General features: G+C 36.8%; 8 protein-coding genes and 8 pseudogenes across 14 annotated transcripts; 12 read left to right on the forward strand and 4 right to left on the reverse strand.

Annotated features, from left to right (window-relative positions):
• Nucleotides 1-5474: 5474 nt before the first annotated feature.
• On the forward strand, nucleotides 5475-11878 carry LOC107880345 (putative disease resistance protein RGA4; annotated as a pseudogene). The gene is made up of 5 exons (XR_016124633.1): nucleotides 5475-5614; nucleotides 5716-6865; nucleotides 7844-11071; nucleotides 11329-11414; nucleotides 11512-11878. The product of XR_016124633.1 is annotated as a putative disease resistance protein RGA4 (transcript).
• Nucleotides 11879-13491: 1613 nt separating this feature from the next.
• On the forward strand, nucleotides 13492-14079 carry LOC148920266 (secreted RxLR effector protein 161 pseudogene; annotated as a pseudogene).
• Nucleotides 14080-17727: 3648 nt separating this feature from the next.
• LOC148920267 (uncharacterized) lies at nucleotides 17728-22574 on the forward strand (annotated as a pseudogene). Its single transcript, XR_016123577.1, has 3 exons — nucleotides 17728-17898; nucleotides 20135-21251; nucleotides 21546-22574. The product of XR_016123577.1 is annotated as an uncharacterized LOC148920267 (transcript).
• Nucleotides 22575-22806: 232 nt separating this feature from the next.
• On the reverse strand, nucleotides 22807-33722 carry LOC148920268 (uncharacterized; annotated as a pseudogene).
• A 5263-nt stretch (nucleotides 33723-38985) lies between these two features.
• Nucleotides 38986-61685, reverse strand: LOC103322761 (protein NO VEIN-like). The gene is given in 16 exon segments (XM_008224686.3): nucleotides 38986-40557; nucleotides 41718-41975; nucleotides 42227-42541; nucleotides 42619-43021; nucleotides 44013-44122; nucleotides 44819-45586; nucleotides 45588-47087; nucleotides 47256-47468; nucleotides 49506-51038; nucleotides 51040-51293; nucleotides 53538-53951; nucleotides 54679-54859; nucleotides 57641-57745; nucleotides 59076-59748; nucleotides 60026-60366; nucleotides 60994-61685. Coding segments are annotated over 16 exon segments (8706 nt in total). The 5' UTR covers nucleotides 61579-61685; the 3' UTR covers nucleotides 38986-39504.
• A 333-nt stretch (nucleotides 61686-62018) lies between these two features.
• On the reverse strand, nucleotides 62019-78269 carry LOC103322777 (protein NO VEIN). Of its 3 annotated transcripts, none has more exons than XM_016791943.2 (13): nucleotides 77602-78269; nucleotides 76535-76872; nucleotides 75082-75757; nucleotides 74222-74326; nucleotides 73230-73425; nucleotides 71212-72959; nucleotides 70476-70688; nucleotides 67914-70178; nucleotides 66617-66726; nucleotides 64983-65385; nucleotides 64588-64902; nucleotides 64138-64395; nucleotides 62019-63762 (listed from the first exon to the last, which is right to left on the reverse strand). In XM_016791943.2, the coding sequence occupies exons 1-13, from the start codon at nucleotides 78070-78072 to the stop codon at nucleotides 62641-62643; spliced, it is 8220 nt and encodes a 2739-aa protein (XP_016647429.2). In that variant the 5' UTR covers nucleotides 78073-78269; the 3' UTR covers nucleotides 62019-62640. The 3 variants fall into 3 exon arrangements, with proteins under 3 accessions (XP_016647429.2, XP_088903293.1, XP_088903294.1); XM_089047167.1 differs by having other exon boundaries at nucleotides 66617-66729; XM_089047168.1 differs by having other exon boundaries at nucleotides 66617-66729; nucleotides 76535-76834; nucleotides 77602-77738.
• A 3003-nt stretch (nucleotides 78270-81272) lies between these two features.
• On the forward strand, nucleotides 81273-83997 carry LOC103322760 (stress response NST1-like protein). Its single transcript, XM_008224685.2, has 2 exons — nucleotides 81273-81711; nucleotides 83638-83997. The coding sequence occupies exons 1-2, from the start codon at nucleotides 81319-81321 to the stop codon at nucleotides 83806-83808; spliced, it is 564 nt and encodes a 187-aa protein (XP_008222907.2). The 5' UTR covers nucleotides 81273-81318; the 3' UTR covers nucleotides 83809-83997.
• A 2645-nt stretch (nucleotides 83998-86642) lies between these two features.
• Nucleotides 86643-94310, reverse strand: LOC103322759 (putative methionine--tRNA ligase; annotated as a pseudogene). Its single transcript, XR_016124632.1, has 18 exons — nucleotides 94117-94310; nucleotides 93030-93175; nucleotides 92791-92935; nucleotides 92540-92693; nucleotides 92225-92380; nucleotides 91761-91991; nucleotides 91523-91666; nucleotides 91303-91393; nucleotides 91037-91143; nucleotides 90806-90920; nucleotides 90156-90274; nucleotides 89976-90041; nucleotides 89713-89841; nucleotides 89457-89601; nucleotides 88437-88557; nucleotides 87943-88157; nucleotides 87728-87829; nucleotides 86643-87069 (listed from the first exon to the last, which is right to left on the reverse strand). The product of XR_016124632.1 is annotated as a putative methionine--tRNA ligase (transcript).
• Nucleotides 94311-101663: 7353 nt separating this feature from the next.
• Nucleotides 101664-108968, forward strand: LOC103322775 (putative disease resistance protein RGA3). The gene is given in 7 exon segments (XM_089047169.1): nucleotides 101664-101797; nucleotides 101885-102588; nucleotides 102591-103033; nucleotides 104237-106799; nucleotides 106928-106968; nucleotides 107263-107328; nucleotides 107432-108968. Coding segments are annotated over 4 exon segments (3717 nt in total). The 5' UTR covers nucleotides 101664-101797; nucleotides 101885-101906; the 3' UTR covers nucleotides 106957-106968; nucleotides 107263-107328; nucleotides 107432-108968.
• A 2204-nt stretch (nucleotides 108969-111172) lies between these two features.
• Nucleotides 111173-133208, forward strand: LOC148920269 (protein ECERIFERUM 26-like; annotated as a pseudogene). Its single transcript, XR_016123694.1, has 5 exons — nucleotides 111173-111317; nucleotides 115212-115217; nucleotides 127449-127659; nucleotides 127957-128155; nucleotides 132480-133208. The product of XR_016123694.1 is annotated as a protein ECERIFERUM 26-like (transcript).
• LOC148920270 (uncharacterized) lies at nucleotides 116139-118277 on the forward strand. The gene is made up of 4 exons (XM_089046179.1): nucleotides 116139-116304; nucleotides 116422-117804; nucleotides 117999-118136; nucleotides 118270-118277. The coding sequence occupies exons 1-4, from the start codon at nucleotides 116139-116141 to the stop codon at nucleotides 118275-118277; spliced, it is 1695 nt and encodes a 564-aa protein (XP_088902305.1).
• Nucleotides 118331-119452, forward strand: LOC148920271 (uncharacterized; annotated as a pseudogene).
• On the forward strand, nucleotides 120257-120888 carry LOC148920272 (uncharacterized). Its single transcript, XM_089046188.1, has 2 exons — nucleotides 120257-120770; nucleotides 120881-120888. Exons 1-2 carry the CDS (start codon nucleotides 120260-120262, stop codon nucleotides 120886-120888), a joined length of 519 nt encoding a protein of 172 aa, XP_088902314.1. The 5' UTR covers nucleotides 120257-120259.
• Nucleotides 120893-126348, forward strand: LOC148920273 (replication protein A 70 kDa DNA-binding subunit E-like; annotated as a pseudogene).
• Nucleotides 133209-138399: 5191 nt separating the features above from the next.
• Nucleotides 138400-139410, forward strand: LOC148920274 (putative disease resistance protein RGA4). Its single transcript, XM_089044579.1, has 2 exons — nucleotides 138400-138669; nucleotides 138769-139410. The coding sequence occupies exons 1-2, from the start codon at nucleotides 138400-138402 to the stop codon at nucleotides 139408-139410; spliced, it is 912 nt and encodes a 303-aa protein (XP_088900705.1).
• A 2695-nt stretch (nucleotides 139411-142105) lies between these two features.
• On the forward strand, nucleotides 142106-144029 carry LOC148920275 (putative disease resistance protein At4g19050). The gene is made up of 2 exons (XM_089044580.1): nucleotides 142106-142326; nucleotides 142571-144029. The coding sequence occupies exons 1-2, from the start codon at nucleotides 142106-142108 to the stop codon at nucleotides 144027-144029; spliced, it is 1680 nt and encodes a 559-aa protein (XP_088900706.1).
• Nucleotides 144030-144179: the final 150 nt, after the last annotated feature.

Here is a 144179-nt window from a genome sequence, read left to right on the forward strand (position 1 = left end):
GGCATAATGGAAGAAATTCAAGTCGTTCTCCTAACTGGAATTCCAACTACCATAATGGCGGCAACTCCACTCTTGACAACGGCTGGCAGAATAGTCGTGATCATCGCTGTCCTCAATTTCTAACAGACATTAGATCATCAATGCCTTCACATGATAGACGTCCACCATTGCTCCCAACACCACCATATCAACCTCCTTTTCAGTTTCAAGAAACCTGTCAAATGTGCAATCAGCAAGGCCACACTTCACGTATATGTCCAAATCATGGTAATTATGCCCACATGGCAGAGTCCAACACCACTAATATCCATTCATCATCTGTTCCTAATAACATAAGTTGGTATGTTGACTCCGGGGCAACCCTTCAAATGGTATACAGTCCTTCTCAACTCCCTTTTGTGAAACCATATACAGGTAATGACTCCATTATTGTAGGTAATGGCACTCGTCTCTCAATAAGTCATATTGGTCAAACTAATATTGGTCCTTTGAAACTTACTGATGTTCTATGTGTTCCCGCTATATGAAAGAATCAATTGTCTATACACCATTTTTCTAAGGATAATAATTGCTATTTTGAGGTGCATGCTAATAGTTTTCATGTAAAGGATTGTCACATCTTGGATTGGCTCCGCCGTAGTATGATATTATTCACTTTGGGCCCATACCCTTACAGTTTTGTTTCTAAAAGCTCACAAGCAACTTTCCAATGGGACACCCATCCTGGGATTGCTCTAGCCAAACTCGCTTACATATAAGGCACATCACCCTCTCTCCGTTGGTCGATATGAGATGTTACAATCCACCCCTTAGGGGCCCGACGTCCTCGTCACACTCGCACTACATGGCGAGTGGCTCGATACCATTCTGTCACATCTGGATCGGCTCTGCGAGCACGATATTGTCCGCTCTGGGCCCCTACCCTCACGGTTTGTTTCTGAGAGCTCACGAGCAACTTCTTAGTGAGTCACCCATCCGGGATTGCTCTAGCCCAAATTAAGCAACTGAATTCACATAACTCCGAAGCGTGAGCTCCCAAAAGGCCTTGTGCTAGATGGAGGTGGGCATGTACATATAAGGCACATCACCCCATCTCCGTTGGTCGATGTGGGATGTTACAAGGACAATATGACAGGGAGGACATTACTTACTGGCATTAGCTCTGGTGACTTGTACCATATTCAAGCAGACCCTACAATATCAGGGAAGCTAGTCTTTTATGGTGAAAGGACTACCCAAGATATTTGCCATCCGTCTCATGATGTTTTTCGTATTTTACTTAATAAATTTCACTTGCGTGTTACTGGTAAGGTTGATTCTAATAAGGCTTGTCATATTTGCCCTTTGGGAAAATCATGTAGACTTCCCTTTTCAAATCAAACTTTTTATGCTCATGAACCCCTTGCAGTACTTCATCTAGATTTATGGGGACCAGCCCCAGTCTCATCAAATTTTGATTATCGTTATTAGTTATCTATTGTTGATGAATACACTCAATTTGTGTGGTTTTATCCTTTAGCAAAGAAACCCGATGTGCTTACAACGTTTGGCTTCTCTAAAAGATTGGTGGAAAAACAATACAACCATTATATTAAAACAGTACAAACTGATGGTGGTGGTGAATTCACAAATCGTTTATTTCTTAATTTTCTTCATGAACACGGCATCACACATCACATTTCATGCCCTTACACTCCATGGCAAAATAGAATTGTTGTGCGTAAGCATAGACATATTGTTGAAATGGGACTTTGCTTGTTGTCACAATCACACTTACCTTCGAGTTTTTGGCTCGAAGGTTTTCCACTGCTGTCTTTCTTATCAACAGGTTACCAACTGCACAACTTGGTAAGTTTCACCCTATGAGAAGTTGTTCCAACGCCCACCTGACTACCGGTTTCTCAAGTCCTTTGGTTGTACATGTTTTCCACACTTAGTTCCATACAACAAGCATAAACTTTCCTCCAAGTCTATTAAGTGTATTTTTCTCGGGTATGACAATCACTACAAGGGGTACAAGTGCTTTAAACCAATCTCTGGGCGAGTGTATATTTCAAGGAATGTTACTTTTGATGAATCTCATTTTCCTTGCACTAATATTCTATCCAAGTCCTTTAATTATCACAGTTCAGTACCTCTTGCACCCACATTATTGGAGCCTCCTCATGTTCCTTTATCTCCACATCCTCCAACTACTCCACCTCTTTAATCTTGCTACGGACAACCAGCTTTCACCACCAGCTCTCACCACCAGCAACACCTCTTCCTCTCTCTACTCTGTCTTTATCTCCATCCGACCAACATCTTCATCAATCTGCCAGCACTTCCCTCCTTGAATAGAAATCGAGTCATCTCCAACAACTCCAGCCACTACATCACCACCATGTTGGTTCCGCAGCCTTCATAATATTGTCTACGGCTCCACACGTCATCCTCTCCCCCATGCCTTAACTGCAACTCTTATGGATCCTCTCTCAATTAAGCCTACAAGTTATACTCAAGCCTCTAAATTCCCTCACTGGCAGGCAACGATGCAAGAAGAATATACGACCCTTATAAACAACCAAACTTGGTCCCTTGTTCCTTCTGCACCAACCATGAACATCGTGGGCTGTAAATGGGTTTTCAAAGTGAAGCGAAAAGCCGATGGCACTATTGAAAGACACAAGGCACACTTAGCCTCTCATTCTCTTTATGTCCTTGTGTATGTTGATGACTTAATTTTCACAGGTAGTACTCTTCCTGCAGTTAAAAAATTCATTGATGAATTATGTTCAACCTTCGATAGTCGCAGGCTGGGAGAGCTCAATTTTTTTTCTTGGAATGGAAGTTTGTTGCACCAATGGCTGTCTATCAATCTCTCAAGCTCGTTATGCATCTGACCTCCTCACCAAATTTAATATGGCAACATGTAAACCAAGTCCCACACCACCGCTTTTCTCCACCAGACTCTCTGCAAATGATGGTGATCCGATCTTTGACCCCACACTGTACCGAAGCATGGTCGGGGACCTCCAGTACCTCACTTTGTCTCGCCCTGATATCACTTTTGCAGTGAATCAGGTGTGCCAATTCATGCATCATCCGTGTTCCACTCACCTACAGGTTGTTAAAAAGATCTATCACTACATTAAGGGCACTTTTGAGCATGGCCTTCTCTTTCGTGCTTCTGCTTACCTCACTTTGTGAGCCTTCTCTAACGCTGACTGAGCTGGCTCCATTGTTTACCACCGCTCTACTACAGGGGAATGTGTTTTGCTTGGTCCTAATCTTCTCACTTGGACCGCTAAGAAACAATCCACCGTATCCCGCTTAAGCTCTGAAGCCAAGTATCGCACACTTGCTACCACTGCAGCTAAGCTTCGTTGGTTTGGCTACTTGTTTCGTGAGTTAGGTATTCCTCTTTGTTCCCCTGCATGTATCTTCGTCGACAACATATCCACCCTCCACATGGCAGCGAATCCGGTCTTCCATGCTCGTACCCGCCATATTGAAATCGACTATCAATTTCTTCGCGAGTTAATTTCCCAAGGCGTTCTTTAGACACACTATGTTCCCTCTTCCTCTCAACTTGCCGATCTCTTCACCAAAAGCTTGTCTCGCGAACGGTTTATTCAACTGGCTACCAAGCTCAACCTCCACTTTGTTCCCTTTCGCTTGAGGGGGCGTGAAGAGCATCCTACCCATTAGCCAATGAATATGCAAGACACTCCCCACAAGTCACAGCAGTCTATAGCCATTCAAGTGTGATTGCTTCATTATCTCAATCAATCCCTATACTCTTGGAATTGCCTATTTTATGTTTTACAGTTTGTATAATCTTTCCTGTTTATATTCATGTACAAAGTCAACTGTATAGCATATAAAAGAAATCCAATGCAACTAGAATACTCATCGTGGGGTATTCTTCCTATTCTGCTTCTTATTTTTCTCTAACCTCTAGCCATTATTCTACAAGAAATGCATATGTCCACAAATATCAAAATGGTAGAGCTCAGCAAGACTTTTAAGTCTCCTCCTCTCCTGAGAGTTAAGGAAGCTATATAGCTCCTTTGCCAGTCTCTGCGTGCTATTACTGTCTTGTTTTGCAAATCTGCATTCATCATCTCCTTCTACCTATGAGAGAAGCTCTGTGCCTACACAATTTCAATTATTTGTTTATTTGCATAATTGTTTTCTTTCAGGATTCCAATTTTAGTTGGTCATTTATTCAACCAAATATTTCCTTCCCCAACATGTTTCAGGATCAAAATTACTTGACACATTTGAATCAGGTATTAAACAAGTTCATTGTTGAAGTCTTAGACAAATTTTGTTTTGCTTTTTAAGAACTAGGTCTTAGTCTTAGACTCTTAAGTTATGTGATATGTAATGCAGGATTTCTTTTCCACTGGTTTTGAGCAAAATGAGGATCCAAATGAGTAATGCATGTTGACAAAATTTGGTTGGTTACTTCAAGGGAGAAGGCATTCTTGTTGCCTTATGTCATTAGAACTCTGAAATGATGTATCAGATTATGTGCGACATATATATATATATATATATATATATAAGTAATGTTCAAAAGAAGCAATATTTATAATGTATGTATACAATATAATAAGGGAGTTTCACTAAAACACCAAAAATGGAGGCTGAAATTAAAAAAAAATTGAACACCCAAAACACTTTATAAACACACCCAAGACCCATCATTACACACACTCAAAACCCATTTATAAACACACCCAAAAAATATACAATTGTTGATTTTGGGTGTGTTTCTATGTTTAAATAGTGCTTGAATTTTTTTATAAATATATGTCTAGGATTGAGTTTATTTATAAATTTGTAATATAATAATCCAATAAACTAAAAAAGTAAATCGGCTAGAAAAAAAGAAGTAAAGACGTGTCCCTGACGGCATAAGTGGGTAGGGTAAATTAAAAAAAACAGATGGCTGCTGTCTTTGACGGCATAATTGTCAGAAAAATTGATTAATTAAAAATGCGAAGACAAATTTAAAGGAGAGTTAATGCTGACAGAGTTAAAGACTCACGGTCAGATTACTACATTTTTAAACTAAAATAATAATAATTCCACGTGTCGCATAACTACTAGGCGGTACACCAGGCTGGTGTACCGGGAACGCAGAAAATTTTTTCAAAAGAGGACAGAAGAAAAGATATTAGTTCATCCTTATTCCATAAGTTTTCATAATGTTAAGAAAGGACAGGGAGAAGAGGGAGCAAAGAATAATAAGGTTGTTTTTTTTTTGGTCAGAAACGAATAATGTTAAGGTGGACAGTAAGCAAGGCATCCATCCAACTTCCAAGCGATGGTTAACAGAAAGACAAAGAAAAGCACCGAGACAAAACGAAAGATACGAAAGACAAGGATAGCAATAACAACAACAGAGAGAGCTACGAATAATATTGTTGCTTGGAGCTTGAAGGGAAAGTGGAAAGTACAACGAGAGTTGGAGAGTTTTTCTTCATTATTTGCATTCAATTGCTTTAAGAATAATAGCTAAAGTGCGTGAGCGTTCATTGGTTGAAATCAAAATTCCAACAAACTCTGCGTGCTATTGCTGTGTTCATCATCTCCTTCTACCTACGACAGAAACTTTGTGCCTGTGCGTCATCATCCATCTTCAGTCTCTTCTTCTCGTTTCTTAATTAATTAACTAATAATAATTAACTAGCATTAATATGATCTGCTGTTTGTCTTGCGCAGGGTTACATAAGGAAACTAAGATATGGCAGTAGAACCTGTGCTTACTTTCGCGACCGAGGGAATACTGACGAAGCTGACTTCCCTTGCTGCTGACGAAATCAGTCTTGCTTGGGGATTCAAAGCTGAACTAGGGAAGCTCGGTGAATCCTTATCCATCCTTCAAGATTTCTTAGGAGGTGCTGCTGAGAAGGAAAAAGATGGTGGCAGGCCAGTGGAAGGCTGGGTGAAGAAACTTAAAGGCATAGCTGATGAGGCTGATGATGTCTTGGAAGAAATCAACTATGAATTTCTCCGGAGACGAGTAGAACTGCATAACCATATGAGAAAAAAGGTGCTCAACTTCCTTTCTGCATCCAATCCCATTTTGTTTCGACAAAAAATGGCACACAGAATTAGAAAAATCAGCGCTTCTCTGGCGAAGCTCAAGAACGAAGCATCTTACATCGGATTAATTGCAAAGAAAAAAGATGCAACCCCTCAAAGAATTAGAGAGGACCGAGAAACCAACGCATTCATTGGTAAAGATGAAATCATCATTGGAAGGAAGAACGTTGTGTCAGATATAGTTACAACATTGACCAGCTCCGACATGAATCAAGAAAATCTGTCGGTTATGGCAATCGGGGGAATGCCAGGACTGGGAAAGACAACTTTGGCCAAGTCAGTGTACAATGATAATTCAGTAACAGGGTATTTTGAAGAAAGGATATGGGTGTGTGTGTCTGATCCTTTTAACATCAATGTGATTTTGATATGCATGTTAGAATCTCTTAACCCATCAAAAGCCACTGTAAGAGAAAATCAAGATGCAGTGCTTAAATACATTGAAGAAGAGTTGAGAGAGAAAAGATACTTGCTGGTACTTGATGATGTTTGGAATGAAGATTCGGAGAAATGGGAACGTTTGATGAGCCATTTGTCAAAGTTGAATTCTGCTCCAGGAAGCAAAATTATTGTCACTACCCGCAGTGACAAAGTTGCATCAATCACAGAAACACTTCCGCGGCCTAAATTGGACCTTCTATCAACAGATGAATGCTGGTCCATATTGAAACGTGCAGCTTGCTCAGATGGTAGAAATTGTGAAGGTTTAGAGACAATTGGACGGGAGATTGCTAAAAATTGTGAAGGTCTACCATTGACGGCACAGGTACACGTACTATATATTATACATACATATATATATTTTTTATACAAGCATTGCTTACATCAAGCATTTTTATTTAGGCTTTAGATTATTGGATGATTTTTGGGAATTTAGGGATCATATCACGAATGAGTTATTTTGAATTGCATTAATGAATTTTCATGTAGAAAGAAATAACAAGATCTGAAGGAAGAGAAAGAAGATTGTCGATTTCTCTTTTTGTTTCATGTCATCATGTCATGCCCATTCTCCACAATCTCTTTCTTCATAATCACTTTATTAAATAGAAATTAACAAAGATGCTTCATAAGACATTTGCACTAGTACCCTACTGGATTGATCACCGTGGTCCTCCCAGGGATGTCTCCAACCTTAATTAACCTCAATATTGATATATGTAAATTGCCAAACCTCAAATTCACGAAAATATTGCTCATTGGTGTGGTGATTCGCTAAAAACCTTGCTTCTAGTAATTAATTTTAATTTACCTAACAAATATAAAATTGGGGTTAAAAATGTTTTTCATCATTGGGTTTTGTATGAAATTTCAAAATGGTTACTCAGAAAAAAAAAAAAAAAAAAAAAAAAATTTCTTTATTTTTTATTTTTTATTTTTTATGCATAGGCTACCTATATTATATACAATAAAATTTTCATATGCGTTTACGGCCTGGGGACTATTAACAAAAGGGATTTAAAAAGGATTTTATTTTACTTTTTGTCTCAGAAAATAAGGGATTTAAAAGGGAGAATCTGTTCGGTGCTAAACATAAGGGGGTTATGGCATGGGATTGTTATTAAAATCATTATTAATGGATAATTTTGCCGTTCAATCCAAATTTTGGGTTTTAGTTAGAAGTATGTGGGTTTTTGTCTAGACTATTTTAGTTGCAAGGCGCTATATCTAAATGACTCTTCTTTAAATAGCTAATTATTTTATCTACTAATTATTTGATAGTAATTCTCTAATCCATTACCAGGTTTTGGGAGGCATTTTGCGCTCTAAAAAGACTCCTGCTGAATGGTCTGAAGTTAAAGACAATAGAATATGGGACTTACCAAAGACAGAAGATAGAATCATGTCAGTCTTGAAGTTGAGTTTCGATAATTTGGAATCACCAGCACTGAAGCAATGTTTTTCATATTGCTCAGCGTTCAAGAAAGATGCCGTGATGGAAAGAGATGACTTGATTCAACTTTGGATGGCTCAAGGATTCATCCATCCTTCTGAAAAAAGTAATCTAGAGATGGAGGATATAGGTAATGAATATTTTGATATTCTATTCCAAAGATCCTTATTTCAAGATGCTAGACTGGATGATGATGGCATTGTTATTAGATGCAAGATGCACGATCTCATACATGATCTTGCAGAACGTGTATCCGAAACTGGAAGCATGATGCGAGACTTCCAGAAGTATACAGATGTTGCAACTCCTATTATAGAAAGAATTCGGAAGGAAGTAGTGGGAAATTGAGATCACTGTTTTCAAATGCTAAAGCACTACCTGGAAACATGTTGCCATGGTTTAAAGCTTTACGTGTCTTGAAATTATATGAGACATATATTGAGGAGCTTCCAAGTTCAATCAAAGAGCTGAAACGCTTGAGATATCTTGACATTTCCTTTACAAATATCAAAAGACTCCCAAATTCTATTGGCAAGCTGTATAACCTACAGACATTAAGAGCAACATACTGACGATCTTGAAGAATTTCCAAAAGACGTGCAAAACTTGATCAACTTGAGACATGTTTATTGTAATAAGAAAACGAAATTTCCAACTGGAGTATTAGGGAGATTAACTAGCCTTCGAAAATTACCTTATTCTTATGAGGATTATAAGGTGATGGGTAGGGAAATTGTGGAGCTGGCTGCCTTGAATCAATTGAAGGGTAAATTGATTATTTGTAATTTGGAAGACGTAAGGAATGGAGATGAGGCAAGTAAAGCTAAATTAGAGGAGAAGAAAAAGGTACGCCACTTTTTATTTGAATGGACGAAAAACAGGTCAACAACCAATAATAATGAAGAGGATGTACTAGAAGGCCTCCAGCCGCATTCTGAGTTGGAAAGGCTAGAGATTAAATATTTCATGGGTACTAAATTTCCATCATGGATGATTAAGCTTAGCAATTTAAAGCAGATTAAGCTTAAGGGGTGCAACAGATGTGAAAAAATTGAATGGATGGAAGCACCAGAACAAGTTATGGCATTTCCTCGGTTGGAGAAGCTGGAGATCGAGGATTGTCCCAAATTGAGAAAGGCTCCCAGTCATCTTCCATCTCTTCGAAAGTTGGTTGTATACAGTTGCCCTAGTCTACAATTTATTCCAGATTTGAACCTCTTCCCATCCCTCCATGAATTGAGCATTGAATCTTGTGAGAGATTAGAGAGTTTGGTGAGCAGTGGGCCCGTATCTATTGTGGAGTTGCTGGCTATAAAAGGTTGTAGTGGTCTACAATCTATTCCAGATTTGAACCTCTTCCCATCCCTTCTTGAATTGAGCATTAAATCTTGTGAGAGATTAGAGAGTTTGGTGAGCAGTGGGCCCGTCTCTGTTGTGAAGTTGCTGACTATAAAAGGTTGTAGTGGTCTACAATTTATTCCAGATTTGAACCTCTTCCCATCCCTCCGTAAATTGAGCATTAAATCTTGTGAGAGATTAGAGAGTTTGGTGAGCAGTGGGCCCGTCTCTGTTGTGGAGTTGCTGACTATAAAAGGTTGTAGTGGTCTACAATTTATTCCAGATTTGAACCTCTTCCCATCCCTCCGTAAATTGAGCATTAAATCTTGTGAGAGATTAGAGAGTTTGGTGAGCAGTGGGCCCGTCTCTGTGTGAAGTTGCTGACTATAAAAGGTTGTAGTGGTCTACAATCTATTCCAGATTTGAACCTTTTCCCATTCCTCCGTGGATTGAGCATTGAATCTTGTGAGAGATTAGAGAGTTTGGTGAGCAGTGGGCTCGTCTCTGTTGTGGAGTTGCTGATTATAAAACGTTGTAGTGGTTTACAATCTATTCCAGATTTGAACCTCTTCCCATTCCTCCATGAATTGAGCATTGAATCTTGTGAGAGATTAGAAAGCTTGGTGAGCAGTGGGCCCGTCTCTGTTGTGGAGTTGCTGATTATAAAAGGTTGTAGTGGTCTACAATCTATTCCAGATTTGAACCTCTTCCCATTCCTCCGTGAATTGAGCATTGAATCTTGTGAGAGATTAGAGAGTTTGGTGAGCAGTGGGCCCGTCTCTGTTGTGGAGTTGCTGACTATAAAAGGTTGTAGTGGTCTACAATCTATTCCAGATTTGAACCTCTTCCCATCCCTCCGTGAATTGAGCATTGAATCTTGTGAGAGATTAGATAGTTTGGTGAGCAGTGGGCCCGTCTCTGTTGTGAAGTTGCTGACTATAAAAGGTTGTAGTGGTCTACAATTTATTCCAGATTTGAACCTCTTCCCATTCCTCCGTGAATTGAGCATTGAATCTTGTGAGAGATTAGAGAGTTTGGTGAGCAGTGGGCCCGTCTCTGTTGTGGAGTTGCTGACTATAAAAGGTTGTAGTGGTCTACAATCTATTCCAGATTTGAACCTCTTCCCATTCCTCCGTGAATTGAGCATTGAATCTTGTGAGAGATTAGAGAGTTTGGTGAGCAGTGGGCCCGTCTCTGTTGTGGAGTTTATAATAAGAAATGCCCCTAATTTGGAGAGTCTTCCAAGTTTAGACAACCTCACATCTCTCTCTGAGTTGGTGATTGTTAATTGTGGGAAATTAAAATATCTGCCCACAGGGCTACCTGCTTCTTGACAGAAGACATTGGAACTTGGTGGGTTATGGGAGGAGCTCGATTCCTTCCCTGATTTCCATCTCGGAAGTGGATCATCACAACTTCAAACATTAGAGTTGACCGGGTGGCCCAAGCTCAAGTCTCTGCCTCAACAAATTCAAGACTTCACTTCTCTAACATTTTTGGATATACGTAAATTCGATGGAGTGGAGGCTCTTGAGGATTGGCTGGGTAACCTTACATCCCTTACGAGTCTAGAGATTTGGAGTTGCAAGAAGCTGATGTATCTACCTAGTGTCGAAGCTATGCAACGCCTCACCAAATTACAAACCCTAAGAATTTGGGAATGTCCCCTTCTGAAGGAAAAATGCACCAAGGACAGCGGCCCAGAGTGGCCCAAGATTTCTCACATTCCACATATCTACAGTAATTTCTTCTTTCCTGAAATCAAAATTCCTTTTCATTCTTCACCTTTCGGTTTAACTAGAGTTTATTCATTCTGAATAATTTTGTTGGTTTGGCATGTCAACCCATTTCTTGTCTGTAATTGATATAACCTTCAAGTAATTTGAAACATACTGGATTTAATGTGGGATCATGGAGATTTTCTTGATTAGTAGTGTGGGATTTAATGTGAATCTTGAAATTGTTGAACCGTTGTCGTTTTTCTTGTTCGATTACAGCAGAGAGTCCCCTTCCCCTGTTCCTAGAGTATTTACCAAGTCTTTCTTAATGGACCGTTGAGTAGCTGCAGTATCACAGGAATCAGGTAAAACAATCTTCTGTTACAATTTATAGATGATAGTTGCAAGCTTTGTTGTACTATGATATGTTATATTTGACCTATAGGCAGAGTTGGGATTCAGGTAGAAACTCATGCCTGCGTCGTGCCATACACCTTCATGTTTTTATCTCAACAAATCTTGCTTTGAATCCTGTGGCCCGAATTTAGTACTTTTCAACTGTTGCGGTCTGGAATTTAGTACTTTCTACATGAACAAATGTTATGTTCGTTTTTTACTTTTTCTAGAATTGAAAGTGGTATTTTTGTTTTTTGTTTTTGGGGTTTTGAGGCGAGCTGATAGAGTGAGAAGGGCATGGATGAGAGAGACGAAGTTATGATATGGATTGAATATGCCTAGGTGCCGGGAAATGTGCTAACTTCTTTTTTTGTGGGCAAGGGGAAATGTACTAACTTTCAAAGGCAAATTGGAAAACTTTTAAGGAGAGCAACCTACCTCATCTCGTCTAGCAAATGGATTTGGTAACTCTAATTCAAAATAGGGAACAAAAAACAAAAATTCAAATAGTAGGCTTTGTGTTCCAGTTTAATTTTAAATTTCGTAAAATAAAGAAAGAAGAACAGACTAATTTTTATTTATTTTGTCAATTGAATTTATTTTTAACTCAATAGATTTATACTTGAAATCTTTTCCAATATTAATTTAGGGGGAGAAATGGATAGTGTGGGTGTAATAAATAAAACGATTTTAAAAATTTAGGGGGAGAAATGGATTGATTATGGGATAGGGTTTCGTTTTTGGGCTTCAATGGGCTCAAATTTCCTTGTATTTTCAGCAGAATACCTTTTGTCCTTATTCATTCAGGCTCTCTTTATCTAGCTTAGCTTTTTGGTAATTATTTTAATCAGGTTACTATTGGACGTTGTTTACTCTGCTGTTGAGTAGCTGGTTGGTTGTGGGTCTTTTATGCATTCCACTATATTTTGTACTTCTATGACATGTTAATAGCATATCTCTGTTTCTCATAAAAGAAAAAGAAGAAGAGAAACCAAAGTGAGAAAAGAAGAAATTGAAAGAGGTGTTACAATAATGTTTTTCCCAAAAATCTTTAGGATATGTGACATAGGCATTAGTGTGTGTTTTAAATCAGGCATGTGGTGTTAGCCATAATAACTTCCAAACTAGGGAAACAAGGAAGTAGATAGATATTTGTGTATGGTTGATAATACACAAATGGGCTACAATTTTTAGTTTATTTTATTTGGGTTTGTATTATTAAGACAGTGATGACAATAATTGTTTGGTAAGCACAATCTTTTGTTGCTGGACATTTGCATAACCTCTTAAAGTCTTAGCAGACACAAGAGGAGAATTGTTGTTCACCGAAGTTTAGAGTGCATATTGGCAATTCAACACTTTTATTATAGCAGACACAGAGTAAAACATTGAAGATGGAAATTTTAACATGGAAAGTTAGAAGGAAATGGTCCAAGGTTGCATCTTGGACATATATTCAGAGTTTTCTAGCTGCATTCCTTCAAACTAAGAGAGAATATTGAACCTATTGAAGAGGGGGCTTTTGAAGTTTAAAGTGTTAGAATTTGGATCTGCCCGTTGGGTCTCACTCTAACAACACCGATACTGTCCCCACTTTACCACCCGCCCAATCCGTCAGGTGTGGGGTTTTATCACAAAAAGGCCTCGGTATTGATTACAATGAGACTTTTGCCCCTGTGGCAAGGCTAGACACCATTAGGACTTTAATTGCTCTTGCAGCACAAAAGGAATGGAACCTATTTCAACTGGATGTGAAGTCTGCCTTTCTCAATGGCATTCTAAAGGAGGAAGTTTATGTTGAACAACCTCAAGGATATGTACAAGAGAGCAAGGAAACCAAGGTGTACAGGTTGAACAAGGCTCTATATGGACTGAAACAAGCCCCAAGGGCCTGGTATGATGAAATAGATGCCTATTTCAACACTGCAGGTTTTAAGAAGAGCTTAAGTGAAGCTACTCTCTATATCAAAACTAAGTGACACCTCAGGTATTATCATTGTCTCACTCTATGTAGATGACATTATATATACTGGAAGCTGTCCTAAAATGCTTGAAGAGTTTAAACAAGATATGATGCAACACTATGAGATGACAGACTTGGGTATGTTGCACCATTTTCTTGGCATGGGAGTGGAACAAACTGATAAGCATATTTTCATTCATCAAAAGAAATATGCCATGAAAATTCTTGAGAAGTTTGGAATGAGAGACTGCAAGTCAGTGGCAATTCCATTAGTGGTGAATGAGAAATTGTGTAGAGAAGATGGAAGTGAAGCAGCAGATGAAAATGAATTCAGACAGATTGTAGGGAGTCTGCTTTATCTGACTGCCACAAGACCAGATGTCATGTTTGCATCTAGCTTGCTTGCTAGGTTTATGCACAATCCCTCAAAGAAACACATGGGAACTGCTAAAAGGGTGCTGAGATACATACAAGGCACATTAGATTTTGGAATTGAGTTTGCAAAGGGGAAAACAGCTACTCTAATTGGGTATTATGACAGTGACTGGGCTGGGAGTGAGGATGATATGAGGAGCACCTCAGGATATGCCTTCACACTAGGCTCAGGCATGTTCTCTTGGGCTTCCATCAAGCAAAACACAGTTGCTTTATCTACAGCCGAAGCTGAGTAATGTGATTCTCTTCTATGAATTACAAGCTGTCACCCTATTAGGTGCTTACACGTGTCATACCAAATCTAAGCTAGAGAATCCACCTAGATATGATCTAATGGTTCTCATTACATCATTTAAAAAGACAGAACAGAAAATAGAAAATTACTTCGCTCTAAGAAATCAGTGAAACAGAACAATCAGGGACCGTCGAGTGAATCGGACAAATCAGCGGAAGCGATTATATTTCAACACTGCAGGATGCTCGTGCACTTGGACTGATCCAAAGCGCTGTTTCGGATCAGCTATTTCCAAGGATTGTGAATGAGGAAACTTCGAAGGGAGCGTGGGATATTCTGAAGCTGGAATTCAGAGGAGATAAACAAGTACGAAATGTCAAATTGCAAGGGCTACGTAGGGAATTTGAATATACCCGCATGAAGGATAGTGAATCTTTATCTGTATATCTGGTTAGGTTGTTTGATATAGTAAATCATATGAAGAGTTATAGGTGAGGAACTATCTAGAGAGAGAATTGTCCAGAAACTATTGTTTAGTTTACCTAAATCTTATGATTCTATCTGCTCTGTAATTGAACACTCTAAGGACCTTGAAACACTTGAGGTTCAAGAGGTTGTTGCGTCACCGAAGAGCTTTGAGCTCAGATTGGATAGACACACTGAGAATTCTACAGAAAAGGCCTTCACTAGTCTGAATGTTGGTAGAAAAAACCTTGAAAATGGAATTGCTTCTGCAGATCAAATATCTCAGAAAAATTGGAAATCCAACGATGGAAACAAAATGGCCTGCAAACATTGTGACAGATTTCATTATGGAAAATGTTGGTATGAAGGAAAACCTAAATGCCATGGTTGTGGGAAGCCTGGACATATGATCAGAGATTGCTATGGACACAAGAATGTGCAGAGAGTGAATTATGCAAATCAGGAGGAAGATTGTGGCACTTTGTTTTATGTGTGTAATCTGCAACTGATGTGAAGGTAAATCACTCTTGGTATATTGACAGTGGTTGTAGTAACCACATGACAGGAGATGAGGGACTTTTGGTCAATATTCAAAGGAATTTGAGCTCTAAGGTGAAGATGGGAACTGGAGAAGTGGTTCCAGTTGCTGGAAAAGGGACTTTGGTGATAAAAACCAAGTTAGGTAAGAAGCACATTCATGAAGTAATGCTTGTACCTGGTCTTGAAGAAAATTTACTTAGTGTTGGGCAAATGATGGAACATGGCTATCACCTTGTGTTTGGAGGAAATGTGGTGAGTGTTTATGATAATCAGTCACTAGAAAATCTGATTGTGAAGGTGCAAATGACAAATAACAGATGCTTTCCATTGACAATGATGCCTGCGAGTGAGTTGGTTCTAAAAGCAAGTGTCACCCATTGCTTGCAGACATGGCATAAAAGGCTAGGGCATTTAAATGAAAGAAGTATAAGATTGCTTGAGAATCAAGGGATGGTTCATGGCTTACCTCACTTGGAGCAGAAGTCAGTTGTATGTGATGGTTGTATGCTTGGAAAACAGCATAGGGATTCTTTCCCTTTGGAATCCACTTGGAGAGCTTCAAACCCTTTGGAATTGGTTCACACAGACATCTGTGGACCAATGAAAACAGAATCATTATCTGGAAACAGGTACTTTCTACTGTTTACAGATGATTTTACTAGAATGTCATGGGTGTACTTCATCAGAAATAAGTCAAGTGCATTGGAATGTTTTAGAAAATTCAAAGCTATGAGTGAGCTGCAAAGTGGGTATAAGATAAAAGGCTTGAGAAGTGACAGGGGTGGAGAGTTTCTATCTGGAGAATTCAACAAGTTTTGTGAGGAATCTGGTATTCAAAGGCAGCTAACTATGGCATATTCTCCACAGCAAAATGGAGTGGCCGAGAGGAAGAACAGGACAGTAGTGGAAATGGCCAAGTCCATGTTGCATGAGAAAGGTGTTCCCTATGAGTTTTGGGCAGAAGCTGTAAATACAGCAGTCTATTTGCTAAATAGATGTCCTACCAAGGCTCTTAACAAGATAACACCATTTGAAGCTTATACTGGCAGAAAACCAGGAATTGCCCATTTAAAAATATTTGGATCACCTTGTCATGTGCTTATTCCTTCAGCATTGAGGCATAAGTTTGAAGAAAACAGTCACAAGTGTATTTTTGTAGGCTATGGTCTCTGTGAAAAGGGATATAGGCTGTTTGATCCAAGTACTAGGAAGATAATTCTGTCCAGAGATGTGCAATTTGATGAAAATGGCTTATGGAAGTGGGAAAATACAAATGAAGAAGAGATGGTAGTCCCTTTGCCTACTGAGAATCAAAGCTGTGAACCAAGTCAAAGCTTGGATACATCACTGCAAATGAATGAAGAAGTCACATTACGAGCTGAACCAAGTCAAAGCTTGGATACACAAACTCAAATAGTTGAAGATACCACTCTGCAAGATGAAGGCATGGGTGAAAGTTCTCATTTCTTTGATCACACACCAAAGAAATGGATAAGTGTAAGTGAAATCATGGCTGAATGTAATGTGTGTATTGTGGAACCTGAAAATTATGAAGATGCAACTCAAGATGAGTCATGGAGAAAGGCAATGGAAGCTGAACTGGAAATGATAGAAAAAAATGACACTTGGGAACTTGTCGAGAGACCATTTGCTAAACCCGTGATTGGTGTTAAGTGGGTCTACAAGACTAAACTGAACCTAGATGGTACTGTGCAGAAAAACAAGGCTCGTTTAGTGGCTAAAGGCTACTCACAAAAGCCCGGTATTGATTACAATGAGACTTTTGCCCCTGTGGCAAGGCTAGACACCATTAGGACTTTGATTGCTCTTGCAGCACAAAAGGAATGGAACCTATTTCAACTGGATGTGAAGTCTGCCTTTCTCAATGGCATTCTAAAGGAGGAAGTTTATGTTGAACAACCTCAAGGATATGTACAAGAGAGCAAGGAAACCAAGGTGTACAGGTTGAACAAGGCTCTATATGGACTGAAACAAGCCCCAAGGGCCTGGTATGATGAAATAGATGCCTATTTCAACACTGCAGGTTTTAAGAAGAGCTTAAGTGAAGCTACTCTCTATATCAAAACTAGTGACACCTCAGGTATTATCATTGTCTCACTATATGTAGATGACATTATATATACTGGAAGCTGTCCTAAAATGCTTGAAGAGTTTAAACAAGATATGATGCAACACTATGAGATGACAGACTTGGGTATGTTGCACCATTTTCTTGGCATGGGAGTGGAACAAACTGATAAGCATATTTTCATTCATCAAAAGAAATATGCCATGAAAATTCTTGAGAAGTTTGGAATGAGAGACTGCAAGTCAGTGGCAATTCCATTAGTGGTGAATGAGAAATTGTGTAGAGAAGATGGAAGTGAAGCAGCAGATGAAAATGAATTCAGACAGATTGTAGGGAGTCTGCTTTATCTGACTGCCACAAGACCAGATGTCATGTTTGCATCTAGCTTGCTTGCTAGGTTTATGCACAATCCCTCAAAGAAACACATGGGAACTGCTAAAAGGGTGCTGAGATACATACAAGGCACATTAGATTTTGGAATTGAGTTTGCAAAGGGGAAAACAGCTACTCTAATTGGGTATTGTGACAAAGTGATGGGCTGGGAGTGAGGATGATATGAGGAGCACCTCAGGATATGCCTTCACACTAGGCTCAGGCATGTTCTCTTGGGCTTCCATCAAGCAAAACACAGTTGCTTTATCTACAGCTGAGTATGTGAGCGCTGCAAAAGCAACTTCACAAGCTAAGTGGCTCAGATTTGTGCTTGAAGATTTTGGTGAAGAACAGGTAGAAGGGACTCCAATTCTATGTGACAACACCTCTGCAATTGCAATGGCAAGGAATCCAGTTCATCACCAAAAGACAAGACACATCAGCAGGAAATTTCATTTTATAAGGGAAGCCATTCAAGCAAAAGAAATCGAACTGTGTACTGCAAGACGTAAGATCGAGATAGCGTATATTTTGACTAAGGCTCGCCTAAGGATCGGTTTGTGAGGTTGAGAAGCTTGCTTGGAGTGAAATCAGCTAAAGGATTAGAAGGGAGTGTTGAAATATAATCTGTTAGTGATTTCTCGATTCGCTGATTTCTCGATTCTGGCTGATTTGTCCAGCTTCTTCCCGATTGTTTTCACTGATTTCTTAGAGCAGAAGTAATTTTCTATTTTCTGTTCTGTCTTTTTAAATGATGTAATGAGAACCATTAGATCATAGTCTAGGTGGATTCTCTAGCTTAGATTTGGTATGACACGTGTAAGCACCTAATAGGGTGACAGTTGTAATTCATTAGAAGAGAATCACATTTCTCTCTACGTCAGTCACACTATGTAAGCTGCAGATTGTAAGAATTCAATAGAACAGTGCCTTCCTCATTTTCTCTTCATTCTCTCTAGCTGAAATCTCCAGAAAATACATCTCTTCCTAATCGGAAAATACATATACAAACTAAGAATTCTAACATAAAGGCCTATAGGAGCATCTAGTTTTTTGAGTTGCGAAGTCAGAATTTCTATATCTGAAGTTTTTGGTCATGAGTGCAAAGAGACAAAACACCATTAATGGTGGAATTTGGCATTTGATTAGCATGACATTACTCCCTCAATGTAGTGTGGGGGCAGGTGCTGAATTCTGATTAGCTCTGGCTTCTCGCATTAGAGGTGTTCTTATCAGTGTTTGATAATTTGATACTAATTTAATAGTTGCTTTCATGGGTTGAATGGCTTGGGAATATTTCACTCTCCATCTTTTTTAGAATATTTGGATCTCTTTAACTTCTTGTCATCTTTTTTTGGAGTTGACTTGGCATTATGGCATGCTACCTTGAATTTGGTTGTGACATGTTTATCTTTTCTAATGTGTTTTATCTAAGTTTACTTATAGTGGTATAAGGTAGAAAATATCTAGGTGTAATCCTCACTTTGAAATGCATACATTAAATTTAGGGTTAGAAAAAGGCATATTAACGTTGAAAATGCATTTGAAAATGTAATTTAATGCCTTTGGATTGCTTGTTTTTATGCGGTAGGTATATTATGATGAGTGGGAGACTGGATAATATGGATAATTGTTAACTGTGCTTCTGTCATTACCTTTTGGAGTATTAAACCACGGGTTTATCTTATTGTCATGCTCACCTTTGTTGTGGACGTTGCATAGGATGTTGTCTACGAAACAAATAAGTTCTATTTTGTTGTATTTCCTTCACCTTATTGATGACGGCTTTATGATGATCTTCTTATGTTATTGAGTTGTGTTTGAAATGTTCTAATATTCTTTGTTGTTTGTTTTTCCTGATTTGCTTGTCATGAATCTTTGTTTTGGGGTGGATTGCGTTTGTAGTTTTATGTCCTAATTCTGCTCCTTCTTATACGCGAAATTATATTTTCTTATTGAAGGTTGGTGGTGTGATCCCAAAGTACTTGCTTTATACTTCCATACCTGTGAATTAATTCTATTACTTATAAAACAGGGTTGCTTTCTATTTGCCTCTTCCGTTACGTATAAAACAAGGTTTTTCAAGTGAATGATGGTTTGATTAGAGATTTCACTTTGGGTGTACAATTCACAGAATTGTTGTATTTCTTCAGAAACTATGCGTTTGATGGCTTCAAGTGTGCAAAAACTATGTGAAATGTGCAACGTGTTGCTGTATTTTGTCCTGTTCTGGTTTTTGGGAATTTTTTAAATAGGACTGCACGGATTTTCATGGGTTTGGTGGTACTTTTGGAACATGGAAAGATTATTAAATTGAATTCATTGGCCAAATACTTCAGAGACATCACTAGTAGTATAGGGTCTAATGACTGAAGGAATTCACTGAGATTTAGTTATGGTCATTTTTGTTTGCCATGTCTTGCAAGGCAGTTCTTATTGATATTAATCCGTATTGATCGCCTGAAACTTGTTTTTCAGTTTTAGTTCTTGTAAATAAACTTCCAACACAATTCTCCGAGTATATATTTTTTCTGTTTCTTGAGTATTTATGCCTATGTTTTATTATTCTATACATTTTCATAAATTACAGGAGAAGCACAGAGAAAAGAAGCATAAGAAGGAAAAAAGGACAAAGAGAAGAGAGAAAGTAAAGAAAAAAGTGAGAAAGACAGAAGTGATGGAAAGCATCGGGAAAAGAAAGACAAGAAGGGAAAAAACAGAGACAAGAAGAAGGATAAGGAGAAAGACAGGGACCCCGTTAAAGATAAAATTAGTCCTTCAGATGAGGAGAAATCCGGGGAAAACTGAGAGTTTTGGTGCAGAGAAATTCATTCCTAAAGAGTACAAAGATAACTGTGTTGACAAGAGATATACTGGGCAAGTTGGAGGTTATCAGGCCGAGAAGCTCAGTCAAAATCGTCATCTGGCTGAGGAGAACCACAATTCTGTATTGTTGGAGTTGGGTAGGAGAACTAAAGATGAGGCCAGAGGAATTGGTAACCATGTGGTTGAGAAGATTTCTGAATCAGACCGAAAGAAGGATGAGGGGATGGGGATGGTCAGATTGGTGGCTAAGGATGCTGACATTTTGGCCGAAGTCAAGGAAAAGAACAAGGACAAGAGAGTTGATGACAGAAAGACGGATGGGCAAGGCATCAGGGTTGCAGCACAAATTAGTGGGAACACAATGGTTCAGAACCCTGTTGGTATGGTTGAAACTAAAGTTGAAGGGCTTTCCAGACCATTGGGGAGCAACGTGGATAGAAAGATTGATGGAAAAGAAAAGACCAAAGAGAAGGAAGGTGATGATAAACGAAGAGAGAAACGCAAGGAGAAAGATAGAGAGAAGAAAAAACAAGGGAAAGACAAGGATAAAGAAAAGAAAAAGGAAGCGAAATCAAAGGAGAAAAATGAATCTAAGAATGCAGAGCCAGGTAAAGAGAAGAAAAAGGAAGAGAAAGCAAAGGAGAAAAATGAATCTAATATTGCAGAGCTGGATAAAGAGAAGAAAAAGGAACAGAAAGCAAAGGAGAAAAATGAATCTAAGAATGCAGAGCCAGATAAAATAAGAAAGAGCAATAAAGAGGATCATATAGACCCTCACTACGTTATAACCTCCCAACTTCCGAAAGACAGCAACAAAAGTGCTGGTGCTGATGGAAATCTTAAGAAAAGGAAGGACTTGCAGACAAATGGAGTTTTGCATGGTGAGTTCTTTTTCATGATGTAAAGTATCATCATTGCAGCCCAATCATGCTTTATAGTTGTCTAACACAAGTTGGCCCTTTTTCCTACAACTGAGGGAGGAGGTTGTAGGTATAGTTTTTGGACCTAATGTCAGATCCTGATCTAAACTGTTTCCTTTTGATTCCAAATAATAATGTTTTTCACTTTGGTATCCGTCAATTGGCAGTGATGTTGAATCAATTTTGTCAAGCAGATTCAAACTCTGGTCATTTATTCTTAGCTGACTAATGATGCTTCCTTTTCTGATGTTACAGCCAATGACATTAGGCCTAGTAAACTGCCACGACCCTCTTCTTCCTCTCATCCATTAACGGTAAATGGAAGAACAGTGGAACCTTGCCAAACTTCCACCCCGTATGTTTCAGATAGGCTGGGATCAGCAAATAATGTTAAGGTGGACAATAAGGACTGCAAGATAAATGGCATCATTGAATCTCCGTCATTGTCTGTCTCCCCTGCAAAGCTGACTTCTACAGCTGCACAGGCTGTTCCTGTTGCCAAAGCATCTGTGAGACCGCCCCATCCAGATTCCAGATATCTAAGCCAGGTTTATTTGGTTCCAAAGGTGGACGAAGTGCCTGATTATGATGATGAAGATTGGTTGTTTGGGTGCAGTGGTAACCAATCAAAGAAGCCCAAGGTGGAATCTTCAGGGTTGAGGAGACACCTGAGGTATGGTCAGAGGCTCTGCGGATAGAGTCTGCTGATGTTCACGCTCTACCGTATGTCATTCCATATTGATTGACTCCAATGGGCATGCTTCACCGCTTCACCTCCTAATTCTGATGCGGGCAACCCTCGATAGGACCACACTAGACCAAAGCTAGAAAGGCATCTGGCCACCTTGGACATATATTTAGAGTTTTCTAGCTGCATTCATCTGTGATTGCACTCTGTTGCAGTGAGTACGACTAATGGTCTGCTTCGTCAAACAGTCATAAATGCAAAGGTTGCAAGGGTCACTCACACGTTATGGCTTGCTCCAGGACCGGGCGGGCTATTTGGATTCAAGGGCTGGTTTTCCCCAACAGCTAATTCATTCAAAACGGAAATTTTCGTAAGTGCGACCAAGTGAAGGGTTGCGTAGAAAGGAGATAGATATATAAAAGCTTGTGCAATTTTTGTTTTCATTTACTTAGGAGCTGAGAAGCTCATTTCTAATTGAGCATTTAAGAGAAACTAGCCACAATTTTGATTTGTAACATAGAACTCTTATTTACAAGAAATGTAAGATAGAAGGAAAGGGAAAGTAGTTGCATTCGTTCGTTGGCCTCCTTCCATAATTGTTCATCGCACTGTGTTTCCAAAATTGCTGTCCTTTAATTTCCATTTTCCAAATCGGGTCTAGCGCACTTTGGCTATGATACTCAAGTATTTTTTTTAAATTTCTTTTTACCCTTGAGACGAATGCGGATTACATTTTTTTTTTTTCTCTCAATTTTTTATTTTTGGAATTATTAGTAGTTACTGAGTTTTACTTGTAAGTTTCTTCCAAGATACAAGAATTGAAATCGTTTAGATGATGTATTTTGGCCAGTCAAAAACGACTCCCGTTGTGCTTGTGACAGCTTTCTGAATCATATGCAAAAGGAACAAAACATGTTTATTGTTAATTTTTTTTTTTTTGAAGAAATTTTAATAGGAATTTACAGAGATACCATTAAAGAGAAAGAAGTCTCAGTTGTGAAAGATTACTTCCATTTCAGTTGGAACTTTTAAAAACAACCAATCCCTAATTGCTGGTAGTTTTGCAGTGAAGCAAACGTAAGCTCTGCTCTACCTTTTTCCTTTCTTACTTACTGCATTGTATATCTTGGTTCTTCCCAATGGGATCAATAATTATTTTGGCTTAGTTTGTAGATTCTCAGTAGGTGAATACAATACTTATACTATAGATTTAGGACAAAGCCCTCCCAAGTTCTAAAAGATCAAGTTTCGAAAGGGCGGGATAAAGATAATATTTCGGAAGAAGAAGTTGGGGGACTATGACCTCTCCCCTTGTATGTTCCTAATGTACATCATATCATAAGTGTTGTAAAAGATCTTCCACCATTCCTCTCATGTCAATAAATTTTGAGTTAGATAGTCACATTCTAACAATTTTCAATTCAAACTTTTAATCATTTTTATAGAGCTTAAAAGTCTCGAGGTATTCAATTTAGATTTTTAAAGTATTTATAAAAGTCTAGTGGTATTCAATTGTGATTTTAAAAAGTATTTAAAAGTTTGATGGCATCCAATTGTAACTTTAAAAAGTCTTTAAAAGTTTGAAAGTCACAAAAAGCAAGTGATATAAACACTATCAATCGACATAAATGAAAAGTTTTCACAGCCTAATTTGCGCAACCGTTCAATCGACATGTCATTGATTAAAGTCGCATTGTATGATGGCACAACAAAGTATAATGCACTATAACCACTACTACGTTTCACCATTTGCGCGACGAAAGATTGTGCGACGAAGAATAAGTCGTCGCGCAAAACATACTGGCGCGACGAAAGAAAATATTCATCGCGCAATCCACTGAAAATTTGCGCGAGCAAATTTTTCGTCGCACGAAATGTCTTTGCGCGACCAAAAAATCGCCGTCGCGCAAACAGAGTTAAAAAGCGGGGAATTTTTTGGCGCGAAACATTTGCGCGATGAGAAATATCGTCGCTTAAGACAACCTTGCGCGACGGTACATTGATTCGTCGCGCAAAAACGGACAGAACCTAGTGGGTCCCTTTATTTGGCGGTAAAAACTTGTGCGACGAAATTCTTCGTCGCACAAGATAACTTAGCGACGGGAAGATTTTTCGTCGCGTAAGAGAACGAGGATATTTTATTTTGGCGCCAAAATTACCTGTTGGGATATTTTTTGCGCGACGTACATACTATTCGTCGCGTAAAGTTCCAAGTTTGCTTGCGACGAATAGCTTCTTTTGCGCGACGGAATTTTGTTTTTGCGTGACGATATTGCGCGACGAAATTTTGTGTGACGGAAAATACCGCGTCGCGCAAAAGTTAGATGTCGGCAGGTGATTGCGCGACGAAAAAAAGGGTTTGCGCGACGGACGATTTGGTTTTTGCGACGGAAGTTTGCGCGACGAACTTATGTATTCGTCGCGCAAAGTCCTTCTTCTTCATATTAGAATTCTGCCATTGCAGAGGCAGAATGCAAAAACAAAGCATTCTGCGCTCTGCCTCTCTCTCAACCTCTCTGCACGCTGCTGGGACTTCAATACATTAATTGGGTAAATATTTTTCGTCATTAGTTTAAAAGTATTAATTTAAGTTCGTACTAAGGTTTTTTATTTTGTTTTCGTTAGGGATATTTGTAATTAGCGATTGGTGGAGAACGATTGAGAATGTATTTTATTCGTTTTATATATTAATAATGTTAATTTGTTATGTTTAAAATTTTCTTGTGAAGTTATATTTATATTATGTTGTTAAATTGTGTGTAACATAGCACAATCTGTTGTGATGTACGAAGTTAATTGAAATTAACTTCGTGCTTTTATTTTTATGTTTAGTAACACTTAGTTTCCCGTTCGAGATTAGTTGGATTTCGTGCATGGATGCGTAATGCATGACTGCGGTCCAATTAATTCTTGAATTGTCCCATTATTTGGACAGTTTGGTAATGCATAGTGTTGTCACGCATCTATGGCTACAGGATTAGGTTTCGATTGTGGATATTTTGATGTCATCTCGCACGCTTCTTCGGGTAGTACGTAGGTATTTATACCTATGGCCACCTCAAGAATCAGAGCGTAGATGTCGCAAATTCATCCACGTCGAAATCTAATCTCATGTAGTCATAGGTTACGTGGCGAGTATTCATTCGAATGGGATAGGACCCTTCACCGGAGGCATAAGGTGACATTATAACTTCGTATGAAGTTGTTGTGATTGTTGTGTTGTGATTCTGGTTTCAGGAATTATGGATGAAGGTGGATACAGAACCCGAACAGATGCGCAGACGAATACTTGGATGGAATCGAGGATTTTATTGAGTTTGCACGTAGACACAACCCGGGTGCAACTAGAATCCGTTGTCCTTGTAGGTGTTTGCCCGCTTTTGCGTTTATTCCTGTGATGGAAGGGCAAAGTTCCTGCCTTGAGAACCATAAACTGGTCGACAAGTCAGCTTTCTTTGGTGTGCGAGCGTGCCACTACTAGCAATAAAAATTCTAGCAGACTTAGTTTGGAGTAGATAACTTGCGCCTCCAAGTTACTGATTTCTGCAAACAAACGATTGTGAATTTGGGTGAGGAATATCTCCCAAGTAAGTTCTTTTCTTACCTCAGACGGGTGAGGACTTTAACAATTTATCTCAGTATAAACAGTGTTCTCGCCGTAATGGTTGATGGAATTTAAACTTTTGTGCAGAATCGATGGAATTTAAACTGCTTTTTAGCGTAATCGATGGAATTTAAACTATTTTTAGGCGTAACGCTTTTACAAAACTATAACAATAAATACTCATGCTAGAGAGATGAAGATACAATTGGAACTCCATTTCTGACCTGGATGGGAGGCTCATCTGGAACTGTCCCGGCTGGATGGAATGTTGACAACTCTGATTGCTAAGCTTCAACTATAAATCGATACCAAAGGTTGATTCTGGCAGAGCTTCAATGTACTTTAAGCTTTTGTGAAGCTTCCGAGTGGGTAGAATCGCGCTTCTTCACTGTAAGGGCGTAGTGGCTGTTCTCGAGGACTTCGGGCTAGAGATCGACCGTGAAATTTGTTGAGGTTTTCGTGTTTGGGAAAAGCTCAAGCTCTACTGCCTTGGTTTTTGCTAAGTCCAACCTTGGGAATTCTAATCTAAAGTGGTTTTCACTTGGAATTCAAGTGAGCTTCTGGTTGAGTTGTTTGTGTTGGTGTCTTGGCTCAATGAGCTTTGGTTGCTTCAGTGTTTTGAAGTCATTTTGAGTTTTTGTTTTTATTGATTTTTTGGTTTTTTGAGTGTCCTCTACCCTGTTCACTCCTTCTTGTATTTATAGAAAAACTATTTCTTCTCTGGAGTAGGGTGATTGTGTTTTTTATTGGGCGGCAAAGATATTTTCCCCTTTTCCTCTTCTTCTTCAATTTTGGCAGATAGGTTCTCGGATAGGCGATCACTTCTGTTTTTCAGCTGCCCCTTGTGATATTTTACCCGTGATGGTTAGTTTGATTCTTTTTCTGACAGCTCCCTCGCTTTCCTGCTTATCCCTCTCTGAGATTGTAACTTACTTATCTATCTTGGGAGAATTACCTTCTCTGTAAAGACAGGAAAAATCTCTGTATATACATATATAAGGGGGATTTAATCTTCAGTTCTTCTTGATGTCACGAACCCTTCAATCACTTCTTCTATGGCAGTTGCCATTGCCGACTTTTTCATCCTGCAGAGGCTGCCATTGCTGACTTTTTATTCCAGAGGCTGCCATTGCTGAATTTTTATCCCAGAGGCTACCATGTGGGATTGTTCCCTCTTCTGGACTCCTCTTCCTATTATGTTGGGCCTGTGAGGCCCAAATCACCTTATTTGTTCTGATGAGCCTTGGGCTGGATGTGTCAATTTTTGGCCCAAACAGTAGGAGGTGCAACAACACGTTATGGGAGACAATTGAAAATGTTGGATTTCATTTAGTAAGGAATGGAATGATTGAGACATATAGCATTTGGAACCTTCACATGGAACAATTAGAGCATGATTCGTCTTCAAATGCCACAAGAGTGGACAATGTTCAACCTATTGTGGATGCTAATGATCAAGTCATGGATATTATACAGGATGTTTTTCCATTTGCACCAACCAACATGAATCAAGAAGAGCAAGATGATGTACCTACACTAATAGACAGTGCAGAGTTTGAACAATATGAAAAATTGTTAAAAAATGCCAACCAAGAGTTATACCCGGGTGCGAGAGCTTTTCCGTTCTCACGGCCATTGTGGAGCTAATGCACGGAAAAATAAAGTATCGTATGTCGAACCTGTGTTTCGATTACTTTTTGGGGTTTTCAAGAGAATGCTTCCGACGGACAATTGTTTGCCAAAGACCATAAACAGTAGAAGGTGTTGAATGGTCTTGGATTGGGTTATGAAAAATCCATGCTTGCAAAAACAATTGCATGTTATTCTACAAAGAGCATGAATCGTTGGATACATGTCCTATATGCAATGAGTCGAGGTTCAAGATGACATCTCAAAATAGGACGACTAAGATCCCACAAAAAGTCATGCGTTATTTGCCCTTAAAACCTAGGTTGCAGCGATTGTATATGTCGACGACATACGCCACAGACATGAGATGGCATAAGGAAAACGGGTAGACGATGATGTGATGCGGCATCCTGCAGATGGGGAGGCATGGAAAGAGTTCGATCGAACGTTCCCCGAGTTTGCTGCTGATCCCCGAAATGTTAGATTGGGACTTGCCACTGACGGATTCAATCCGTATGGGATTCTAAACCAACACCACAGACTTGGCCGATTTTCGTATTCCCATATAATTTGCCGCTTGGAAATGCATGAAAAAAGAATACATGATGATGACTGTTTTGATAATCGAGGATCTGGGAGGTCAATCGATGTTTACTTAAGGCGCTGGTTGATGAGTGAAGGATTTATGGACAAACGGTGTTCACACGCATTTATAAATCAACTGGGAAGATGTTCACTTTGCGGGCAGTTATGTGGATCGGAATGATTTCAAGGCATATGCAATGGTTTCGGGTGAAGCACAAAAGGTTATATGGCATGTCTGTATGTAAGGAAGATGTAACTTCTGGTTGGCACTGGAAAAGTTTGTTACCTTGGTCATCGGAGATGGTTGCCATGGGACCATGAGTGGAGGGAAAAAGATAAAGAGTTCGACGGGAACACAGAGCGTCGCCTTAGACCCAGAGAATGGTCCTGATGAGATATTGGACCAGCTTAACGGTTGGATTTTGCTTCCCTTCGGGAAAACAGTTAGTCGTATCAGACCTTCTACACATATGAACTGGACGCACAAGCCTATGTTTTTTGAGCTCCCATATTGGTCGAAACTAAAATTGAGCCACAATCTAGATGTGATGCATGTTGAGAAAAATGTATTCGACACATTGGTGGGCACGATTCTAGATATTGAGGGAAGACAAAGGACACGATCAAAGCTCGCTTGATTTGGAAAAAATGGGCATACGAAGGGTTTATGGATGAATAGGGACAATGATAAAGCTAGAAGGGATCTTGCATTCTTTTCTATGAAACCGAATGACAAGAAAGAGTTTCTAAAGTTTGTATCGTCAGTAAAGTTTCCCGATGGGTATGCTTCTAATATCGCACGTTGTGTGAATGTTGAAGGGGTAAATTTACTGGACTTAAGAGCCATGACTGCCATGTGTTTATGCAACGCCTACTTCCTGTTGGTATTCGACACCTATTGCCGGAAGATGTAGTGAAGCCAATCATTTTGCTGTCCAGATTTTTTTCCCAACTGACGGCAAAACTTTGCGAAAAACGGACATGTTTCAGTTTCGCCATGACATTGTCCAAGTCCTATGCAAGTTTGAGATGATATTTCCTCCAGCTTTCTTCACAAGTATGATGCACGTGATGGTTCACTTGCCAGAAGAGGCATTGCTTGCTAGTCCTGTCAACTATCGCCGGATGTATCCAATAGAAAGGTATATAATCTTATCGCTTGTGTATGCATCATTATCACATGCTTGCTAATTTGTATCATATCGTTTTATTTTGGCAGGCTTCTCGGAGAGCTGAAAAAGTGTACGCAATGTATGGCCCGAAGGATCAATCGTAGAGGCTTGGGTTCAATATGAGTCGCTTACTTTCTGCGGAATGTATTTAAAAGATGTGGAGATGGTTTTCAATCGTCCTCAGCGCAATCATGACGGAGGTATGAGAAATGAAAAACTTTCTGTTTTTGCCCAAAGCGCACGACCCTTTGGAGATCCCGGACGCGGAGAGTCGTTTTCTAGAAATGACATGGAGGTAGCGCATTGGTTCGTACTGAACAATTGTGATGAGATCATGGGATACTTATATGAGCATGAAGAGATGATGAAGCGAGAACATCCATCACATTTGGTTGCCCAGAAACACCGTGAATTGTTTCCACAATGGTTTTTGGATTCTGTAAGTTATCAGTGTTTGTTATTTGAGAAATATAAATTGTAGTTTTTAATTTTGTCAGACTAACATATGAATGGTTTTGTATAATATTAGGTGAATAAGTTGAAATCATCGAATTCCCCAACTTACAGTGATGAGTTATATAACTTGGCGTTCGGCCCGATTCGCGCTGAATTGTTCTCGGGTTGTAATGTCAACGGCGTCAAATTTTTGGGCGAAGCACGAGATGACAAGTTGTGTACTCAAAACAACGGTGTCCATGTCCCAGGTGGAGGCGAAAGTACGGACATTGATTTCTATGGCAAACTCACAACTGTCGTGCAATTGCTTTACAAAGATCGATACCAAGTGATCATGTTTAAGTGTCGATGGTTTGACACCAACCCAAATAGGCCGAGAAGTGTTAAAATCGATCATGGCTTACTATCTGTGAACATGAACAGAACTTGGTATGATGACGACCCTTATATTTTGGCAAACATGGCAACACAAATTGTGTATCTAGATGACCCTAAAGCCGGAAGCGGTTGGAACGTTGTTCAAAAGATGGATCATATGAACGTGTATGCTATACCAGAACTAGACCCAACGACAACGACGTCGACAATGTGGCTGACCAACGTTTAGAATCTTCAATGGAAAATGATGCGGAAACACTTCGAGATACTAATGTTATACAAGAGCTATTTCAAATACAAGGAGTGTCTTCAATCGAAATACCGATTCAGTCAATTACAATTGACCTCGGTGATCTTCCGCGATACGATGTTGCAGTTGGCCCGAGCAATGACGATGATGTAGTTATAGAGGAGGCGGAGGAGGAGGAGGAGGAAGAGGATTGGGAGACCGAAAGTGATGATAGCGACGATAACGAAAGTTATTATAGTTCAGATGATGAATGATGAATTTTTTTTGTAATTTTATTATGTTAGTGGACATATTTTGTGTAATGCAAATGTTTTCATATATGTACTTGTTATATCCAAACATTATATATGTGCAGAAATGAAACATTATTAAAATAAATGTAGTTATAAACCATTGGTAAATAAATATATCCAAGTAATTTTAATAATAAAGTTTAAATTTATTTTGACAAAAAACTTTTAAAAAATGGAAACCATATAACCGAAAAAATGAATACAAAGAAAATAAGATTATCAACAATCCTTCAATTCTCAAATCCAAAGAAAATAGAATAAATCATATTTTCATACAATTAATTATATGTAATGATGAATAATTCAGCTTAATAATATGTGAATGAAAATAACCTTGCGCGACGAAGGCATAATTGTCGCGCACATTTTTGCGCGACGGAAAACGTACACGTCGCGCATACTCTATTATTTGCGCGACAAATAATTCCGTCAGCAAAGTAACTTTTTGCGCGATTTAACAAAAAGACCTCGTCGCGCAAACATATACATATATATATATTTCTGATATATACACATGTATATATTTGAAATTGACGATCAAGTAGTTCACTGTATTCACATAGGGTTAAACAGTGTAGCTGTAAAAAATCATCAAAATCAGAGTCAAAATAACTGTTAAATCATGACTTTTCGCTTTTGTCCCGTTACTTGATCTCTAAATGTTTTTTTCATTTTCGACGATACGATCTCAAGTATACACAAACATATTTGACGGCTGGATTACTGAAACTAGTTTCCTAGAATGCGTATTCCATCAAAACACAATATTCATCAAAAATGAAGAATTTATTTATACATTCATTTAGTATAACATAAGATTATGTGATGTCCTATACTGTAAATATCTGAAATTGAAGATCGAATTACATCTCTGTATTCATATAGGGTCAAGAACCGCAGCTGTAAAAAAATTTCAAGATCGAGTTAAAATCACCGTTGAATTGGGACAATTTGTTTAGAACCGTCGAAAAGTTTTGTCCCGTTACTCAATCTCTGAATGTTCATTCATTATGATTTTTGACGTATACGATCTTGAACTATAAAAAAAGAAGATTGCCGGTTGGATCATTGAAACTAGTTCAGAGTTCGCTGAATTCGTCGCGCAAAACGATGAAAAAATTGCAGCCCTTTCTCCGCTCCAACACTTAGCTTTTTTTTTTGGCAAAAGCTAGATTGCGCGACGAACTAAAGTGCCTTCGTCGCAAGCAAAACGATGAAAAAATTGCAGCCCTTCTCCGCTCCAACACTTAGGTAATTAAAACCTAACTACTAATTAAAGTAACTGAAAAGAGAAATTCATATTATGCTATTCAAGGTACTACCACTCTACTTTTAATTTTTTTAAAATTTATACTGATAATCGCATAAGCTATACTATTGAAAATTCTATTTATGCGGTAAAGCCACGCTGCTATACGCTTAAAAACACCTTTTTTTAAATAAAAAATTTTCAATAATACATACAAAATTCAAGTATTATTCGCATAATACTCACATATTATTGAATAAAAATAAAATATATTTAAATATTTAAATACAAATTATTCACTAAGTAAATAATAATTAAAATATAACTACTAATCAAAGTAATTAAACAAGAGAAAATCAGATTATACTATTCAATGGGTATAGCCAAGCGGCTATCATGTTAAAAAATTCTATGTATAGCCGCGCGGTATTAATCTTTTCACAAAACACGCACTAAGCGCCTCTGTTCCTTTATTTTTTTCAATAAATAGTATAGCCGCGCGGCTATACTCCGAATTACTATAGCCCGCCCGGCGTTACGGTGGTCTTTAAAAAAAAAAAAATTCTATTTTTTTAATTTTTTTAATTATAAAAAATATCGCTGCACGGCTATACGCTTTACAGGAGGCTACGCTTGCCTCAGAGTGGAAGGAAACCAGAGGCTCACATGGCAGCTTGTGCTTCATGATTAACTCCTTTCGCTTCTCATAAGTAAGATCATCCAGTGCCCAAATGTCACATTACAATCCAAATATGAATTGAGATGTTTCCAAATACAACTTGTAATTCTCCACTTGTTTAGTATATACACAAAGGACTTTGCCTCTGATATTCTTCACGAAGGCCAGATTGCAGATAAAGAAACCCGCAGGATCATGGAACTTTTGATATGCATGCTAATGAAGGTAATAGCACCAATACCTGAGCTTGTTGAAGGGAGTGCCACCATAGGGGCTCTGTACCAGTGCTAAACCAGCAACTTTGTCTTTCAAATCACACCAGTAGATTGACAATGCAGAACGCCGCCCTTGCTGTGCCCCAGCAGCTTCACATGCTTACCGGATCCCCAATAAAGCTCCTCAATGTATTGCTTGAGTTCCCATCCATTGTGCTCAACAGATGCCTTCATCCAAGAAAACATATGAAAAGGGAAGAAAAATTTCACAAAACTCGGTCAGCAATGATCACAGAGTAATGACTCATTACCTCACTGTGAATTTTTGCAATGTGGCAAGCTAGACCGATCTTCGAAAAAAATTTCTTTGTTTCAACAAAGTATAAGGGCCGTGATTGCTAAAGAGGCCTGGAAAATCAAAGTTCCCATAACTATAGGCACCACAACGCTAAATGTGGATTGAATAGGTGAGAAGAACAAAATCCAAAGGGAAAAATAAATTTTCTTTACCCGAATTAAGCAGATAGACAAATGAACTAGGCAATATGTGCTCCCCATTCTTGAAGTATATAGCATGACATACAAGCAATAGGAATATACAAGAATAGATTAAACATATATGATAACAAAATTGAACACAGTTCCTTAACAGGTCCAACCATCTAGTTCAGTGGAGCTATTATATTAGCTTGGTACCTTTTGTTTTTTTTGGTCTGAATATTTGCTTGGTACCTTATTCCTGCAAGCAATTGTATTTCTGGAGTATAGCCGCCCGGCTATACTATTTTTTAATAAAATAAAAGCTATATATATATTTTGTGAAAGGGGCCCGCCTAGCGTGTTTTGAGAGTATAGCCGCCCGGCGTTAATGGGGTCCTTTTTTATATATTTTTTTTATCGCTAGTATAGCCGTGCGGCTATATGGAACCATCTCTCCAAGGCAACAATAATTGTTTCCGATTGGGGATTTTCTCCTTCATCTCCTTCATTTGTCTCTCTGCTTTTATTGTCACCAATCTCCTCGCTTTACCTCATCATATTCTTTCTCCACGCTAGACGGTGAGAGCAATTGGAACACCCACAGGTTCTTTCGAAAGGGATCTCCAACCAAATCCGAGCACTTGGCATGATGGGCAGCAAGGATATTCAATATTTGATCTCTCTTGTAATCTTCATCACCACTGATTTTAGCATCTAGCCTCAACAACTCTTCCAGTGGTAGAGATGGAGCCATTAATTCGTCAACATCATCATCAAAGTCTCTAAATTGTATGCTTGCAACCCCCAACTCCCCCTGACCTGCAAATCTTTCAGAACTAATCTCTTAGCCCCAAAAATTCCAGCCCTAAACGCGATTTGGCAAAAATGACAGAAAGGAATGCCGCCCACTTGGAAGGACCATAATGTCCTCAACAAACAAAGCATGTGCCCCTCACATGCCTGTTTAGATGAAAATATGGATGAAAGTCTCGAAAAACTAACCGCAACTGCTATATTGGCTATTTTAAATGAGTTCAAAGAATAAATTAGTAGACTATCATAAGAAGGAGAAGAAATAAGATTGAAAGGTTGAAGAATGTTAATGGTATTTGGATTGAGGAGGCTAACAGCTTAAAAAACTTAGCTGTGGATCATTTTTCCAATCTCTTTTCTTCTACTTCTCTTGGTGATTATGCGGTTGATCTCCCTAACCTTTTCCCCCCTATTGATGTGGCTGATTTGCATGGGTTGGTTCAACCAATTAATATGGCTGAGGTTAAGACTAGTCTTTTTAATATTGGTGGGCTTAAAACTCCTGGTGTAGATGGTTCCCTGCCTGATTTTATCAGAGTCAGTGGAATCAATGTGCTGGTGATATTTTCCAAATGGTGGTGAACGCTTTTAAGGAACGTCGAATCCCAGAGAAGCTCAACTATACTCTAATCACCTTGGTCCCTAAAGTTGACAACCCGCAGAATATGGTGCATTTTCGACCCATAAGCCTTTGTTCTACCCTTTATAAAGTTATTTCCAAAGTTTTGGTGGCTAGATTAAGATATATTTTGCCTCACATCATCAGCCCTAACCAGGTAAGTTTTGTGCCTGGTAGGCAAATCACTGATAACATACTTATTGCTCAGGAGTTGATGCATAAATTTAAGCTGTCTAAGGGGAAGAAAGGCTATATGGCTTGGAAAATTGATTTGTCTAAGGCTTACGACAGATTAAATTGGAAGTTTGTTGAGCATGTGTTAGTGGAGTTGGGGTTACCTTGTCCTATCACTAAATTGATCTTGAGTTGTGTTTCTACTGTGAGGTATCAAATCTGCATGAATGGTGAGCTTATTGATCAGTTTCTTCCTAAGAATGGCATTAGACAAGGAGACCCTTTATCTCCTTATCTTTTTGTTATGTGTATTGAGAAATTATCTCATCTTATTTGGGATTCTGTTAAAAAAGGAGTGGAAACCAGTTAAGTCTTCACAATCTGCCCAGCTGTGTCTCATTTATTTTTGCAGATGACCTGGTTCTCTTTATCAAGCTAATTCTACTCAAGCTAGGGTGCTAAAGAGTTGTTTGGAGAGGTTTTGCAGTGCTTCTGGGCAAACAGTGAACTATGATAAATCTGTTGTCTTTTGCTCACCAAATACAACTAAGGAGGTAAGTCTAATTTGTGGCTTTCCTCTTACTAAGGACCTTGGTAAGTATCTGGGCATGCCTATGTTGCATTCTAGAATTACTAAATTCACATATGGCAGTTTAATTGATAAAGTGCATAAGCGGCTTGCTTCTTGGAAGTCAAAGTTTCTTTCTTTGGCTGGTAGAGCAACTCTTATACAAGCTGTCACTACTGTTCCTATCTATGCTATGCAGACCTCCAAGTTGCCTGTTAGTGTTGGGCAAGAGCTGGACAAATTAAATCGCAATTTCTTTTGGGGTGGCAGTGAGAAAAAGCAGAAGATCCACCTCTGTCAATGGGATTTAGCTTGTCGTCCTAAGAACAAGGGGGTTTGGGTTTTAAAAAAACTACCGCCATGAATCAGGCCCTTTTGGCTAAGGTCGGGTGGAGATTACATAAAAATGACAAGGGCTTATGGGCTAAGATCAATAAGTCCAAGTATCTTAAAGGGAAATTTGTCTTATATTCTTCTTTGATGTTTCAACAGGATTGCTCTACCACTTGGAAGGGTGTTATGTATGGGGTGGAGTTGTTAAGGTAGGGAATAGGTTAGAGGGTTGGTGAGGGGGATACTACTAAATTTTGGAAAGACAGTTGGCTTATTGATGAGCCTTTGTTGAAGCATGCTGGGGTCTTTCATATTGAGGATTTAGATTGCTCTGTTTCCAATTTTTTTAAAGATGGGTGGTGGGATTTGGATAAATTACGAAGAGCTTTAACGGAAGATCTTGTTCAACATATTGTTAATTATCCTGTGGGTTTTGCTAGTAATTTGCAGGATTGCCAGATTTGGAAAGGAACTGCCAATGGAGTTTTTTCTGTAAAAACCGCTTACAATCTTTTCTTTAAAGGTCCCTCATGGCCTAATTATAATTTTAGTTCTTTGTGGAGACTAAAGATACCGCCTAAATTGCAGATCTTTGCTTGGCTTACTGCGCAAGGTAAAATTCTGTCCAATGTGCAAAGGGTTAGAAGACAGCTGACTTTTGATGCTTCTTGTGGTGCTTGTGAGTGGCCTATTGAAACTACATTACATATTCTTCGTGATTGCTATAAGGCTAGAGGTATATGGAGTATTGTTTTAATGCCTAGCCATCATGGCCATTTCTTTCAAATGGATTTTCTGCCTTGGTTTCGACTAATCTTCTCTCCCAGATAGTTTGGTGTAGTAATATCCCCTGGAGTCTGGTGTTTATCTTTACTTGTTGGTATGTGTGGAAATTGAGAAATCACCAAGTTTTTCAAGGGGATGAAGATGTGCCTTTTGATCCTAAACAACTTATTGTTCGTGCTGTCCATGAGTGGTTTAAGGCTTCTCATGTCTTGAGTAAGCATAATCATAAAGTCCAGATTGATCTTAAGTGGGAACCTCCTATTTCTGGCCAGTTCAAGTTAAATGTTGATGGGTCTAGGAGGAATGGCTCTAGACATATTGGTGCTGGAGATGTTATTAGAAATTCCTCTGGAGATTGGATTAGTGGTTTTGCTGTGAACTTGGGGAAGGGGTAAATTCTTGAGGCCGAAATTTGGGGATTATTTTTTAGGTTGAAGCTTGCTATGGACAAAGAGATTGATAATCTTCTTGTTGAAATGGATTCAGCAATTGCTGTCCAATTGATCCAGAAGCAGGGCCTTACTGATGTTCATCCTCTTGCAGCCTTAGTTGCTAGCTGCTGGGAGTTTATGCATATGATCAATTGATGCAGTGTTTATCATGTTTACAGAGAGAAAAACTGTGTTGCTGATTGTTTGGCAACCTGGAGCTATAACTTAGACTTGGGTCTTTTTATCTTTGTTGATGCTCCAACTTGGGTTGGGCCTAGTTTGATCGATGATTTGCTAGGAATTACTAGATCTAGGCTAGTTCCTACTGATTTGCTGGTGTAAGTTGTTTTTGGGGTTTTTGCCCCCTTTTTCATAAAAAAAAAAGAGAGAATAAATTAGTAGATGAAATAAGCAAAGGGGGTAAATTTGAAAAGGTTAATAGTTCAAGGGGTAAAATGGATAAAAATTCTTATCTTAATGAATCAGATGAAGCGAAATGCGAAAAAAATGCACCACCCATTATTCGGATATCTCGACAGATTCTTGCCTAGTCAAAAGAGAGAAAATATCCAATTTCATCTCTATCAAATTTTAATTTTAGAATTTAGAAGAGTGGATATAATTACGATGCAATGGGTTATTGGAGGTCTTTTTTGTGTTGTCGAAGTTCCAATTCATTGCAATCCTCCAGAAAGGCAGAGAACAGTACAAATAAAGACGAGCAAAAACATCGGCAAGAAAATCAACAGGAAACAAATAGGAACAAATATAGCTAAAACCATTACAGTATAGCATGAAGATCATGTTCCCGAGCAAAAAAAACTAAAACGGCAAAAGCCAATATAAAGGCATATAGCCCACAAAGAGGCATTATAGCCACATTCGGCATAAAGCCCATATTAAACATAAAATACATAAAATAAAACACAGGAAAGTTAGCCGCCATTACCAAAGAGAAACTCCAATCCGCCACCTGCAAAGAGAAACTCCACAATTGTAGACGGACAAACCACCAATCACCAACATGAAGAACCAAACACCCATATGTTAGCAAACCAAGCCAAATATCCCTCAAAACATAGCCCACCCGAGATTCACCAAACATAACCAAAATTAACCCAACCAATACATCCAAAAGACAGCAGCTAGCATAGAAAGAATGAGAAAACTCATTCCACAAACAGGAGAAAAAGAACCAAGAACCTGGAAGGAGGTGGTGCAAGCACCTGAGCTAGAGCTCTAACACACCTTCCAATAAAAAGTGCTAAAACGCATTTGAAATTTGCAGCTACAGACCAAGGATGAGGCTAGATCAAAGGAGAGGTGAAGGAATTCGGATGAGCCATGGATTTTGAGTCGGTATGGAGCAAGACTCACAAGGCAAAGATGGTGGTGATATGGGAAATCATGCCCATGGTCTTCATCCCACCAGATTGTAAAATAGGGGGAGAAGGAGAAAAGTGTGATTCAAGAGGAAAGAGGAAGATGAGGGGGGGAGGAGGGGCAGATCACCTCTCTACCAACACCCACACCCGACACACAAGATGCTGGTGCGGAGTTTTAATTTTTGGGAGATTCACTATTATACCTAAAATAAGAGCCTAAGTTAGAAAATAAACCCTATATGAAATGGACTTTAGAAACACACCCAAAACATATTTACAACATAACAAAAAAGTTTTTAACTTCTTTTAAATTACAAAACTACCATTGATTTCTTAAAACAAACTCAACCCTAAAACCTCATAAAAAAAAGTCTAAAACACTCAATAGGGTATCATAATAATTTAATAATCAAAATTAAATTCAATAGAGTCAGCTGTCCTTTTTTGGGTTTGTTTATGAAAATTAAATGGTGTAGGATTTATCTATATTATTAGTATTAAGAATGAGTATATGACGAAATTTTTTTATTTTTTTTATTTTTTTTGCTAGAGTTGCCTAAGACCTCCTCATTGTAGGGTCTCATTAGCGTGCTTTAGGAATTGTACCTACCCATTCGCCAATTATGAGTTGGACGCTTTAACCAGCCAGCCACAGCTGCTTGCGTTAGCGGGGATCAAAGCCAGCCACAGATGCTTGCATCAGCGGGGATCCTCGTAGATGGTGAATAGCCAAATTCCAATTGAAATGAAATCTTTAGGATAAATTATATTATATATAGTATAAAAAATTTATGCAGACTACTGAATATAATCTACTCAACGTTGACTAGCACTAGATGCCATTTTCATTCCCTTTCAATTTATTGTTTTCTATCTAATAGCCGAAAATAAATTATCTCAAAGCTGGATATATAAACCTTATTGAGATTCTGAACTTTATTATACTTTACAATGGCAGGTTACATGTGCTCTATCTTTGTCTGCAACGACTTGTCTTGTGCTACGGCTGACGCCTATGGAAAGAAACGGAGAGGTGGTTCTTTTTCAAACTACGTATATACATATACCACTCATAATTTATCTATTATACATATATGGTAACTCAATTCTTCGACGAACCATAAAGAAACCTGCAGAGGGTCTGTACATTGAGGATCTCCGTATCATAGTTATGTTAAATTCCAGCAATCAACCCGACTGGCCTATCGATAGGGTTAAACGCAGCAACTCAACCTGCAGTCATATCAAAAGCATAGCTGCAATTTGGCTATAGTGTTTTTATTGGCTCAATTACACCAAAGCAGATATCACTATGTTCTTGCGTTCTTGTATCTTGGCATGCTAATCAAACCTGGACCTGGTAAACTTTGGATGCAGATGAAAGCCAACTGAAGTCTCAGACCGATGACCAGCCTATCAAGTACCTTTCAGGACAAAAGGAATAATTCGTTCTGTTGCTTAGGCATCATAAGATGCAACTTCAGCTTCCCCAGCATGCACAATTGTACAGGATTCTTGTATACTGAGACCTTTGCAGCATTATTACCCAATAAAATGACATGCAAAATGCTGAAGGCTTCACCTTTATCTACTGCAAATTGCCACTCTCTCATTGATATGTGGAACCAGTCCTTTCTAGGAGACTGGGTTGCTTTAACTTCAATGAACTCTGTACTGTCTTCCTTCTCCCCTACAACTATGTCATAGGGAAGCCCAGTTTCATTGCATTCATTAACCCACTTCACAACTGACTTTCCAGCTTTTGAAATCAAGTATTTGAAAGCAACAAGCTCACCCAGTCTCCCGGTTAGCATTGCATCTCTTCCACTGGATGTACCATATCTAGGCTGGTCTCTCTTGCTAAAATTAGGAAATGAACCCAAATCAGGTAAGTCAGAAACAGAACCTACATTAATAGGATCAAATTCAGTATGCATTCCATTTCCCGTCTCATTGCAAGCATAACCAGAATGTTCTTGCAGATCATCGGAGCCTGGCAAAACTAAAGCTGCAGATGTCATTGCTGAATCATCTTCAATGGTCCAATTAATGTCAACTGAAACAGAATGTGCAACTGGTGCCTGTGTCTTGGAAAGATTTGCATCAGTACAACCAAAACCTGGTGCAGTTTTCCAATCAATAGGTGGCCAGTTAATTACTTTCCTTTTGGATTTCGAACTGTTTTTCTCATTTACTTCGGTAAAAGTAAAACTTTTTGGGAGTGACTTATAATTGTCTGTCAATGAAGTCACAGATGACAGGGACCAAACAGATTCTTCACCAGAAAGCTTCGGTACCTTTTGGCTGTTTAAGATAAAAAATTCTGTCTGCTCCTGAGTTGAACCTGATTCAGCCATTATTGTGATCATATGAAGGAAATTTGCCAAGTGTAATTCTGGATTTCCGTCAAAAAACAAACGAGAAAGCTCCACAAATAACGCGTGTGAATCCGGTTCTTGGGTTGTATACAAATTGCTACCCTGTATTAATAGGACGAAAATATATAAGGTTAGGAAAGAGAGAGGTTTCTATGTCCACATCATGCAAGTATCATAACGGCTTGGTGAAAAATTTTCCGACGTTCCAAAACAATAGTAAACAACATTTTATTAGAAAGAGAATTTGATTAAAGAGGAGATTAGTCTGTATTCTTGGAAGACTGTTTTTATTTACTATTTGTTTTCTGGCCAGAGAAGTAAGACATGTTTGTAACCAAACATGACACGATTTCAAATGCTAATTTGTTAACACTGTAAATATCAGTGTTTTGAAAGGTGAGGCTTAGGCGTGCCTTGAGGAACGAGTCGAGGTGAGGTAGTCAAGAATCTCCTGACCCATGGCTCCGTTGAGCAGTTTCCCAGAAATGAGAACACCGCAGCTAAAGCTTGAGCCCTGATTGTGACCAAATTATTATTACTACCTTAAGATAACTAGCGCCGTTTCAACTTTCACCCAACAGCCCAAATTGTTTGTCTTTCAACAAAAACCATGTATACAACCACTTGGGAAGGTTTTTTTATTTTGTTTTTTTTTTTCAAAAATAAATAATAAAAAAAGAACTCCATACCCCCTTCTGCTCTCCTCCACGAATAGAATCCAGAACAAAATTAACAAACACCAAAATGTCTCCTCTTTTTCTCTGTTCGTTACACCTCCCAATTCTCTCTTTGACACCACCTTCAACATCTCCTTCTCCAACTCAAGGTCATCTCTTCTTCTCTATTCTCCATGTCTCCCTGCCTCTGTTAAGTGTTCTTTGTTATAAGTTAGAGCTCCCAACCTCTGTTCTTGATACTTGATAGCAATAACTTGGAACTTTTATGTTGATGCTAAATGATTGTTAATGTTTCTTAAGCTCCCAGCCTTCATATTAAATGATTCATTCCAGTGGTTAGTTTTAACTATATAATTGTTAATGTTTAAATTAGTAAAATTTCAATTTTAATTAGCTCAGGTCCAAAGGGCACACACCTGAACACTTAAGCTTACGGCTCACCTTGTGAAACACAAGAGGCCTCGCCTTTGAAAACATTGGTAAATATAGTAATCCCAACCAACTTGTAAGTCAGTTTGCATTTTGGTATAAGCATATAAGCATTAGGAAATACACGCACACTCAATGAAAGATAAAAGAGAATACCTGCAGAAGACAGCTACATCTTAGCCTCTTATTGGATTTCCTGCCGGAACTCTTTATAACATTCTGATAAAACAGCTTTTCAACAACAACTACTTGCAAACGATTTAAGATATCAAATCCAGAGTGCTTGAGTTGTGTATATTTATCAGGGTGTACACTTTGTAAGTAGCGCTGTGCATATGGAAGAGCCCAATCCATCAATGCAGCTTTTGTGCTACAATCTGCCAGACCATAAAATATTGCCTCACGAGTTACAGCCTGCATATAAATGCACAAAGTGGAAAGATGAGAATTACATTTCTTCTCAGTCGTACAGTTTTATAGTTATTTATTTTCCACATTCATTTTATTGATTAACAATATATGGCATCCTAAATCTTGTAACACCCGATCTTTACAACGCAGAATCTCATAGTGACAATGCATGGGAAAATGTAAAGAATACTATAACCTGTTCAAGTTCATTTTCACTTCAAAGCATGCTGCTGATATTACCAAAGATATCTTACCTCTGAAAGCGCAGGAATCCCTAAAGATTTCAGGAGAATGGAAACTTTTTTAAATAGCATCTCTACATCAGCATTACTTAGTTCACCAAAGTATAGAAAATCAACTCCATCCAAATGCACAAACTGCTTTCTTAACTCAATATCATCACACCAGAACACATGACCAAAGGAAGGATGTAGGGAAACCCACTTATCTTGAACAGTAGGAAGCACCGTACATTCAATATTTGTAAGAGAATCTTTCAAGTAAACAATATCCTCAGCACTCAATCCTGACTTCAGTCCATCAGTCCATTTCAGGAATACTCGAAAAACCTGCAACAAGGAAGAAACAATTAGATCACTGTGCAGCTTGTCCTACTTATAATATATCTCTAAACTTAATTACTTACGGCATTAGCTGCTTGTGAAGGCAAAGCAATATTTGATAAATCTAGCAGAATCCGAAGGTAGCTACGGAGAGCTGGGATCTCATGTACTCCACACCCACCAACAAAGAAGTCGTGAAGGCCTGGGTAGAAATTACTCAGCATCTTATTTAAGGGAATATGATTAATACCTGTTGAGCTGTACTGAGGACGGATCCCCTTGATATGGTTAACGAAGGAAGTGGAATCATCCCAATATACTTCTTCAGGGGACAAAAATATACCAGACACCACATCCTCATGACTGAAGCTGGATTCATATGGAACAAATATGAAAGGTCCAGGATGGAACTCATCAGTAATTCTCTGATTCGAAGGAGCCATTTCATTCCAGATTAATGAGTAAATTTTGAACATTTGTGCTAGGCTGGGACAGAAGATAAGTGTGATTTAAAATGTGCAGAACCATGCAAAATTAAACAAATAAAATAGGAATGGATCCGCACAAACATGAGAATTTCATATGATCAGGAGCAGATATTGAAACAGTATCAAATAGCATAAAATTTCACAAGTCTACATTCAACATAGAGGTTCGCATGACTACGCTTGAAACAGAATGTGCACTAATTCTGATTTTATTTATTAAGCAAAAGACACCTTATCCCTTCTGACAAAGCTTTTAGAAACTACATTGAGAGAATATGATGACTTGGTAGAGAAAAGCAGAAGGCAAGAAGATAGATAATACACCCCAACATGAACCCAAACAAAGTTTTCATCTATTATAAGGATAAATTGTTCAATCTACCATTTAACTTCACTCACTAAAACTGCTTTCTGTTTCGAAATGCTAAAGTTAAAGCAAAGTTGAGATAAGTTTCCCAAACGACCAAAGGCATGCTTAAGGACAGCCAGCTAGATGCCATTAAGTAAATATGCCAAAATAAAACATAACAAAGGGGATCTTAGACACTCATAAAACAAGTCTCTTTGAAATTGAATACATCCTTTGTCAAGATGGCAAAACTTCATCAAGAGACCACACACATCATCTGCTTTATTAGCCACCTGCATGGCGTCGAATTGCACTTTAACATTAACCCAGTGACATGTGGCTGACATCAGTGACCTCTGCTAAGTAAGTCTATGAAAACATAATGCATGTCTACACAGAGCTGCAAAAACTTTAACTATTCTGTAATAAAATAAAATACATTGATATGAAAGAGAATTTCTGTCTATGAGCAACCAAATGATACTATAGAACAACTGCTTTTGGTTTAAACACTTCATATTTATTTTGATCCAGTTGTATTGATGATATTGGTGAATCCCATTAAGATAGAGACATCCAGTATAAAAAACCAATTGATCTCGCTTCCAGAAAAATGAGGAAGAAAAAAGAAAAGAAATACCTTGCTCTGAATGGGTTCTCACATCTCCATAGTTTCAAATTCTCAAAAACATCACCAAGAGAAACTCTCGTCTTAAACCCAATATCACTTGCGAACTTTCCACTTCTCACCTGTTTCAAAAGGAAAAATGTAGATATGCCAAAAACAAGATTTGAGATTTTCATATAGCTGAAACTATGATGCATAATGGTCAGATGAATAAGGGAAAACTGAAACGTAAATTATCATCACATCATAACAACACACAATCAAACAGTAATATCTAGATCTGAGCATGGTTCAGGCCGTCTCGGTTTTGGGCCCAATGAACAATGCCATGTGTAATATGACATGTAAAAAAAATTTAACTGGCGGTCCAGTTCGATTCTCTGCCAGTTCTGGAGTAATCAAACAGGCCTGAAACCGGTTCAGCCGGTTTTCTTGCCGATTTCCTTTATTTTTTAAGTTTAAAAACCAAACCGCCAGAACCAGTCCAGTTTGGTTGGTTTGATCGGTTTTTCTTTATATTTGTTCGGTCGGTTGTATTGCTGCAGCATGTTACCCTAAACCCTAAACCCTAAACCCTTGTCGAGGACAAGTACATGACCTAATGTTGAGGATATTAAGTCCTACATCAGGCATTCTAATTTCAAAGCATTGCATCACAGCATATAAAATCCCGGGTTCTCCACTCATTACCAATTACTTACAGGTTGGGATTTAAATTCAGACATTTCCATATGCACTATATTAAATACCCTATGTATAATTTTTTTTTTTTAATCATGAAAGAAAAGATAATTTTGAGCATTCCATCTCCAACTAACCTTTGGAACAGAAAATGGAGCAGATGTACCCAGAATCGAGCGCACTGGATCACAGTTGTGATATAAATCCTTGGGGTAGTGAAGTTCATCATCCATTGTTGATACCACCCATTGCACATCACAGATGCAGCTTAAAAATGAAGATCTGAAGGGCTGTCTATCTGCTACAGATTTAGAAGTGCAGTAACCGGTCGTTTTATCGCTATAGCAATCATCCCATAATGTATCAAGAACCTCTAGGAGATATTCACAACCTTTTTTGTTGTTCTCTCTGGACAATAGGGATAATAGTTGGACTAATTCAGGTGACTCCCAATCTGTGGCATTCAGTCCAAGGGAAATGCTGTCCTTGTCCCAAATCAACTTCTTCAAAAAAGAATCAGATAAACTATTAATTCCTTTCTCAACTTGAACTACTTTCACAAAATCCGTGATGCCAATTTTCTGGAAAAACTCCCTCCACTTCATCAGTCCATTTGGGAGTGATCTAGTGGTGGGATGCTTCAAATAGGAGATGTCAACCTCATGCCAAACCATATCCACCCCATTAATTAAATTATTTATGTCCACAGGATTTCCAAATGCTGCACTGAAATGAATTGATGCTTCAGCAGGTCGTTTAAAGCCATTATTTGTTAGTATATAAGCTTTATTTCGTAGTTCTGAGATTATGTATTCCTTTTCAACTCGACAATTATAGCAGCTTGACTGCAGGTGAACCATTACAAAGCAAATATAATCAGTCATCAAATTCTTATCCCTATCCTGTAATCCTGCCATCAGATATAGCCGGCAAGATATGCACCTTGATAATTTCATGTGCGGACAACTGTTGGACACCAATTCTACGAAGCATACTTGTGACTTTTTCAACTGTCGTCACATTCATGTATGACACGTCAGCACATGATGCAAAAAGGAAGCTAGGACTGACAATCTGAAGGTTAGCATACAAATCTGGAAAAGACTCAAGTCCATGCTGACCCTCAAACCCAGTCTTTAAGGCATCAAAATGTAACCAAATTGGGCCTTTATCTACTGCAACATATGTACCGTCTGAAAGAGGAATAAATGGAATTTTTCGAAGGTTTTCTATGAATTCCATTTCTACTCCTGAGTCAAATGAAGCTTCCGCAGAAGAATTGAATGACATTGCATAAAGTGAACTTAGCCAAGAGGCAAGCCAACTCAGTCCCATTGATTTGAGGCCATTTTGTGTATGACATAAAGAGTCCACAATTTGAAGCAAAACTTTGGGTCCATAGTCCAAAATACCTAGAACTCTTGCAAGTGGATCCGGCACAACTATATTTTTATCCAAGAACCCAAGTCCAAGATGCTTTTGCAGTAAGTCATCAGGGAGAAGCAAACGAGCCTGTTTATTCCAACCTCTTAGGACCCTGCACGGAGGAACCCATTCATTATTTCCTCCTTCCAGGAGTAAGCAATTCGACACACGTAATTTTGAAATAATCAATCGCGGAAGAGAAGAAAAGAAACCATGCACATCCCCGACAAGCGGAACAAAGGACATATAAGCTGTTACAGCTCTCCCGGGATTCTCTTTAAAGCACGGAAGAGCACAAAAAGATCTCTCTGCATTAACAAACAAACCAGGAAATTCAGACGAAAGCCACTGGTTCCAGGGACTATCTCCATCGACTTCTTCTCTAGACGATGGAAGAACAAAATCACCCTGAAGAATAAACTTCAGCCCATATGTTCTAAGAGGAAGAAATGCAAAAACAGGCTGTGGGGCAATATCAGGACAATAATGGCCATTATCTGATTCCTTCAATGTAAATGCTATTGATATTTCTGTTGTTTGTACATCACCACGAATAAAATCTGCTTGCAATTTCTGAGATACTACAAACCATGTCATTTTCTCTTTCCCATGAGAAATCTTAACGATACCATCTCCCACAATATCCTTTCTCATGACCGTAAGTGTATCATCAAGCAAGTTTCTAAACTTAATACACTGGAGGCGGTGGAGAAAGAGTAGTAAAGAAGGATGAAGATCTGAAAACATATTAATTACACTTTTCATGACAGTTCTATCTGATAAAATAGATCTGAAAGGAAGAACAATGCAAGTGTTCCAGCAGTTCCAATCCGCTTTATCATTGTCACTAGATGCCAGGCTACTAAACAAGTGAATACTGCGAGGAGGTACAACTGTGGGCAAAATTAAACCAATCTGACCCTCACTTATATCAAACTTGATATGAAACCCATTGGAATGAATTTCTGGAGCATCTGTAACCTGCAGCAAGACAATCACATATTAATGAAACCTTATTATCAATAAAACGTATGTTGAATGAAAATTTTCTGGGTAGGGATGGTGGAACGACATTGAGAGAGAGAGAGAGAGAGACAGACAGACAGACAGACAGACAGAACGATAACTACAGTATTTTTCACAACCTACCCGAAATACTGATTTGAAACCAATGCCCTTCTGCCCTATATATCCAGCTTTAGATCCTTTCTTGGTTGAATTTCCAACATCACAGAGTGCCCTAATGTTCTGGGCAGAAAAGCCCCGTTCATTGTTTAAAACAACAATACCTGACTCTTGAAGAATGAATGTTAGAGTTGGTTCCACATTTGTTGGGTAAATATTATCATCAGCATTTTGCACCTGAAGCAATAAAGAATAATTAGATGCATTTAAAACATGACAAACTTTTAAGAGGATTATTTTCAACTCCAGACTCTTATTATAGCATCATATCAAGATTTGAAGAAAATTAAAATGGTAGTTTATTGCATCAACAATATATTGCTGATGAGAAACTGCAGATAAAAAGATTCACAAAGGATAAACAGATTTCAAACTCAAATAACAGTGGTCTTGCAGATATTGGTTTGTCAGTCCATTATATGTAACACCACATCAGTAATAAAGTAAAGATCGTATGTAAGGCATAACTAATATTCTACAGTAAAAAATCCAAATGTCAAAGTTCCAAGCATATGCGCCAGGTGCAAGGACAGACCATAGCCACGGCTCACCTGAGCTGCAGCCCACCCCAATCAAGAAACTGGAGATTATCTCGTGGATGATCAAAATCAAAAGACTTCACTGCTAGATTACTGTTTTTTTTTTTTTAAATTATAAAGGAAACAGAATTTTATTGCAATTATGACAATAAAAAAACAGCATAAGGTGGTGAAGATGGCCACAATAGAAGTCTAAACAGCGAAATAGCAGTTAGACCAAGCAAAACAAAAAACTTCTAACAAAAGAACAAAACTTAAAACAAACTTTGACTGGAAAGCTAGCGGATGGCTGCATTCCAATCCAGCCAAATACTCCTAAAGGACATATCTATAAAGTCTGTATAAGTCGAAGCCCATAGCGAGGAACATGATCTAACTTTCTCCCATAGCTTCTCCGTTTCGCGACAAGTACAGTCCTTAAAAATCAATCCATTTCGTTCCAACCAAACCATCCAGATGATTGCCAATACAATACAATCCCATAAAACCTTGGCTTTCTTCCCATTTCCTTGAAGATCATGCTTCTCAGACAAGAAGGAGGAACAGTCCCTGTAAACAACCCAGCTAATTCCGAATTCCCTATACAGACGCAGCCACAAATTCGAGTTCACCCAGCAACGCAAGAAGAGATGAACCGCCAATTTTGAACATCCCTTGCAAAGAATGCACCAATGAGGGCAGAAGCAGGAATTGGGTCTTCTTCTTTGAATCATATCACACGTATATAAGCCTTCCCATGGGCCACAATCCAAGAAAAACCCTTCTATTTGGGGAGGCTTTAAAAAATGTGTATGTGGTGTGGGGATTTGGTCATGCATGTGTATGTGTATGACTTTCTGGGTAAGAATTAAAATCTATGTTTTCAGATCGGCATGTGACAAATTACTCACCTGGAACATCGGTTGACAAGATAGTAAGACGTGATAACTGATCAGACAGAGGAGTCCACTTAATATTCAAAACAAAGTACAAAGTTCAAAGCTCAAACATTTTAGTAAGTACTCCAAGGAGTCATTAAAAATGTACCATGATATATCATAGACTACCCTGTTAAGAAGTTGTATCCATACATACCCAAACAAATAGACACACAGACAGAAATATTATTTTTAAGGGTTTTATATGCAATCTATATATATACATACATGCAAGCATCTACAAATGTAGCCAATTGTTAAAAAACCAAAGAAAAAGTAAACAAAATTTCACCTGGGAATCTAGGATCAGCAATGATGAAAACTTGCAAATATTGCATGGCAAATGCATAGGACAACAGCAAACACATAAAAGAAGAAAGACAGAGGGGACAACAACCACTGGCGGATCTAGTAAGGAGCCAGTGAAGGCACTATGCCCTACTCAGTCTTGTTCTACACCCATGAAGGTGTCAAGTTTTCATGGTATTTTCTGTTGAATGGGGGCAAACTGTTTGATAAATTGCCTCAAAGAAGGCAAAGGCAGGGTAAAGGGGCAACGAAATGGTTGAGACTTGAGCTGCATTAGGCCAAACTTTACAGGTTGTTGCTAGGCCAGAGTTTACAAGTTCTTGCCCCCAGGAAGGATAATTCCTAGATCCCCCAGTGACAACCACAGCATACTTTCCATACGGTTTATTTTATAGTGGAGTAGATAATTACACTAAGCACAATGAAAGAAACAAAGAACGTAGCCTCACCAGCTCAAGAAGAAAATGAGAATCCTGAGAATACAATTCCTTTGAAAGGCAATGCAGAGCTCTCCCTAAGCGGGCATGCTGCTTCTTTAGGATGCTACTTCCAACATTTGAAAGGCTTGAATCTAGACCAAATTCATCTCTCCTGATTGACTCAATTACGAGGACTGCATCTTCAACTTCATTAAGTTCTGTAGAATGCTTTGAGCCACTGCCAATTCTAGCTTCAGAAGCTTCTGCACCACTAATATTTATACAGGGTTCAGTACATTCACCTTTCTGCTCATCTGCCCCAACAGATGCACCAATACTCCCTTCAGAAGCGGCAAGCTTATCAGACACATTCTGCATATACTTTGAGCCTGACCCGGTTTCATATCTAACAGCATTGAAGCATGTAGCCCCAGACCCAGACATGAACAAATCAGTAGTGTCATAGGAACAAAATTCATTGTAATCATGAATCCACTCCACTATACCAAGAGATAAGCCAACTTCATGAATCATGAGACGCTGCTCTGTCTGGGAGCACTCACTCAAAATGGCTGAAGCAGCATGTTTGAAAATAGATCGCATCCCTGAAAGCAATACATCAGCAGCAAAACTACGAAATTCTGCAGGTAGATAGCCAAGACAATCAATGATAAATCTTGATAAAACAGGTTCACCAGTATTCATCCGGGTTACATCTCTGTGTAATTCATTACAAAATTTACTAGTAGAACCTTCACCAATCATTTGCTGTCCACACAATGCTTCTCCTTGACTTAGAAAATTCTTATTGCCATGTATTTCCATATTGTCTACATAATTCTTCAAAATGACTTCAAATGCATGCTGTACATGAAGTTTCAGAAGGGACACAGGCACATGCTTTTCTCCCCCAAATAGTGCAAACAGAGATAGCATTTTCACTGCTGTTTGGAAAGAGGAGCCTTGAAGTACAGCTTCCAAGAATGCATCTACAGTAGATGAATGGTCTAACCGAATTACTTTCCCATCTTTGGTCACCAAACACAACAATTCATCCATGTTGACTTCATTCAATAACCATGGTACAAGAGTACCAAGATAGGGAGCAAACAAGAGGTCCCAATGTGCCCATAAGTTTAAATCAGACATCATTGGTCCCCTGAGTAGGATTTTAATTGCATCTTTGGATGTAACAGATTCATGGGTTTCCGCTGTCTGGCCAATGTTAGCATTCACCAAAGTGCTCCTAAATGTGTCATTCTTACAGTGTTCTGGTGACTCCATACCATAACTAGTTCCACATAATGTCATTGAAAAAAGAACACGTTTGGAAATTGCAGTGTTTTTATGCTTCCCCACTAAACTTAGGAAATCTTGTACCAAACCATTTTCGATGGTTTGGAAACCAATCGATGGGAACTGCTTCCTAAGCAGTAAAGGAATATTCAGTTTGGTAATCTTTTCATCCTCCCATAAACTATTTAAAGCTTGAGATACTAAAACAACCAAATGATCCTGGAGCATGCAAACCTCCAAAGGGCACTTCCCATTTCCGTCACCAGTCCAAGAACTTGCACAGCTCATGTGGCAGTAGACAGGCATATTTTTCTAAGAACATTAGAAATTCCCCAAAACCAAGGCATCTAAATTCCTTGACACAAAATTCTTCCACCAACCAAAGCTCACAATTGCAAAGCTTTCTGAAAAAGATAAACATCTTCTCCTGAATTGTTTTACCATTGATAGGCATTCCATGATCACTCTCAAAAAACGTCGCAACTTTCCTGATTATGTCTTCAACTGAAACACCTGTGAAGTCTAATCACAAAATACAATAAGCCACACCAGTTTCATGAGAGGATGAACATGTGAAAGGCCGAAAGGGTGTCAAACTAATTGGATCATTTTACACAGCGAACTTGCTACTGACGGACTAGGATATGCAGTCATGGCAGTGAGGACTAGCTAGTCACACACGACGACCATCTTTCCTCAATAATGATTTTTTTATTTATATATGCTAGCTCATTATATACTTTAGTTGACTAATTGTATTGGAAATGGGAAAAACACACCAATTCACTTAGAATTTCACTGTTTTTCTCTTTTTTGATACCCAGAAATCCACCAATCCGCTTTGCAGACACAGCTTAAAACTGGGACCCCCCAGCCCCCTGGGCGGGGCTTTGGGAGGCAGGAAACACTAGCAAATATCTAGGTAGGCACCTTTGGGGGTTTCAAACCTCAGACCACATGGGAGCAAACCATGGGCCTGACAATTCCCACGTTGGTAGAATTTCTCTGTTATTGCATATAAACAGATCTATAATTATTTCACCTTGGTAATCAATTTTTTTTTTTTAGAAGAAACGAAATTTATTAAGCAAAAGAACACGGAGGTGGATAAGGCAACCACAACCGAAGAAGAACAACAACACAAAAAGAAACAAACAACACCAACCCCTCCCAAACTAACAGGGAGGAACAAAGCCAATAAACCACTGAAACAACACACCCCCCAACCCTCAAATAACCACTGCTGCCATATCCCTCAAAATAGTAGAAAGAGAATAATCTTTAAAATCTTCAGTAACAGAAGCCCACAAAGCTGCCCAGTACTTAACTCTATCCCACAAATCACTCACTCCCACTCCCTTGTAGTCTTCAAAAATTCTCCTATTACGCTCCATCCAAATGTTCCAGAAAACAGAGTGAACCAGACAGCCCCACAAGGTTGAGGCGCGCTTCCCCGAACCCCACACCACAAAATCAGAACAAAGGAAATCAGCGCACCCTTTCGGAATCACCCAAACGGTCCCAACCTCCCTCCACAAAAGCCCCCAAAGACTTAAGGAAAAGGGGCAATGTAAGAAAAGGTGGTCCACACTCTCCTTACCAAGCTTACATAACACACACCACATAGAATTGACACCACTCTTTTTCAAACCAAAGGCTAAGTAGGGCCCAACTTTGTAGTTAGATAACCAACCCATGGCCAATGAGATCAAAGAGTATCATTTCTAGAAAAATGAGATTGGCTGCCATTGTCCCTCAACAACGAGAAATTATAGAATAGTATTGTATCACCACGTCAGCTGGTGATACTCCAACGCAAAATACGCCATGTGTCAATCTTTTTGAAATAAATTTGATTTTTTACAAGCTGTATTTAAAATTCATTATTTACATATAGAATAAAATTTTAGAAAGACAAAACAAAAGACAGCATAACCACACCCAATTCCCCCACTCCCACAGCTTGCTGACCCCTCTCTCTATCTCTATAAAAATCTGCAAGATCTCTTAAACCATGGGAGCAGAAAACAAAACCAATATCATATATTCTAAGTATGTCAGGAGTATCCATCACTTAAACCCAGTTCGATAAAAATCTAAATCTTCAACTTGGGTTTTCATTTTCAAGCATAGCTCAAGAAAAAAAGGTAAACTGTAAACTGGGTTGGTGTTTTTTGTCTTAATATGTATCAGGAAGTGAGTGATGGAGGAGGAGGAGAAGGAGAATCTTAATCCCTTTAGTAATATTGTGGAGAAAAATCAGCCCAAAAAAAAGGCGTTATGATTCTCTTTGCACGTCGATCCAATGAAATAGAGATATGGTTGTTGTTTATGGAATAGAGCAATGGACGGAGAAAGAAAATGATAGGGAGGGCGCGTCAGTCAAGGGAGCCAGGGTTGGGGTGGGCGGTGGTTCTTCTGTCTTTTGGATATTCTTATTTTCTCAATTTTATTTTAAAGATAAAAACATATTTAAAGTCCAGCTGTAAAAAAAATCTTTAATTATTTAAAAATAATAATAATACGTGGCATATTTTGAATGGAAGTATCACCAGCTGACGTGGTGATACAGTACCATTGTATAATCTCCTCAACAACTAGTTGACAGGACTGGTACACCAAAGACACTTGCAGATTATGCAATGGTGGCTCCAGAATCTCTGGTATTAATCACAATATTCTTGCAAAACAAGGCATAAATAAAACCATGTGGCACATCAGTATCTATTGGAATCCTAATTTCTGGATTAAACAAGAGAACCTTACCATTGATCACAGCATTGACTCTCTCTTCCATCGCTTCTCCTCCGGTGACTCTGAAGACTTGACCCCTACCTACAGGTCCACATCTACTTTTCTGGGGCATTGGTGCTCTGTTCGTGCTCTGTTGTGGCTGGGACTCAACTGGAAGTAGTTGAACAGATGTGTAGGACTGAGCAGGGTACTGAACCAATTTCTGGGGATTCTGTGGAGCCAAAGATGATACAGCCTGTTGGAGTTGAGAGCAGTCCTTACAGACGTGTCCGGCTTGACCACACAGAAAGCAGACTTTTGATTCAGAAGGAGATCCTCCGGATAACCCTTTGTGTATGTTGTTCTTCTGACTCGTTTGGAGGACCTTCCGCCTACTACGGACTCTCTCACGACGTGGATAATACTGTTGATCCTGCTCCATGCAGGCTGCCATAACATCGTCATAATCACTAGTGTATTAAGTATCATACAGATCTTTGTTATAAGTTTTTAATGTGTTTTCAAAGAAGATACAATCAGAATACAGAGTTGTCTTGGGTCACTTGGCCTAGAAATTAAATGATTTGTTCCATCTTTGATCTTACTGCTTCCTATCCCTTTTTGTGTTAATCTCCTATGGAAAATTTAGCAGAAAACTTTTTCTGCTGCACAGCATTTCTTTTGACTTGCTCATGCAGCCACGCTAGTTGTCCTAACATAAACGAAGATTGTAAAAATTTGAAAAAGAAAAAGAAGCACTGAAGATTAAGCACTGCTATTTGATTACAAACACTAAGTGGCTATAAATATTGATATCACGATGAACACATCATAAGCACAATATCAAATTGACCTTTCAAAATAGCCAATCTTTTTGCACACTCAGCTACTCTCTTGTTCAATATTTCATTGTCTGCATGTTCTTCATCTGTAGGTTTTTTAGTTTTATTTTAAATTCAGTTCTGATAAAAGAAAAAGAAAGAGAAATATGAACCAACAGCTCCAAAAATTACAAAACAATACAAAACGGGCAATACTGCACCACAGCCTAACCGCTAGTAATGAAAACATGACTTCAAAAAGTAACATTACTCTGTATTTTATTGTCTACTGCAATAAAATTTGTTTCCTTTTCATAAATAAATAATAAATAAATAAAGCCAACATTACTCACTCAGTGTATGCTCAGTATTGTGTTCTGTACTGACTCGTACTGCATCCTTAATACTTGGTTCTACATCTGTGCTCAAATACTCAGAACACTTATGAGTACAAGTGTTAGTTAACCCGTGTTGGCCAATGGATTGGAATGTATCGTACATGCTATCCCACATTCCAAATTTGATAGATGAGACCTGCAACAAATGTTACTTGTTAAACAATGCCAAAGAAGCAAAAAAATTTGTTAGAAATAACATACAAGAATAGAAATTGTGAAACCTGATAAACCGGAACCTATAATTGTCCTCTAGAAGCACAACATCGAATTTTAAAAGACCATTCTTCACTACATTCAGTTCTCTCTTGTACACTTTCCGTGCTCAGGTCGAATTGTTTGTTACTTTTTATTAATTATTTATTACTAACAAAAAACCCAGTTCTTTACGGCAAACTAAGAGACTAAATAATATCCTGGTATCAAAACATTGCCTTCAACTGGATCCACAGGCCAACAAGAAGCATTGCTTGACAAGCTGAGTAAGAGAAAGTCAATAAGAGACAGCAAAGCAGCATTAATGTTTCTATACAAGTTGATAAACAAGATTGTAAGGAGCACTCTACTTTTATGAGGCTATGCAACAAGAGTCACCACTTCCTGTTTTGATAAATTATAATTACAGACGGCGGTGAAAATGATCCAACAAATTTAAAAGTTGATCTAAAAAATTCTGGGCAAAACTCTTGGAAACTGTCTTACACAACGGCATCAGATTATAGTAACAATTTCAGTTCTAGGACAAATAACTGATAATTGCAAACATACATACATACATACAAATAACTGAAATACTACAAACAACAATGCATACGTACATAAATACATACATATATATTATTGGTCAAATTTTGAAAGGAATCGTAAAACTCTAGGAAAAATAAGAAATATTCAAATTAAATGCATAACTTATAATTAACCAAAAGTAGCAGAGCGCTTTTTTTTTTTTTTTTTTTTTTAAGAGAAACTTTAGAGCACTTCTAGCGGAAGGCTGTGGCCCAGGCAGGTGGGGGCCCAAGCCCCAGGTAGAGGTTCCAGCACGCAAATGCAGCCCGGGCAGCTGGTGGGCTCCACAAGCCTGGGCAGGCCCAAAGACAAGAACAGCCTGGGCTGTTGCCTGGGTTTGCTGACATCAGCAACAAAAAAAATTTAAAAAACACTAAAAATTTTAAAATAAATACTTAGTCATATTCTGCACTTCCCACACCAAAACTCTATACAAATTACTCTCCTCATATCTCATGTGAATAGTGGTTGCCCTTGGGTTGCCATGGCAATGGGTGGAAACACCACAAGCCTTTTGCAAGGGCTGCCACTATTCACGTGAATAATAACAGCCCTTGCCTTGCCATTGCCCTTTGCCATGGCAAATGGGTGGGAGTGCTTTTATACATTAAAAAAAAAAGGGTACAAAACATGCCAGTGGATAAGAAATCCATGACAGAACAATCAGAAATCGAACTACAACATAATAATCAAACTCAATAGTCTAGACTCCATTGAGCCTACAATAGGATCAAGATAGGAAAGTCATTTCACCGCAGCCATTAGATCTCTCATTATAGATGGATAAGCTACGTCCTTAAAGACTGGATTCAATGAAGCCCATAAGGATGCCCAAACTCAATCATCATTCCACAGTTCCTCGTTAGAGTTGATAATTGCACAGGATTTCAATGAAGGACAAAAGAGAAACATTCCAACTAAATGCACGGCTTACTTTTGCCCATAAGGATGCCCATCAATCATCATTCCACAGTTCCTCGTTAGAGTTGATAATTGCTAATGAAGGACAAAAGAGAAACATTCCAACTCAATGAAGGGGGGGTCCACACATTAAAGGAATCCGGGTAAACTGCCGAAATGCCTCCTGAACTTGTACCTAATTATCAATATACCCCATGACCTTTTTTTTTAGAAAATTAAAGACTCAAACTAAATTTTATTCTCAATTCTTCCCAAACAAAAACACCGTCTAAATCTCAACATTTCATCCACGCACAAGATTGTTGTGGTCAAATTCGGGGTTTTCAGAAACCAATTAGTTTTGTTTTTTTATTTGTAATAATTCGGTGGTTGTGAGTTTGGGGTAACAGGTGGTTGCAGGGGATATGGGTTCAATGGGGGTGGGTCTGTGGGTTCTGGGTTCGTTGAGGGGTGGTAGTCATGGGGGAATCGGGTTAGGATGGGAAGGGGTGAATGGTCTGGGGGTTAGAAAAAACTGAAGGAAGGAAAGTGGGGGGATTGGTCTGGAGTGAAGGGTTGGTGGTCATGAGGGAAATGGGGTGGTGAAGAAGACCACGAGAAAGAGAGAACGTTTGATTGTGTTGGTGGGCTAGTAAATTGAAACTTCTGGTTTATTCCGTATGCTCTGTGGCTGGCTTGTTTGTATGTGGGAAGTTGCAGATGCATTTGGAGAGAGGGAGGGGGCGGGGGGCTGGGGTCCATAGGAATTTTTTTTTCCTTCAATTTTTTTAAATGATTTGATGGATTATTGGATGACATGTTGATTTAGACGGGGGGAGGGAATTGGCAATAAAATTTAGTTCAAGTCTTTAATTTTCTATAAATAAAAAAAAGGTCAGAGGGTAAATTGATAATTAGGTACAAGTTCAGGGGGCATTTTGGCAGTTTACCCAAGGAATCCAGACTGTTTGGAAAGCGAACGATACACATCTTTCACATATTAGTTTATTTAAAAATCTCAGCCCTCCATAAAGACTTTCATGTACACAAAATCATCAATCCATTTTTTTTTTATAACTTTACCTGTTTCGAATAATTCTACAAGACAGCAGTAATGATTATGTGACTTTTGGATAAGAAAAAGTTTATGAACTAGACTTTTAAGATTAACCATTAAATATTGCCAGTAATATCATAAAAAATAAATAACATTGCATCTACCACAATAACTTACAGCAACATTCAGCAGTCCAATCAATGGGTATGAATAAAACATTGACATGATTGTTTTTGACTTCTTATAATGTGTATTATAAGACCGAAGCATGCTCCAAAGTACCTACAAGCAACAGAAGACATTTGCTGAGAACCTATATTGGCAGAAATTGAAACTGAAGCATTACTTAAAATGAACTAGAGAATCACTACAGTTAAGCAAATCCAAACCATAAGTGAACATCTTAGCACTAATGCTCTTAGGATAAAGGCTTCTTGTTTTTAAGGAAACGGAAATTACCACAGAAGAGAAAAAAATGAAAGATGGATAAGAAGTTCATGCAAAAGCTACTCCTGTATTTAAAGAAGATAAGGTTGCACGACTAAAAACTCACCCCAATTAAGACAAATACACCAAACGGAATATCCCCAAATTTCTTAGACAAAGATGCTCAAAGAGAGGTTAATCTAATATGCAATAATTGTCATCAAAGATTCCTCTCCACCCAAACAACCCAACTGTACAATGCCAAGTAGTAGTCTTCATATTCACACCAATACCCAGAAAATCTTCGACCAGCAGAGAATAACAGTTTCTTGGCCAAACACATTCTGAAACCTACTCCAAACTGGGAGATAAGTATATAGTTCTTTGTATTTTGGGGTAGCATATCACAAGTATTTGATTTCCTTATGTGCAAGAATCTGGTACCACTTTCACAATCACTCTACTACAATTATAAAAAAAAGGCAAGAACACCAAGTTTCTCCGACCATAGATACAAAGTATTTACAGGAAAAGACCCCTGACCCCAGAGTACTCCAATTTTTTTAGGACCAGAAGAGATAATTGATGAAGCTCGAACAAGCCTTCTAAACTTTCTTAGTACGAGTGAGACAATTTAACAAAAAGCTAAGGATTAAAAAAAAGATTTATTTAAGACCAGAAGAAATGATAAGCCAACAAGCTCAACTTTCTTAGTATGAGACAATTTAACAAGCTAAGGATTAAAAAAAAGATTTATTTGAAATTTCTCATTTCTTTAAATGCACATGCATAGGATATGAGAAAGAGCATCAAGTACCAACAATTCTTCCACAGAAAGAATTCTTTCACACGAAAAAAAAAACTTAGATCAATTACATTTCACTATATATATACATATATATATATATATGTATGTAAATCATTATATACATATATGTGAGAATTTCTGGCTACATTAATGAGGAAAACTCCCTAGCATGGCGTTCCTTCAATCAGAAAAATGGTAAATCTATATGAAGTTCAATCAATGGAAACTTCATTAAAACTTCTGAAAAGGAATGAAAATATGTAAACAACTCAAATTCATCAGACAAATAGACAGAAATCCATGGACGAGTGTTTGATCCAGGCAGTAAAATATATCTTGATAATCAATTATTCGTATATCATAACAGCATGAACATACCTTAGCCACAGGCTGCTCCTGACATGCTTCCTTCCAAGTTGTAACGAACATCCTCAAAAGAGTATCGGTAATTGAAAGATCAATTATATGCACATCACTAAACTCCTCTGTTCCACAGCCATTCTTTGTAGGAAGAATATCTTGATCCACCTTGTCACTCTTACGCAATTTTATGGGCACAGAGATGGGGCTGCTTAGATTTTCGTATATATATTTTTTTTTAACAGATCCATTACCCTCATTATGCTTTTGGCTTCCACTAACTGGAGAAATGTGGGTCGATTTGAGCCAATACCTCTCTTCTAATGCTGACAAGTTAGTACAGCTACTCGCTCTTTCAGAGATTTTAGCAGATTGTGATGCAAAGTTAACCAGACTGCCTGTAGCATCATCATTATTTTTGTCATCTTCTTCATGTGAATAATCCCTATTACCTCCATGCTTTGAGCTCGAAGGAACAAATCTATCTTGCTTAACACAAAAATCCTTGTGCACAACAGAAAACAATTCAGCTTGCTGAGAAATGGCACAAATATGTTTATCTAGCCGCTTTTTCAATGTGGAGAAAATTGGTGGCTTCTTCCTAGAGCGCCACGCTCTTAATTCCATTTTGGATTTCCTTAGAGCAGCACGTTCTAACTTCTTGGCTTCAAGGATGTAAGAAACATGCACCCTATGATCATAAAGTTTACTTCAATCAGGAGCATTATAAATTATAATTTCTAGTACTTTCAAAGGACTGAAAACTTATGTTATCCAAAATGTGCATTAATTATTTAAAAAACAAATCAAAAGTCCATGCCAAATGTAATTTTAACCATTCAAAGCACCAACATTTTGATAATTTTTGTAGAAGGAAGGGATTGTACATCTTTCACCATACAAAATCGTTAATATTATTAGACAATGAATATTTATCACAAAGTAGAAGCGAAAAATGTGAGACATACCCCAAGCTACAAATTCGAATTCCGAGCTTTTCCTTGCTTGCAACTGATCGCCTCTTAACAATAAAATCCAAAAACTCTTCAACAGAATCGTCCGTAACTTCACGTTTATGTGTTTGAAATCCAATGAGTAAAAATACTATTTCCTCACTAGTTATCTTAAACACTTCAGTTGTATCAGAACTCACTTGGAAATAATGCAAAACAAGTGGGTGCAGCAACAAAGGGCCTAATCCCAGCTCTTCAAACTGCTGAATATTCTCATTCTTGCAGATTGCTAGTTCCAAATCATACAATGAAGTAATTTTTCGAACCCCAACAAAGCAATGGATATATGCATTTATCTGAATACCAATAGAAAATGAGCAAAAATTGGTAGGATTTAATACATAAAGATGCACATTTTATATACAAAATCTTACTCTTCATTCGGTTGCTGAGAAACCAACAGAAAAGTAGTGCATGTTCCCAGTATTTGCTTTTATTATTTTACAAATGAAATCTCAGACTCAGATGTGCTATGCAGGCTAATAAATAGAGTGGACCTAGACCACTAAGGATAGGTGAATACAGACAGCAAACTTCCTGGGTTTGAAGAGTCATATCATAAGATATAAAGCCCGACAAGCCCAGAAAGCAAACAACTGTTCCAAAAGAGCCACTGATGCCCCTAGGTCAGTTGACATCTCCAATTATCATTACTATCCTTTTTTTCCCTCAAACTAAAGTTCTCACTCTGTTATTAATCAACAGGAAAGTATGTTTCCTTAACAGAATTCGTTTTCAATGTATTCCTCGCGCAGACCAAATCTTTTTCAATTGGAAATTAAAGGGCTTTTATCTTCTCTATCAATTACACTCTGTTCCCACAATTTCTCAGCAACCAAACAAAGTATTGACACAAATTAATTTGAAAAAATAAAAAAGAAACGGGGTAGATTATTGCTATCTCATTAGTCATTAGTCATTACCCTGCCTTCAGTGAGCATTAGGCGGTGAAGAGACGGCACTTGGTACATTGGAAGCATCAGAGAGCTCCAAGCATCAACCTTGAGCATCAGAAGCGCAGACTCCAAGACCTTCCACGCAGAGACGCTCCTTCCAGCCGCGACGAGTTCAGCGCGAGCCTTTTCCGCGGCGCCGTCGATCCTCTCCAGCATCTCCTTTGGCCAAAACGCTGAATTCGAGGGGTGCTGGAGAGGACCGACATTCGGGTTATCAGACAAGCTCTGCGGCGGAAAAGCTGAATTCGAGAGCTGTTGGGGATCGACATTCGGTCTCGGGTTCTCAGGTAAGGTCTGAGGCCGAAACGAAGGGAGCTGTTGGAGAGTGAAATTAGAGTTTTGGGTTGGGAAAGCTGGGTAGGGGTTGAGGACAGGATGGGATGGAAAAGCAGGGTTTGGAGGCAAAATATATGATGAATTGGTCGGGTTTTGGTTTTGGTTTTGGAGGGAGAAATTGGGGTTTAGAGGCTGTGAGTATGGATGCTGAAGTGGAGGCGGTTGCTGCCGTGGCCCGCCAGATGGGGATCGGAAGTGATGAGGGTGCCCGAACATGGCGTTAAAGAGAGAGAGAGAGAGAATGTCAGTTACCTGCCATCCATGTGGTCAGAGGTGTAAGAAAATAAAATTTTGATGAATGGGGACTGATTAAAAAAAGAAGACCTATGAATTCATACAGTGAACTTGTTAACAATTTACGTTAGAATTGAGATTTCCGTTCAAACTCCGTTAAAATGTCACCGGCTCAGGTGAAGGGTTAAAAAAAACATCTTTTCACGTTTATTCTCGCAGAGAATCTACCTTAAGATCCAATAAGAAATTGCCATGTGACATACCCAGCCTCGATGTCCTCTTCCTCTATTCTCCCTACAGCATCCCCTCATACCCACCATAACCAACAATCATCTAGACCCAACCTCCAACATCCTCCGTGCTCAGGCCAACTATGTACACGACTATGTTAGAACTACCATCAATATGTTGACAAATGTCAATAAAAATAATAAAAATATTCATTAAGAGATAGCCAGTTGAAGGAACCATCGCCTGGCAGTCAAAATAACAACAGGGCGGTCAACCACCAAGCTCTAAACTTTCTTATATCATTGTGGTAAATAAACTGTACATCTTTGACGGTACCTAAAAAATAGCTGTTATCTATTCTTCTTTTTTTTTTGGTCGAAGCTGTCATCTTTTCTACACAAGAGAAAGATGGTAAGTTTTGTAAATATACAATTTCATTTGATTGAAAAGTTGACCCAGATCCCACATTGTTGCATGAGACATTTTTTTTCCACTGCACATACAACCACAGAGGCGACTCCCATTCTTCGATTAAATATGACAAATCCTGGCTGACAGTCACTACACCACATAGATATTAAAATTTGAACGAGGAGTTTCTTAGAATGCCGTTCTCAGCTCCATCGTGTCCAATTCCAGCACACTAAGTTTCATCCAGAAAAGCAGAACTCGTCTGCAAATTAACTGGACTGGCCTACCAGTTTGATGTGTAAAATCTGGTTGAGCATAGTTCCCAAAATGCATAGCTGCATTTAGCTATAATATTTTTGCCGAGTCGATTTCAAACAGGTTTAGACCACCATGAAGTGCTTTTTACGATTGGGACACGATGGAAAATTCCCTCTGCTGCTCAGGCAACAAGACAGCCAACCGCAGTTTATGAAGCTGGCACAATTTTGCCAGATTGTTGTATACTGAGACTCTTGCAACGTTATTACCCAATAGAATGACATGCGCAATGCTGAAAGCGTCAGCTTTCTCAACTGCAAATTGCAACTCTCTCATTGATATTTCGAACCAGTCTTTTCTTGCTGACTTGGTTGCTTTAACTTCAATGAACTCTTTACTGTTTTCCTTGTCCCCTATAACTATGTCATACGGTAGCCCAGTTTCGTGATGCTCATTGACCCACTTCACAACTGATTTGCCAGCTTTCTGAACAAAGTATTTAAAAGCAACAAGCTCACCTAGCCTCCCAGTTAAATTTGCTTGTGTTGAATTGGGCGTACCAAATCTAAGCTGATCTCTCTTGCTAAAATTAGATGAGCCAAAGTCAGATGGGTCAGACACAAGATCAAAACTAATAGGATTACACTCCATATGCATTGGAAAGTCGGCCTCATTGCCAGCCTCACCACAATGTTCTTGCAGATGATTGGAGTCTGGCAAAACAAAAGCCGCAGATGTTGCCAAACAACCTTCAATGGTCCAATTAGTGTCAACTGAAATAGGTGTTAAATCATCTGTTTGCCTGCTGATGCCTTCAGAATCATCCCCCCCTTTATTTTGTAAGGCGGTGCAAGGCTGTGAAACTGCCTGTGTCTTAAAACCATTGGCACGCGCATACCCAAACCCTGGTGCAATTTTCCAATCAACAGGAGGCCAGTTCCGTGCTTTACTTTTGGATTTCCAGCTGCTTTGCTCATCTACTTCTGGTGAATTGAAACTTGTTTCAAGTGATTTATCACTTTCTATCAATGAATGCACAGAAGAAAGGCACCAAACAGATTCTCCATCAGGAAGCTTTGGCACGTTTTGGCTATTTAAGATGAAAAACTCTGTCTGCTCCTCAGTTGAACCTGACTCTGCCATGGTTGTGATCATATGAAGGAAATTTGCCAAGTGTAGTTCAGGATTTCCATTAAAAAACAAACGAGAAAGCTCCATAAATAATGCGTGAGAATCTGACTCTTGTGTTGTATACAAAATGCTACCCTGCATTTATAAGATAAAAGGAATAAGGGTATTAAAGAGAGATAAAATTTGCATGTCTTCATCACACCAAGTACTGTACATAATTGGGGAAATATCTTCCAGAATCATGAAACCGTTAGAAATTTGATAACAGAATTTGAATAAAAGAGAAACTCTCCTGGAAAACATATTATTTGCTTTATTCTTTACCAGAGCAAAGTATGGCGATGCATACCACGTAACCAGCATGATATGCTTCAAATACTAATTCTTAGTATTCTAGCAGAAAGCAAATACACTGTGGTTCCAGCGATCTTCGAAATCAGTTTGAAGTAAAACCATTTTAAAATACACATGATCAGGAATGCACATTCAATGAAGGATGAAGCAACATACCGTCAGAAGAGAACTACATTTAACTCGCTTCTTGGATTCATTTCCAGTACTCTTTATAACATTCCGGTAGAACAGCTTTTCAACAACTACTACTTGCAGGCGATTCAGGATATCAAATTCAGACTGCTTGAGTTGAGAATATTTATCTGGGTGTACACCATGTAAGTAGCGCTGTGCGTATGGAAGAGCCCAATCCAGCAATGCAGCTTTAAAGCTAGAGTCTTCCATACCGTAATATATTGCCTCACGAGTTACAACCTGCATATAAATGAGCAAGTAAGAGGAATCCAGGTGTAGAGGTTGGTTCACCTTGATGGACAACATACGTATCCTGAATTTTGTAATATAATGCATTGCTCAATGTCATTTCTCATAATAATGCATAGAAAATTTAAAGATTACTTGCATTACCCACATGTGTGTGCGTGCGCACATAGAGAGATATCTTACCTCTGAAAGAGCAGGAATCCCTAAAGCGTGCATGAGGATGGACACTTTTGTACATAGCATCTCTTCATCATCCTTGCTCAGTTCACCGAAGTACAGAAAATCAATGCAGTCCAAGTGCTTAAACTGCTTGCTTAATTTCTTATTATCACACCAGCACACAAGACCAAAGGAAGGATGTACAGAAACCCACTTATCCTGTACAGTAGGAAGCACCGTACACTCAATCTTTGTAAGTGAATCTTTCAAGTAAACAACATCTTCAGCACTCAATCCTGATTTTAGTCCATCAGTCCACTTCAGGAAAACTTGAAAAACCTGAGACAAGGAACACCGAACAATTAGGTCCGCGAGCAGCTTGTGCTAATTGTAATATTAATCTAAACTTGATTACTTACTGCATTAGCTGCTTGTGAAGGCAAAGCAACATTTGATAAATGCAGCAATATCTGAAGGTAGCTCCGGAGAGGAGGGGTTTCATGTACTCCACAGCCGTCAACAAAGAAGTCATGAAGGCCTGGGTAGAAATTGCAAAGCGTCTTATTCAAGGGGCCATGAGTAACACCTGTTGAGCTGCACTGACGATGAATCTCCCTGATTTGGTCTACAAAGGAAGTGGAGTCATGCCAGTACACTTCTTCAGGGGACAACAATGTACCAGATACCACATCCTCGTGCCTGAAGCTAGATGCGTGTGGAACGAATATAGAAGGTCCTGAATGGAAAGCCTCTGCAATTTTCTCCTTTGAAGCAGCCATTTCATTCCAGATTAATGTGTAAAATTTGAACATTTGTGCTAGGCTGCAAGAAAGGAAAAAAAAAGACTAGCATTTAAAATGTGTGGCATCATGCAAAATTAAACAAATAGAAGAATAAATGTGCATAAGCATTTCATATGGTGTAACAGATAATGCAAACCCAAGGTATCAGAAGATACACTTCTAATAATTAAAAAATTCTGTGAACGATGGAAAATAATAATAGTTTTGGTTGCAGGCGACCTTTTTCAATCTCAAAAAGTTACAAGTGAATTTGGACAGAATGATTTGAAAGGAAGTAGGATAATTTTCAATAATTTAATATTCAAATGTATAGGATAAAAGGCGCTTTCGAGAGGAAACCTTATGAAAAGCATCTTAGTAAAGACATCATAAAACAAGTGGCAGTATTAATGCAACCTTGGTTAAGATAGAAAAAATTGACCAAGAGATCACGCAGAACATCTGAAATATTAGCCATTGACATGGCTTCATAAAGAATTTGATCTTACATTCACCAAGTAACCTTAGCTTATTTGAGTCTAAGAAAAGATAATAATGCACCTTAAGCACCAAATATGCAGATAGCACTTTTGGGAATTTTACGGGAAATAAATTTTTTTTTTTTTTGGGTAAAAGAGAGAAGTATATGAAGATGCTTGGACAGTGACGACCATAAAGATGCTAAGGCCCTAATTACTTCTCATAGATAATCACGTCCTCCACGTTATCATCAATGGTTCTGTTATTTCCTTCTATCCAAACAAACCCAAGTGAAACCTAGACTACATACAGATTGCGAAAGATCCTTGATAGTATCCGTAACACCCAAATAATCCTTAACCAGCAAAAGAAATGCATGGCCGAACCTACACCACTTCAACCAAGTGAACAACCTGGCGCAAATTTGTGACATCAAAGAATAAGGAACAAAGGAATTTGATAAGCACTCTAACCGTCACCATGACCAATAGTTCTTAGAAATCTTTGCAAGGGTTCTTATTTTACATTAAGGCTTATATTTTTCCCCTGATGAGAACATTGCTTAAAAGTACCTTCCAATCACGTGGATCTAATGCCCGAAAAGGCAAATGGTATTATAGAACCACTGCTTTTGGTTCAAGAACTTTATTTCTTGTCTATTAGTATTCATAATATTGCTGGACCACAATAATTAGCAAAAGATATCCAATGTACAAACAGAAACTAATGATATCACTCCCAAATAAATGAGGTCAAACATTATGAGGGAAAAATCATAATCATACACATACCTGGCACTGAATGGGTTCTCACGTCTCCATAGCTTCAAGATCTCCAGAACATCGTCAAGGGAAACTGTTGTCTTAAACCCAATATCAAGTACAAACTTCTCACTTCTAACCTGCTTCAGAAAATAAAAATTTGTAGCACAACAGATTAAGCAGAATCTTTAAAGAAGATTTAAGATTTTAAACAGCTGAAATTGTAATTACCATATCTAAAGTATATTTGTCTCATATAACATAGAAACAATCAAACAGTAGGCCTTTTAAAGGCAAGAGCTGCAAAATAATTTTGAGGTGCAGCACTCATTTCATGATGGAGAAATGGTAGGGATTGCTACAAAGCAGTGGAATTTAGACCTGACATTTTTTTTTTTTTTTTGGTACCATTCTAGACCTGACTGACCTGACTTTAAATTCAACAAAGTGCACGCAGAAAAGTTAAGAGAGAAAAAGAAAGATGTAAGAATAGGAAGAAGAAAGAGGAAGAACAGTCAGAAATCAAATTATCACACAATATCACAAAACTTCTACTAGTGAAAGACAGCCTTTTGCTAGTACGATCCAATATGAGCCATACTCTCAATATTAGCCATAAGATGACAGACATTAGAACACATGAAGAACCAAATAACCACCATGGACTCCAAACCTTGGCCATAGCAACTGCTTCCCACGGATGGTGCCATAACCTAAGTTTTGGAATAAATAAGCTATGGGTGCATATGCCTCTTGTGTTCTATGAGACTTGGAGTTTGTTCAACACATTAGCATCAAATATGCAATAATTGTTTGGTGGTAAAATACCAAACAATTGTGCTTCACTTGGCACTTGGCTTTGATGACGAAGATGGTGGTGTTGTGTTGAGGTTAAAGAGCTTATATAAGCTCTGTGCAAAGGTGACAGTGAGTGTCCTTATCAAATTCCTTTTTTCCTTATTCTTTGATATTACAAATTTGCACGAGGTTGTTCACTTGGGAGGAGTGGCGTGGGTCAGGCAATGAATTTCTTTTGCTGGTTAACAATTATCTGGGCGTTGTGGATACTATGAAGGATCTTTTGCGATCTCAACAACGATGAATTTCTTTGCACATAACTTTTAGGGATGAATACAGAACCTTAGATCTATTACGAAAGGGAGGGGAAAAAACACAATAGCCTTACTGACTGCATTTGGTTCAAATTCACATTTGCATTCTAGTAGATAAAGTCTCAATCTGATAAAGGAAATATTGGCTAAATAATAAATTCAGTAATAAAAGAAAAAAGGGAAGCTAATTTCATATGTAGTAATATCAAACTAACCTTTGGGATAGCAAATGGAGCAGATGCCCCCAGAATCAAGCGCACTGCATCACAATCGTGATATAAATCTTTAGGATAGTGCAGTACATCATCCATCGTTGATACCACCCATTCCACATCACAGATGCTACTTATAAATGAAGATTTGAAGGGCCTTCTGTCTGCTTCAGATTTAGAAGCACAATAACATGTAGTTTTTTCACCATAGCAATCATCCCATAAAGTATCAAGAATCTCTAAGAGATATTCACAACCTTTTTTGTTTCCATCTCTGGCCAATAGAGATAATAAGTTGACCAATTCAGGGGACTCCCAATCTGTGACATTTGATTGAAGGGAAATTAAGTCCTTATCCCAAATCACATTCTTAACTAGTACATCAGAAATATCAGCAATTCCCTTCTCAACTTGCACTACTTTGACAAAATCCATTATCCCAATTTGCTGGAAAAATTCCCTCCACTTCTTCAGTTCACATGGGAGTGGTTTTGTGACTGGATGTCCCAAATAGGAGATGTCAACCTCATGCCACTTTATATCCACCATATTAATCAACTTCTTTATGTCCACAGGATTTCCAAATTCTTTACTGAAATGAATTGATACCTCAGAAGGCCGCTTAAAGCCATAATTTGTTGATATGTAAGCTTTATCTCGTATTTCTGAGATTATGTATTCCCTTTCAACATTGCAATCAGAGCAGCTCGACTGTATATGGAACATTACAAAGCAGAGATATTCAATCACCAAATTCTTATCCCAATCTGTAATTCTGTCATCAGTCATAGCTGGCAAGATGTGTACCTTGACAATTTCGTGTGCAGACAACCTCTGGACACCAATTCTACAGAGCATACATGTGAGTTTGTCAACTGTCACATCCATGGATGACATATCTGCAGACACTACAGAAATGAGGGCAGGACTTACGATCCGAAGTTTCGCATATAAATTAGGGAAAGACTCAAGTCCATCCTGAGCCTCAAGGCCATTGCTTAAGGCATCAAAATGTAACCAAATTGGGCCTTCGTCTACTGCACCATATGTACCATCTGAAAGAGGAATGAAAGGAATTTTTCGAAGGTTTTCTATAAGCTCCATTTCTATTCTCGGATCAAAAGAAGATTCCACAGAAGAATTGAATGACATGGCATAAAGTTCACTTAGCCAAGAGGCCAGCCAACCCAACCCCATTGATTTGAGACCATTTTGTGTATGACATAAAGATACCATAACTTGAAGCAGAACTTTGGGTCCATACTCCACAATACCTAATGAATTTGAAAGTGGATCTGGCAGAACTATATTTCTATCCAAGAATCCAAGATCAAGATGCTCTCGTAGTAAACTGTCAGGAAGAAGCGAATGAGCATGTTCATTCCAACCTCTTAGGACCTTGCAAGGAGGAACCCATTCATTATTTCCTCCTTCCAGAAGTAAGCAATTTGTCATACGTAATCTAGAAACAATCAACCGTGGAAGAGAAGAAAAGAAACCATGCACTTCACCTACAAGGGGAACAAAGGACATATAAGCTGTCACAGCTCTCCCGGGATTCTCTTTAAAGCACGGAAGAGCACAAAAAGATCTCTCTGCATTGACAAATAAACCAGGAAATTCTGACAACAGCCACTGGTTCCAGGGACTATCTCCATCCACTTCCTCTCTAGATGAAGGAAGGACAAAATCACCCTGAAGAATAAATTTCAGTCCATATGTTCTAAGAGGAAGAAATGCAAAAACAGGCTGCTGGACAAGATCTGGATCATAATCACCGTTGTCTGATTCCTTCAATGTAAATGCAATTGAAATTTCTGTTGTTTGTACATCACTGCGAATAAAATCTGCTTGCAAGTTCTGAGATACTACAAACCATGTCATTTTCTCTTTCCCATGTGAAACTTTAACAATACCATCTCCCAAAATTTCTTTTCTCATGACAGTAAGTGAATCATCAAGCAAGTTTCTAAACTTGATACACTGGAGGCGGTGCAGAAAGAGTAATAAAGATGGATGAAGATCTGAAAACATATTTATAATGCTTTTCATGACAGTTCCATCTGATATTTTTGATCTGAAAGGAAGAACAACGCAAGTGTTCCAGCAGTTATTATCTGATTGATCATGGTCACTAGAAGTAAGCCTACTAAACAAGTCAACATCGCAGGGAGGTACAACTGTTGGCAAAACAAAACCAATCTGACCCTCACTTATATCAAACTTGATGTGAAACCCATTGGAATGAATTTCTGGAGCATCTGTGACCTGCAGAACAATGTGAACATATTAATGAAAGCATGTTATCAATGGAGGGAATGAATCCTTGGACAGCAAAATAAAGATGAGGTTTCATTCCAGCTACAACAAACAATTCACAGCAGCAACGAAACCTTTAAACCAAAGACCCGTGTAACAAGGCCTGATTTTGAATGATAGTATGACTGTACAAGGTAATTCACTTAATGCAGCAAACAATCAAGAAATAATAAATACGGTTTGACAAGATGGAGGGAGAAGAGGAGAGACAGAGAGAGTGATAACTGCAGTGTTTTCGCGACCTACCCGAAAAACTGATTTGAAACCAATGCCCTTCTGCCCTATATATCCAGCATTAGATCCTTTCTTGGTTGAACTTCCAACATCACAAAGTGCTCTAATGTTCCGGGAAGAGAAGCCTCGCTCATTATTTAAAACAATAATACCTGACTCTTGAAGAATGAATGTTAGAGTTGGTTCTACATTTGTTGGGTAGGTATTATCATCAGCATTTTGAACCTGGGGCAATAAAGAAGAATAAATATACACAAAGACGGATGTATAAAATTGAAATAAAACATCACATACTTATCAAAGGCTTGTTTTCAACTTCAAACTCAATTATAGCATCAAACGTATAAAGATCATCCAAATCCAAATTGAAATTATAATAATTGGCAATATATTGTTGGAAGGACAAATACAATAACTTTACTGTACAGCTTCTCTTGTGAAATAAAATTTTCAACTTTTCATTAATATATATATAGATGAGAGTATATCCCACATTGAGAACTCAAATCCTTGCATTTATTCGTAAGAGGTCCTAGGTTCAAAACATCCAATCCTCATTCCCCATTTATTTCTTAGTTTGTTGGGTGTAGTGTGGGGCTACACCTATATATGGTTCTCTCTCTATCAACATGTGAATTGGGGAATATTTCAGGGACTATTGGTACAATTTAGCAACAAGGAAAATAAAAGGCCTTGAGGAGATGACTGCACTAAGCACAATGAAAGACACAAAAGAGAGCACCCTTACCAGCTCAAGAAGAAAATGTGAATCCTGTGAATACAATTCCTGTGAAAGACAATGAAGAGCTCTCCCTAAGCGAGCATGCTGCTTCTTTAACATGATACTTTCAACACTTGATAGGCCCGAATCAAGACCAAATTCATCTCTCCTGATTGACTCAATTACCTGGGCTGCATCTTCATGTTCATTAAGCTCAGTAGGATGTTGCGTGTAACCACTGCCAATACTAGCATCAGAGGCTTCTGCCCCACCAATCTTCAAACAAATATCAGTACATCCGCCTTTCTGCTCATCTGCCCTAACGGAAAACTTATCTGACACATCTTGCATATTCTTTGAGCTAGACCCTGTTTCATACCTAATAGCATTAAAACATGAAGCCCCTGATATGAACAAGCCAGTAGCATCACTGGAACAAAATGCATAGTAATCATTAATCCACTCCACTACACCAAGAGACAACCCAACTTCATGAAGCATCAGACGCTGCTCTGACTGGCTGCATTCATTCAGAACAGCTGAAGCAGCATGTTTAACAACAGACTGCATCCCAGAAAGCAATACATCAGCAGCAAAATAACGAAATTCTGCAGGTAGATACCCAAGACATTCAAGGAAAAATCTTGATATAACAGTTGTTGCAATATTCATCTTGCTCAAGTCCTTGTGTAATTTACTACAGAATTTACCAGTAGCAACTTCACCCACCATTTTTTGTCCAGATAGTGCTTTTCCATAATCAATGGAATTCTTATTGTCTTGTAGTTCTATATCGTCTAGATAATTCTTCTGAATTACTTCAAATGCATGTTTTATATGAATTTTCAAAAGCGACACAGGGACATGTTTTTCTCCCCCAACTAGTGAAAACAGAGATAACATTTTCACTGCTGTTTGAAAAGAGGATCCTTGAAGTGCAGATTCCAAGAATGAATCCACGGTAGCTGAATGATCTAACCGAATCACTTTTCCACCTTTTGTCACCAAACACAACAGTTCATCTGTGTTGACTTCATTCAATAGCCATGGTACAAGAGGGCCAAGAGAGGGAGCAAACAATAGGTCCCAATGCGACCATAAATTTAAATCTGACATCACTGGTACTGTAAGTAAAACTTCAATTGCATCCTTGGATGTAACAGATTCATGGGACTTTGCTTTCTGGCCACTGTCAGTATTGACCGAAGTTCTTTTCCATAGGACATTCTCAATGTGTAATGATGACTCCATAGCATAACTCGTTCCACACAGTGCCATTGAAAATAGAACACATTTCGAACTCGCAGCATTTTTATGTTTTCCCACTATGCTTAAGAAATCTTCCACTGAACCATTTTCGATAGTTTTGAAACAAACCAAAGGGAACTGCTTCCTAAGCAGCAACAATATATTTTGTTTGGTAACTTTTTCATCTTCCCATAAACTATTTAAAGCTTGAGATACTAAAACAACCAAATGGTGCTGGAGCATGCAAACCTCAAAAGGACACTTTCCACTCAAGTCACCAGTCAGGAACTTGCACAGCTCATGTGGCAGTAGACCAGCATATTTTTCTAAGAACATCAAAAACTCCCCATAACCGAGGGATTTAAATTCCTTTACACAAAATTCTTTCACCAACCAAACCTCGCAATTGCATAGCTTCCTCAAGAAGATAAACATCTTCTCTGGAAGTGATTGACCATTGTTATGTTTTCCTTGATCACTCTCAAAATACACGATAACTTTCCTGATTATGTCCTCAACAGAAACACCTGTGAAATTTAATTACAAAGCCCCATAAGGCATATAAGTTCCATTAGAGCAAATATTAAAAAAAAAGGGTCTGGAACCCACATGATTTTTTATTCCGTAGGTGTTAGTAAACGCATCAGAAGTCGGGCATTAAAATAATTCTAATAACCATATGTTAGTAAATGCTGGGTAGTTCAGGAATCAAAATTATTCCTATACTCAATCCAGGTAAGTAAACATGCCATAATTCTGTTTAAAGAAAAAAAAAATACAATAGCAACATTACTTACTCTGAATGTGCTCAACAATATGTTCATTGATGACTGGTGGATCCTTAATTCTTGGCTCATCTTTAGTACTTGGTTCAACATCTATGTTCACATATTCGGGACAGTTATCAGTAATACTGTCAGTTAATTCATTTTGACCAATGGTTTGGAATGTGTCATACATGCTATCCCACATTCCACATTTGATAGATGAGACCTGCAACAATGGAAGTAACAACTTCAGTACGAGTGATCAGCTATTATTGCATCACAATAAAGGATTGCCCTGGTTCAATGAAATATTAAACTTAGCAATATTGTGGAGAATTCAAACAAACAGAAGACAAGTTGAGTACCAGGGTTAAGTAATTTTGTTGAAAATTGTCAAAGAGACATACGTTTACAGACAAGCAGTACATATTATAGAGGTGAAATGTTGATAAAAACAACATAAAAATGATTTCAACATGATATACATGGCCTATAATATGACATCTATAAGCATTTATTTAAACCATTATTAACTACGTTATGTTCTTTTCTTGTATCCTTTCTCTAGTCTCAGGTAGCACCTTTTCTTTTAAATATAAAGGCTTAGCTGAAACTTACCTTAAAGGATTTAAGGTAATTAAATGTATTCAATCCATGACAGGAAAACCAAAACTGAAAGCATAAGCATATATTAAGATTGACTTTTGCTTTTTGCATACATAAATACACACACATTTATATTATAAGAAACACACTTTTTATCAAGAAAAAGCAAAGGAACTACAACAAGCAAGGATGAGCAGTCCATTGGACAACAAAGACAATAGCCAAACAACATTACCCAGTCAGTGCATCTATAACGAGAGTTAAAACACCAAAACACACAAATATAACATAAACATATATTCATCTGCATACTTTAATTTCTTCAGGAATGGAATGATAAACAAAATCTGCACAAAAATAAAATACTACATGTAAAACAAAAAATAATAATAATTCAGCAGACCACAATAACTTACAGCAACATTTAGTAATCCAATTAATGGATACAAAGAAAACATTGACTTGATTTTCTTTCTCTTCTGAGCTTTAGTATTATTAAACTGCAGCATCCTATCAAGTACCTACAAGAATCGGAAGATATTTTCTGAAACCCCATATTTTTAGAATAAATAAAGAGAAAACAACATCAGCAAAATTGTTAAAACATTAATCAAATTGTTGAGAATATAAAATCCCACATCGACTATTCTAAGCCTTGCATTTCAATATATAAAATTATGAACCTCTTCAGCCATTATCACCATAGTACCAGAACGACCTCATGTCAGTCCCATCTTGGCTACAACTTCATATCATACTGAATAATTTATAGCACTCATACTAAGGCTTAGGATAAAACCACAAAGAAATAAATAATGAAACAACATGGTGCAACTATACAAGAAAATTTAGCAAGGTAACACATAATCTAAATGAAAGACTTATTCTACATGTATTTCTTAATCTTGTCAACACCCATTGGACATGAGAAACATCAGCAAGTGCCTCCAATTCTTTCCCCAAAAAGATTTCCTTTATATCACTAACCTTCCCCATAATGCAATTCGCTATAAATATCAATCATAAAAAATATCAGGACTTCAAGTCAGAAAATGAGGTGCATTCCAAATCACAATATTTCTTCAAATATTTGAAACTTAGAGAATTTGGTAAAGTCATTATACATTAAAATCAGTAGAAATTCATTAAATATTCTGAAGAACAATGCAAATATGTAGCAAACTAAAATTCATTACATAAATAGATACCAACTACTGAGAGGTGTTTCGTCCATATAATCAGTTGTTTACATAGCATCAGAAGAGCATGAACATACCTCATCCACAGTGTACTCCAGACATGCCTCCTTCCAGGTTGTAATGAACATCCTCAAATCATTATTGTCAATTGAAAGATTATTTTCATGCAAATTGCTAACCTCATTGGTTTCCCTGCCATTTTCCATTGGAAGGGCATCTTGTACCTTATCTCTCTTACGCAGTTTGTGGGGCATGGAGATTGCACTGTTTAAGTTTTCAGATTTTCTTTTCTTTTTAACTGACCCGCTACTATCATTGTGCTTTTGGCTGCCACTAGCTGGAGAAAGCTGGCTCAACCCAAGCCTTCTCCTCTCTTCTATTACGGACGGGTAAGGACAACTACTCACTCGGTCAGAACTTTTAACAGACTGTGATGAGAAGTTAACCTGACTGCCTGTTAAATGGTCATTATTTTCATCATTCTCTTCAGATAAATAATCATCCCTACCTTCATCCTCTGAGCTTGAAGGATCAAATCTAATGTGCTTGCCACAAAAATCCTTATGTATGGGGGAAAACGATTCAACGCGCTGAGAAATAGTGCTGAAACGTTTGTCTAACGCCTTTTTCTCTGCAGATAAAAGTGGAAACTTCCTATCCTTTTTATCTGAATTTGGCTGAAATGCATTCTCCGATTTCTTTAGAATGGAAATTTCTAGATTCCTGGCTTTCCGGATGGCTGAAATATGCATCCTGTTATCATAAAGTTTGCTCCAATCAATGTCATTAAAATTTACATTATATAACTGAAAAAGGACAAATGAGATGACTTGAACACATGATATGACACTGGATTGACCCCTTAGAAAACTTAAGTCATGACTGCAAAATTTACTTGGTGATAAATTAACATTGATATGCCCACACACACAGAGGTGAAATCAAGCCACACCATACCACCTAGCTCATAAAGGTTCGGAATGAAGCAGAACACAATCAGTATATAATGTTTGAGATTGGGTTGTTTAATTATATATCATGTTGGACTGAACTTAATTGAAAACTTAAGAGGAGGAGGAGGAGGAGGAGGAGAGAGAGGGGGGGGGGGCGCCATTCATCAAGAACGATGTGAACAGGGAGCATTTAAAATTAGGACCGAGAAATAATCAACAAGACCCAAAACTGTGCATGTAATAGCTTCTGCATCATCAAATGTTTTTCAAAGAAGCAAGTACATCAGCAAAAGCATGCATTAAAGATCCCTGTAACTCAACATGAGCACAGGCATGATCCTTGTAACTCAACATCCATAATGTATGAAATTTTGACTTCCACATGCTCTTTATGGACATTAGAATGACTTTTACTGCATGAAAAACTTTATAAATAAGTAAATATGACATCAAATTTATGCACACTAAGTACTATAAAAAGAGGTCTCCTTTGCCAATATAGTTCTAAGTTCAGTATTGAGCTATCTACAAAATAGTTTTTTTTAAACCAAAAAGTAGAAGCAAAAATGTGACATACCCCATGCTGTGAATTCGTATTCCAAGTGCTTCCTTGCTTGCAACTGATCGCTTCTTAACAATGAAATCTAAATATTCTTCAACCCTAATATCTTTATTTTCACAAGTATCCATGAACTCAGAAAGTAGAGATATCATCTCCCCACTTGTTATCTTAAATACTTCAGTTGTATCAGACTTCACTGAGAAATAATGCATAACAAGTGGATGTCGCAACAAAGGGCCCAATCCCAGCTCTTCAAACTGCTCAATTCCCTCATTCTTGCAGATTGCTACTTCCAAATCATACAATGAAGTAATTCTTCGAGCCCCAACAAAACAATGGATAAATGCATTTATCTAAATTCCAATAGAAAATAAGTAAATATAAATAAAGAAACACAAACCTCATAAGATAAAATACATAAATTTCAACATTTTATCTCATGTTTCATTTGGTTGAAAAAAGAAGAGAAAATAAATAATTGCATGTTCCTTGTGCTTGTTTCTGTTACTTTACAAAATGGAATCTTATACTGAAATGAGTGAGACAACAGCTGATAAGTATAGTGACCCTAGAGCCTAGGCAACTAATGATAGGTGATACATAACCTCCTGGATTTGCACAATCATTACAAAAGGGTCAAGCCCTTAGTTGCTCTCGCCCAAATCAGAAATATAACTTCTTAAATCCCCCCACCCCAGCGGGGGAAGTTACTTCATGCCATGCTTGCGCTTGCTTATACATATCTATGCATGTAAGCATACAGCTGAAGACGGGGACCATTTGTGTATAATATGCAGTGTTAATGATGCCATAAGATCAGCTCGCATCTCTTATAATCATCATCAATTCCCTTTTCATATATATAAATAATAAAAAAGAACGTTTGTTAAACAATCAAGTATGTTTTTTCCCAAAACGAAGTGTTTTAAACCAAGTGTATTTTATTATAAATGAAGGTTCTCTTCTTATATCAATTACAATTCTTTTCCCACACTTTCTTAGCAACCAAACAAAGCATTACGAAACTTGATTTTTAAAAGCAAAAAGAAGAGAGTAAAAAAAGGCAGAGATGGCGCCATTACCTTCCCTTCAGTGAGCATGAGGCGGTGCAAAGTCGGCACTTGCTGCATTTGAAACCCCAGCGAGCTCCAGCAATCAACCTTGAGCATCAGAAGCGCAGACTGCGAGACCTTCCAGGCCGAGACGTTCTCTCCAACAGCGGCATGTTCATCGCGAGCCTTCCCCACGGCGCGGTCGATTCTCTCGAGCATGTCTCTCGAGTTCGGAGGCCGAAACCCTTCCGGGTTTGAAAACTGCTGTGGAGGAGGATTAAATCCAGGGTTTTGGCCAGGGAACTTAGGGGTTTGGATTGGGAAATTATTAGGAGGGAAATTTTGGTAGGAGTTGTGGGCATTGTGGGGTATAAAGGGGGTGTTTGAAGGATAAATATACGACGAATTGATGGGGTTTTGGAGATAGAAATTAGTGCCTTGAGGTTGCTGCGGCGGCTGACCCCATGCGCCGCCGGAGGAGCTAGAAGGGCGTCCGTACATGGTGAGGAAGGAACAGGGTGAGAGAAGGAAAAAGCCGGCTGTACTGAGTTTTGTCTATTGTTGGAGGGAGTTTGCAGGGTTTGCACCCAGAAGCATCTACGTCCCCAGGAGCTTTGTTTCAATGGATGTTTTGTGTTTTTTCTGTAATTAGGTTAAAGCTCTGTTCTTTCAGTGTATGCTTACTTGGCTTCCTCGGTTCTTTTTGAAAAAAAACGTCATTATATAACGCCAATGTATCTCAGGGCTACAACTCGTCGGTTAACGTAGGCTGGCTCCCGAAGTTTTTGTTTTTGTTTTTGTTTTCTTCAACAAAATAATTATCTAAAAAATTCATTATTTTTTTATAAGAATATAAAACATTAAACGTCACTTGTGATCCATATAGTTTGACACTTCAATCACTTTAAACTCTGTAGTTTCAATTTCTTCAATTTTGACTTTGTAGTTTTGTATTTGTAGCAATTCAAGAACAAGTTAGTACAGAGAAAGGGTAATTTCATCAACCCAAAACCTTTAAGCATAAAAGCTCGTCTAAAACTCCCCTCATTTCATATTATGACTTGAAATTGGCCATTTAGGTTTAGGATTTTTCAAAAATTGGGATGGTTGAATTTTGAGCCCTAATATAAAATGGAGAGAGTTTCAGACGAGCTTTTATGTTCAAGGGTTTTGAGTTGTGAAATTTCCCCTTATACAATCAAAGAAATTAACAAAAAGGGATATTCATTGAAATGTCACCTGAACTTATATCTTAGTTTCAATTTGTCACATGAATAAAAAATTTAAGAAAAATGTCATCTGAATTTTTCAAAGTCCATGATTTGTCACCTAACTTTAACATCATCCAATTTTCCAACTATTTTCAAGGGTATTTTAGTCTTTTTATTTTCAAGAGTATTTTTAAAAATGGAAAAATCATTATAAAAAAAATTATGAAAAGACCCTTGAAAATTATAAAAATTATATATCTTTTCACATTTAACCCCCAACCATTTTTACATTTAAGCTTATTTTTTTAATAATAGTTTTTTACATTTTTTAAATATCCTTGAAAATGAACAGACTAAAATACCCTTGAAAATAGGTGGAAAATTGGATGATAGTAAACTCAAGTGACAAATCATTTCAAGTGACAAATTGAAACTAAAGTATAAGTTCAGGTAACATTTCAACAAATATCCCTTAACAAGAACACTAACTTGTCCGTGAATTGCTACGAATAAAAAACTAAAATGGAAAAATTGTCGTAATTAAAGCTATAGGGTCAAAAGTAATTGAAGTATCAAACTACAAAGACCAGAAGTGACTTTTGGCAAATATAAAAATTCGTTACATGGCACATGACAAAAAAAGACCATAGATTATTTTATATACAAATAATCACACAATTACACCATTAAAACCAAAATATAAATACAAATTACGATTTAAAATTATGAAGTAAGTAAAAATAAATTTGTCTTTTCAAGTGTAGAGGGGGATTTCTAGCGAAGATGGGGATATGGTGGATTAGGGAAAACACATTCCTTCCATATTTGCCTCTTAGAGCATCCACAATGGTTACTCAACAATTCATTTTAGTTCAGTTTAATAGTTCAATTTATTGAAATTTTTTTTGCAGCTATTAAACTAGACTATAATTTCATTTGCAGCGATGCAATTCAATAGCTTACAAATTAAAATTTATATTTTTTAAATGATTGCATAAAATAAAATGAATGAATTTAATTACAATTATTATTATACAATTAAAATGGTTTCAAAGAGATCTTTAAAAATAGACCAATTTTGAATATATATAATTAATAACAAAGTTTTCTATTGAAAAATAAAATTTCAACATAAACCTTTTTTTTGTGGGTGTAGGAACTTTGTGGGAGAGTTGTTTTCTACATATGTATTTATAGGTAAATAACTAGCCGTTTGAAAAGGGAACTAGCCATTTGTGTTTTTGAAAAGTGAAATAAATAGCAATGGGTAGTATATATAATTCTATCCTTTCTCAAAATGAAAAATTAGCTATCCTTTTTTTCAAGCGAAACAAATCAGTAATGGGTAGTATATATTATCTATATGTTTTTTTAATAGTGAAATAAACCAGAAATGGCTAGTTGCTTTGAAAAAAAAAAGTAAAGTCTAGTTTATACTAATTAAATGTAATGGAAAAATTAAAAAGTACACAGTAATGTTGTCCATGTGTCAATAAGAGAGAGATTAAACCACAAGGTGTGGTGCGGTTAGCAAACTGCCACATCCAGCTAGCGAGCTACTTAGTACCTCAATGGCAGGGTTCGAAATATGTTGGAAGCATTTTGTGGCCAGGGGCAAGCCGAACCCTGAGTGGGGATTAATCCCATCCTTCGAGTGTGGGAACAACTCGTGGTATTTACCCCAAAAAAATTAAGAGAGAGATTGTACAATTATTATGGGTAGGCCAACTTATTGAAATGAATTTCATTTTAGAGTTCATTTTATTGACCTATGAAATGAACTATTGATCCTCAAAATGAAATATTGATCTATGAAATGAAATGAACATTACACTGTAAGTCAAAAGTTCAATTTATTGAAATAAAATTGAAATGACCCTCACCAATACAAATGCTCTTAAAACGGGGTTCTACGTGAACTGGTAAAAAATTGCCTTCCTTCGGGGTTTTGCTTCCCTTTTGCTAGAAGGTTAAACAAAGCTTATTAACATGTCTTTACTATTCAAATTATGTACAAGTCCAACTTGTGACCCTCGAACAAAAAGAGCCCGACTTGTGAACATAATTATTATGTTGGTGTAGGGGCATAGTTTCGGCCTCGGCCTCAAATTGCACTCCAAACAATTTAGACCTCAAACTAGTAGTATAATCAAAATAAAGTATTCCATTTGGTGACCAAGTTGGCTTAAATGTTGTCCTTCATAAGCAATTAAACAAATCTCTTACATGTGTCAAATATTTCTTGGTTCCATGGAATAAATGAAGATTTAGGGTCATTAAGCTTTATTAGAGTAAACTAAATCTCCATAGGTTTATCAACTAGCCCTCAATTTAATGGTAGTTGTGATGAGTTTTATACCTGACTTTGGCTAGTTGAAGGGGAGTGCAGTGAGTAAATTTTCCAACAAAATTGCATTGGGCCTCGAGGTTTTTGGTCAAGCTCCAACCCAACCCAACCCAAAAACCTCCCTTCCTTTTTAACTCCGAAATTTTCCACTCTTAAACCCTCTCTCTGGCACAGAGACAACACTCTCCAATGGCGACCACGTCTCGCTCACTGTACCGTACACTGCGCCTGCGGTCCTTCTCCACAAGTACGAAGCCGTCGCACCACAACAGCCACCAGCAGAATCACCAGTACACAGATCCCAATTCCTTCATTGGGTGCTGGGAGGCCCCCAAGGACCCCAAGGAGGCCGAGGCCAAGCTTGCGCAGCTCCGCAGAGACTACGCCAAGCAGGTCAAGGAGGTCCGCAAGGAGTACATCCAGGAGGTCGAGCTCATGAGGCTCGAGAAGCTTCGCAAGGACGAGGCTCGTAAAGAAGCCCTTAGGCTCCAAAATGAGGAACGTAAGAGACTCAAGGCTGAGGCTGCTAAGGTCCGTGCCCAACAGCGTGAGGTTGCTGAGCAGGAGTTCCGCCAGACCCTGGTATGTGCATTGGGTTCTTTCTCTCTCCCTCTCTCTTTATGTGGTTTTGATTTTTGTTGCGGTGTTTGGTTGATGGGAAAGTGTGGGAAATGGAAGGGGAAGTTTGTTGGGTCTGGAATTGATTAGAAACCTAGATTGTGGGTTTTTCTGTTTAGGGTTATTTGGTTCGGTAGCTGTGGAAATCAGAGAATTGAGTTGGTGAATTTTAAAGTGTTTCCTGTTTGTTACTAAGAATATATGGGAAAGGGAACATGAGTTTTTCTTTTTCCTAGTTTGACATTGGTTTGAAACTTTATTATGTGGCCTCAGGTTTCCTTCAAATTTAGCCTTCTTTTTCGTTTTGATTCTCTGTTTTGTGATTGTAGAAATGTGGGGGAAGGAGAAAAGTTGAGTTATGAGATCTTTTTGGTTTAGATTTGTGGTATCTGACAAATAATTGGGAAGATCAAAGAGAAGAAAACTCAGAAGAGAGGTTTGAGTCAGAAAAAATTTTGGTTTATTGAATTCAGATCTAAAAAGTGGTAATGCAAATCGAAAACACATATTTTTTTAACCAAGGACGAGTAATTAGGACTTAGCACGGACTCATGTGTTAGCGTCTTTGTTATTGAAATGGTTTAAGGGAAGCCAAAGTGAGTTGGATAATTTCAGTATCTTGCATTTCGCCTATTTTGGGAGAAGCACAATGCATTTTGGTGGGGGGGAGAAGGCAGAAATTTTATGGAATTGTAGTGTGCTGGCTGTGTTTTTGTTGCTGTGGATGGAAAAATATAAAAGGATTTTTGGAGATTATAGTGAGAAGGAGGTATTGTGGGGTAAAGTCGGATTCTGGACATTGAATTCTTTAGAGTTTTGGGACGTACCATTTTATTCCTTTTGTGGAATGGAGGGCTGTTCTTTAAATTTCAGTTTTCGGTGTATTGATGCAACACACGTATACTGTATGATAGTTATCAATTGGTGATTGTTTTTGTTGTTTTGCTGTTAGCGGACAACTTATTCATTCACGGTACCATAATTTGTTTCAATTAAAAATATTCCATCAGTAAAACCAAATAAAAATTCAAACCTTACCGTAGTTGAGTTCACAAACTTGACATAATAAGGCTTAATGCATGCGGAGCTGATAGATAGTAGTGATCTTAGATCACTCATCTGGATCTCCTCAGTGTTGCAATCCTAAGGGGTAGGGTACCCCAATCTCCTTTGCCCTTACATGCATTCTTCTTGTTTAACCATGATTGAAATTCTGGTTTGGAATCTTTTTAGAATGTTGTCCGTGTTAGCTACCATTCCTGTACCAACTGAAACTTAAGTAAATGTTCATAATCATTGACTTCATGAACTAGAGCAGTATAGTTGTTAGTGGTGTCTACATTATACTGTGCTAACATGAATAATGAGGATTAACAAACTTTTAATGAACAATATCAATTGCCAGAGGTTCCATTGATCATCTAAAGAAAATACATCCATAGTGTTGTGGGGTTTTTTTTGGGGTACAAGGTGTCATAATTTTTAAGTTCTTAGGCGAGGTTCTAGGATTAAAGTGCTCCTTTTAGAGTGCACTTGGGGTTCAAGCTTTTCTAACTCATTCTCTCCTCTTGTAGTCAAGATCTCACTGTCTATCTTAAAATAGAAAGTGTATCAGTTGTGGATGCAAGTTCCTTTCACCTGGTTTTTGTACTGACATCGGGGATTTGTGCTTACTTTAAGTATGCAAATATTTGAATATCTAATGTAAACTATGAATAAGAATTGAGTTGATGCTCATTCTCATATGTGACAATTATATACTTGAATTCAATTCATTTATGTCCAGGAAAGAGAGATTTTTTTTTTCAATTAATAATTTTTCTTTTCATACAGCATATGTGTTTCTTTCACTTGCATGTCTTACATGTTTTGATTTGTCTAAATGCACAGTTAAAAGAAAGAGCAGAGAAGCTTGAGAATTGGAAGATGAAGGAAAAAATGAGAGAAGAGAAGAAAAAAGAGAAGAATGAACTGTTGCGACGTCAGAGTTCCTTGTGGATCAATGAACCAGAACTGGAAAAGAAGATTTTAGAAGCCATCGTTGATACTACACCCCTTTGAGTCCATTTTATTTCCAAATTGTCTAGTGGTGATATCTTACAGTTTCACCGTATAGACAAGATAATCAGGACTTAGTATGTTTTGTACCCAGTCTTTATTTTTCTATTTTCTTTTCATCATCCACTAATTTCCCAACCACATTCCTTTTCCTTCTTCATATTTTAATAAGATCTGTATACTTTCTAATCAGGGCATGGTATATTTTGTACCCAGTGCTGTATGTTTAAAATTTTGGAGGGCAACTGCCATAGTGATGTCATTGACAAATTTGCTAGCAAATATGGTAACGCAGTTATTTTGCCTTGCCTTACCTTAGACCCATGGCAGTCCTCCTAAAGGCATTTAGTGATGTCAAGCTTCAAATTTTTTTTTACTTTTGGACCTACCAGCCCACATAATGGTTACAAGCCAGTGGCTTCTCCTGAGCATCTGATCAAAAAATCTTACACAATTCAACGGTTGTCCAATTTTTTGGCTAAAATAAATTGAAAAAAATATAAAAAAATTATCAAAAAATTCTGGAAATTTTCAAAATTTTATCCGAAAATGTTATCTTGATTTTTAGGTGAAGATTTTACGATAATATTATACAAATTTATAAATAAACTCAATCCTAGACATGTATTTAGCACTATTTAAACATAGAAACACACCCAAAATCAACCCCAAAGTCAACTTTTTTGATAAATGGGTTTTGAGTGTGTATAATGATGAGTTTTGGGTGTGTTTATATGTTTAAATAGTGCTTGGGTTTTTTTATAATTTCAACCCCTATTTTGGGTGTTTTAGTAAAACTCCCTAAATATTAACACTTCGGAATTGAAAATCTTATCCAAAAAGCTAATCAAAATCAATGTTTTAACTTTAGACTTGCCCTAGACTTAGGGGTGCAACCACAAATGGCAAGATTGACACTATTCACGTGAACATCCTTTGTTTGCCCTTGCCCTAAACTTAGCCCTTGTGGGTGGAGATGTTCTTACCTTCCATGGAATTCTCCTAAATTTAGTGAAACTTTGATTAAGTCAAAGTTTAGAGACTGTTGATTCTAGGAACTTAGCATCGGCAGGATTTAGGTGCGAATGCAAATCGAAAAGTGCAATGAACTCAGTTGGAACTTGGAACACCATTTCGAGTTCAGATTTCAGAATGGATATTAAGCAAATGCAAATTGAATGAGGGCGCATCTTTAACATTGAGCCAATTTACCTGCTGATGAGGTTTGAAGCCTTAGCCCTTGAACGCCATGTAAATGATCTTATGTACTGGTTTGCTCTAAAGTTGCTTCTCATTTCTTCTTTCCATCTCTAATCCCTCTTTTACTTAAATTGAAAAATAAAAGTAAAACAATACTATTTAAAAAAAATGAACACTTCTCTTAGTTCACCCCATGTTCTAAGTTCACCCCAAACTATTTAATTGAATTTTCACAATTTCTAAGTAAACCCCACTTCTTCCCAAACTACCCTTAAATATACCCCAAACTGAAAAATGAAATAAAAGAGATTTTCTATTTAAACTTGATGTAACGATTGTTTGTATGCTTCCTATTATTCCTTGAGTTTTGCATGCATTGATTTAAAGTTTGTTCTGGCTGAGGAAGAGGAAAAGGGACTCGAAGAGTGGTCAATCTCATCAGGAAGATTGAAAATTCAAGAGTTGGTGCTAGTTCTTCCAAGACATCATGACTTCTTAGCGGTGCACAATCCAAGCATAAAGATTTGCATGAGATGAAGTTGTTGCTAAAGAGTTTACTTCAGGTATCTACTGAGGTTTGTTTCCTTCCTAAAAACTCTGCCTTCTTTGATTTGATTTTACCAAAGTATAAATGAAATCTTCAACGCAATCAATAGCAAAGTACCCATCCGAAGTGATCATTATAGCAGAAACAGCTCTTTCCTCGTCTGGTGAATTCCAGCCGATGATGTGGATTCACATTGTTCTTGTCATATATTGTAGGATTTCACAATTTGCAAACAACCAAGAACTTATATTGGGGTCTACCAGGGGTATTTTTAGTAATTAAATAGGGTGTATTAGTTATATTTTATATTTTAATAATTAAATACAGCTTATGGTGTACTCATATCATAGAGTGTGGGGTTTAAATAGAAAAAATCTACCCAATTAATTTTAGGATTCAAGTTTAGTGAACACTCAATGTTTAAAGGTAAACTTCCTCCTCCAACCTTAAATTGTTTTAAACATGCTCTGAATTGTGTCAGCACTTGCAGTTCACAATATATTTAAATTTAGGGTTAATTGTTTTATTAGTCTTTGAACTTTGACTCGATTTGCATTTGAGTACCTTAATTTCCAAAATAGTTCCGTGGTCCAACTTTAGTTTCGTTTGGATAAATGGTCCTGCTGTCAATTTTGTTAACTTTTTCTGTTAAATACAAGGGCAAAATGGTATTTTTATATTAAAACAAAAAAAAAATTAATAAAAAATCATATCTTTAAAATAACAATCAAATCAAATCAAATAAAAAACCAAAAAATAAAAATAAAGTTTTTGGGGAGTAGAAATCGGGATAGAGGGGGAGAGAGTTTAATTTTAATTTTTAAAAAATTTTTTATTCATATTTTAATTAATTTTGATACAATAATACCATTTTGCCCCTGCATTTAATAGAAAAGTTAACAAAATTAACGACATGGCCATTTGTCCAATGAAACTAAAGTTAAAGGACCACGATAATCATTTTAGAAATTGAGGTACTCAAATGCAAATCGGGTCTAAAGTTAGGGATTAATAAAACGATTAACCCTTGCACAAATTTATTTCAAATCCTAATTTTTTTGAATACATTTCCGTTTTTACCCAAGAGACGAGAGGATCAAAAGTAGTTTCTGTCCATGAGCAAAAATTCTTTGGCAGGTTTTTCAAATAACCATTTTACAGCCAAAAAAGGATGAAGCAAAATACTCTTAATCCACAAACAATGAGAGCCATGAGCAAAAAATCTAAAATTTATTGTTCTTTTCTTTTCCTATTCAACCTCTAGAAATAATTAATTATCTTCTAATCTATCTAATTGACCCGCCACGAATAGAGGATACAGTGCAAACACCAGCTGATGTTGTTAGCGGAATATCTCTATAGCAGGCCACTAGGTCAGTGTTAGTGTGCAGATCTACTTGCAAGGTCTCCCACACCTTCTTCTTGGGGTTCAACACCTCATCCGGCTCACCCACAAACCCTGGAAATGTAACTCTCTCGCCAACTTGAGCAGCTTTTGGCGGATCAACCAATTCAACCTGAGAGTGCACCCAACATTGAAGATCTCTTATCAGTAATTACATTAGTGTCTAATTGTCCATGTTTATTCATGACTAGCTGAACCATTGCACACAGATAAACTTAGTACATGCTTGAGAAAGGTTCTGAGAATGAAAGTGTTTGCAATAGCGTCCCCAAAAGCTAAGATTTCAAGAAACATGAATTACAAAGGCATAATTCTTCCTAACTGTGACAAATCACAAACAAACAGCAATAATTGCGACTCAAGTTTGATATTGCTAAATTTTTTTCCAACTGTCAAAACCACTACAGGACTTACGCAAAAACATATTATCACAATATTATCACATGATCTTATGCAGAATAGGCCAACATTGATAATTTTTGAAAAGAGAAACGTTTATTGCACGAAACAAAGCAGAAATTAACTCTTTTTACAGCAGCAATTTTACATAAAGCTGTGGCAAAAATATCCTCACAATATCCTAAATTCCTGAATATCCTCACCTAAACCCTAATATCCTCAAAATATTCTTAATAAACAATGTTAGAGACCACAAGTTAAAATTAGTTATCATCAAATTCATAATAGTAGACTTTGTTTCACTCAAAGGTTCTGATTAGCAAGAACACACAAGATGCAAACACTAATTAAAGGTACATGGGGCTGCTTACCGTGGTGTGGTCACTGTTCGAAGCAGCAAGAACCATTGCTTGTGATTTAATACCCCGCATGGTTGCTGGCTTCAGATTGCAAAGAACACAGACCTTCCGGTTCTGCCACAGAATAATTAATATGAAAAAACTAATGGATTAGAAGGTGGTCCCAAAAAGTACTGGAAATAATTCGAATTTTATTATTAAAAAAATCTGTAGACGCAAACACAAACCTGCATTTCTTCAATAGGTATATACTTGACAAGGCCACTCACGACTGTTCTAGTCTGTCCTTCACCAACATCAATCTCTTCTACATAAAGCGAATCAGCATCAGGATGCTTCTGAGCTTTAGTAATGAGGCCAACACGAATATCAAGTCTAGAAATGGAAATCTCTGCTTCAGCTGCAGATTTTGTGGCCTGTTGCTTTTTCTTTCCACTGTTGTCTGTTACAAAAATGGCTTATTAGAATAGATATACTTATGTAGTAACACTAACAACTAATAAATGGTATAGGATTCTTTTCAAGTATAAGTGCCCACAAAACATGAGCTTAGCTTATGAGGTAAACCCACATTTTAGGAGAACCTATGTATTTTTTTGGTTACCAGGAGAAGCTGTGTTTATGTAAAAATGAAGAAGTATGGGAAGTATTACTTATTAGTTAACTTTGCTAATGCTGCGAGCTTATGGGCCAAACTAACTAGATATAAGTACATTCTAACCTGAAACTTTCATTTTCTTGAGTTGTGCAGCCACCTTTACTGCTTCAGCTTCTTCCCTCTCCTTCCTATCCGCTTGACTTCCAGCAAACTTCTTCCTCAAGGATTCCACTTCTTCATCTTTCTGTATGCACGTGTAAACTTTCACTAAATGAGAATCTACAAACAGGAAAGTGATGCAGCAATGACATCATGGCAAACTAGAGAGTCCAGCATTGAAAACCAAAAACAAATTTTAAGTGCAGCCTACAAACTTATCCCAGAGATTAGGTTAATTTTCTTGCCACTCACTTAGAGATGCTAATAAACAAAGTATATAGACAAGACTACTATTTTAGTGCTTTAGGATCTTCCACCTATGCAATAGATAAGTTGAACTCAGTCAGATGTAAGTTGTATAGGAATTACTATTCACCACTGAGTCGCTATGACAGAAATTTTTTTTTTTTTTTTGGTTTTGGCTTCTAGCTGCAGCATCAGTGATGGTTGGTTGCTTCCGTTGATCCAGTTTTCTAGGCAACTTGAATTACATTATAGGATTTGCTTCATCATCAAGTATTACAAGGCAATATTTCCTTGTGAAGTTCTTGTAAAGCAAATGCACCATACAATCCTGGTGATATTGAATAATTGAGGTGCTGTTTGTTCAAGAGCTACTTGAAGTTCCCCCTACCCCATGCCCTTCTCTCATATTTTCTCTCGATAACCTTTCGTTTGCTGATAACATCAGGACTTTTCTCCACTATTTTGCTGCAATTCTCAGCCAGTGTTTCTTCTATTTCTTGTTTAGGGTTCCTCTCTCGTAAACACTATGCCATGACATACTGTGGCCACTTTGGCGATTCATATTCCCTTCATGCAGAATAATTGGAAATTACAAGTGTTCCATCACTTTAAATCCTATACGATCAGGTTGTTTCTTCCCACTCATCACTCATCAGTGTCAATACATCTATTCTGCAAATAATAACAAGAGTAACAAGAAACAAATAACGGTAAAAGACAGAGAAAGCAGAGACATACCAATTCCTTGAACAACGGCTCTGGTTTCCCGATCTTGTGACCAATAGGTACAATCTCCCAAGGCCGTCTTGCGCTAGCAATATCTCCTCTTATCATCATAAAGCGATATGTGCGTCTCAGGAGGCAAATCAAGCTGCTTAAATACCTTGAATGCAGTTAAAGGAAAAAAAATCTCAGCATGGATGATTATAGTAATATCACGTTATCACAAAAATATTTCAGAGTAACACAATCATCTGTGAAGAGAATTTATTACTTCAAGAGAAAATGATGGCATAAAGGGTTCCAACAAACAAGCAAGAAGATGCACTAGTCCGACTGAAGTTCTCATAACAACAGCACAACGAGGTTGGTCCTCCTTGTAAAGCTTCCAGAACTGGCTTTCCTGCATGGTAATGTAGATGGTGCAACTTAGCAGAAGTTGAATAATTGGTTTTGCATCCATTTACAAGCAATACACTTAAGAAAAGAACATATCCATAAACAAGTGTCACAAACAGAGATTGAAAACATGCTTACTTGCAGATATGCGTTCCCTTCACTAGAAATGCTCATTGCTGTTTTGAGTCCTTGCTTTAGTTTAACCTACACAAAATGCAGATAGGAATGTTATGCCAATGCAAGAGAAATGTGAAAAAGGAGGTGAGGGGGAGAAGCTTCCAATCATTTGCAACAAACTGTCATCTAAATATTAATCACCTTCTCCATTGATTCTATATATTGCTCCACATATTTACCAACTTTTTCAGCTAGTTTCTCTGTCAAAGGATCTGATTCTGCACTTGGAGCATCTGGAATAATGGAGCCATACCCTTGACCTGTACATGAAATTTATGAGTTTATTTGCTGCAAAAGTATCACATATACCATGCTTATTTTCTAAACCAGAAAACATGCATAAAAAAAGGTAAGGATACAATGAAAATAGAGCCACCTACTGATGCAATTTAATTGTCATCCAACTACCTCTGTGATATTACATGCATAATTGGTCTACATAGGAATGTATATACAACCTTGATATCGCAACGTTGCATTATCAAGAAATTGTGTCTACTGTATCAAGAATTTTTAACACAAACTTTGTCTCAAGAAAAAATATGAAACCAAGAGCAGTTTTTTTTTTCTTTTGTATTCAGGGAAAGGAGAGGGCGAGAGTTGAACTCCGGACATGAGTATGCACGTAAGTGCTTTACCACTGGAGTTATCACCACCAACAAAAGCATAAACGAACAAAGAGACCAAGAATTAACAATATAATAGTTCCAAATAACTTCCTCATGCTATTTATTTGTAAAAGACAAATCAGCTGACTGGTCAATACTTTCAGAAACAAAAGGCTGACAGACCTGAAGGTTTGGCAACAAAACTCAAAACTCGATTTATGAAATTGCCCAGATTATTCAGCAATTCGCTGTTCAGTTTTGCTTGCAAGTCAGCCCACGTAAATAATGTGTCTGATACCTGTTTCACCAAAAATCAAATCAAATCAAACGAGTAAACAAAGATACAGAGAGAGACGGATATGCATTACAAACTATCACAAACTCAAGAGGGAAGAAGGGAATCATCAAATTTACCTCAGGCCTGTTAGTTAGCAAGTAATATCTCCATACTTCAACAGGAATGTTTGTATCTTTTGCATTATTTCCAAAAACCCCTATGCCTTTGCTCTTAGAAAACTTTCCTGTAAAAACCATCAAAACTTAGATCACCTAGTACATAATGCACAAAGGTGAAAACTTTGAGCAAGTTAATTAATGGCCATAACATCCAAATTTAAATCATGCATAGTTAATGGTCATAACTTGATTGTGGCTAAATCATTTCTAGATAGTCAACCAACCTGCTTCATAGTTTAAGTACTCAGTAACACTAATAGTCTTCATCAAAGTCCAATTTTCACCAGTTCCAAGAAGTGTGGACGGAAACATGACCTAAAAGATAAATAAGTACACAGTTAAAATGAATTCTTTTTTCAATTCTGAACTAAGATAGGGCTACTTAGTAAATGCAACCACTCTACTGTACTCATTTGTGAGGTGTATTTAGAATAGGACACTTACTGTATGGAATGGCACATTATCCTTGCCCATAAACTGATACAACTCCACATTCTTAGGATTCTTCCACCATTGCTCCCAATCATCAGTGTAACATTTAGTAATTGAGACATATCCAATAGGAGCATCAAACCACACATAGAAAACCTGCCAATGGCAGAGTTAATTTTTTTTTAACAAACTTCGAAAATCATTAACAAATATTAGTAGAAATAGCATAATTTCAATTACATGCACTAACCTTGTCCTTGAAGTTATCATGTGGAACCGGAACCCCCCACTTTAGATCCCTGGTAATACATCGTTGTTTAAGCCCTTCTTTGAGCCATGCATTTGTTGCTTGAATGGCATTCTGGCTCCAGGACCCAGCCACTGATGTTCTATTTATGTACTCCTCCAATTTATCCTTGAGCGAAGGGAGTTCCAAAAACAAGTGGTTTGTATCACGAATTCTTGGAGTTGTCTTACAAACCTGCTTGCAATTGACAAAAATTAGAAATATATTGCCATTAAATATTGCATGTTTCCATCCATTAAATGTTGCATGTTTCCATCCATCAAATAAGGAATTCGGGACTCATTTTCATTTTGGAAACCTTACACACAGAAATTTCATGCTTTTCTTTCAATTGAGTTTACATGTACATAACATTCATACACACATGGGAATTTATACGAAAAAAAGATATGAAAGAAAATCTGTACCTTGCATTTAGGATCTTTTAGTTCTGTCGGATTCAAAAGCTTTCCACAGTTCTCACATTGATCTCCTCGTGCAGAACCATAGTCACAGCCTTGAGTTGGGCATGTCCCCTCCACGAGCCTATCGGCTAAGAACCGTTTGCATGTGTCACAGTAAAGCTGAATTACAGTAGTAAGTCAAGTTAAAATACATTACAGAAAACATTTTAGAAACACAATTCAATCGCAATGCATGAACATAAACATGCAAGCAAAGAATCACTAACTAAACCAAGAAATTAGGAAGCAATGGGGACAATTACAAGGCAGTGAATGTACCTGCTGCATTGTGTTCTCTGAAAGCCAACCGTTCTCCAACAGCTTCTTGAAAATATCTTGGCATACTTCCGTTTGCTGTGGTGTTGATGTGCGCCCAAATTTCTCAAAGCTTATATTAAACCACTCATAAACCTCCCTATGAATGGCATGATATCTACAACCACAACAATTTGAAATAAATTTCAACAAATCAAACACAACAAATAGAACTGAAATCTACCAAATTATATAAATTTCGTTGGAAATCTTACTTGTCACAGATCTCTTGGGGGCTACACTTCTCTTCCATAGCTTTGGTCTCTGTGGCCGTGCCATACTCATCAGTTCCGCATATGTACACGGTATTATACCCCCGAAGGCGGCAGTAGCGTGCAAAGACATCGGCACTCAACACACCTGGTGAACGAAACAGAAAAAGATAGAAATTTCAAGATTCTGTTTGGTTCTGAGAAAATTAGAAGGAAAACAGAATTAAGGAAACGATAAATACAGCCGATAATGTTGCCGAGGTGGGGGACGTTATTGACATAAGGCAAGGCGCTGGTGATGAGGATGTTTCGCTTGCCAGGGATGGGTAGTTTGGGGGCCTTCTGGGTCATTGTGAGGTCTCCCATGTCCAGCTCTCTCGTACAGTGGCTGAGCTAGAAGAAACAGGAGCTTAAAAATCTACAACTCATAAATATAACAAAAGTTCATCTCTTTCTAATATTTTGTTATGTTTCCTTAGTATTGAAAATAAAACAGAGCATATTACATTCATTATATATTCCCCTCACTGAGCAAACATGTATCCCTATATTTTAAGGAATAATCAAACGGGAAACCACATTGTTGACCAAAAACAAAAAGAGGAAACCACATTGACCAACAAAAAAAGGGAAACACGGGCTTTGGAGAGTGCTTGTATAAAAAAAACACTTATCTTCCTAGTCGCTTGTTGTAGGACGTTGAATTTTTTTCCTTTTTTTGGGATAATTACATTTTTGGTCACTGAGGATAGGCCCGAATTTACATTTGGTCACCGAAATTTTAATTTTCCGATTTTCATCATTGTAGTTGCAGTCGTTAACCAATCAAGTCAAATCCATTAATTCTATCAGTTTAAGTCTAAAAAATAAATTAAAAATTTAAAAAAGTAATTTTTTTTGGACTACGTTTTTGTTCTGGTTCCTTAGACGGTGACGGCAAATCCAGCGCAGCATCACACCTTCCTCATATCACCGACCTCTACCCAGCCAACTACCACCGCCACCACAGCAGCCCAGTCACAAAATTCAAAAGACTTCTCAACCCACCCAAATTCAAAGAGACGAAATCAAAATTAATTCCTATTGTTACAAAATTCAAAACCCAAATATTAAAAAAAAAATCACGTAATATAATGCCACCCAAAATCTATCCAAAGTCTTTTTGGACCAGACAAGTGGTTGAGGGGGGTGGGGGGATGAAGGTGGGTTGTGATGTGGAGGGGGAAGGTGGGCATCATCTTAGGTGTTATCGAATTCCATTGGAATAGGCATATTAGATGGAGATGGAGATAGAGATGGGAATTTCAGATTGAGTCAAAGAACACGAACCAGGCGTTGGCGTCGTCGTCGAAGATCATCACGTGGCGACCGCCTCCCTCTACATCCATATATTTACGACCGTCGAATTGGAGCGGAATTGATACAGAACACACAGAGAGGAGATGGCGGTGTAGGTGTTTCTGGGTTTTTTTTTTTTTGGACGAATGCTGGTTTTTTTAAAAAATTTTTTTTTTAAAACTTAACTGACGGAATTAATGAATTTGACTTGATTTGCTAATTACTGTAACGAAATTCAGAAAATTGAAATTTTGGTGGCCAAATGGCTTAATTGCTACAGTACACCTTGAAATATTGATTAATTCTTATTTTACTCCTTAAAGTTAAAGTGACCCACTTTGCTTCATTGACTAGAATTTGATGTTCCACAATGTCATCTACCTTCAATTCCATTCAAAAGTCCGTTAAGTTCGTTGACATGGCATGAGTGTTTTAGTAATTTTGTGAACCTAGGTTTTTTATTCACAAATTTGAGTGGGTAATGTGGCAAAGTGGAGCCCACCTCCATGTGATGGGGAAAATGGGCTAGAGGGGCACGAGTTGGGAAGAAGGGGAATGTGTATAGGGGCTGGGGTTCTATGGGAGTGAGGTAGAAAAAACCAGAGGGAGGAAGCGATGGGTTTGGGTGGGGCAATGGGTTTCTGGGTTCTGCGCATGGAGGGGTTGCAGGTGGGGGTTACAAGGACAGAGAAGGAAGGGGTGGATTTGGTGCGACTGGGGAGAAGGGATGGGTAGGATTTTTTTCTTCCTAAAAACTATTTTACGTTTGTATTTTAATTTTTTGAAGTAATTAAAAAATCTAGGTGCACAAAATTACTAAAACACTCATGCCACATCATCAAACTTAATGGACTTTTGATGGAGTTAACGGTAAGGGTAATGTGCAACATCAAACCGTGGTCAATGAGACAGTGGATCACTTTAACTTTAAGAGGGTAAAGTGAGAATGACTAATGTTTGCAAGTGCAAAGAATTAAACTAATTTAAATTCGGGCCTAACTCTAATGACCAAAAATGTAATTACCCCTTTTTTTAATAATAAAAAATCAATTCTTTCATGACCCACTAGCCAATTGCTTTGTATTTTATTTTATTTTTTAAATTTTATATTACTAATTCAATTTAAATTTAAGAAAGAAATGCCTCTAATTGTGTCTCATGAAAATTAGACCATGTTCTTGTTTTGTTTTTTATTTTAATTGTTTTAAAAAAAAATGTTGTTAATTTACTATATTACCCTCATTTAGTGAATATGTTCATTTCTTAATATTTTCTTTAACTAAGGGCATTTTCTTTTTAGTATTTTGAATGTTGGATCACGAGCCTCTACATTTAGGTCACATGCTTTACCCACATTTTGTTAAATTTAAGCCTTATAAGCTATCTAACCATTTAACGCACGACACAATCATCAATTTTTAAGTGAGTTTTTTTATTTTATTTTTTTACAAAACTAACGGCATTAATTTTTATGCATAAAATTTTTAAAAATATAAACTCGTTGGGCGGGTTTCGATTGAGTCCACGACCTTAATGGGGGAAGATTTCAGGAAAATTGAGAGCAAGTACGAAGATCCCCGAATTTTATAAATCTCCGATCATAAACAGGTCGGGGATGGGATTGTTATCCCCATCCCAAAACAGGCCCGATAAGTAGTTTTAAATATAATATAACAATGCATGATTATATTATAATATAATATATATTTAATTTTTTGAAATTGAATTGAGATTATTTTGAGTCAATGAGTTGAATTTTATAATTTAACTGAATGTAATTGAGTTTAATAATAATTTAATGTGAAAGAAAGTGTTATAATATACGATTTTTTTAAAATAATAAAAAATTGAAAATTCGAGGCGGGTTTGGGAGGTAGCCTCTCGAAAGAGATGGGAATGGTTGTTACTCTTTTCGCCGGCGGCCGACGGAAGGAACTTTGTCCTTCTTCTTTTGGATGCGGGGCGTGCCACCACCAAGCCCCAAAATTGGGCTTGAATGGAATGATAATAGATGGATGTGTTGCGCTTCTAACTTCTGAGCAAACGATTGATCGACCAAGCAAGGAACCTCTTCTTGGCCTAGATTCTTTCACTTTCTCGGGCTCGAGAATGGTTAGGTTTCGTACGGATGTTTTTGTGATTTTTATGGTTTATATAAAAATAATGCAATTAAACTAAATATGCGTATAAACGTAAAGACAAGATTTGAAATGCAATAAAATAAATCAAAGCGATAAATAAAGCGAGAATGAAATAAAAGCAATAAGAACAATAAGAACGAAAAGGAAATAAACTTGAAATTAAATTTAATCGAAGTGCGATAACAATTAAATGTAAAGGAATTGAAATAAACTTGAATTGAAACGACAAGAAATATAAATCTGAAACAAGAATTTAAACGACAAGGAAAATATAAACTTACGCTAGCAAAACGAAGAACTCACTACACTAGGTGCTTGAAAAATAAAATCCTAAGTCTAGGAAAAGAAAAGTGCGAGACGAAAGATAGGTTTGTTTGTCTGATGTTGTGTGTCTGATGTCTTCATGGAGCAAGGTTTATATAGGGCACTCGTCAGCCCATGGGCTAGCCATTGAATGGCCAAATGTCAACTCTTGTTTAAAAATCTTTCCTTTCGAAGCCCTCCTAAATCCGTGAGATTGCGTTGATATTCTGACAGGCTTGATTCTTCCTTGTTTTGGAACACTCGGAGTTACTATAAAAACTCCCTTGATTTCTTTCCTTGTGAGGCCCTCCGTCACGTGCACATTATCCTCCGAAAATCTAGAATAGGATGGGAAGGGCTTCAATTTTAAAAGCTGGTCGTGCCCAACAATTTCCTTAGTTTACACATATTTGTATACGTATACAAATAATTATATATATATTAGGTCAATAAGTTGGCAGCCGCATTCATCCCTTTTATGCCCAGCCGCATATTCATCCGGCCGCACTAAATTGTGTCCACTGCCTATTCATCACACCCGGCAAAGCATATTCATCACACCCGCCATCTTCCAATTCCGCTTTACGCCGCGCATCCTCCAATTCTGCCCGCCATAGCTTCTCCAATTCTGCCCGGCCGCTTACTGCCGGGCCGCAGCCTTCCACCCTGCCCGCCGCGCGGTCTTCCACTGCCGCCGCCTGCAGCTTCTCCACTCTGCCCGGCCGCAGTCTTCCAATTCTGCCCGGCCGCAGCTCTTCCACTGCCCGGCCTAGGTGGGTTTCCACCACCCCCAAAACAATGGTATTGCCATATTCGGTCTATTACCACCCCTATTTACACATGGCATAATAAATGACAATGCATCAATAGTAGCAAGAATTAATGTTGCAGCAGATTTATACAACACAAGTAAAAAAATTTCAAAAAGAGGAATGGTGCTACTTATATTGAAAAGTGTAGGCTCCATTAATTAGTTCTATAACATTTTGGGAGTATGTGAGAAAATTCCCTCATTTTCTCTAATTTTGGGGAAAAAATTTGAGTTTGCCAATGAAGTTTAGGCCAGTGGAAAAAAAACCCTTGACTTACAGATTAATGGTCTCATGTTCGAGCCCCATGACACCATGAAACCTTGACAGTGTGTGTGAGAAAACTGCCTCCCCCATATTGCTTTTTATAATTTTTTTTTTATATATAAAAAAAAGAAGTTTTGGACTACGTACACATAAAACTCAGCTTTCAAAGTGGGGCTCCAAATGCTTACAACTGCATGTAGGCTGTCTTGGTAGGTCCAGTCAGGTTTTCAGTCCGACTCGAATACTATCACCCAACTCTATTCACAATCCAGAATTTTGGCCCATTTCTATACATGCGTTGGGGTAGGATTTTGAATCCAAAACTTAAACTACTGGTTTGGCTAAGCAGTGTTGGACATGGTCCAAGAGGATAAAAAACCAATCTAATTTATCTCAAAAGAACCATTATTAGTCTATTTTAATTCAACCTGATGCATATTCTTTCCTCTCTTTTTTGTTGCCAAAGTTAGGAAAGGAAAAGGGGAAAACTCACACACACACATGTACCAATGGGACTTGAACTCATGACTCCTTGTGAGTACACCAAAAGCCTGAGCCAATCCAACTAACACCTTATTGATAACCTCTTGCAAACTCAAAATAGGAGAATATGCGAGAGATATAAAGCCATAAGGATTACATATAAAAAAAACAAGATATTATTTCTATATGACAATATTCAAAGCTACATAGTAAACAAATGTGAGTGAGAGACTAGAATATGAGTGAATCCAAGCCAAACAGATTTAACAAACTGCAATTTGCAATTTTCAATTATGAAGGAAAGTGCATGGCAAGTTATCAAGTCAGTCTATTTAACCTTTTTGTTTGTTTGGTTGTTTATTTATTATTTCTACATTGTTTAAAACTAGTGCTCATAACACTTTGCTTAGGTCCTCAATTTACTAATCGTTCCTTGCGTAGGTCCTCAATCACCTACTCTTTGTCTTTAACTAATTAACAATTCTTAATCCATTTGAATTCGGACACAAAAAAGGATTAAACAATGACTGCATTACTTACCATTCACCCGTCCTACCTAATTCAAATTGTTAAATGCAAATTGCAATATATAAGTCATGTACGTGTGAATGGGATTAATATTTCCTCAATTATTATTAGGGGCTCTATTATTATATAGTGTGAGTGAGGATTGAAACTTGAAGGAAGTTGTTCTTCGCATGTCCCACAACCACAAATATTCTTCATGGCCTGGCAATTCCCAAATCAATGCAATCTAAAGACAACAACGCCTCCATGATTGCATCTATAAAAATAAAAAGGGTTTGTCGCCACTGGGGTGGGGTGGTTGTGGTGGGTGGCGGTTGAGGTCAAGTGGGTGGCTGTTGCATTTTATCTTTTTCTTCAATTTTGAGTTTTTTTATTTATAAATAATTTGATTCAAAGTTAACAATGTTTTGTGGCATGTTAAGTGAGGACACATGTCAACAAAATAAAAAGGAAATAGGTGGGAACAGGAGAAATGGAAACAGGAAAATTGAACTCAATAGAAAGACGGGGAGAGATGGAAAGTGACGGAAGGAAGAAGAAGATGGGAAAAAAAAAATAAAAAAATGAAGGCGTTGGGAGAGATGAGATATGGGGAGAATAAAAATTACAAAAGAAAGAAAAAGAAGGGTTGGTTTGGGGGCATTTTCATATGCACATGCATGCTCTCACATTTTTTATTTTATAATATTTATTATTTGGAGTAACTATTACTAATTATATAAAGGGAAGGGAAAATAGCCTTGGTTAGTGAGAAAGATTTTATCCATATATTTTTATTAAATTACTATTGTAAATATTTTATTATGAGAAAGATTATCCTTTTATATTTTATTACATTATTACTATTCATGTGTCAGCTACAATAAAATTTATTATATTTAAATCATTAGACACAAATAATGGTGACTAATTTGGTTTAAGAGGGTTGATCACCCATAATTGTCACCAAAATATATTAGTTACTTAAAAAAATGTGACTATTGCTTCCTTTCGCAGAGGGAGAAATTTTTATATGCTCTGGGTACACCATGTAGTTGTTATATCATCTAATACACATAGGATATAAAAATTATTCTCCAACTTACCACATTACTTTTTATGACATGTGGCTAGCTGCATTGGAAATATTTCACATGTTCTATGTCAATTGGATGGTACATCACTCACGTAATTTACCCGGAACACCCATTAGAATAGACATGAGATGAGAGAGGGTTAGTGAGTGATGGTGTGCCAACAAAAGAATGGGGAGTTTAAGCAAGCAAAGTATAATTAGATGAGTGCATAAAGTGAAGTCTTATTAGTGAGTGTTCCACTTTAATGTCTTTTCTCTTTTTCCTTTTACTTTGTTATTCTTCTGTTCTGCTGCTTTGTCATTTGTGGCTTGGTGCTTTTGCTTTCTGGGGAAGAGATTATGAGAATGTGCGTATTAGGGCCCGTTCGGTATCATTTTCAAGGGCCATTTTCTGTTTTTGTTTTCTGTTTTCACGTGAAAACGTGTTCGGTGGGTTGTTTTGAGAAACAAGCTGAAATTGTTTTCTGAGAATGAAAATGAAAGTATGAGTAAATGTTGAAAACGCCAGAAAGTCGTTTTCATTTTCGGCGTTTTTGTTTTCAGTCTCTCCGAATCAAAGCCAACTCTCCTCCGTCACTTGAGCAAACAATCCAATCAAATTATATCCAAAACAATCAAATCTCCTCCTTCCAACCATAATCAGCCCCAAAACTTCTAGAAAAAAAAACTCATAATCACACAAATCTGCAACTAATAAAAACATGAATTTGATTTTTTTTTTTATAGTTTATCTTTAAAAAATAATAATAATACACACTTCTCAGCCAAAAAATTAAAAATAAATTTCATAATGTCAAAATAAGATTTTCGCAGCTTTAAAGCCTAGAGAATGTCACAAGGAGTTTCTAGGAATTTTTTGTGTATTTTTTAATTTTAGTGCATTTATTGTAAATTTTAGAAGTTTAATCAAATGGAAGTGATTGACACGAGGAAGCTACTGAAAGGCGCACCATCAATATTTCTAATGGGTGTCCTTCTACAACAGCGCCACGTGTCATTTCTTTGTATTATTTATTTTAAAAAATTCATAACAACTTAAATTAAAAATCAGAAAAATACACACCCAAAAAAAAAATACAAATTTATAAATAAACCCAATCCTAGACATGTATTTATAAAAATACCCAAGCACTATTTAAACATAGAAACACACCCAAAATCAATCCTAAAATCAACAATTGTATATTTTTTGGGTGTGTTTATAAATGGATTTTGAGTGTGTGTAATGATGAGTTTTTGGTGTGTTTATAAAGTGTTTTGGGTGTTGGATTTTTTTATAATTTCAGCCCCCATTTTGGGTGTTCTAGTGAAACTCCAAAAAAAAAAAAAGGTATGCTATCCTTACGACAAGGTCTTTGATTTTTGAGGTCTAAAATTATGATACCACAAAGAGTTCATGGTAATCATTGGATCAAAGAAACAAGAGTGTTAGGTTGTAGAAAATTAACTGAAGTTTTGGTTTGGTTGGAAACAAACTTGAATTGTTTTGTCACTTTGAGTTTTTGTAAGTCAAAATAAGATTTTTAAAGCTTTAGGGTGAAGAGAATATCATAAAGGAGTTTCTAAAAAATTTCGGTGTAATTTTTAGATTTTTAATATATTTATTATGAAATTTGGAAGTTAAATCATTTAAAAAAAGTATTTATTATGAGTTTTCATGCCAAAACTACCCTCATATTTTTACTAATAACACAAAAATACCCCTGCGTTTTGTGTGTGGTGTGCCTCCTCGCTGGGATTGGATTCATGCTGAAAGATCTGAAAATATTATAATGAATAATTGTTATTGAATGATTGTGCATAGGATGTATAGAGTAGACAAAGCAAATATATAAAGTTACATTGGATGCTCTAGCCTCTAGGAATAGAATATTTAAACCGTCAGTGGTTGTTTTTCACGCCTGATTAAAATATGAAAATGGTAGAGCCCAGCAAGACTTTTAAAGTCTCCTCCTGAGAGTTAAAGAAGCTCCTCTGCCTCTTTCTGCTTGCTATTGCTGTCTTGTATTGCAAATCTGCATTCATCATCTCCTTCTCCTTCTACCTACGAGAGAAGCTCTGTGCCTGTGCGTCTTCATCCATCTTCAGTCTCTTCTTCTCGTTTCTTAATTAATTAACTAGCATTAATATGATCTGCTGTTTGTCTTGCGCAGGGTTACATAAGGAAACTAAGATATGGCAGTAGAACCTGTGCTTACTTTCGCGACCGAGGGAATACTGACGAAGCTGACTTCCCTTGCTGCTGACGAAATCAGTCTTGCTTGGGGATTCAAAGCTGAACTAGGGAAGCTCAGTGAATCCTTATCCATCCTTCAAGATTTCTTAGGAGGTGCTGCTGAGAAGGCAAAAGATGGTGGCAGGCCAGTGGAAGGCTGGGTGAAGAAACTTAAAGGCATAGCTGATGAGGCTGATGATGTCTTTGAAGAAATCAACTATGAATTTCTCCGGAGACGAGTAGAACTGCATAACCATATGAGAAAAAAGGTGCTCAACTTCCTTTCTGCATCCAATCCCATTTTGTTTCGACAAAAAATGGCACACAGAATTAGAAAAATCAGCGCTTCTCTGGCGAAGCTCAAGAACGAAGCATCTTACATCGGATTAATTGCAAAGAAAAAAGATGCAACCCCTCAAAGAATTAGAGAGGACCGAGAAACCAACGCATTCATTGGTAAAGATGAAATCATCATTGGAAGGAAGAACGCTGTGTCAGAGATAGTTACAACATTGACCAGCTCCGACATGAATCAAGAAAATCTGTCGGTTATGGCAATCGCGGGAATGCCAGGACTGGGAAAGACAACTTTGGCCAAGTCAGTGTACAATGATAATTCAGTAACAGGGTATTTTGAAAAAGGATATGGGTGTGTGTGTCTGATCCTTTTAACATCAATGTGATTTTGATCTGCATGTTAGAATCTCTTAACCCATCAAAAGCCACTGTAAGAGAAAATCAAGATGCAATGCTTAAATACATTGAAGAAGAGTTGAGAGAGAAAATATACTTGCTGGTACTTGATGATGTTTGGAATGAAGATTCGGAGAAATGGGAACGTTTGATGAGCCATTTGTCAAAGTTGAATTCTGCTCCAGGAAGCAAAATTATTGTCACTACCCGCAGTGACAAAGTTGCATCAATCACAGAAACACTTCCGCGGCCTAAATTGGACCTTCTATCAACAGATGAATGCTGGTCCATATTGAAACGTGCAGCTTGCTCAGATGGTAGAAATTGTGAAGGTTTAGAGACAATTGGACGGGAGATTGCTAAAAATTGTGAAGGTCTACCATTGACGGCACAGGTACACGTACTATATATTATACATACATATATATATTTTTTATACAAGCATTGCTTACATCAAGCATTTTTATTTAGGCTTTAGATTATTGGATGATTTTTGGGAATTTAGGGATCATATCACGAATGAGTTATTTTGAATTGCATTAATGAATTTTCATGTAGAAAGAAATAACAAGATCTGAAGGAAGAGAAAGAAGATTGTCGATTTCTCTTTTTGTTTCATGTCATCATGTCATGCCCATTCTCCACAATCTCTTTCTTCATAATCACTTTATTAAATAGAAATTAACAAAGATGCTTCATAAGACATTTGCACTAGTACCCTACCGGATTGATCACCGTGGCCCTCCCAGGGATGTCTCCAACCTTAATTAACCTCAATATTGATATATGTAAATTGCCAAACCTCAAATTCACGAAAATATTGCTCATTGGTGTGGTGATTCGCTAAAAACCTTGCTTCTAGTAATTAATTTTAATTTACCTAACAAATATAAAATTAGGGGTTAAAAATGTTTTTCATCATTGGGTTTTGTATGAAATTTCAAAATGGTTACTCAGAAAAAAGAAAAAAAATTGTAGCCAATTTTGTCACTGTGATTTACAAATTTACAAATTATAGATATTCTATCAATTTGCTATTAAAAGATATTAAACTATTAAAAAATCATCTGTCGGTCAACAACAATACAAGAGATTCTAAAACAAGTATTAAAAAGTGCTAAAAATAATAAATGAAAAAAATCCAAATCCCATCGAAACCACCTTCTTTTTTTAGATTATTGTACGACAAAACATTCAATCTCGCATCCAATTTTTCATTTTTAATTTTTTTTTTATGCATAGGCTACCTATATTATATACAATAAAATTTTCATATGCATTTACGGCCTGGGGACTATTAACAAAAGGGATTTAAAAAGGATTTTATTTTACTTTTTGTCTCAGAAAATAAGGGATTTAAAAGGGAGAATCTGTTCAGTGCTAAACATAAGGGGGTTATGGCATGGGATTGTTATTAAAATCATTATTAATGGATAATTTTGCCGTTCAATTCAAATTTTGGGTTTTACTTAGAAGTATGTGGGTTTTTGTCTAGACTATTTTAGTTGCAAGGCGCTATATCTGAATGACTCTTCTTTAAATAGCTAATTATTTTATCTACTAATTATTTGATAGTAATTCTCTAATCCATTACCAGGTTTTGGGAGGCATTTTGCGCTCTAAAAAGACTCCTGCTGAATGGTCCGAAGTCAAAGACAACAGAATATGGGACTTACCAAAGACAGAAGATAGAATCATGTCAGTCTTGAAGTTGAGTTTTGATAATTTGGAATCACCAGCACTGAAGCAATGTTTTTCATATTGCTCGGCGTTCATGAAAGATGAGGAGATGAAACGAGATGACTTGATTCAACTTTGGATGGCTCAAGGATTCCTCCATCCTCCTGAAAAAAGTAATCTAGAGATGGAGGATATAGGTAATTAATATTTTGATATTCTATTCCAAAGATCCTTATTTCAAGATGCTAGACTGGATGATGATGGCATTGTTTTTCAATGCAAGATGCACGATCTCATACATGATCTTGCAGAACGTGTATCCGAAACTGGAAGCATGATGCGAGACTTCCACAAGGATGAAGATGTTGCAACTCCCATTATAGAAAGAATTCCAGAAGGAAGTAGTGGGAAATTGAGATCACTGTTTTCGAATGCTGAAGCACTACCTGGAAACATGCTGCCATGGTTTAAAGCTTTACGTGTCTTGAAATTATATGAGGCATATATTGAGGAGCTTCCAAGTTCAATTGAAGAGCTGAAACACTTGAGATATCTTGACATTTCCTGTACAAAAATCAAAAGACTCCCAAATTCTATTGGCAAGCTGTATAACCTACAGACATTAAGAGCAACATACTGCAATCTTGAAGAATTTCCAAAAGACGTGCAAAACTTGATCAACTTGAGACATGTTTATTGTGATGAGGAAACGAAATTTCCAGCTGGAGTATTAGGGAGATTAACTAGCCTTCGAAAATTACCTTATGAGGATTATGAGGTGAAGGGTAGGGAAATTGAGGAGCTGGCTGCCTTGAATCAATTGAAGGGTAAATTGAATATTTGTAAATTGGAAGATGTAAGGAATGGAGATGAGGCAAGGATAGCTAAATTAAAGGATAAGAAAAACGTACGCAGCTTGATATTTACCTGGTCAATAACCAACAATAATAATGATGCAGATGTACTAGAAGGCCTCCAGCCACATTTTGAGAATAATAATGATGATGATGTACTAGAAGGCCTCCAGCCGCATTCTGAGTTGGAAAGGCTAAAGATTAAATATTTCATGGGTACTAAATTTCCATCATGGATGATTAAGCTTCGCAATTTAAAGCAGATTGAGCTTAAGGGGTGCAACAGATGTGAAAAAGTCCCAACACTCGGCCATCTACCTCATCTTACAGTTGTTCGGATTAAAGGACTGGATAATCTAAAATGTGTTGGAGAAGAGATTTATGGAAATGACATATTTCCAGCACTGAAAGAATTACACATTCATAATTGCAAGGAACTAATTGAATGGATGGAAGCACCAGAACAAGCCATAGTGTTTCCTCGCCTGGAGAAGCTGGAGATGAGGCGTTGTCCCAAATTGAGAAAGGCTCCCAGTCGTCTTCCATGTCCGAAGGAGTTGGAGATACAAGGTAATATGGAACATATGGAGATAAGATGTGAGAAGTTAAAGATAAGATGTGAGAAGTTAACTTGTATTGCCCACTATATCTTTGGTTGTTGTGCATCTCTTCGAAAGTTGGCTGTATTCTTTTGCCCTAGTCTACAATCTATTTCGAATTTGCATAGCTTCACATCTCTTCGTGAATTGAGCATTGAACATTGTGAGAGATTAGAAAGTTTGGTGAGCAGTGGGCCCGTCTCTATTGTGGAGTTGCTGACTATAAAAGGTTGTAGTGGTCTACAATCTATTCCAGATTTGAACCTCTTCCCATCCCTCCTTAAATTGACCATTAAAAATTGTGAGAGATTAGAGAGTTTGGTGAGCAGTGTGCCCGTTTCTGTTGTGGAGTTGTTGACTATAAAAGGTTGTAGTGGTCTACAATCTATTCCAGATTTGAACCTCTTCCCATCCCTCCTTAAATTGAACATTAAAAATTGTGAGAGATTAGATAGTTTGGTGAGCAGTGGGCCCGTCTCTGTTGTGGAGTTTATAATAAGAAATGCCCCTAATTTAGAGAGTCTTCCAAGTTTAGACAACCTCACATCTCTCTCTGAGTTGGTGATTGTTAATTGTGGGAAATTAAAATATCTGCCCACAGGGCTACACTGCTGCGCCAGTTTGATAAGATTGGAACTTGGTAGCTTCTGGGAGGAGCTCGATTCCTTCCCTTATTTCCATCTTGAAACTGGATCATCACAACTTCAAACATTAATTTTGACCGGGTGGCCCAAGCTCAAGTCTCTGCCTCAACAAATTCAAGACTTCACTTCTCTAAAATATTTGTGGATAGAGTGTTTCGATGGAGTGGAGGCTCTTGAGGATTGGTTGGGTGACCTTACATCCCTTGAGAATCTAGATATTTGGAGTTGCAAGAATCTCAAGTGTCTACCCAGTGTCGAAGCTATGCAACGCCTCACCGAATTACGATGGCTAAAAATTAGGGAATGTCCCCTTCTGAAGGAAAGATGCACCAAGGACAACGGCCCAGAGTGGCCCAAGATTTCTCACATTCCACATATCTGCAGTAATTTCTTCTTTCCTGAAATCAAAATTCCTTTTCATTCTTACCTTTCGGTTTAACTAGAGTTTATTCATTCTGAATAATTTCTGAAAGGAATAAGACTTGTTTATCCTTTTCCTTTTTCTTGTCAGTTGATGACAGATTGACGCTCCAACTTTGACAGTGAAGAAATGTAAGCTTTTCAAACTCCCACTCCCACTTGTCTTCTAATGGGCTCGTCTCTTATTTCCAATATAATCTTCTCTTTTATGGGGAAAGACTTCAAAGGAAGCCGTAAGATGTTTTTTAATTGCTGATTTTATAAAGAATTGCGGAAAGTATCAAGGATATATTCAAAATACTCTGTTAGTGGGATTTCTATACTATGTTTGATTAGAATTACAATTATAGGTATTTATCACTCCATGATTGGTATTTATTTATGCATATAAATATTTTCTTAGGCATGTTGTTTGTCATTGAGCAGGTACCCTTTCATTGGAAGGCAATGCTTCTCGGTATTTGTGGATTCTTTATCACCACTTGTTTAGAGGTAATGTGTCTAGTCTGAGTAAATATTCTTGTGCATTGTTAATTTCAGTATTTCTGTTATTTGAAGTTGATAAGGCTGAGCATTTTCGCGTTTTTTTTTTCAGGGCCTGAGGGCTTGGATAGGGAGAGATTGATATAGAGCGGATTTTATTTGCATCGTAACAACTTAATTGAAACAGAACAAAGAAGGAAATTAAGGAATGCTCTCTCTGTTCAGATTTTGAACCTACATTTTTTAGCATATTCATCATCTCCAAGGACAAAAAATGAAGTGGAGTGGAGTTCATTGTTTCTTTGAATGCTGTGATAACCGGTGACAAATATTTACGTCCTAAGCATCAGTTTCAGTACCACTGTGTGTATAACTTTTGTTGGTTGGCATGTCAACCCATTTCTTGTCTGTAATTGATATAACCTTCAAGTAATTTGAAACATACTGGATTTAATGTGGGATCATGGAGATTTTCTCGATTAGTAGTGTAGGATTTAATTTGAATCTTGAAAGTGTTGAACTGTTGTCATTTTTCTTGTTCGATGAGAGCAGAGAGGCCCCCTTCCCTGTTCCTAGAGTATTTACCAAGTCTTTCTTAATGGACCGTCGAGTAGTTGCAGTATCACAGGAATCAGGTAAAACAATCTTCTATTACAATTTATAGATGATAGTTGCAAGCTTTGTTGTACTACGATATGTTGAAAGTTGGAATTTATTTTGTATATTTTTTTGCTAAGTTGTTTTGGTGTTATATTTGACCTATAGGCAGAGTTGGGATTCAGGTAGAAACTCATGCCTGCGTCGTGCCATGCACCTTCATGTTTCCGTCGCAACAAATCTTGCTTTGAATCTTGTGGCCCGAATCTAGTACTTTTCAACTGTTGCGGTCTGGAATCAAGTACTTTCTGCATGAACAAATGTTATGTTATTTTTTTACTTTTTCTAGAATTGAAAGTGGTATTTTTGTTTTTGCCTTTTGGGGGTTTTGAGGCGAGCTGATAGAGTGAGAAGGGCATGGATGAGAGGGACGAAGTTATGATATGGATTGAATATGCCTAGGGGCCGTGAAATGTGCTAACTTTTTTGTTGTTGTTGTTGTTGTTGTTGTTGTTGTTGTGGGCAAGGGGAAATGTACTAACTTTCAAAGGCAAATTGGAAACATTTAAGGGGAGGAACCTACCTTTCATCCTGGGCTAGATTTTGGTGGAAAAATCTGTTTTATCACGAAATATGCTACAAACTATCATGTTCTTTTCTCTATGGATTGGAGGGTTTACTAGAGAAGTTGACGAACCTACCTTTCATGTATTGAAAAACTGTGTATTTGTATTTGTAGTTATGGATATCTGAAGTATCTAGCTGCACATTGGAAACTGTAGAACACCTCAACAAAGGGAGACGCCCGAGTAGCCCAAGATTTCTCATATTCCAAGGGTCAATTGTAAGCTTCTTTCTGGGAAAATCTGTAATTTGTGTTTGCTTTTATTTTAAGGTGCAATTTTCCGTGGTAAAAAGGACCAAGGAGTTAGGTTTTAGGCAAACATTGTCAATTGATCCTGCGTTGCAATAATATACTTAACTGATTAGTCTGTTTGGTTTGTAATAGGCAAAGACTTTCATGGGTTTATAGAAGAACAAAATTACATTAAGTACAAGTGGTGCCCAAGAACATTTTAAAAGCATAATACAATTTAAAGATTTTCATGGAAAATTAGGTTCAGTTGTGAAAGGTAAATTGATACCTACTTACACACAGAACAGGGGAGGACAATTCAGCTCTTGCATGATGTTTATACCTGTATGTTTTATTATATATAGTTGCAAAGCAAATGTAGGTGTTTATGGTGTCCATAGATAGGCAATGCTTCTTTTTATCTGTTTGAGGTAATATGCGGTTGATGTGGAAGCAATTCTAATTTTTTCTGTCAAATGTAGCGCTTCGAGGTAATAAGGGTGACAGTGTGATCCCTAATATTTCATTGTCTTTCTTGACAGTTTCTTCTAATTAAGTTATGAAATTATTTGAAATACATATGAAATAAGGTGTTTCAAGTATAGAATCGGATAATATTTCACTTCCGATGTACCGATCCACATAATGTTTAATTTATACTCAATCTTTTATGTATGTGACTACTTATGTGACAGTATTTGATAGTTCAAAAATATGCAAAAACTAAAATGACCATGATGACATTTGCTCATTTGGTCTACACACTTTGTTGTAAAACGCTATGGATTAAAATATTATGACATTTGCTCATTTGCCCACTCCTTGCACTGCATCCGTCCCAAAAGTAATAGAGCCTGCTCACACTCCCCTTGCATCACGCATTTATTTCTGGCAATTAACCAAATAACCCAGCATGTATAAACGCAAACAAAACCAATTCGTGTTCAGATAGTGCAGACAGGCATAGCCTAATCCTGAGAAAGTGCGACAAAGAATCAACAAAAAAACCCTTATCTCGTCTAGCAAATGGATTTGGTAACTCTAATTCAAAAATAGGGAACAAAAAACAAAAATTCAAATAGGTAGGCTTCGTGTGTCAGTTTCATTTTAAATTTCGTAAAATAAAGAAAGAAGAACATACTATTTTTTATTTATTTTGTCAATTGAATTTATTTTCAACTCAATAGATTCATACTTGAAATCTTTTCCAAAATTAAAAAGAAAATATCACTACACTAATTAATATATATCTATTTAATTATCTAAAAAGCTGGTTAAAAAAATTGTGGTGTGGACCAATTTTTAACATTTGTCCAAGATTGCAATTTGGAACAGACAAGGACCCTATTTTCGATAGGATAATGCTAGGCTTACCGCATTTTTATATCACATTGTGTACCACTTTTTAATAGAGGTGGAGCTCACCAATACAATGGGGCCCACATCTATTAGAGAAGTGGTACACAATATAGTATAAAAATGTGATAAGCCTAACAATTTCCTTTTCGATAACAAGTTGGAAGGACTTATAATAGTAAGAACTTTTTTTAATAAAAACGATAGTTTAAATTACAAGAAAATGAGGATTTTTTTTCACACAAACACTACCAAGTTAAGAGCATCCACAATGACACTCTCTATTTCTTAGCTAAAATTTAGCTAAAAATATAAGAAAACTATTTTAAGAGCTCTCTAAAAAATTTCAAATCCAACTATACTCTTTAATTTGGAGAGTCATAAATGCTATAACTCTTTTTTGATTGATCCATCTCTATTAAAAAATAAAATAAAAATTAGTTAGCATTAAATAAAGGTTTAAAATACTCATTAAATAAAGCAGTATTAAATTATAGGGAGCCACTAGGAGTCATTTCTTTCTCTTCAGATTTAGGAGCTCCTAGAAGACTCCCTATTTTAGAAGGTGGATAGGGAGCGTGGTTGGAGTTGCATTTTTACTATTCCTCCCTAAAATTTGTCTAAGGAGGTAGTTTAAGGAGCCCATTATGGATGCTCTAAGTACCATTTTCAAATAAGTCCATTTAACAATACTAAATGTAGCTTGTTTTCTCAACCTTGGGCAAGTGAAATTTAATTAGTAAATTTAGGTTTTAGCCAAAAAAAAATTTTCACTTTTGAAAAAAGCCAAAGTTTTTTAGAAAAAGACAGAAAAAGCTCTCAACTGTTCTTCTGAACCAACCAATTGGCATTTCATGAGCAATAAAGATCCATTAACTTTCTCACCTATACTCATAAAAGCCTCACTAGTTAGTCAGTCCTCACCTTCATATATAAACTCCATGCTGTGCTGCTCTTTCTCAAATTGCCACCTACAGACTTTAGGAAACCAACTCAAACTAATAATTTTAAGACACCCACTTCCTCTTTCTCATATCTCAGGCCATGGTCTTGGCTGGCCAAGAAAACTTGGTCTATGGCATTAAGCTTTCATCAGTCGGGCCGGATTACCGAAGTCGGATGTACTTTTTAGTAGCCAAGCAGCCCAAGGGCTAACCATAGTGCGCATGAAAGAAGCTACATTCACTTGGCTAAATTATATTATATATATACTAAAGCGCAATCCAACTAAACACTGTTCCTAAGCACGGTGAAATGACGAAATGCCCCTCATTTCTTGTTGAAATACGTTCTATTTTCTCTTGACATAAATTTCAAAAGCCCTCCACTATATCTTTTCTGCTCTTCCTTTTGCCCTTCTCCTTGAATCATTTCCCGGTGACGTATCGTTCGCTCAGAGATGAGAGTTCATCGTTGATTTGAACTAGTGGTTGGGGCAAGCGATGGAAGATTTTCGTTCCCTCTTGGAGATGCTTTGGCGGCCGTTGATTTTCGTTTGGGGAGTCGAGATGCGAATCCAGCGGCCCTTTCGGTTTATGAAATTGTGTCTATTCGTTGTGATATTTTCCATTGTTTCTGCAACCTTCATCTCAGGCACCTTTCTACAAGTTCTTGCGTCCTTTGTCTTCGGGTATGTATCTCCTCATCTTTTTAGCCTATTTTTTGGTCTTTATTTGATCAATTAACAGACATATGTTGAGAATTAGAATTTTTTGAGTTTAGCAAAGTATTGAAATTCTTGGGTTTCTCTTTTGATCTTCCTTTTTAATCGTTTTGTTGATTGATATAGTGATGGTTTTTCTGGCAATTCTTTTATATATCTTGCTTGATGAAATACCATAGTTGATATGAAATGTTCAAACCAAACCTTCGTTTTAAGCTTTTAATACCTTTTGATTATTAGCCACCTTTAGAAAAGGGGCTTTTGCGTCTGTTGCTTTGATTTCACAATCTCTCTGCAGCCAGTTCTGGCTACACTATGAGGGTCTCATATTTCACTCATTGAATGCGTTGCTAATGATTTGTTCTTAGGGAAAACATTGACTACAGTTGGTTCAATTATTACTGCCATTGCTTCTGGTATATTGTAATATAAGTGAGGATGACAAGTTATAGTCAATTATTCGGTTAAGGATGCAGAATTTTGATGGTTAGAAGTATTCTTTTCAATCTATTTAATGATCATCTAAAAATTGGGGACTTGCCTTTTCAAATACCGATTGAATATTCGAGTGGGAAAAGTTAAGATGCAACAGCCTCTTTCAAAGTGCTGATGTGCCAGCCATGTGTTTATTCATACTGTGTTTGCAATTTTGTTGGCTTGGCATTTCCCTTTTTTAATCATGCTGTCAATTGATTGTTCTGATACGAAGATTAAGGGTGCAATAAATTATTTATTTTATACCACTGAAGTTGGGATTTTTGAAGAAAAAGAACTATATCTTCGTTTTGCAGTTTCAACCATTTTGGATTTCTAACTGTCTTTATGAAGATGTTGATTCTTTCTTATATTCATGTCACAAATCAGTGGCATGTTCCTCGAGTTTTTTTTTCCATTATTATTTTACGTGCTTATTCTCCTTGAATATTTAAGCTCAAAATAGTTGAACTGCCATCTGAAATTTTATTAATTTAGTTGTGTGTCTTCTGGATATTGTTAGCAAAGCAAAACAAATTAATAAATTTCCTTTTCTCTCCATCTCAGTTTTCGCTTACCTAAATTGCATTTGTTTTTATGGCATCCGCATATTGTTTCACTTTAGTTTATGATTTTGAAAAGCATGAACATGATGAACATGACTTGCAAGAAACCCTGCACTTCCTTTTTTTTCTTTCTTTCTTAGGTAACGCTCTGATTTCAGTTCTGTGTTTCATGAATGTCTAATCATGTTTTCCTTTGTACTTGGATTTCACTGTGCATTTCATATTGGTTTTTGGTTGTATGGATTCAATTTAAGTTTCATGCTTTGTGATTTGTAATGTTAGAATTCTTTTGCAGTTACATTGTTAGAATCCTGAAATTTAAGTTTTTGCTTAAAGTTGGTTGGTTGGTTGTATTTTGAGGCTATGTAATTATGTGGTTGAAGTAATCAAGAAACTGATAGATAAGGAAAACAGGGACAAAAGAATCAACATATCACCTGTTGGATTTTTTAAAGAATGATTGGTTTGTCCATTTGTTTTCTCACCTCAAAAATGGCCGGGACCGCATACTAAATCGTATACTTCATAAGCAAGCCAAAGTAAATAATATCCAGCTTCCTATGCTTATTTTTCTATTTTGAACCCCACATAAAACAGAGCCACTAATTAATCAAGGGAACTCAGAATACTCCCTTCGATTGATATAGTGATAGTTTGTTAATTTTTAATTAATTTTTAATTTTTTATAATTATTGTTTTGTTGTGTTTGATTTATGTTCAAAAGAATTGCCTCCAGTAGAATCAATAATGTAGCAATGAGATGCTATGTTGAGTGCTATGTTGATATATAATCCCTGAATTGATATATAATCAACTTATATACATTAGAAATTGACATATAATCCCTGAGGTATATAATCCCTGAGATGCTATGTTGAGTGATTTTGTTTTGTTGCCAACTCAGGAATTGATATATAATCAACTTATATGCATTGGGAATAAGATGCTATGTTGAGTGCACGAAATTGGATAAATATTATGTTACATTTAGCTTAGAAAATTCATTATCTTGCCACCCAAAAAGTTCTGTAAGTGGAGCATAAAATGCTTCCTCTGCCTTTTTTTTTTTTTTGGCCCTTTTGAATGTTTTTCCCCTGAGGTTCTCAGTAAACATTTCACTTGATTTATTGACTTGGTGGGCTTGATTGATTATCAGTTTTGAGTCGAATGTGCTAACTGTGTATATCGGTTTAACTAGGCTTGACATTAGTATTTATATATTGATTTGATAATTTTATGTTAGAGATATTAGAGTTGTTTGTTTGTTTATAATCTTCTTAGCTGACTCCTCTGCCATCAACCAAGCTTGAGTGCTTATTTGAGAAGAACAGTCATGTCAAGAAAATCCTTATTTACGAAAGAACTTATCAATATGGAGTATTTACGAAAGAACTTATCAATATGAATGATTTGAGTGTAACTGAGCATTTGTTTTCAATCAATCAAAAATATGAAAACTACTTTTGTGCCTAATGCCTTTTTTCCAAATTTGCTTTGCGATGGTCACACATTTAAACTGATGTTTTGGCTTTAGATGCATTTGATGTTTTCGCTTTAGATAGATATATGAAGAAGCGCTTCTTCTTTTTTCAGTTTTCTCATCCTTTTTCTCCTTTTTCTTTCTTAACCATGTCTTCTTTTGATGTTTTGTAGGTGGTATTTTGCTGGTTCAAATCAAGTTGTTAGGGTCTTGCTTTTGGTTCTGTTAAGCAAGAGGTGAGTTTCTTGGTTATAATAAATTAGCAGAAATTAATTGTTTTCCGTTTTGTCTTAGCCAATGGCATCAATTCTCCATTTGTGTTGATCATTAAGCCATATATATATATATATATATATTTTCTTTAATTTCTTAATAATGAATTATTGGTATACAAGTTTAATATCAAAGCATCCCCTGTAGATCACATAATATATGCATTAACGTTTTAGTAGGAACTCATGCAAATCAGCTAGATGATGCTTCATTATTATGCATCAAAGTTATTCAAATTAAACAACACATTATTAAAAAGCATGATATTATAATCAATAATTGTATACTCTTTATTTCAAATGCCGCATCTAACTGTTTTTAAGTACACAGTGTAACATTTCCATTCCAATACAGTTAGTGAAAGAACTTTTTTTAATAAAAATAATTTTTTAAATTCATGATGGAAATAACTTTAAACTTGGAAAAGATCACCAATTTTTAGCAATGAGGATGGAATTTTTGTTAAAAAGGTGGCCATACATATCAAAATACTATCAAAGATGTAGCACATGTGGCTCTAATGCTCTAATTAGGGATCACCAGGTTGTCCAAAATCTAGAATGTCTTTGGCTCATTAAACTAATTTACAAAAACAAATTCATCATATTGGCTTAACTAATTATATAGGGTTTGGTCGATGTTTTGTTTTATGAAATTTGTTTTTTACTGAACATTTAACATTGCTCTACATTGCCTTGCATGCATATGGATTTTGAAACAAGTTGTGATGTGTTTATTCAGTTTTCTCTTTGTGGTATCGGTTACTTTTCAACCAATTAAGATGTGTTTCTCCTCTTAAGCAATTTGAAAAAAAACCAGTTTTCACTTCACATAATCATATTTTCATGTTTTAATTTGTTCAATATTCAGATTTTTTGTTGTTCTGTGTTGATTTGATCTAATTTTGTTTTTCTGTCTTCGTATTTTAGATAGCTGTTGTAATCCTACTTTTGTGTTGCTGTTTTTGGAAGTGCTTGATAGCTTCTCTGACTACAGGTTAGTATTTCATTCATTTTTTAAAAGACTATGCATAGTGGTTGTAGCTTATTGATTATCAAATATTATGGCATTTAAAAATTCTTATTTCTGTGGTTCTGTCAATATCACTGTGCATTTGCTTTGCTTAATTATGATTTAAGTGTAATTGATAACTTGAAAGTTTATTTATGCATGTTTTATTTCCTTTCCTGTTTTCAGTCTATTGCTTGGGTTTTTAAATTTTTGTGCACGATGCACAAAAGGACTAGAAATAGCAAACGAAATTCGATCATGCGCGAAGCTCATAGTTTCGCCATTTTAAATGGTACAGAAATCTCTGATGAAAATGTTTGTTGTGCTGATCATAAGCATGGCCATCAAGCGAAAAAATTTTGTAGCCCAAATTATAAAAACAATGGTCAAACTCATATGCTATCTGAAAGCCTTAGATTTAGCCAACAAGGTTTGGCCATACAACAAGACTCTGGTGCTAGCACTTCAGCTGGTATAGAATTTCCTACCCAAAATGTTTGTCACACAAACAATGAAAATAATCATCAACACGAAAAAAATTCTATGACCAGCCATAAAAAAATTCCAGAAGCCCAGAACAAAAGACAACAATGCGTTAAAAATATATTGTATGGCAATATCAACGCAGTTCAAACAACTGCGTATGAGGTTGAATTTGCCCATTCTGATCAAATCGGTGAAGTGGCCTTCTTTCAGAGAAACAAGCAAAGTAGGTTCTCTTTTTTACTTGAATTTTTTCTCCTAAATTCAAACCGTATTGTTCTATTGCTGATAACCTCCGTTTCTGTCTTCTATTCTCTTCATTCCACATTTCTTTTTTCTATAGGAACTATTGAAGGATATGTGGATTTGGGAGAGATGAATTATAAGTGCATTCATTGTGGTGCACTTTTTTGGTTAAAAGAATCCATTAAACAAAAATCGAAAAACAATGAGCTTCTTTTCACTCTTTGTTGCCAACAAGGAAGGATCAAACTTCCAATTCCAAAACCAACTCCTCTATTTTTGGAAAGTTTACTTGATCCAAATCAAGGCCAAAAAAGTGTGTTGTTCAGAGAGAACATTCGGGTATATAATTCTATGTTTGCATTTACTTCAATCGGAGCCAAAGTTGATCAGTCAATTAACAATGGATCAAGCCCTTACATTTTTAAAATTAGTGGTCAAGTTCATCATTTAATGGGCTCTTTGCTGCCTCCTGAGGGTGAATGTCCAAAATTTGCCCAGCTTTACATATATGACACCCATAATGAGGTAATGAATCGCCTTCACGCAGTTAATTGTAACCGAAAGAATGAAAAGCTTGATCAAAACATTGTGCAGGGTTTGATTAAAATGTTTGATGAATCAAATGAACTGGTTAAACTTTTTAGAACAGTCAGAGATAAATTTGAACAAGGTTTGTTCACTCCTTTGAAAATCACATTGTTGGGTAGGCAGCCAAATGGTAATAAACAATATGAACAACCAACATGTGATGAAATTGGTGGTTTGATTGTGGGAGATATAGGGCTTTTTGATTCAAATAGAGATATTGTTATAGAGTTTAAAGATGGAGGGTTAAAACGCATCACAAAATTAAATCCGAAATTCATGTCTTTACAATATCCTATTCTTTTTCCTTACGGTGAAGATGGGTACACACCTGATTTAAAATGGAACAATGGTTATAAAGGTCGTGAATCTAAAAGAGGAAGAATTCCTATGAGAGCCTTTATAACTTATCAGATTCAAGAGAGAGCGCCTCAATTGGACACACTATTAAAAGGCGGAAGGTTGTTCCAACAATTTTTAGTGGACGCTTATGCAACACTTGAAGAAGATCGATTGGATTACATTAGGAAAAATCAAAAAAATTTGAGAAGTGAGGTTTATAAAGGCATTTATGATGCAATTTCAAAGGGTGATAATGATGCCAATAACATAGGCCAAAGAGTCATATTGCCTAGCTCCTATACTGGAAGTGCTAGATATATGGTTAATAATTATCAAGATGCTATGGCAATTTGCAGGCAGTATGGACATCCTGATTTATTTATAACTTTTACCTGCAATATCAAGTGGCCTGAAATTGTAAGAGAGTTTGATAAAAAACCCGGATACAAACCAGAAGATAGACCTGATGTAGTTTCAAGAGTGTTCAAAATGAAACTTGATGATATGATCAATTATATCAGATCAGGAAAACCTTTTGGAGAAACTGAGGCAGGTAAATTTTAAAAACTTAGAATTTCTGTTGTACTCAATTTCTATCATTTTTGAACATGATCAAGCTGACCAAGTATTTTTTTGGTTTTCTTGCTTGATCAACAACAGAAGTTTGTACAATCGAATTTCAAAAAAGAGGATTGCCGCATTCTCACATATTAGTCTGGTTGAAACAAAGCTATAAATGTTTCTCAGCGGCTGATATAGATTCTATCATCTCTGCTGAATTACCAGACAAGATTGTGGATCCTGTCCTTCATGATATTGTTAATCAATTCATGATCCACGGTCCCTGCGGAGAAATAAATCCTAATTCTCCGTGCATGCGAGAGGGTAAATGTTCAAAAATTTTCCCCAAACAATTCAAAAGCGAAACAATTTTTGAAACAAATAGTTTTCCTGTGTATAAGCGTCGTGATGATGCAACAAAATTTGTGCTTAAAAATGGAATACATATTGATAACAGCTTTGTAGTGTTATTACTGAGATATAACGCTCATATAAATGTTGAATCCTGTTGTCAATCGATGCTCATAAAATATCTATTCAAATATATAAACAAAGGTTCAGACAGAGCTAGAGTAGTTTTTCAAAAGAACCAACAAGATGAAATACTAGCCTACCTTAATTGTAGATACATCTCTCCATATGAAGCTGTTTGGAGGCTGTTTCAATATCCTATCCATTCTAGAAAACCTGCTGTTGAACGATTGCCAATACATCTACCTTTAGAACAAAATGTTGTTTTCAATGGTGATCGATCGCTTCAATCAATTGTTAATCAAAAAGGTATTGAATATACAATGTTAACAAGTTGGTTTGAAGCCAATAAAACTTTTCAAGAAGCACGAACTCTAACTTATGCAGAATTGCCGTCAAAATTTGTGTGGGATTCTCGCAGTAAGATGTGGAAACCTAGAAAAAAAAAGGGATCCATAGGTAGAATAGCTCATGTACATCCTGCATCTGGCGAATTATATTATTTAAGGATGCTTTTAAATTTGCAAAAAGGAGCCTTTCATTTTGATGACATAAAAACTGTTAACGGCATTATACAACCATCATACCAAGCTGCATGCAAGTCCCTAGGTTTGTTAGGAGATGATAAAGAGTGGATTGAAGCTTTAACAGATGCAGTGAATATTGCCTCATGTTCTGAATTAAGGCAATTGTTTGTTACAATCATTTTATTTTGTGATGTAGGGAATCCTCAACTCCTTTTTGACACTTCTTGGCAAAATATGTGTGATGACATTTTGTACAAACTACGAAAAACTTTTTCAATGCCGAATCTAATTTTGCCAGAATTTGAATTAAAAAATTATCTTTTGTTTGAATTAGAGCAGCTTTTCAATGTATCATCCAGCTCTTTAAAAGATCATCATCTCCCTATGCCTGATGAACATAAAATGTTAGAACTTAGAAACAAGTTGTTGAGAGAAGAATTGAATTATGATTATCATAATTTGGAAAAAGAACATTCAGCTTTACTGCCACAACTCAACAAAGGTCAGAAAGATGTATATGATTGTGTCATCAACGCTGTGAATGAAAAAAGGCCAGGCCTCTTTTTTGTTTATGGCCATGGAGGAACAGGAAAAACTTTTTTGTGGCATACAATAATAAGTAAAATTAGATCTCAAGGAAAAATTGTTTTGGCTGTTGCTTCATCAGGAATAGCATCATTATTATTACCAGGTGGTAGAACAGCTCACTCTAGATTTAAGATCCCCTTAACTGTTAACAATTGCTCAACATGTCAGATAAAAAAGGGAACTCACCTTGCCCAACTAATTCAAAAAGCCGATCTAATTGTTTGGGATGAAGCTCAATGAATCATAAACAATTGTTTTGAAGCATTGGACAAATCACTTTCTGATATTTTATCGCATTTGAACAATTCAGATGAAAATGCTCCATTTGGTGGCAAGCTTTTTTTGTTAGGCGGTGATTTTAGACAAATATTATCAGTTATTCCAGGATGAACAAGAGAAGAAATAATAAATGCCTCTCTTAACAGTTCCTATTTATGGCCTTTTTTCAAAATATTCCATTTAAAAGAAAATATGAGGCTGTCAAAAAATGGATTAAGTGCTGAAGAAAAACAGAAAATAAGTGATTTTGCAGATTGGATTTTGCGCATCGGTGATGGTCAAATTGTTGATATAGATGATCCAAACGATAAAGATGCATCTTGGATTGAAATTCCTGAAGATTTACTCATTCATTCATACACACATCCTATTCATTCAATTTTTGCAGCAACATACCCAGATTTTGACAAAATTTTTGACAATTTTGCCTATTTAAGGGAACGAGCTGTTGTGACACCTAGAAACACAACTGTAACAGAGATAAATAATTATGCAATTCATTTATTACCCGGACAAGAACGAACTTATTTGAGTTCAGATTCTTTATGTTCATCGTCTGGAAATTTTGAAAACCTTAGCATTATGTACCCTACAGAATTTCTAAATAAACTTGAATTCAATGGTCTGCCTTCACATAGTTTGGCTTTAAAAATAGGAATGCCTATCATGTTGTTGAGAAACTTAAATCAATCTTCGGGTTTATGCAATGGAACACGATTAGTTATCACCCAACTGTACGATAAAATTATTGAAGCAAAAATACTTGCTGGCAACAACATTGACCATAGAGTTTTCATACCTAGAATCAGCCTTACAGCAACTGAAAACAAATGGCCTTTCATTTTTAAAAGGCGCCAATTCCCAATTCGGCCATGCTATGCAATGACGATAAACAAAAGTCAAGGCCAATCTTTAAAACAAGTTGGACTGTATCTTTCTCAACCTGTGTTCACCCATGGGCAACTTTATGTTGCATTATCTAGAGTTACATCAAGGCAAGGTCTTAAAATCATAATACACAATAATAAAGAAGCGCCTAACAAATACACTAAAAACATAGTGTACAAAGATGTTCTTCAAAATTTACAATCAGGTTTCAACTTTTATCCATCTGTGGTTAAATATTTCTATATTTTTTTATATCAATTTTCATACATTGCTGTATACATTTTTATACTAACAAAATATATTTTTTATTTTCAGGTTTATGATACAATGAGTTTCGTTCACATCCGTGGTTTACAGCCGTTTCAATTTAACAAGAAGATTAAAGTCCGTGTATGTAGAATTTGGAGACCAAAACTTATTGGATATGATGATCAATTCGGTGGTTTACAGTGTATGTATTGGTTGATCAAATGGTGAGAAAATCTCCTTATTATTCATGTTATTTCAGTTTAGTTATCACAGCTTCTTCACTTGCAAACAATTAGATTCAACTAGATTAAATTTTACTAATGTATTTTCTACTATGATTTTAAAGTTAACTGATATATTTCCTAAAATTGCATTCAGTTTTAATTAAGTGCAATGATTTCCCTACTCCTATTTTATCCACTTACACTCTTTTTTTAGTTATAAAAAAGGAGTGTAAGTGGATAAAATAGGAGAAAAAGGAGTGGGGAAATCACCACTCTTAATTAATTATGAAAACTTCATTTGCAAAGAATTAAATCCAACTGGATTAAATTTTCCTCAAGCATTTACTACTATGATATTAGAGTCGCTTAATATATTTGGTAAAAGTAGATTAAATTATGTTTCAAAATTACCTAATAGTTTATTTCAGTTCAACAATTCTTATATAATCTTAGCATTAATATTTACATCTTAATATAGGTCTTTTTCATTCATTTTTTCTATAAATTTTATAATCTAGCACCTGCCAATGTCAATAATTTAGACCTGTATATATGTGTATGTATCACTTGATTACGTAATAGCTTTTGTTAAACACCCTTATCCATTCCAAAAACCTAAATTGTTTTTAATTTTCTTCCGTTCCAAATTGGTTCTCATAGTTTATTTATCAAGCAGTTTAGAAAGTGTCACCTTATAAACAGGGCCAAATCCTCCCTCTCCCAGTTTATTCGCTACATTGAAGTTGTTTGTTGCAGCTAAAACTCTTTTTAAATTGAAGAGTGGTAGTTCTGCATCATTCTTCACAGCTTCAGCTCTTTCTTTACTTATAGTCTCACTCATACAGCCTTCCGTGCTCCCTGTTTCATTCTTATTATTAGAGTATTGGTTGTTTGGAACACTAGAATATATGTGTTTGTGTGAGTGACAAAGAGAAAAAGAAAGAGAAGGGTGGTAGCACTATACCTTCCATTCCCAAGTATTTCTTCCATATGAAGAATTTGTTGGCTGGGAGATTTTTTGTCAAGAGACTTTCTTTCTTTTAGTGGTTTGATGTTCATTCGACAGTTGAAGGCTCTGAAAGCAAGCTAATATATAGAGTGATGGTATAAATAGATGGATCATGGATCTTGGTGCAATTCTCTATGTTTTTTTTGGGTTATTTTTTATGCTGTTTTCATTCATGGGTTGGTTTTTATGTATTTTGTTTTTAGAAGTTGGACTTTTTGAAATTTGATATTGATATGGGAATTGAAAGTTTTCAATTCAGGATAATGCTTTTCAGTGTGTGTTAATGAAATTGTTCTTTGGCTTTTCCTTATCTCAAAAATGCCAATTTTCCATGGAAACAAAGGAGATTAGGATATTATATAGAAACAAAAGAAATTGTTGTGTTATGTATTGCAATACAGTTTTAATAAATGTTTTTGTTTTGTTTTCAATTCTATGTTCTATTCCTCTATGTTACTGAAAATAATAGCGTATGATTTATTTATTTATGCAAATAGTTATATAGTTTCCTTCTATTTTTTTGTTGGGTAAACAAAATCTGTTGTTGAAAATGTACTTTGTGATTAAAAATTTTGGGGTCCAAACAAGGAATTGATTTTTCATGAGCTTGATTGACAAGAAGTAAATATTTCCGCCTTGAATTTTTTTGGATAGCTATACTTTAGGGGTTCATAGCTCTTTGGATTTGTTTTCCATGATTTTTCTTCTCTGTTTGTGATTAAAAAGGTGAATATCATGTGAATATCATGTTATTAGTGTTGTAGTGGTAGAAGTCACTCTAGATTAACATTGCCTTTTGTCTAATATTTCAAGAATGTATAAAGTTCTTTTTGAGTAGTGGAATCCAAGGTTTACGAAAAGAAGACAAAAAAGTAGAAGTGGGAAAATAAAAGAGGAAGGTAGTGAGCAAAATCTACAAGGCTAAGAAAGGTTAAAAATGAAATTTAAAAATATAAAAAAATCTTGATTGTTTAAGGGAACTTTTGCATAGGTAAATTTTGATCGTATACTCTTTCTTTCAAATGCATCTACGATCATTTAAACAGCCATCTTCCTGTGCATGCGAGTCTCAAGACTATATTTGTCTTCTTTTAACACTTTTTTCTTGATGATATTAACTTGGTTCATTAAGTTTTCTTATTTAATGACTGTAATGCATGAAATCAATCATGCTTCTAATATTTCATTTTTAAATTCACTGTTGTTTCAAAGTTGCTTCGTCTAAATGCTTAAAGATCGATGCTACTTCTAATATTTGGTTTTCAACTAGGTTGTTTACAAATATAATTTGTTTCATACTAAATTTTTTTTCCTTCTTTTTTCAAACATGTAGGCAGATGCGATTCAAGCCATTGTGAAAGAGATTGACTATGATTTAATTGGTGCAAAGATAAAAGCTGGTTGTATTTATGAGATCACACATTTTCACTCCGGCCGTAGCAAAACATCACACAAAGTTGTTCCGCATGCTGCCCATTTGTTCTTCAATACAAGAACCGTTTTCACCGAACTGTCAAGTGTTTATCCCCAAATTCCATGACATCAATTTTATTTTCTTGATTATGGTCAGTTGTGCACTCGCATGAGACAAAAATGAAATCCTGACAGGTAATACTCTACATATTCTCCAAAAATATGCATTTATGTATAATATATATTTATCAACAATTTTTATGCATTTCTATAAACTTATCATACTACTTTGTCAAATTGCAGATGTTTTGGGACACATTACTGCTGTACAACCTTTAGAAGAAAAAATGGTGGGCAATGGACGGTTGGAAACCAAATGTGAAATTTACATTCAAAATATCAGGTACATGTGTTAACAAAATGTGTGCACATTTTCAAACCATTATATCTCTTGCTAATTTATTGTTTCATGTTTGATAATCCAGGAAAGAAGATGTTAGAATAACGCTATGGGGAGACACTGCACGAGCGTTTGATTTCCAAGCTTTGTAAGAGTTGGCACCACCAATAATCACTGTTTTCACAAGTCTAAAGTCAAACAATTCCAAGGTATTCAGCTTAATTTTCCTTTCTTTCCATTATTCAAACTTCATCTCAAATAAAAAAAATCTGATTTATAGTTTACAAATGTGTAGGAAAAACCGTTCTGAACAGTAGCGTGTCAACAATGATTTTCATCGATCCGGATATACAAGAATTAGATACATACAAAATGACGTATGATTTTTTATCCTCTTTATGCTAACATACATCTTTCTTCCTCCTTTATCCGAAACTAATCACCTCATTTTTATATATAAAAAAACAACAACAAAAACGAACACAACTTTGGCACTTTTGTAGATGCTATTAAAATGGTCCCTCCTTCTTCGATTCAACCGATCAAGCCTGAGGAATTAGAAACTGCTAAAAAGCTATCTGTACAAGAGTTGAATGTTCTTGATCCGGATTTATGCAAGGTAAAAAGCCAATTTCCTCCCTTTATCTCCCTATTATTCTTAATTTAACATACTACATTATAAATTATTTAAACTAGAATTTATTTCGATTTTCTCTTATTGTTGTATGTTTTATAATTATTATCATTTTATTAACAAGTCTGTTTAAACATGTTCTAGGATGCTTTCATTTTATGTAGAGCAGCCATTACACGTTTTGATACGCGTAGTGGATGGTGGTATAAGGCATGTCCATTACCTGCTTCAAACAGACTTAGATCCATTGCCCACAGTGATGAACTTCTGTGTCCTAAACACAATAATCAAATTCCTCTCCCTTGGTAATACAAATATTAGCAATTAGTTTCATCTTATTTTTTCATAAACTTCGAACACAAATATCTTAGATTATTTAAACATTACATGAATTTTACATACAGGTTTAAAGTTGGTTTAGTTCTTGAGGATTCAACTGATGAAACAAATGCTATGATCATTGGAAAAGCAGTGAGCAATTATTTGGAATTTCTTGCAATGAATTGGTTATTCAACAAGGTTATACTGACCAGCAAGAGTTTCCACATGCAATTCTACAGAGAAGAGGCCAATTTAAAAAGAAACGTAAACTTGCAGTGAAAAGAGCTCTTCTCACCTCTTTAACAAGTAAAAAACTGAAAAGGTTAGAGTTTACATAACAATTAACTCATTTGTATTGATATTTTTATATAAACATTTACTAATACTTTTCTTTTCACTCTGTTTTACATCTTTCTAAGTGATGTTGAAGCTGAAAACAAATCTGAGAAAACTGTTGCTATGCAAACCAGAGAAGAAAATGTGTCAGCTTCTGACAATTTACCAATTATCGGTTTGAAGAAGAAAACAGTCAAGCAGTTCAAACCACCTCTCCTACTACCACATCAGAGTTTGTGCTCTTTCCTTTTCAATTCATTCATCTCATTGATACACACATTACACACAAAGTATTTCATTGTTATTTTTTATGTTTACTTATTAAACTTAATTCTATCATAATAATTAGGGAGTTTCACTAAAACACCCAAAATGGAGGTTGAAATTATAAAAAAACCCAACACCCAAAACACTTTATAAACACACCCAAAAACCATCATTACACACACTCAAAACCCATTTATAAACACACCCAAAAAGTTAACTTTGGGGTTGATTTTGGGTGTGTTTCTATGTTTAAATAGTGCTTGGGTTTTTTTATAAATACATGTCTAGGATTGGGTTTATTTATAAATTTGTATAATAATTAATACTTCCCAATTTTTGACTTTATGCCAACTGAGCTAAAACCTCTAAAAAGGAGAAAAAACGGCATTAGTCAACCAAACAACAAATGCAGCAACAACAAAAGCCCTGTACCAAAAGCATCAAAGAAGAAAAATCCATGTCCACTACTCATTAAAATATAGATAAACGCATGTACAAGTTTTTTTGAACAATATGCAACTTAAGGCTGCTCATATTTTGATGTTTTAATAGCTGCTTGATATATTAAAATATGCACAATATTTTAACATAACAAGCAGCATATTAAACATGATGTTAGTTTATGTTTTGCAACATAAGCTTGCCAAACTCATGATTGCACTGTTTACATCTCAATGTATATATATAAATAGTCCAAACTCATGATAGCACTGTTTGCATCTCAATGTATATATAAATAGCCTAAACTCATGATAGCACTGTTTGCATCCACTAAACTTTTTAATAGATTAATGACTTGCTGATGGATTTCTGAACATACTGTTGAATCCTTTCATTCTTTGCCCAAATTGATTCTGTAATGATTTTTCTGCTATAATAGGTTGTTAATTTGTTGTTGTAATGATAGGTTTAGATGATTACAATATTTGAGCATGTTAGTGAATCCTTTTTAAGTATTTTGGTAATTAGGTACTTGACAACTCCCAACGTGGGGAGAGAGTGACAATGTGTAATTGATTGAAGGGAAAAAGATGATCTCTTTCTCTGTGTGTACTACCATTGTTTCATATTGCACAACAGCTATTTGATGAATGAGTATATATATCTCTGTAAGTCATCTAACAGAGTTTGATCTATATTTTCTGCTCATAGAATGTACTTCTATATAGTTGTGCTATTGTCGGTGTGTGTCCATTTTGCTTTATTAGGCTATAGATGTAATTAAGAAATAACAGTTTAATTCTTGAATGTTTTTTTCCCTTCCCAACTATTGATCTATTGGTCAAACTTTGACTCTGATTTTTGGCTTTGGGTTTTGATGATGGCTGATATTTTGTTTTCTTCTATCTCTATTTGTTTTTGTTTTCCAAGATTTTTCTTTTGTTTTAGAAGTGGACTAATGAAGTTCAGGCATCTCATATAAAAACACTGCAAAGAAAAACATATTTGGACAGTTTTGGGAATAGAAAATCAGAAATTGCAATTTTTCAATTTTTTTCTTGCTTTTTGTCTTCATTCTATGTTTTTTAGGTGTTGAGTGAGGTAATTTTGCAACAAAATGATTTCTGCATCTATAAAGTTTGTATACCATGTTGTGTTACAATTTCTTAAAGATTCTGCCTAATTTTTCAAAGTTTTTTGTCCCAATTTGACACTCTACTAGAAGTGCAACCTGTGACCAGAAAACCACTGTAACAATCGACAAATTATTAAATTCCCCTTTTGATTTTTCTAATATTATGAAACTGTTTCCATCCTTTTTGAAGGATAAATGATTTTGTAATGATATTTGCTTATACTGTCGGAAGAGAGACTTTTGTCGACTGGAATCTCTTAATTCCCAAATGCCAAACCTTTAGTAAAACTTAATGATTGCAGTTAATTATATCCCTGATTTAATTTGTTATTGTGCATTTTCAGTTTTCCCAAAATTTGATCAATATTTTAAGATGACAAGCAACATATAGAACATGTTATTAGTCTTTATTTCGTAACTTAAACCCACAACATCGTGCGGGCACCTTTGCTAGTGTACACTACCGGGCATGAGGACGGTTTCGGAGATCCAAATCCGGCCGGCCCTATCTCAAGTGTAACGATTGTGGGGCGACGTTCCTTGAAGCCCAGTGTGACAAGACCATTGAGGAATGGCTAGAGATGGACTTGTCTCACCAGAAGCTGCTTGCTTCAAACCAAGTCATTGGACCTGAACTATTCTTCTCCCCACTTGTTCTCTTCCAGGTAAAGTTTTACATACATAAAACTAAACTTAAGTTGATAACCCAAAAAAAGTCTCTCTCTCTCTCTTTTTATGTGCTTGTTTTGATTGAAGTACATGAAATGATATGATATATAGAGTTATTCTTGTTGCTATTTATAGCAAGCAGGATATATATCATAATATTTGAAGCACTTTAATATCTTGCTAAATTAGGCTATTTATAGCAAGCAGGGTTTTATCATTGAGTTGACAACAGAATATTGATTAGGTTAATTCCTTAGACTTTTTTGTTTTGGTGTATTATGCTTTCTCTGCAGGTTACTCATTTCAGATGTGGAGGCATATCATTGGGTCTTAGCTGGGCCCACGTGTTGGGAGATGCCTTTGCAGCTTCCGATTTCATCAACGGCTTAGGGCAAATTATGTTCTCTTGAGCCCAATAGGCTACCAAACTATACAACATCAAACACAAAGTTCCAGAAACTTGAAAACCGACCACCCCCACTCTCCATAAGAGCATCTCCACCCACAAGGGCTAAGTCTAAGGCAAGGGCAAGCAAGGGCTGCCACTATTCACGTGAATAGTGTCAGCCTTTGCATTTGTGGTTCCACCCACAAGGGCAAAGTCTAGGACAAGTCTAAGGCAATTACTATTCATTGTACTTTATTTTCTATTTTTTAATAGTTGAAACCATTAATTTTTTTAATCTTTTGTAATTAAATTTTTGGATAAGATTTTCACCCTCTAAAATTGTGCCACGTCTGATATAGAACAAATGACAGATTTTATCGCGGTTGAGCTAGAAAAAGGACGTAGTGAGAATTTGTAGATTTGTTGTCCGAGCTCTGATTAGGACGCAAAATACCATTTCGAAAAAGGAACGACACCACGAGTCAAACTCACTGCTTTGCTATGACGTATGATAGATTTTGGCATTTTGAGGTCGTTTGGCCTTCCAAAACGGCATTTAAAGTTTCGTAGTTAATTTTCGGTATTTTAGATTTTAATAAAAATTATTCCAAGAAAATTCCTTTTAAAATTGTGCCACGTGTCAAATGTCAGATAACATTTTCAGATATTTTAAAAAAAATTTAATCTCAGATTTCAGATAAGATTTTCACCCTCTACAATTGTGCCACGTGTCAAATGTCAGATAACATTTTCAGATATTTTAAAGAAATTTTAATATCAGATTTTTGATAAGATTTTCATCCTCTCAAATTGTGCCACGTGTCATCTCTATATTCTAAATCCGTCTATAAACTAGACCTGATTTTCAAACCTCTCACACCATCTCTTATCTATTCCTTCATTTCTCAGATTGTAGAAAACACATTCTACTCTCAATGTCAAACTTGTTGAGGGTGTTGGAGAGGCAACAGAAACAAAGGGAAGAAACAAGGCGTAGACGTGCTCAAGAAGATCGGGAAGTCGATGAAGAAGAGGAACTACTGCTTGCAGCAGCGGTGTGTATGATGGATCAATCAAGGCAAAACCGTCGTCCTCGTGCCCCGAATGTGGACAGACGTAGGGAGTCTCGGGGTAAGAATCTCATGGAGGATTATTTAATCCCAAATCCAGTTATATCCTGCTTCTAAGTTTCGAGAAAGATATAGAATGCAACCACATTTGTTCCAAAAAATCATGCATGAATATTTGTAATTACGACACATACTTCATTCAAAAGCATGATGCTGTTGGAGCTTTAGGTCTTATCCGGAGCAAAAACTGGCAATTGCTTTGCGGATTCTTGCTTATGGGGCATCTGCAGAGGAGGTGGATGAGATTGCAAGGATGGGAAAATCTACTGTCCTAGAGTGCTTGGTGAGATTTTGTGATGCAGTGGAAAATTTGTACACGAGGGAGTACCTTCGCAAACCAACGCCAAGAGACCTGCAACGGCTTCTACAAAAAGCGAGGCTCGAGGTTTCCAGGAATGATTGGAAGCATCGATTGTATGCTGGCGTGGAAGAACTCCTCTTGCTGGCAAGGGGAGTACGAATCGGAAGGGCCAAAAAAGTATAATTTTGGAGGCCGTAGCTTCATTCGATTGTTGGGTTTGGCATGCCTTCTTCGGGGTTGCCGGTTCTCAGAATGACCTCAATGTCCTTGGTCAATCCCCAGTGTTCGATGAGGTATTGCGAGGTCATTCCCCCCAGGTCACGTACCAAATCAACAATACCGTTTACTCAGTGCGTACTACCTTCCGACGGAATTTATCCTAGGTGGACGACATTCGTGAAAACAATTCCGAATCCCCAATCCGAGAAGGAAAGAAACTTTGCTTCCTTTCAAGAAGGTTACAGGAAAGACGTGGAGAGGTGTTTCGGTATCTTGCAAGCTCGTTGGGCAATTATTAGAGGTGCTGCTCGGATGCTAGATGAGGAGGTGCTGCGGAGTATTATGATGACTTGCATCATCCTTCACAACATGATTGTGGAGGATGAGTATGACTATGATGCTGAAGAGGTGTTTGAACCCGATCCAATGAACACATCGTTGACAAGAATATATGAAAGGCCGATTGGACCAAATGGACTACCACTGGAGCCCGAACCCATACTTCGGGATGGTCAATTCAACAACCCCATGATTGATCGGTATCAAGAAATGCAATCTTCATATGTTCACGAGATACGTCAACGTGACTTGATCGAGCACTTGTGGGAGATGAAAGGCAATCACAATGGATGAAGTCAAGATTAGTGCTTTGTTTGGAATTATGCTTTCTTTGTTTTTAATTATGCTTTGTTTTGTGTGTGGTATTGTTTGGAATTATGCTTTGTTTTTAATTATGCTTTATTTTGTGTGTGGTTTTTTTTTGGAATTATGCTTTTTATTATTAGGGTTTTATGTATGGTTTGTGTTGTGTGTTGTTTGCAATCAATGAAGGTTTTTTTTAATTAATATTTGTTTTGATGCTCAAATGTTTTTAATAAATAGTCATTAAATGTAATGCTTTTTTTATTGAAAAAAAGGGAACAATACAACAAATTAAAGGATAAGGGAACAATACAACAAATTAAAGGATAATACAACAATATAACAAATTAAAGGATAATACAACAATACAACAAATTAAAGGATAATACAACAATACAACAATACAACATATGGCAAAGGTGTTTCAATTGCTTCCTAATGGTTTTCATCATTTAACCAATCCGTATTGCTAGGTCCGTCGTCATTGAAAAGTTTTTTCATCATCACATCTCTTTGTCGTAGCTTCCAATAGGCCTTTGTTTCGGGAGACATATGGCTCGTATCCATAGCCATGATTTTCATCTCTCTATCCTCTATGTCTTTTTCTTGTGCCATTTGTTGTTGGAGAACAAATGCTTCCTCTCGTGCCATGTCCATTTCATCTCTTTTCAAGTCTCTCTCGATTCTTAGTGAGGTGCTCTTAGCTATTTGCTCCAATAATTGTACACATTCATTGGTCGAAGTGCCCCCTCTCTTGGCCTTTGCCGCCTTTCTCCCAATAGGTCTTGGCGGACGTGGCACAAATGGTGACTCTGTTTCCATTGGAGAGTCCAATGGAGAATCGGTTGATGGAGAATCGTGGAGTGGCGTCTCATTCATCACAATCGGCGGACCAGTGGGAATAATTTTGAATCTCGAACAATCCTTCACAATTTCCCAACAATGGAAATGCACAAACTTTTTGCCTTGCCCCATGGCACCGTACCACATTTGTGCTTGTATCATCTATTAAAATAAATAATTGGAAGTGCAAGAAACAAAAATTATTATGCAAGAAAATATAAACTACTTTGAAATGCAAAAATAAAATTGATTATGCAAGAAAATATAGACAAATTAAAGGTGCACCAAGAAAAAAAAAATATGCAAGAAAAACAAATAGAATATGCAATAAAAAAGTGACATTGAATTGATTAAAATGGCAATTATAAATATTTTACCTCATCGGTCAAATTTTGACCGCTTTGAATGTTCGCCTTTGCTTTTGTCAAGGCATTTCTCCATTTCCCTAACTCTTTATTCAGAAGTTTCCATCTACTAGACAACGCCATTTCGGTCCGAATAGAACCCGATCTTTGACAAAATTCTCCATGAATTTTGCTCCACATGTGATGAAACTTCATCTCATTGCCCGTGATAGGGTCATGACTAATGTTCACCCAAGATTGACATAATGCAATATCTTCATTCGTTGACCACGAGCCTCCGACTTCAATAGAAGATGCCATTCGTTTTTATACAAATGGAAAGTAGTAGAAAAATGTGAGTGGAGAGTAAAAAATATTGGAAGGAGAAGAGTTTGTATGGAGAATTGGTGTGGAAGTGAAAAATGTGAGTGGAGATAAAAAAATATTGGAAGGAGAAAAGTTTGTATGAAGAATTGGTGTGGAATGTTTTAGAAATGTGAGTAAAGAGTAAAAAATATTGGATGGAGAAGAAATTGTATGAAGATTTAGTGTGGAAAGTAAATAAAATGGTTAGGTATTTATAGAGAAAAAATACAGAATTTTTGGGTATTTTTTAAAAAATTTCAAATTTTTGATTTTTTCAATTTTTAGCCAAAAAAGCGAGGACCGTCGGTTTCGAAAAAGTCATCGGAGAGCCCTCGCGCATGCGTGGCAAACAACCGTTGGGCAATCGGTGGATGGCGTCAGTGGCCAGCGTCACCCAAGGCCTTGGTGACCAGCGGCGTCATCCAACTCGGGCTTCAGCCGGGCAAGATTGCCCTTGCCAGCTTCGTCGGCCTGGTGGGACCCACCTCGAAATCGGCTGTTCGGGCCCTGCGCTGGAGTTACCTCGGGCTCCCGGGCAGCCTTTCCCAGTGGTGGGCCTTGCGCTGGAGATGCTCTAAAACAGGTGAACCCAGTTGGTGACCATTGGATAACTCCCATTAACTGTAAAATGGAAACACTTTCATTCCCCATCACTGCCACCCAGCTAAACAACTTGCAATTCAAGATATTGGGTCAAAACCAAATTCATCAAATTCCAATTTTTGAACTCATTTCTGTCATAATTTGGTAATGCGTAGCCAAAGTTAGAGAAGGGTCGGAGCCAAAATTAGTGACAATTTGCAAAAAAGACCCAGAAGAGAGGACAATTTGCAGCAACAGTCAGATTATAAGCACAGTCAAGGCAGATTTCAGCATTACAGATGCGGATCCAAAAAAGTTGGCAACCTTGCTAGTCAAGCAAGCCGGGAACGAGAGATCCCAAATAGAAGAAGCTATGGAGAATAATAATGGAGTGGCTGATTTTGTTGTGTATGGAGCCAATTTCACGTTTGTGAATTGGCAAGATGCTGATTTCTATGGGTTGGAAGTGAAAGGGCATAAGCCGGTTTACGTGCATTATAACATACAAGGTGTTGGAGATGAAGGAGCTGTTTTATTGCTGCCAGGGCCTAAAGATTTTGGAGAGGGTAGAGGTGAAGGAAGAGTGGTGAATATTATTTTGCCAGAGAAAGAAGTGTTTGGGCTGAAATCTGAGTTGAGAAAGAATGATCTGTTGCTTGAGAATGAGCTTGAATGAGTGCATATGTGCGGTAATTAGAATTTGGTGTGTGTTAAATGTGATGTGTGGACAATATTTCTTGTTTTGTTTTTTATTTTGATTGTTTAAAAAAAAAAATGTGTTGTTAATTTACTATATTACCCTCATTTAGTGAATATGTTCATTTCTTAATATTTTCTTTAACTAAGGGCATTTTCTTTTTAGTATTTTGAATGTTGGATCCCGAGCCTCTACATTTAGGTCACGTACTTTACCCACATTTTGTTAAATTGAAGCCTTATAAGCTATCTAACCATTTATCACACGACACAATCATCAATTTTTAAGTGAGTTTTTTTTTTTTTTTTGGGGAAAACTAACTGCGTTAATTTTTATGCATAAAATTTTTTAAAAATATAAATCCTCGTTGGGCCGAGTTTCCATTGAGTCCACGACCCTAATGGGGGAAGATTTTAGGAAAAATCGAGAACAAGTACGAAGATCCCTGAATTTTATAAATCTCCGATCATAAACAGGCCGGGGATGGTATTGTTATCCCCATCCCCAAATAGGCCCGATAAGTAGTTTTAAATATAATATAACAATGCATGATTATAATATAATATAATATATATTTAACTTTGTGAAATTGAATTGAGATTATTTTGAGTCAATGAGTTGAATTTTATAATTTAACTGAATGTAATTGAGTTTAATGATAATTTAAGGTGAAAGAAAGTGTTATAATATAAGATTTTTTTAAAATAATAAAAATTCAAAAATTCTAGGCGGGTTTGGGAGGTAGCCTCTCAACAGAGATGGGAATGGTATTGCCATATTCGGTCTATTACCACCCCTATTTACACATTGCATAATAAAAGACAATGCATCAATAGTAGCAAGAATTAATGGTGCAGCAGATTTATACAACACAAGTAAAAAAATTTCAAAAAGAGGAATGGTGCTACTTATATTGAAAAGTGTAGGCTCCATTAATTAGTTCTATAACACTTTGGGAGTATGTGAGAAAATTCCCTCATTTTCTATAATTTTGGGGAAAAAATTTGAGTTTGCCAATGAAGTTTAGGCCAGTGGAAAAAAAACTCTTGACTTACAGATTAATGGTCTCATGTTCGAGCCCCATAACACCATGAAACTTTGACAGTGTGTGTGAGAAAACTACCCTCCCTCATATCGCTTTTTATAATATTTTTTTTTAAAATAGAAGTTTTGGACTACGTACACATAAAACTCAGCTTTCAAAGTGGGGCTCCAAATGCTTTCAACTGCATGTAGGTTGTCTTGGTAGGTCCAGTCAAGTTTTCAGTCCGACTCGAATACTATCACCCAACTCTATTCATAGTCTAGAATTTTGGCCCGTTTCTATACATGCGTTGGGGCAGGATTTTGAATCCAAAACTCAAACTACCGGTTTGGGTAAGCAGCGTTGGACAGGGTCCAAAAGGATAAAAAACCAATCTAATTTATCTCAAAACAACCATTATTAGTCTATTTTAATTCAACCTGGTGCATATTCTTTCCTTTCTTCTTCTTTTTTGTTGTTGTCAAAGTTAGGAAAGGAAAATGGGGAAACTCACACACACACATGTACCAATGTGACTTGAACTCATGACCCCTTGTGAATACACCAAAAGCCTGAGCCAATCCAACTAACACTTCATTGATAACCTCTTGCATACTCAAAATAGGAGAATATGCAAGAGACATAAAGCCATAATGATTACATATAAAAAAAAAGACAAGATATTATTTCTATATGACAATATTAGTGAATCCAAGCCAAACAGATTTAACAAACTGCAATTTGCAATTTTCAATTATGAAGGAAAGTGCATGGCAAGTATCAAGTCAGTTTATTTAACCTTTTTGTTTGTTTGGTTGTTTATTTATTTATTATTTCTAGATTGTTTAAACCTAGTGCTTATAACACTTTGCTTAGGTCCGCAATTTACTAATCGTTCCTTGCGTAGGTCCTCAACCACCTACTCTTTGTCTTTAACTAATTAACAATTCTTAATCCATTTGAATTCGGACAAAAAAAAGGATTAAACAATGACTGCATTACTTACCATGCACCCGTCCTGCCTAATTCAAATTGTTAAATGCAAATTGCAATATATAAGTCATGTACGTGTGAATGGGATTAATATTTCCTCAATTATTATTATATAGTGTGAGTGAGGATTGAAACTTAAAGGAAGTTGTTCTTCGCATGTCCCACAACCACAAATATTCTCACATTTTTTTGTGCACATGCATGCTCATATATGTTGGTTTGGGCGCATTTTCATATGCACATGCATGCTCTCACATTTTTTATTTTATAATATTTATTATTTGGAGTAACTATTACTAATTATATAAAGGGAAGGGAAAGGAGCCTTGGTTAGTGAGAAAGATTCTATGCATATATTTTTATTAAATTACTATTGTAAATATTTTATTATGGAAAAGATTATCCTTTTATATTTTAAACCCTTGTCAGCTATAATAAAAAATTTATTATATTTAAATCAATAGACACAAATAATGGTGACTAATTTGGTTAAGAGGGTTGATCACCCATAATTGTCACCAAAATAGATTAATTACTTTAAAAAAATGTGGCTATTGCTTCCTTTCGCAGAGGGAGAAATTTTTATATGCTCTGGGTACACCATGTAGTTGTTGTATCATCTAATACACATAGGACATGTAAAATTATTTTCCAACTTACCACATTACTTTTTATGACATGTGGCTAGCTGCATTGGAAATATTTCACATGTTCTATGTCAATTAGATGATACACCAGTCACGTAATTTACTCGGAACACCGTTAGAGTAGATATGAGATGAGAGAGGGTTAGTGATTGATGGTGTGCCAACAAAAGAATGGGGAGTTTAAGCAAGCAAAGTATAATTAGATGAGTGCATCAAGTGAAGTCTTATTAGTGAGTGTTCCACTTTAATGTCTTTTCTCTTTTTCCTTTTACTTTGTTATTCTTCTGTTCTGCTGCTTTGTCATTTGTTGTCATTTTTGGCTTGGTGCTTTTGCTTTCTGGGAATAGATTATGAGATTGTGCATATTAGAGACCAAGTAATGATGAATCGGCATTTTCTGAGCTGTGCATCATCTCTTCTTCTAGCCGCACTACCCACACCCCTCTTCCTTCTCTCTCCCTATTTCTCCCTCCAGACCTGGGTTTTTTATTTTGGGAGATTCACTATTATACCCAATATAGGAGCCCAAATTATAAAAATACCCTATATGAAATGAACTTTAGAGATACACCTAAAACGCATTTACAATATAATAAAAAAGCTTTTAACTTCTTATAAATTACAAAACTACCATCAATTTCTTAAAACAAACCCAACCCCAAAATCTCATAAAAATGCCCAAAACACTCAATAGAACATCAAAGTAATTCAATAATTAATATTAATTCAATAAAGCTAACTGTCATTTTTTTATTTTATTTTTGGGTTTGTTTATAGAAATTCAATCGTGTAGGGTTTATTTATAATATTAATGCTAAGAATGGGTATATTACTAAATATCTCTTTTATTTTCCTTTTTTTCACAAGGGAAATGTGCCATAACAAGTTGTTGACAAGAGAAAATGTAGTAAGAGTATTATTATTGAAAAATAAAAATAAAATTTGTAGATAGATTGTAAGTAAAGCTCTAGATGTAACAATTATTAGAGATATGCTAAAATGATAATTGATTTCCGATACTCGAGGTATTTTCTATGCCCCAAGTGGCCATGTTCTAAAATGATAAATTATTTGAGATTTTATTTTATTATTATTATTATTATTTTCCATTTGATGTTGGTGAGAGAGAATAAGAATAGGAGATGTCTGGCGCCGAGTCCGTGTCCATGGATAAAGAGAAACATAGAAAAACATAAAAACATGAATTTGATTTATTTATTTGTAGTTTATCTTTAAAAAAAACTAATAATACACACTTCGCAGCCAAAAAATTAAAAATAAATTTCATAATGTCAAAGTAAGATTTTCGCAGCTTTAAGGCTTAGAGAATGTCACAAGGAGTTTCTGGGAATTTTCTGTGTAATTTTGAATTTTAGTGTATTTATTGTAAATTTTAGAAGTTTAATAAAATGGAAGTGATTGACACGACGAGGAAGCTGCTGAAAGGTGCACCATCAGTATTTCTAACGGGTGTCCTTCTACAACAGCGGCACGTGTCATTTCTTTGTATTATTTATTTTAAAAAATTCATAACAACTTAAATTAAAATTCAGAAAAATACACACCCAAAAAGAAAAAAGAAAAAAAAAGGGTATGCGGTCCTTAAGACAAGGTCTTTGATTTTTGAGGTCTAAAATTATGATACCACAAAGAGTTCATGGTAACCATTGAATCAAAGAAATAAGAGTGTTAGGTTGTAGAAAATTAACTTAAGTTTTGGTTTGGTTGGAAACAAACTTGAATTGTTTTGTCACTTTGAGTTTTTGTAAGTCAAAATAAGATTTTCTAAAGCTTTAGGATGAAGAGAATGTCAAAAAGGAGTTCCTAAAAAATTTCGGTGTAATTTTTAGATTTTTAATGTATTTATTATGAATTTTGGAAGTAAATAATTAAAAAAAAAAGGTATTTATTAGGAGTTTTCATGCCAAAAGTACCCTAATATTTTTACTACCCTGCGTTTTGTGTGTGGTGTGCCTCCTCGCTGGGATTGGGTTCACGCTGTAAGATCTGAAAATATTATAATGAATAATTGTTATTGAATGATTGTGTATACAATGATACATCGGCGTAGGATGTATAGAGTAGACAAAGGCAAATATATAAAGTTACCTTGGATGCTCTAGGAATAGCGAATAGAATATTTAAACCGTCAGTGGTTGTTTTCAAGGCAAATATATAAACCTACATTGGAATTAGATGCTCCAGGAATAGCGAATAGAATATTTAAACCGTCAGTGGCTGTTTTCACGCCTGATTAAAATATCAAAAATGGTATAGAGCCCAGCAAGTAAAAGTCTCCTCTTGAGAGTTTTTTTGTTGTTGTTGTTGGGGTCCTCTTGAGAGTTAAAAAAGCTATAGCTCCTCTGCCTATCTCTGCTTGCTATTGCTGTCTTGTATTGCAAATCTGCATTCATCATCTCCTTCTCCTTCTACCTACGAGAGAAGCTCTGTGCCTGTGTGTCTTCATCCATCTTCAGTCTCCTCTTCGTTTCTTAATTAATTAACTAGCATTAATATGATCTGCTGTTTGTCTTGCGCAGGGTTACACAAGGAAACTAAGATGGCAGTAGAATCTGTGCTTACTTTTGCGGCTGAGGGAATACTGACAAAGCTGACTTCCCTTGCTGCTCACGAAATCAGTCTTGCCTGGGGATTCAAAGCTGAACTAAGGCGGCTTCGCAAAACACTGTCCACCATTGAAGGTTACTTAGCCGACGTTGCCCAGGGACCACAAGGTCAGACGTCCGTAGAAGATTGGGTGACGAATCTTAAACGCCTAGCTCAAGATGCAGATGATGTCTTGGATGAATTCAACTATGAACTTCTCGGCGCAAAGTAGAAATCCGAAATCATATGAAGAAAAAGTACTCAACTTCTTTTCACTCTCAATCCGGTTGCATTCCGCCTTAAAATTGCACATAAAATTCAGAACATCAATGCATCCTTGGTGCATCTCAAGAGCGAGGCTCCTGTCATTGGACTAGTTTCCAAGAAAATAGATGCAGCCCCTCAAGGAATTAGAGGACGCATACAAACCGACTCATTTCCTGAAAAAGATGGAATCATCGTTGGCAGGGAGGAGGTTGTTTCAAACATAGTTACAACCTTGACCAACTCCAACACCAATCAAGAAAATATTGCTGTTATGGCCATTGTGGGAATGGCAGGCCTAGGAAAGACAACTTTGGCCAAGTCTGTATACAATGATAATTCTATAAAAGGGTATTTTGATCCAAAAGTATGGGTGTGCGTATCTGATCCTTTTGACGTCAAATTGATTTTAATTTCCATGTTAGAATCTCTTAACCCATCAAAAGCCAATGTAAGAGAAAATCAAGATGCACTGCTTAAACACCTTCAAGAAGAGCTGAAAGGGAAAAAATACTTGCTGGTACTTGATGATGTCTGGAATGACGATTCTACACAATGGAATGACTTGATGGATCGTTTGTTAAAGCTTGATTCCGCTCGGGGAAGCACAATTATTGTCACTACCCGCAGTGCCAAAGTTGCATCAATCTCAGAGAAAAAACTTCCACGACAGGATTTGGAACTTCTATCACCAGGATGAATGCTTTGGTCCATATTGAAACGTGCAGCTTGCTCAGATGGTAGTTCTGATATACCTCATGATTTAGAGAGAATTGGACGGGAGATTGCTAAAAATTGTGAAGGTCTACCATTGATGGCAAAGGTACGCATATATATTTTTATACAAGCATTGCTTATAGCAGGTATTGTTATTTATTTATACTTTTATACATTGTTGGATGAGTTCTTGGCATTTAGGGATCATATCATGAATGGGTTACTTTGAATGTTGCATTGATGCATTTTCATGTAAAAGGAAATAACAAGGTCTGAAAGAAGAGAATAGTTTCATGTCATCATGCCCATCACAATCTCTTTCTTCACAATCACTTTATTCTGTCACACTCTTCCCCTTTTACTAGTTATGTGTCATTTAATAGGATTTCATAAAGTTCATCAAAAAATTTGTTAAATCTTTGGGTCTATTTTTTTCCTCATAAAGATGCCAGGTTGGCGTCACATAGACATAGACAAAAATATTTTACATTTTCACTTTGCCTCTTAATACTTACATTCACTTTTCACCTCACCCAATTCCGTTAAGTCCGTTAAGCATGCGAACATGGTGCAAACCTAATAAAAATATGAAATGCTAGAACCTTTCTTTTGTATCTTCTCTCTTTTTGTCATGACATGTGTTACTTTATTTACACTTAAAATAATGTCATTAATAATCAAATAAGTTAATTTTTGTTTTCCAAATTTACCCTTATTAAATGAAATTTTAAAAATATTAACTTCCCTAATTTCTTCAATTTAAAAAATATTTTCTCTCTCCATCTCACTCTCAATCCTCTCTCTATCCTTTGCAGTGTCCCACTACCCATCTTCTACCTCCCCACTTCTCCCCAAAACACTAATACCCAGCAATGACCCATGACCAGTACCCAAACAAGCATATGAAAGAAACCCACTTCCTCTCCCCTCATTACCACCAAACAACATCTCCCTCATCCCTACCCAACAGCCCCCCACCGTCCACAGATTTCCCCCGCTTGACCTCCTTCGCTTTCTCTGTTGTTTGTAATTGAACAAATTTTTATTTTTATTTGGTTTTGTTTATAAAAAAAAAGTGTTTGAACTTTCATGATTTGGGAAGCAAAGGGTCTGTAGAGGTTAGAGAGGGTCAAAAAATCTTAGATTTTTTTTTTTCTCATCTCACAAATGAGAGAGAGAGAGAGAGAGAGAGAGGTTGGGCTGTGTTGTGGGTAGGTGGCGTGGCTTGGGATCGGGCTGTGATGGCTTTTTACTTTTTAGTTTCGGTCAAGGTATATATGGAAATACAATTTAATGTTTTCTTAAAATTAAAAACATTGTTTTTTAGTGAGAGAGAAGTGCTACATATCATTAGAAAAAAAAAGAAGGTTCAAAAGCGAAGTTTAGAGAGAATGTTCTGGCGTTTTCCTAAAAAATATTTAACATTTTAAAAGATAAAATTAAAATTTTATTGTCGCTAGACCAGCCACACTCAATTGGTTGAGTATCGTCATTTCTACGAACTTTGTCAGTGCAATATTTGCATTACTCCAACAGTTAAACGTTCCAAACATAACCAGATTTGCACCCCAACACTATGTATAATTATGGGCGAATTTCAATTAGACCCCCTGACGTTTGGCATTATTACGGTCAGACCCCCCAGATTTGATTTATTCCACTTACACCCCTATTTTAAATAGATGTTAACTCAAACTAAAAGTAAAAGGCCAAGCCTGTCATTTGAATCGTAAAAACCTACATATAAGATTAAAACTAAAGAAAAAAACAAAAGCCAAGTCATCCCAAAGCCACCAACCCACCAGCCAGAGCCACCAACACCTCTCACTTCCACAACCACCAAGGCACACCCACCCTCATCAACAGCCCAATTGAGCTATTTAGGCCCAACCAACCTTAAATTCCCTCTATGAATCTAGACGAACAAAATGAAGAATACCCCAATGCCAGCTACCAATCCAATCAAGAACCTCATCAGAAAAAAAAAAGAAAAAAAAGAAGAAGAAACAAACTCCAAAAATCGTAAAACCCTAGCTACCAATCAATTCTATAAAAAAAAGTGAAACTTTTTGCCCAAAACATACAACCCAAGCTACAAATCCAATCCAGTCTCCTTTTATCAGATAAAATTCCAAGAGTTTTAGGTGTTTGTTAAAACAAGTAATATAGGGTTGTGATATAATAAATCAAACATGTGGGGTCTAACTGTAATTATGCCAAACCTCAAGGGGTCTAAATGAAATGTTCCATATAATTACAGTCAAATTTCAATTAAACTACCTAATTGTTTACTTCTTCTTTTTTTGTCATTAGTAAATTTAGATGTACATATCCTAAGTCATGTGTACCAACAAGTTTTGGGAGGCATACTTTGTTCAAAAAACAGTACTGATGAATGGTTGTCAATTCAAGAAAGTAAAATATGGGCATTACCAGAAGGCGAGGATAGAATCATGTCTGTTTTGAGGTTGAGTTTTGATAATTTGAAATCAGCACCTTTAAAACATTGTTTTGCATATTGCTCAATATTTATGAAAGATTTTGAAATTGAAAGGGAGAAGTTGGTCCAACTCTGGATGGCTGAAGGATTTCTCACTCTTCAAGTAATCAAGAGATGGAAGATATAGGGAATGAATATTTAATATTCTATTGCAAAACTCCTTTTTCAAGATGTTACAATGGATGAAGATGGAGTTGTTATCACATGCAAGATGCACGATCTTGTGCATGATCTTGCAGAACTAGTGTCAAAATCTGTTGGAAAATTGCGGTCCCTATTTTCAAATGGTGAAGGCCTTAGCAATAGCTTGTCAAGTTTTAATGCTTTACATGTGTTGAATTTATACGAGGCTGAAATTGTGGAGTTGCCAAGTTCAATTGGCAGGTTGAAACACTTGAGGTATTTGGATGTTTCTAAAATACAAATCAAAGAACTTCCAAAATCTATTGGCAAGCTTTAAATTTGAACATATGAATAAGCTTAAATGTGTGGAAGTTGAGTTTTATGGTGCGGCTTTGTTTCCATCATTGAAAACGTTAGTTTTTAATAATTGTCCAGCTCTAATTGAATGGAAGGAAGTGGATGTGATTACGCCAGCAACGGTGTTTCCCTGCCTTGAGGAGTTGACTCTTTTGATTTGCAGGCAATTGAGAAATGCCCCAAGTCGTTTTCCATCTCTCCAGAAGTTGAAGATACATTATATTGACCAGGTCATGGCAATAGAAAATATATGCAGTCAACTAACCACTCTCACTCACCTCGAAATTCGTGGAGCCACAGAGCTTACTCGTCTGCCAGTAGGGATGCTGGAAAACAACCACAATCTTCGGGTGCTGCATATTGACGATTGCAATGAGCTTAGCCATTTACCTGATGAGCTACACACACTCCGTCTTCTTGAGGGGTTAACTCTAGAGAATTGTACTAGTTTAGAGTTCATTCCAATTACCACCCGGAGCCAGGGCATGCCATGTCTCCGCTTAGTGAAGATTCAGAATTGTGAGAAATTATCAAGCTGGCCGAGTGGGTTGGAATATTGCACCTCTCTTCAGGAATTGCATATTCAAAATTGTCAAAATTTGAGGCATTTACCGGTTGATGGGCTACAGACCCTCGTCTCTCTTGAGGAGTTGACTTTAAAGAATTGTCCTAGTCTAGAGTTCATTCCAATTACCACCCAGAGCCAGGGCATGCCATGTCTCCGCAAATTGAAGATTAAGAAGTGTGAGAAATTATCAAGCTGGCCGAGTGGGTTGGAATATTGCACCTCTCTTCAGGATTTGCATATTGAAAATTGTCAAAATTTGAGGCATTTACCGGTTGATGGGCTACAGACCCTCGTCTCTCTTGAGGAGTTGACTCTGTTTGACTGTCCTCGTATAGAGTTCATTCCAATCACCCAGGGCATGCCATGTCTCCGCATATTGAAGATTGAGAAGTGTAAGAAATTATCAAGCTGGCCGAGTGGGTTGGAATATTGCACCTCTCTTCAGAAATTGCATATTAAAAATTTGCAAAATTTGAGGCATTTACCTGATGGTCTACACACACTCGGTCTTCTTGAGGAGTTGACTCTGTCTGACTGTCCTCGTATAGAGTTCATTCCAATCACCCAGGGCATGCCATGTCTCAGGATATTGAAGATTGAGATGTGTAAGAAATTATCAAGCTGGCCTAGTGGGTTGGAATATTGCACCTCTCTTCAGGAATTGCATATTGAAAATTGTCAAAATTTGAGGCATTTACCGGTTGATGCGCTACAGACCCTCATCTCACTTATGGAGTTGTACATAGAGGATTGCAGTAATCTAAAAGCAATTCCAAGTTTAGACAACCTCACATCCCTCTGTGATTTGTCTATTTGTGGTTGTGATGGACTCACAAGTCTACCGAGGGGGCTACAATCCTGTACATCTCTTATCAACTTGAAAATCAGCAAATGCCACAATTTGACCTCTCTGGCAGATGTCGATGACATATCCAGATTGCAGTCTCTTTCTCTGGCAGATGTTGATGACATATCCAGTTTACAAATATTTGATTGTCGGAAATTAAAATATTTGCCAACGGGCTACGCTCTCGGACGAGTTTGGAAACTATGAAAATCGGTAAGTTTTGGGAGGAGCTCGATTCTTTCCCTGCTTTTGAGCTTCCATCACAAATCCAATGGTTAAATATCTCAGGGTGGCCTAAGCTCAAGTCTCTGCCTCAAGAAATTCAACACTCGACCACTTGTTTAGAAGTTTTGATTA

The sequence above is a fragment of the Prunus mume genome, linkage group LG2, assembly GCF_029339155.1.
Source record: "Prunus mume cultivar Tortuosa linkage group LG2, ASM2933915v1, whole genome shotgun sequence".
NCBI lineage: Eukaryota > Viridiplantae > Streptophyta > Magnoliopsida > Rosales > Rosaceae > Prunus > Prunus mume.

Excerpts from the sequence above, each read along its gene's own strand:
- LOC148920274 (XM_089044579.1), top strand. The coding sequence starts at position 138,400 with ATGGCAGTAGAATCTGTGCTTACTTTTGCGGCTGAGGGAATACTGACA. Across the intron at positions 138,670-138,768 it reads TCAACTATGAACTTCTCGGC|AACATCAATGCATCCTTGGT; the intron begins GCAAAGTAGAAA and ends CATAAAATTCAG.
- LOC103322760 (XM_008224685.2), top strand. The coding sequence starts at position 81,319 with ATGGCGACCACGTCTCGCTCACTGTACCGTACACTGCGCCTGCGGTCC. Across the intron at positions 81,712-83,637 it reads AGGAGTTCCGCCAGACCCTG|TTAAAAGAAAGAGCAGAGAA; the intron begins GTATGTGCATTG and ends CTAAATGCACAG.
- LOC103322777 (XM_089047167.1), bottom strand. The coding sequence starts at position 78,072 with ATGTACGGACGCCCTTCTAGCTCCTCCGGCGGCGCATGGGGTCAGCCG. Across the intron at positions 73,426-74,221 it reads TTGGATTACTAAATGTTGCT|GTCTCATCTATCAAATGTGG; the intron begins GTAAGTTATTGT and ends CCATTGTTGCAG. Across the intron at positions 64,903-64,982 it reads CTTCACAAGCAGCTAATGCA|GTTTTTCAAGTTTTCCTGAA; the intron begins GTAAGTAATCAA and ends TCCTTGTCTCAG.
- LOC148920275 (XM_089044580.1), top strand. The coding sequence starts at position 142,106 with ATGGATGAAGATGGAGTTGTTATCACATGCAAGATGCACGATCTTGTG. Across the intron at positions 142,327-142,570 it reads GGCAGGTTGAAACACTTGAG|GCAATTGAGAAATGCCCCAA; the intron begins GTATTTGGATGT and ends TTTGATTTGCAG.
- LOC148920270 (XM_089046179.1), top strand. The coding sequence starts at position 116,139 with ATGACCAGCCATAAAAAAATTCCAGAAGCCCAGAACAAAAGACAACAA. Across the intron at positions 116,305-116,421 it reads CTTTCAGAGAAACAAGCAAA|GAACTATTGAAGGATATGTG; the intron begins GTAGGTTCTCTT and ends TTTTTTCTATAG. Across the intron at positions 117,805-117,998 it reads TTTTGGAGAAACTGAGGCAG|CGGCTGATATAGATTCTATC; the intron begins GTAAATTTTAAA and ends AATGTTTCTCAG.
- LOC148920272 (XM_089046188.1), top strand. The coding sequence starts at position 120,260 with ATGTACCCTACAGAATTTCTAAATAAACTTGAATTCAATGGTCTGCCT.